The 105606-nt window shown below is 35.9% G+C and overlaps 1 protein-coding gene across 1 annotated transcript; it reads left to right on the top strand.

Annotated features, from left to right (window-relative positions):
* Nucleotides 1-1688: 1688 nt before the first annotated feature.
* On the top strand, nucleotides 1689-102726 carry LOC138695215 (uncharacterized). The gene is made up of 25 exons (XM_069819675.1): nucleotides 1689-2256; nucleotides 9183-9346; nucleotides 13134-13240; nucleotides 17929-18019; nucleotides 30685-30870; nucleotides 35083-35152; nucleotides 38154-38356; nucleotides 42708-42817; nucleotides 44045-44113; nucleotides 51399-51567; nucleotides 55819-55998; nucleotides 60787-60969; nucleotides 67762-67953; nucleotides 71267-71372; nucleotides 78364-78527; nucleotides 80097-80203; nucleotides 81218-81308; nucleotides 82174-82359; nucleotides 87532-87601; nucleotides 89168-89367; nucleotides 89609-89718; nucleotides 94976-95044; nucleotides 96434-96602; nucleotides 96702-96881; nucleotides 102079-102726. The coding sequence occupies exons 2-25, from the start codon at nucleotides 9184-9186 to the stop codon at nucleotides 102264-102266; spliced, it is 3363 nt and encodes a 1120-aa protein (XP_069675776.1). The 5' UTR covers nucleotides 1689-2256; nucleotide 9183; the 3' UTR covers nucleotides 102267-102726.
* Nucleotides 102727-105606: the final 2880 nt, after the last annotated feature.

Here is a 105606-nt window from a genome sequence, read left to right on the forward strand (position 1 = left end):
AGTGATGGAGAAATAATAAAGAGGTTTATTATTAAAGCTGCCGAATTAATTTGCCAAATTGAATAAAAGTTTTCGAGTCTCTCATGTTAACCAAGCGCTTTCCTAATAATTCGCCACTGACGGCCTTAGCGATTACGATAAGGTGACGCAGGTCACAGCAGTTTATATTTCCCGTCCTACTCTGCAGTCTCCTCTCCTAGTAAACAAACTATTTCAAATCGAGTGCCTCACGTAACCGAAAATTGTGCCCATGTATGCAATAAAGTGAAAAAGTGATAAGTGAATCGAACAAGAAATAGCATGGAGGTATCACAAACATTAGAACATTGCAATAATAATTGAGACAAATAATATAATAAGATAAATTAGATGTGATAGTAGAAATACTAGTCAATACTAGTCACAGATAAAAAGGTTTTAACGATAAACATAAAAGTAGGGATAACAGTAATCAAAGATGACAATGATAGTAGTAGAGATGGAGGAGTAGATGTAGACGCGAATGTTTCTATATAAGAGTAAAGGTACGGTTTGTTTACGGTGATCATCGTCGGACGCACATCGCCGGCGATTATAAACGCTGGCGATGATCGCCGAGAAGTGGTTTCTTTATTGACGCACATCGCTGTAGATTCTCATTTGTTTATTCCTTCATCTACTACATATTATGGTCAAGTAAATTAATGTAGGCCATGGACATAACCAAAAAATTATATGAATAAATCCAAGATAATAAAGTTGCTATTTATTCTAGAAGAGGGAGATGACGATATCACTATCGAGCATGGGTATTATAAAAGGAAAAAGCTACAGACTAATTAAATATTCAGGAATAGGTTTACAGAAGGCTGTTTTAACACAATGATAATGAGACATCTTTATAAAAACGCTACAAAATTTAACGAATATTTCAGACTCTCACCTGATCAGTTTATGTTTTGAGTTTAATTGAAAAGACAATGTTAAATTACGTACACATTTTGTCAAGATCCCCGTAACTCCAGCTAAAAGATTGGCAGTAACTCAGGTTATGAACTGTTTATTATTATTATTATTATTATTATTATTATTATTATGATACTGTATTACATTACGTGGTGTATTCCAAACAATAATTAAAAAAATTGGCTAAACTAGCGCTTATACACTTTACATGTACGAACATGTGATAGGTTAGGTTTGGTTCGTTTCGGCTTTTATTATGCCTGGTATAATATACGATCAACTACATCTCTGTAAAATTTGAGGTTATGACAGCCGAAATCTAGTGCAAGGGAGCTGGTGGAAAACTTACAGAAGAGAGAATTTCCCCCTTACTGAACACTGAACGAAAATCTCTGGGGCTCGGGCGTGATAAAAATGTAATCTGTAATGTAAGGGTTTATTCTTTAATTTGTTTATTAATTCACATGCTCATATTAAAAAGAGCATTATGTTGTGACACATATTCAATAATAATTTCGTCTTCAGACCGCGAAAAATTACAAAACGTCTTGATTTGTTTTGCAGCCAAAACGTACAGACGTGGTTAACGCGTACAGATTAGATATTCGATATTACAACATGACCTTGTCTAAATATCGATTATTGAACATGAATGCGGCGATGTGCGTCCTGAATTTGCTTCAGAAGCAACCTCCAGCGATCTGCGTCGCGTCCAACGAACAGCGCTGGCGATCTTCGCTGTAAAGAAACCGTACGCATTCATTTCAACTGCTAGCAACTCAGGCGACAATCGCTGGCGATGTGCGCCCGGCGATGATCGCCGTAAACAAACCGTACCTTAAGGTGGACGGTATTGCATAGCATTCGGGAACTATATTGAGGGAAGACAAAGAAGGTTAAGAGTTGTAAATACTGTACATCAGAAAGGATGGAGAAAGAAATAGACAGAAGCAGGGTTAAACTTCAGATAATTGGAAGATTTGGGGAGACACAGATAAGAGAAATTTAAAGGATATATGATGGAATGTAAGCAAGGTAGTGGTGGACAGTATACCGAAATGTGAGGAAAACCACTACCTGAAAGCCGTATGATGACAATAAATATGAATATATGAATATGCATATATGTAATGTATGATCCTCCAATGAAAAGTACGATAATTTGGAACCAATTATGCGAATCCATCCAGCCGCAGGGTTGGCAATGCTTTATATCAGTGCAGTGGCATGACCTTGAACTGTATGTCTCGACTATTCCACAGTTTTGTACGACAAGTCTCAAATCCAGAACGCTGAAACAGACGTTTTCACGTGAGTTTTTAATTCCTATATTATTGCAACAATTTTAACAATTTAAATAAAGTTTCGTTTTATTACGGGAATTTAATCGCAGTATTGAAACCTAGGCAGGAATGAAGTGCAGTCGAGTTCCGACTTACAGTTGTTTGTTATCTCTGTGGTGTTTTTTTCCTTTATTAAATCATATTTGTTATTTTTCTACGAAAGTGTGGAAAGACAGTATTTTCGACAAGAACACTGGCTCAAAGTATGTTTTTCTACAATGAGTTTACCGCACTCACTTTGTATTCGCTTCCTAATAAACGCAGCTACAGAAACAGATTTATTCTATAACTCGCCATAGCGCTTCACTGCACTTGTTAGAAATAAATGTAAAGTAATTACATAATTAAAATAGGACATTTGGTCCAGGGAAAATCCGTGTTTGATATAAGGATATATCGCTTAATGTGTTACTTAATTGAAATTGGATTTAAATAATTAAAATACGATCATTTTGGACCAGACAGCATTCATTTCCTGCAAGGATAATTCCTTTAACATGTTTCTTAATCCTTATTACATGCAAATAATTAAAATAGGATCATTTGGTCCAGAGAACATCCATTTTTGGTGCAAGGATAAATTAACATTTTTTTAAAATTAGTCTTGACTGCATCCTTTAATAAATCACTCCAAATTAATGTTAATATAGAGTGAATTGTGTACGAAGATAATTTTTTTATGTTAACCTCATTGTGTATCTTTTTTTCTTTGTTAAGAACTATTTTGGGCAACTAGTAAATGTACATGGGCCAAATAGAAATGATTGGGACGAAATTCAAATACAAACTGCTGAGCCATTTATACCCGAACCCACACTTTCTGAAGTCGAAATTGCGATAGAAAATCTGAAAAAGTACGAGTCTCCAGATATCGATAAAATTCCAACAGAATTAATACAAAAGGGTGGAAGCGCATTATCTATCGAAAATTATAAGCTTGTACTTGCTATTTGGGAAAAGGCTTCTACCCCCCCCCTCATTGTACCATTATGGTGCTCTGTCAAAATTTCAAGATCTTAACGTAAATGCAGTTTTAAAAAGGAATGCGAAAGTGATTTTTTGTCATAGAATGAAGAGATTGTGATGATTTTATGTAGTAAAATATGCTTTACTGGGTACATAATTAATTAATAATAATTAATATTTTTATCTATTTTTCGTCTATTTATTTATTTTAGGAAATCCCTCATTATTATTATTATTATTATTATTATTATTATTACTATTATTATTATTATTTTATTTTTTTTTATTTTTTTAACTGCCTCCCATTGGAGGTAGCCCAGAAAGTATCAGTATACTCTCCTACATAAATTTTACAATATTAAATGTTTACATAAATTTTGTTGACAGAAAATTAAAATAAACATATATGCATTATAAAGTGAAGAAAAATAAATTAAACAGAGTGAATTTGATGACTCAGAATTTGGCAAGAGCGTTTCAAAACTGAAGTTATGATGTCAGTAGTAAGCGTCTGTGGTAGTAGAAAATGAGGATTCCATAAGCGACCTCGGATTCCTTACTGAAATATGTGAGCATCTTAATCTTCTCAATTGCAAACTCCAATAGAAATATAAAAATATTCCAATATTGTTCACTCTTATAATAAGATAATATTATATTTTTTAGCGATTATCTGTCAAAATAGTGAAGCTCTTTCAGCAGAAGCTGAGATTTGCATAAATCTAAAGAGTCGTCTAGGAATGTCTTTATGTATCAATTTGTTCTAATTAATGACACTATTATTCATGACAAAGATGAATACTTCTCTGTATAAGATATTTAAGGTGGGGTTTCGACTAAATTTTCGAATTTTCCTTTGTGAAGGGGAAATATATCAATTTGTTCTAATTAATGATACCACTATTCCTGACAAAGATGAAGACTTCTCTGTATAAGACAGCGGTCGTTGGCACAGTGCACCCTCGGGCTAGCGTATCTTACCCGCGGATAAGACATTGCCCTAGCGTGCATCCATGGCTGCTGGCGGGTATGCTTCCTCCCTCTTCCTTCTGCACGACGGTACATATTGCGATACACTTCTTACCCGTTACCCATTTCAGCGAGTGCTGACGACCACTGGTACAAGACGGGGGCTTCGAATTGATCCGGGAATGTTCTCTTGTGAGGGGGGATGGATAAACTGAGGACCGTTTTAACAAAACTCATTTTTTTTTTCGAATTGCGGATCTTGACGGATTCTGGTCAATTGTAATGAGAGGAAAAAAATGCAGTGCTCATAATAGCACAAAACTAAACATTTTCCGTTGAAAAGAGAGCCTCAATGTAGAGAGTTTTCACAAAACTTAACTTCTGCAGTCCTTAAATTTTCGCAAAACTCAACATATCCTCTAACTCAACATTTCACACTTTTATCCTGTTTCACAAGCTACAATATTTTACAACAATGTAATATATTTGCATTTTGACAACAGTGACGCATTTTGGAGCTCAATTATTATATAATATTTTGTTGTTTCCTGCGCTAATTCATTATAAACCTGGTCGTTGTTGTAAGTGCATGTATTGTGAGTAGTGATGAAAATTGAATAAGCACTCTCAGAATTCAAAATCCGTTCAAGCTATTGAAAAGGAGCAGGAAGAGTTGTTGATGTTTATTGACTTTACTGGCTTTGAGCCAGAGGTCGTTTTAGGGTCTTATACTCGCAGGATGCCCTCTCCAGTCATTGTACATAAATAACAATAAATATATATTTACATACTATATATGACACTATTTCTGGTATAAGTGCCAGTAGGTGTGTGAGTGCGGTGATTGGCTTTTTATTTATTTTATTTTATTTTATTTTTTACTTTATTTTTTTTTTTGTTTTAATTATTTTGGTGTAGGCCTAATTTGTTAATTTGGAACGCTTAAGGAATGGTGAACGGGACAAGAGTTCGGGGTAAAAGATATCAGTTGATAGACAGCATTAAGGTATTATATGGGGAGATTAAGAGGAAAGCAAGAAAGGGAAATGCTGGGTTTGCAGTTAAAGACCTGCTCTTGGGCAGAACACTGTGCATACATACATACATTTTTGAGTTTCCCCTTCCGGTGGCAGAAGCGTCTGAATCGTTCTGGAGACTTTCATGGTGTGGTGTTATTTTATTCATCTGCCTCTCTGTTGCTGTCGTGTGTCCTCTCAGACAGTATTCAAATTTCCAACACGTGCTTGTGGTTTTGTTTGTGTGTTTTAGTTTGGTGGTGGGGGCTGGTGGTAGTTGTAGAGGAGTTTCTCCAGTGTTGTTCTGTTGTTTGTGTTCGGGGGATTTGCGAAAATGTGTTGTGTGTATACGCGATTTACTGCCGAATGTGTGTATTTCCTGTTTGTGTTGCTTAGGTGTGTGAAGAGTGGCTTTGTTTTTGTGGTAGTGTAAACTGTGTTATTTCTGGTGCGTCTGTGCAGGTGGAAGATTTGGCGGAGAAATTCTTCTTTCGCGTGCTTCAAATTTCAATTGGGTCGTTGGAGGGGCTTGTGCGAGGAAAATGGAGGGATATATGCATAGGGATCTAACCAATGCTTTGTATAGGTGGAGGAGTAGAAGCAAAGTACGTTAATACAAAAGCAAGAAATATACAGTTGCGCCTAAAAATAACGACATTCATCCAAACTAGACTATAATCATTGAGAACAGGGGTAAAAAAAAGTGCTGCAGGTTCTTTCTGCTTAAATGATCCAATTAATTTTCGAGACAATTTATACAGAAATAGCACAAGAGTTGAACAGGATCATTTTTTGCTAAGACAAATGAAAGTTGATCTACCTCAATGGCGGGCATTCCTGCGGCATTGCCGCAGTGATGTTAGACCTGAGCCAAGCATCAAACTTACTCCCTACCTTCCCCTTCCCCCACTCCATGAAAATACTGCGCGTGTATGTGGCGGATTATACTGGATTGCTGTACTTCGAAGCTTCATTAGTGATACAATGTCTTTCGTAGAATCATATGAATCGAGAGAATATCACACTTACAAGAAAAGCGGTTCTTTCATTTCTTATGTTTAGGATCAGTTACAAATATTCAAGACGCGAACTTAAATATGTACATTCTTAAAATAGATCACCTGTTATACGAGTTCAAAGAACACAGATTCCGTGATTTTCAAAGGATGGAGAAAGATTTCAATATTTTTTCCACTCCCTTTCATGTTTAAATTGAAAATGTTATCCCAGAATTGCAGTTAGCCTAGAGGTACTGGATTTGCAGAATGATGGCTTCTTAAAAGCAGAATGTGAAGGTCTACTGGGGGCTATATTTTTTAAAGATGTCCAGTGCTACATATCCACTGCTTAGACAGTTTGCTTCAAAAATAATGAGTACCGTCATTTCCCATAACTATGGTCCTGGAACATAACTATTGTCCAAGATACAACTATTCCAATTTTGTACTCCACAACGTACATAGAATCTCGTTTATCTATATTTTTGCTGTACTGTAGTTTGAATTCAAGTCACTGCAGCTATCTATGTTACTTCTACAATTATCTTTCAATGGTTGTATCGTGGACCATAGTTGTGTTCCAGAACTATAGTTATGGGAATTGACGGTATGTATTCATCAATCTACCAGTGCGAACAGCTGTTTTCTAAAATGAAATTTATAAAGTCCAGCCTCAGATCCTGCTTAAGCGATGCTCATCTCCTTGCGCAACTGAAAATAGCATGCACAGATATAAATCCCAATTTCAAAGAAATTGCTTTGAAAAATGATTAATTAAATATCTTGTGAATGGACTATTCTAATTACATATTGTAGGTAGGAGTGTAGCTGCGAAATACGTCACTGCACTGTAGAGTGCAACCCCTCCCACAGTATGTGGTTGCCATTTAAATCCTGTCTTGCGGGTTGCGTTCATTTTGCCCACCACTGATCTACCTAAACGGTGTAGAAGGACTTCAAAAAGCTAGAAAGATTTGTCTATTTCATATTTCGTAAGAGGTGGAAATGGAGAAGATTTTCCAGTAGGCCTATGTGCTGCTATGTTTAGAAAAGTGACAGGTATGTTAATACGCCACTGAAGGATTACATAGGTAATTTAGAAAAAATGTCTACTCACAGAAAAATCCTGAAATTTAACTCTTCGATTGTTTTCAGATTCTTGTGGGTCTCAGAAAAAAAATTGCATAATGATTGCTATGCTTGTTGGTTATCTGGAAAGCTCTGAATTTTTAAAGAAATTAAACATTTATTTTCTATCCTTGGAAAGGTACATGCCTCCGGACCATGTGTTTCGATTGACAGAGGAAGAGCTGAGAAGACATGAATACACCACATTGCCATCAGAGTATTAAGAAATTATGACAATGTTTGGGGACGTAAAGTTTTGGGCAAAGACTAGCATACTTATGATTCAAAATCGATGGCAAAAAATATTGTAAAACCCAAATTACCATTTAAAATGTCAGAGATGAGGGTACTTACGTAGGTACCAAAAAATTTGCAAGAATAAAGTAAAGTGTTATGTACAAAACGTATTTTTCTGTACCAATAGAAGTTCAGAATAAGGTTCTTAGGAAAATATTTGGGGCTAAGAGGGATGAGGTTACAGGAGAATGGAGAAAGTTACACAATGCTGCACGTATTGTATTCTTCACCTGATATAATTAGCAACATTAAATCCAGACGTTTGAGATGGGCTGGGCATGTAGCAAGTATCGGCGAATCCAGAAATGCATATAGAGTGTTAGTTGGGAGGTCGGAGGGAAAAAGACCTTTGGGGAGGCCGAGACGTAGATGGGAAAATAATATTAAAATGGATTTGAGGGAGGTGGGATATGATGGTAGAGACTGGATTAATCTTGCTCAGGATAGGGACCAATGGCGGGCTTATGTGAGGGCGGCAATGAACCCGTGGGTTCCTTAAAAGCCAGTAAGTAATAGAAGTTCAAGTGTTTAAACCAAGGAAGACTAGTGCTTCTGTAATGTCTAAAGCACCTGACCTTCCACTGGTCAACCATGTCAGCAAAAACAAAGCTAATGATGTCAGAATGTTAATGAGTTACTTCCATAATGATAATTCGTAAGAGAGCAAGGTTTTAAAAAGATTTGCCAAATATTCTGACAATATAATGGATTATGATGAACCATTGGACTGAGATTATTCTGCACGATTTTGATTTTCAGTGATTCGTGTAATGTATTGCACAAATAAAAATATTTAATTCATGCAAATAAAGAGTTCCTGTATGTCAGTAACAAATTTTGGAAAAAAAAAAAAAGGCTTGAAATTAGGTTTCAGTGTGTTCAATTAACTGTTTTTTTAACTCAGCAGTACTTTAGCATTATTTTAAAATACGAATTAATGACTTTGATGAGAATTTTACCAGCTGCGAATGAAGAATAATTAAACATGTTAAGGTATGTGCATTTAAACAAGTGGATATGTTGAGTTTTGTTAAATTCTTAACTTTTGTCACATTTTTTTTCCAAATAAATAAGATAACAATAATACTTGCACTTTATATCAATTAATGCATCTCTTAAAGAAAAACAATGTCTATTTTTTTTTTCAGAATTACGGTATCAAACGTCCGAGAATAAACTAAAAAAAAAGTTTCCTGTAAAATGTTTAAAGTGGCGTTTGTTGAGTTTTGTGAAAACGGTCCTCAATTTCTCCTAATTCATGATACCACTGTTCATGACAATGATAAAGACTATTTATTTATATATGATCTTTTATATCCTGTGTTCCGACAAGATTTCGGAAAGCTCCCTTGTGAGGAATAGACCAATTTGTTATAATACTTACAATTCTTTATACTACGGTACGACGACGATCATGATAATGATGCTGCTGATGATGAAGTTTTTGCAATATTGATTTGCTTATGTTGTCACTATATTTACTGTAAATGAACTACAAATGGTGATTTATAATTCCACAGGATGTTGATCATAGCGCTCAGCTTCCTTCTGGCGGCTTTACTTGCATTATATTTGCATTACCGATTCAGCACGAAGGAAGTATTAGAAATTACAGCGTCGATTCCTGGACCAAAACCTATTCCCATACTGGGCAATTTGTTGCAAATGGGCAGTAATTCAGAAGGTAAGATATGAATGTATCTTATTACTCTGGTGACTACAGGCCTACACATTGACAAAACATTAGCACTTTTTTTTTTTTTAGAAAGATGTATTCTTTCATTCTCTTAAGTGCCGTGGATAAGAGAAACACTGTGACGGCTAATTCTAGAACTTTACTTTTCTACAATAAAGGATCCTCAATTTTTCGTTATCCGCCCTACTTTACGCTCGTCGCTCATAGATGTCGCTAGTGCCGGGAAGAGAAGACCACTTAGTACACAAGGGACTATCCAGAATGCAGCACAGGCAGTAGGTCTACATTCGTAATGACTTATGATTATGGAGAATTGTTGGCATGTCACAGGGAACCGGAGTATCCTGTGTTTCCTGGATCACGGGATTGTCCAACACAACATTCAGGGCGCATCAACCGGGATTTGAACCTGGGCGCCCTGGCTTATAAAGCCCAGCACGCTATCATCGAGTTCCGTGCCGTTTATTTCCGGATACCCTCAGTGTTGTCTCATTTCTAAGAAAGATAGGAATCATGTGTGTTATCTTTGTCTCTTGAAAGTTTTAATTATATTGTGCAGACTAATAATCATAGGCCTGCGATGAAAAAAAAAACTAAAAAAAAAAGTTAGTTGTCCTTTATGTATTTTTGTGTACTGGATACATAAATGACATAATATGGCACATCACGCAATATTTTTACACAAAATTATATTTTATGCTTTATAGTATTAATATACTGGTGATTTTGATGCATCCATAACCTACTGCTCTAATGTAAAATTTTGTATGAAGCTGTTGATGAGCATAAGAAAAATAATCTAGAAGGCTGTGTGATGTAGAAAATGAAAGTCCTTAAGAGTTTATCAGTTTGAATTCAATGATTTAGTAAGAGATTTAGGATTACGCAAGGAAAAAGGTGAGTTATTATGCTATATAATAAAAATAATTAATTTTCTAACACCAGAAACATTTCTTCATTGGTGCAGGAGAAGAGAAGAGGAACTTACTTCCTACTTTTCACAAGAGGGTGCCTTAATACACTGCAGTGATATTCCTGGTTTGATACAAAAGTTTAACGTTCAGTACGAAGTCTATGAATGGAGACTTTTATTGCTCCCTCCAAAAGAAGTCTGAAGGCAGTGATCAGTGCTTTTGCTCAATGGCCACAAGTATGCTTCGTTATCTGTTGGGTCATTCTATACACCTTAAAGAAATTTATGAGAATCTTGAACTGGTTCTTACAAAGATAAAATATAAAAATCATAACTGGATGATCTGTGGAGATCTGAGAGAGTTGTGCACGCTCCTTGGTCAGCAGGCTGGGTATACTAAGTTTCCATATTTCCTCTGTGAATGGACCAGCAGAGCAAGAAGTCATTGGGAACAAAAACACGGCCACAAAGAATATCTCTTGAACCTCACAAAAAAGGGAAAGAAATAAACGCAACTTCACCATGAACAAAAAAAGTCGTTATGAAGCATTTCACTAAATGTGAGTTGTTAATTATAACAATCTAATAGATTTTGTAATAGTAATATGCGTTGCAAGAGCGTTGACGTTTTCATGTTCGAGGATAAGTTTGAAAAAGCGAAACGTAGTTTTTTTAATTCCCGAGAATTGAAAGAAAACATACCGCTCGTGTATCGTACATTATTTTGTGCGAAGATCGTTTATTACATACCTGAAAGAGGAATTTCTAATTAGTTGCAATGAAATCTCCATCTTGGTTTCTGTTCAATGACGGCAAATTTGCAAAACAAAAATATCTATCTTCAACATTGTTGCTTCAAAATGTTTTCTGTGTTTACTATACTCCAGCAGGCCGTGATATACGTCTGTCTTTTTTTTCCCCCCCAGTCTATGATGAGTCTGGAATCTTGTTGATTTTTTCACGGCTTCCTTAATGTTACTTGCATCACGAATGCAGTAACTTTAGTGGAGTTGTAGAGTTTACTTAATTTTTGCAAATATTTAAAAACAATATTTAACAGTGCAATTTAGGTGAAATTGCAGTGGTAAGTTTCCAATTTATAATTATTACTATATTGAACGTCTCTAAAAATAATATGTTAATAGCCTAAAGCAGTAAAATCAAGACGTCACTTAAGCGGTAAGAAGAGGGAAATTGTTATGTGTGTTAGGTTAGGAATACTGAATGTGGAATTTTAGACTTTCCGCGGATTGGTATTGTGCGGAAACCAAGCAAATACGCACGATCTCGCACAAAATATATATTTAACATTTGCCACAGGACATGTTTTACTTCCTCACTTTTCCATATTAAATTCAATAACGCTACATTCACATTGCTCATAGTGCCAATGCATGTTGTGGAAAAATGGTACGTCCTAGAGTAAATCTGATCTCAGCTTAAGATTCAGCACCCCAAGAAACTACAAATGTAGCATAAATTTTTAGAAAAGCTTTAATGACCCTTAACTTTGCATACACATGGACTTGCCCAAGGGACGAAAGCAGATACCAGATAGATTAGATACTGGTACAGGAAAGATTCCGAAATTGCTTAAAAATGCGAATACTTTACCAGGAGCAGATATTAACTCAGATCATGTCCTCCTGATAGGCGAAGTAGTTATTCGTCTGAAGAAGATAAGAGGAAGACAAGTGAGAAGAAATTGAACATGAAAAAACTGAAGACTGAAGAGGAAAGAAGAAACTTTGAACCCAATTTTCAAGAGAAAACCGCTACATTAGAATCCACACCTGAGAATAGTATATAGACAACAGCAAAAGAAACAATAGGATAAACAGAAGATGTGAGAATTAAGAAACCTTGGGTCACATGGAAAATGTTGGAGAAGATGGAGGAAAGGAGAAAATGGAAAAACATCAACACACAAGAAGGTAAAAGAAACTACAGGAAATTTAACAACGGACTAAGAAGAGAAACTGATAAGGCGAAAGAAGACTGGATGAAAGAGAAATGTAAAGAAATAGAGGATCTAGAGAAAGAAGGAAGATATGATTTAATGTATCACGAAGTAAAATGTTTGGACTTCACAAATAAGAACAGCAAAGCCATGTGGTTGATAGAGGACGAAATCGGAAATGACATAACAGACAGATCGGAATGCTGAACAGATGGATGAAATATGTAGTAGAGTTGCTGTATATGAGACAGGGAATCGTCCAGATGACTTGGCTATAGAAGACGAAGCACCAGAAGACGTGAAAGGATTTCCTATTGTAAGGGAAGAAGTTGAACTACGCTTAGGGAAATGAAGAATGGGAAAGCAACAGGAATTGATGGAATCCCTACTGAACTAGTGAAATGCTTGGATGAAGACAAGAAGGAAATTCTATCATTATGCAACGAAATATATGAGAAAGGCGACTGGCCTGAAGATTTTACGGAGACAGTGTTGCTTCCAATATCGAAGAAAAATAATGCCAAAAAATGTAAGGAGATCAGAGCTGTCAGCCTGATATCACACTCGGCGAAGAGTCTTCTCCACAAAAGTAAAATTATCTAAAATTTTAATCCACTTTCAATTCCGTCTATTTAGCTATGAAGACGATGTCACTTTGAAATTATAAGCAACTTACAGATTTCGCATAAGCAAGTGGCATATAGCCTATGCAATTTTCAAGTTCCACGGCTGTTTATATTAAGCAAGTAAACTTCTCTTGCGCAACTCACAATTACAAGCAATACAAGATGCGTCATGAACTAGTACAATAAATTCCATGGAATGTAAACAATTTATCTGGAAATTAGTTGTTATTCTAGTCATATTTAAATGCTTTTATCACCTCTTGTTTCACTTTTCAGAGTACTGGTATGCTGTAGAACGCCTAGCATCGACGTATGGAGATATATTCAGAATACAATTGGGAACGAAACTTTATGTTTGTATATGGAATCCAAAATATATAGAGGTAATTTGACACTCAATAATCATGCTCCTACAAGGATAAATTACAAACTAAAATGACAATTAAAGGGATGCGATTCCGAGTTTTGATCAATTTTGATCATTTTCATTTTTGAAATACGGTGCCAAAATATTTACGCTTAGGGGAGAGTGGGTAGTATCGGACATCGGGTAATATCGGAGAGTGCGTTTCTTTCACCTACCACCAGATCGTAGTACCTGAATGACATGGTTACGTTTCTGTATGCGACATCACAGAAACGTAACCATGTCATTCAGGTACTATCATCTGGTGGTATATGAAAGAAACTCACTGTCAGATATTACCCGATGTCCGATACTACCCAACTCTCCCCTACTTGAAAACTACTGTAGTGAAGATTTCAACACGATATGTTTTATTCTAACAAGGAAACCTCACCAAGTGATAATGTATTTTCATAACGATTTTTCTCCCATACATTCTATTTCAAATAAGAAACCTTCCTATAAATTTCTACATCCGGAAAGGGCCTACTTTTAGAGATTATTATTATTTTTCAATCCAGAGGAGCCACCGGCGTAGCTCGGTCGGTTAAGGCGCTTGCCTGCCGATCCGGAGTTGCGCTCGGACGCGGGTTCGTTTCCCGTTTGGGCTGATTACCTGGTTGGGTTTTTTCCGAGGTTTTCCCCAACCGTAAGGCAAATGTCAGGTAATCTATGGCGAATCCTCGGCATCATCTCGCTATCATCAATTCCATCGACGCTAAATATCCTCGTAGTTGATACAGCGTCGTTAAATAACCAAGTAAAACAAAAAAATAATTCAGAGCTGTAACAGCTACAGTAATTCAAACAGTGCTATATGCTAGACATATCAGGCAATAAATTTCATCTAGCTGCGTACCGAACTGTCAAAATCTCCTCAAATAATAAAAGTTATGAAAATGACATCGAATACATAATATTCATGAAATTGAATATAGAACAGTCAATGAAGAAATTATAAGAAAATGTAAGCATATCTGAAATTACTCACTGTACTGATCACAGTAGTGGAAATCGTTGTAAATATGCTCAAAACACAGTGGAACTTTACACCACAAACATTTCAGAAAAATAAGTTTCTCCTGGCTTAGTTGCCTAAAAAGTGATGCCCTATTGGTATCACTGTTGAGGTTCAGACAACAACAACAACAGTCAGCTTTAGAGCAGTTCTATTCATCGAGAAAAGAAAAATTTACAGGAGAGACGAATTTATCAAGTTTGTTGTCCAGGTACCCTGCTTTATGTCAACCATATTTATACATATTTACAAATCTTACTTACTTACAAATGGTTTTAAGGAACCCGGAGCTTCATTGCCGTCCTCACAGAAGCCCGCCATCCGTCCCTATCATGAGCAAGATTAATCCAATCCTTACAATCATATCCCACCTCCCTCAAATCTATTTTAATATTATCTTCCCATCTACGTCTCGGTCTCTCCAAAGGTAATTTTAATACAACTTATTTCTGAAATATTCCTGAGTTATAAATGATAGATAAATATTATCGAGAATAATTCACATATCACAATTTTTCTTTAAATATCTTTTCAGTTATAATGTAATGTTAAGCAGTAACGGAAGAATATGTGTAATTTAAGATTTTATGCTCGACCATACCGAAATGAAGTAATTATACACCTGGTAGCAGCCCTTTAATGCACCTCATTAAAGTACACCTATTCATTAAAGTTCAGTTGTTCAGCCAATCAGAAATCACCATTGTAGCATTATAAAAGCGCAAGTATCGATTATTCTCGGATATGCAATCGAAAGACAAGTAGCGAAACGTCACGGAGGCTAGAAATCCAATACTGTCGCAGAAGGTTATGTTCTGTTACTATAATAATTAGCGTTAATTGTAAATAATATTCAAATAAATTCAATTTGTCATCTCGTTTTTCAATGTCTAAATCAATTTCCAGGTTATATCAAGATTAATGTTCATGTTACTCTGTAGATTATATCAAGGTCAATGACGTTTGTTCCTCGGAAAAAATCAAGACTTTCGCGTCTGCGCACATCTCACAATTCAGAAGGTCAGTTCCGCTCCTCACTTAGATAACCTTAACATGAATACTTATCCAAAGCAATTTTGGAAGACCATAAACGAAGCTACTGACACCCAATGTAATAAAAATAGTATATTAAAGACAATTATAAGTCGAAATGGAATAACAATTGAAAATAAGGAAACTATCGCAAATGAATTTAACAATCATTTTACTAATGTAAGTCATGACATCGTATCTAATATAAAAAAGAAAGTATTTAGTACTCATCACTATAAGCTTTATAATAAAAGTATATCATCTATGTTTATGTTTCCTGTAAACGAATGTGAAATCATTAATATTGTAAACAGTTTAAAAAATAATGTGGCTCCTGGTATTGATGGTATTACAACAAATACCCTGAAACTTATTATCGAAGCTATTTCTAAACCACTTGCCTTTATATTTAATTTGTGCATATCTCAAGGTGTATTTCCCTCAGCCCTAAAACATGCTGTGGTGATACCAATTCACAAGTCTGGTGACAAAAGTAATCTTAATAATTACAGACCCATTTCACTATTACCCAGTCTCTCTAAGGTATTTGAAAAATGTATAAAAACACGGTTAATAACATTTTTAGAAAAAAATAAACTACTAAATGATAATCAATTTGGTTTCAGAAAAAATTTGTGCACTGATGATGCTATTATGGCAGTTACCTCAAAAATAATTCAAGAATTAGATGTAGGAAATAAATGTCTAGGAATTTTTCTAGACTTACAAAAAGCTTTCGATACGGTCAATCACAGTATACTTTTGAATAAAATGGATAGATTAGGAATTAATGGAATTGCTTTAAAATTATTTAAATCTTACTTAAGTAACAGAACTCAAGCAACTAAAATAAATGATCACCTTAGTAAATCACGTAACATTGATATAGGTGTACCTCAGGGGACGATTTTAGGTCCTGTTTTGTTTTTAATATATATATCAACGATTTACTTAAAATTGACATTGAGAAATATTCTGGTACTCTGTATTCTTATGCTGATGATACTGTGGTTATTTTTAGCGGTTCGAGTTGGAATGAAACTTATCAAAATTCTAACAGTGGTATTAATATTATTAAAGAATGGCTGGATGCTCACTTACTTTCTTTGAACGTTTCTAAAACAAAATTAATACCATTTTCATTAACATCACATGGCCTTGAGCAACTAGAAATAAATAATAATATAAGTATAACTATACATGATTGTAACCTACCTACTTGCTCATGTAACGCTTTGAGTATATCCTCACAAGTTAAATATTTAGGCATTATTATTGACCAACATTTAAAATGGGACAAGCATATCTCCTTTCTGTCTAACAGATTGCGTAAAACAATCCACAAATTTTCCATTCTACGCTCTTATTTACCTGTTTATGTTCTGCGTACTGTGTACTTAGCTCTGTTTCAATCAATAATTCAGTATGGTATTTTAGGTTGGGGAGGAATGGCAAAATCGACTCTCCGTCCTTTAAATCTGCTCCAAAAAAGAATTATCAAAATTTGTCTATATAAACCTTTTGATTACCCAACAAAATTAATTTTTCAGGAATTTGGCGTATCAAATCTAGAACAAATTTATAAACAAAAATTGCTGATTTACTTCCATAAAAACCACAATAAATTTAAATATGATCCTCATGAATACCAGACGAGACAAAACTACAGTTTCTTTCTAAATACTCCCAAATGCCACACAACTGCTGGATTAAAACACAGCAGAAATTTTGGACCCAAAATATATAATACATTAATTAGAGCTTACCCTGAGCTAAGTACACTTAACACACATAGATTTAAGAAACAAATCAGATTAATTATTTAATTGTTTAAGCCAATTGAGTTAAAATTGTTACTCTAATATTCATGTATTTCTGTATTTTCTATTTGTATATAGACCCTGTTATTACATGCTGTATGTATTTTACCATTTATTAATGTGATTGTGCTCAATGAACTCTCGTAATTTTGTGATATATTTTGTATAACTGATCTGAACTGCGCCCGAGCACGAGCTTCTGCTCTTTCGGGCTGCAATGCCTAATGTAGCTCAAGTGTATAGTATTAATAAATATTATTATTATTATTATTATTATTATTATTATTATTATTATTATGAATAATTTCAAGTTAGAAATATGGTCGAGCATAAAAAGTCGTATGAAACTTTCCTATAATGGTAATTAAACATACTCGCGTCTTAATTCAGGAGTTGGGTGCAAGAAAGGCACTTCTTTCAAGTTTTGAGAAAATTGATGTTGAAAATTCAAACCGTAATAATGTTACTTATGCATGCCTTTACATTTTGGATACTCCTGACCGCTATGATCACAGTATTGAACTACAACTTGGTGATCATATGCATAACAGATCAGAGAACACAAAGCATTTTACTCAAAAAGGGCACATCCTCTAAAATGCACTTCTTGCACCCAGCCCCTCAATTACTACCATTATAGGCTCGTTGCATATTGTACTAATAATTTTTATTCTGTATGACAATAATTAAGAGGCGCTAGAAATACTTCCAAATATAGGCCTATTAAGAGATGCAGATATTAGATAACTGTCATATGAAAAATAACATTTTCTTCTCCACTGATGACATTTCCAGGTTCTGCTCAGCAGCACTAAAAACATCGAAAAGGGATTTGGGTACAATTTCCTCACGCCGTGGCTGGGTTATGGACTGCTCACAAGTAAAGGTGGTATCTAGCATTAAAACTAAAGACGCTGTTTAACAATTACAGCACACTCAGTTTCCCTTTTGCATGCAATTCTCACCGCTTATATGTCACATAATATATAGCATTTCGCTGATTGAGTTGTGAAGGTCTATGGTTTGTAGAGGGACACACTAATATGCATGCTTAAAAACGGCACAATGGCGTAGAGAGCTTGGGAATGGGGACTTATTCTTAAAAATGGCAGTGTGATGAAAATAATAAGAGAGAGCATTTGGTGTACGTAAACCGTTGAGTTAACTGCTAGGCCTACATGCACTATATCGTAATGCAGTGATGTCAAAGCATGCGCATATTTCTGACATTGACGTCGTGCGCGTGCATTAAGCGCTAGTTATGGAAGGAAGAAGGATTACGCGTATGAATTGTGGTGCACAAACTATTTTCTACATAGTCTGTAAATTGTTCAAGAATTAGAACAGAAAATCAATATCCCGAATTTAAAAGAAAACTTACAAATTAAACCAAACGCTTTAACTCTATTAAATATAGAATATAATCTAAATTTAACAGAAGAAATACTGAAATCAGAAGTAAACACTGAAATACTGAAACAATTGTCTTTAGAGACAATTAATATTAGGTATCATCCACAAAACTGGCTTCATTTATACACAGATGGATCCTTGATCTCCAGAGAACAAAGTGCCGGTGCAGGTGTTACGTGCTGTCTCTTCTCACTTTATAGAGCTCTTGGATATGGAACAACAAGTTTTGATGGTGAAATCATTGCAATAAGTGAAAGTCTCAGGAATCTTCTATGCCACATCAATAAATTTAGGAATGCAGTTATATTGTCAGACTCCAAAGCAGCTATTCTATCAATAGTCTCTAAACACACACCTTCATCTCAAACAGCAGGAATAACTAAAATGCTCTCTCAATTAATATCACTCAATAAAAGAATTGTATTCCAATGGATACCATCCCATTGTGGAATCCTGGGAAACGAGAATGCGGATGCTTTAGCAAAGAAGGGCAGCACTGCTACTTACAGACCTGTTACTAAATCTACGTATTACTCTGTGAAAAGATTTATTAAATCTACATACTTAGACTTCAACAAACAAAATTTGATAACACAATTCCAAGGGAAAAAATGGAACTCTCTGCATCAAAATCCACAGTTAATTCCCGATTTACCACGAAAATCGTCTGTAGCTGCATTTAGATTGGCAACAGGCCATGATTGTTTGGCCAAACACCTACGTAGAATTGGAATATATCAGTCTCCTAACTGCCCTAACTAACTCAAACCAAGAAATGGATTCGGAACACCTCAAAATCTGAGCTTCATTGGCTGGTCATGATAATATCTTTGAAAAATATTGCAGTGCAAGAGGTCAAATGACTTTATTGTCAAACGCCTGGCATTAGAAAACAACAACATTGTCTGTAAAACAAAAGTAGCCTACTACCACCAATTTTTTAATGTAATGTTTTGAACGTTAATAACATAATAAAGAGTTAAGAAGGAATATTCACATAAATTCCATAGTAGTACAACTATACTGTATTAAGTGAATGAAGCACTTCATTCATAAAGAAAGTGATATCCCAAAGAAAGAGACTGAGTGTGACATGGTAAGTTGGAATTGATATTGATGGTGTCTTTTTCCTTGTATAAATAATCAATAAATTAATCAAAACGATATTATGGTACAAAGCAAAGTAACTTAGGTATATGTTTTAAGTGCAACTAATATTATATAACAAAAGTCTTATCGCATTATATTTTGAAAGTGATATTGTTGAGCAATTTCCTATCATCAGAATATTAAATTATTTTCTCGAAATATGTTGAAGCTTAGAGCTGATTTTTTTTACAACACATGGGCATGCAGTATATCTTTTGTTTATGTTGTAACAGTAGTTGCTTTGTTAATTCATTTCCTTACAAACATTTTCTATGCAAATATTTTCAAAATTTTAATACACTACCTTCAGTATGATCACTGTAAGAATTTTAACCGTAATATTTCTCAATATACTATCTTCAGTAATATGTATTTACGATATATTACTTTTGCGAAAACATTGTTTCAGTACCTGTAAGGCTACAAAATAAATATATCTGAAAATTTCACTTTTCTGTAAAAAAGTTGAGAAAATATTCCTTTTCAATAAAAGCAGGCTTGTAAAAATTAACATTAACATTAAAACTTACATTGTTATAATGCACTTATACTTCTCAGACAAATCTAAAAATTAACATGGATACAGTTTTAATAAGTTCTCTTCCCTTTATTCATTGAATCAGTGCAGGCCATCCCTGTATATAGCTCGACCAAGCGGCATATACTGCCTCTTTCGTCTGTCTCTTTCCTTTCCGCTGTAAAGAGCAGAGGCTCTCCTGAGCTCTAAAGCGCGCGCTTGCGCCTAAGGGCATCAATTGACATGACTGTCGTAATGTATTAGGGAGCAAGGAAGGGAGGGGAGGGAATGCCATCGTATCGCTACAATAACAATGACTGGAGTACAGTTCCTACAGCAAATTATCTTTACCGGTCAGTAATTTTACTTTATAATATTAAATAACCTATTGTTTATATTGTACATTTAATTATAACATGTTACATAATATTAATGCACATATGAACAATATATTGTGCATATAAATCATGGATGGGCATCGTGCCTCACTGACCTTCACAGAGCTTATCGCTCTGAGTGACATCATCTTCACAGTCCCCGTTTTTCCCTGACGCATCTCCAAGGCGTGGGCAGTTTCTATATCAGTTTCATAAGCAATATCAGTGGTGGCATAATGGCATTATCAAAGCAGTGTGTACGCGTTAGAAAACGATTATTTCATGAGAAATGGGAGGAAGAGTTTTTTTGCTGTTTAGAAGGGGAGAACATACGATGTATGTTATGCTCTAAAATCCTATTAGGCATTAATACATTTAATATATAACGACATTACTCCTTATGTCGTAAAGAGCATGCTGAATTAGAAGGTAAGACAAATTAAATGTTATTTTTCGTACTATTCCGAAGAAAATTTACGATCTTAACTTTTGCATACTATACTAAATACGACATTATACCTTAAAGACGCTGCAGTAAAAGGTACGAGGAATTAAATGTTGTTTGTGCGTATTATTTCCAAAAGAAATTTATAAAAATAATATCAAATGTGCGTAGAAAACGAAATATGATTTTCTGAAATTATTTTAGGTCGAGAACGTGCAAATCCATTAAGTAATCTTGATAAACGCCAGAATATTCAAGAAAATAAACGTAGACAACGTGATGGAATATTATTGGCTAGTTACGCAATTTCTCGCCTGTGATTTAAATCAATTCAATGATGGAGAAATAGTAAAGAGGTTTATGATTAAAGCTGCCGAATTAATTTGCCAAATTGAATAAAAGTTTTCGAGTCTCTCACGTTAACCAAGCGCTTTCCTAATAGTTCGCCACTGACCGCCTTAACGATTACGATAAGGTGACGCAGGTCACAGCAGTTTATATTTCCCATCCTACTCTGCAGTCTCCTCTCCTAGTAAACAAACGATTTCAAAAAGAGTGCCTCACGTGACCGAAAATTGTGCCCATGTATGATATAAATACAACATAGAAAACATAGTATTTTAATTTGTACTATTTCGCTCTTCTTCATGACTGCATTTGTTATAGTGCACGACAATATACTTCATTAAGCTTTCAGAGGTGACCTTGGTACGATATTCCGTGAAGCAACGATTATAGACCTACTGAGAAAAACGTCTTTCCACATCGCATGATGTGATCGGGTCGAACTTGAAATATCTTTTTGTTCCTGCAATAACTCGTATGTGCAAAATATAAACATTTTCAGCAGGAAGAAAAAAGACATTTATTCATTCTATGGCAGTGGTATATAGGAGATTGTGAATTCTTACATTTTCGAAAGAAAGAAATATAAACACATATAGGAGATTTTATTATTTGCTGTATCACTATTTAAGTTATTTAATAGAACAAAAATCTGAAAATCGATAAATATGTCACATAGGAGTTATTGCAGGCGATATGCTATGTTACTGTTTCCATCTGTTTCGTTCCTTGTTAGTTTGTCTCTCATATCACACATTTATTGTTGATATTGTAGTTGGAATCTCCTGGTAGAGGGGCAGAGAAGGCCTGACGGCCTTATCTCTACCAGGTTAAATAAATAAATACTAATACTAAAAATTACGGCAGTGGTTCCCAACTTTTTTGACCGATGATACACTTTACTGAACGCCCACGATATCACGACACACTTATTTGTTTTTATTATTATTATTATTATTATTATTACTACTATTATTATTAATAATAATAATAATAATAATAATAATAATAATAATAATAATAATAATAACCAGTCCTTATCTTCTGGTGAAAAAGATGGTGTCACTCTGTGTACAATATGTTATAGCAGACGGGAAGATGATTACTGTTCACTGCACGGAAATTTCGTATCCTCCTTTTCGTCCAACTAAGACTTTCAAGATTTAACAATGGAACCTTCTATTATGGTGAATTGAAAAGGCGGTAATGCCGTATATCTTTGGAAAGAGGAGGCACAAGTAAGTCAGCTGGTGAAATTTTTCCGTCTGAGCTCCATAGGAAGAGAAGTTATGGGACTGTAAATTTAAAACGACATTCTGTGGGAAGTGACTCAATGTGTACACTTAAAGGTTAATAATAATATGAGTTACAAGAGCGGTATGTTGAAGTTTTCATGTTCGAGGAAAAGTTTGAAAAAGCGAAACGTAGTTGAGCTTTTTTAATTTCCGAGAATTGAAAGAAAACATACCGCTCGTGTATCGTACATTATTTTGTGCGAAGATCGTTTATTACATACCTGAAAGAGGAATTTCTAATTAGTTGCAATGAAATCTCCATCTTGGTTTCTGTTCAATGACGGCAAATTTGCAAAACAAAAATATCTATCTTCAACATTGTTGCTTTAAAATGTTTTCTGTGTTTACTATACTCCAGCAGGCCGTGATATACGTCTATCTTTTTTTCTCCCAGTCTATAAATGCGAACTTAAAACAAACGGTAAGGTTATGTAATGATTTATTTTTCATTTTAATATTCTAACAATATTATTTATATAACATATTGCAGTAATAACATCGGCAAGTTTGTTGATTTTTTTCACGGCTTCCTTAATGTTACTTTCATCACGAATGCAGTAACTTTAGTGGAGTTGTAGAGTTTACTTAATTTTTGCAAATATTTAAAAACAATAATTAACAGTGCAATTTAGGTGAAATTGCAGTGGTAAGTTTCCAATTTATAATTATTACTACATTGAACGTCTCTAAAAATAATATGTTAAAAAATATGTCACTTAAGCGGTAAGAAGAGGGAAATTGTTATGTGTGTTAGGTTGGGAATACTGAATGTGGAATTTTAGACTTTCCGCGGATTGGTTTTGTGCGGAAACCAAGCAAATACGCACGATCTCGCACAAAATTAAGTTGTTTTCGAAGTCACTGCATTGTAAAGGAGATATTAGGCTATAGCTGTTGTAAATGGTACTGCGTATTATCTCTAGGAGGCGGCCACCTACTTTCATCTTACGGAAAGATAAGTCTTGCTCGAGCTAATTCTGTTGTTATAGTTACTCTTATGTTTGATTTGTGTTCAGACTGTGTGACTGATCACTGATCAGACACTCCTCGCCTCTCATCGTACGAATTCGTAAGCCAGCATTTCTTCTCTTACAGAAGAGTATGCATATTGACTCTACTACATGTTAAAGCTCCAATCTAAAGTTTTGTTTCTCATTCGTGTTCTGTTGGGGCGCGTGACAAGTAATTGTTGCCGTTTGTATCATATACAGTAATGCCCACGTGCATCAACGTCGGTTAGTGTAACCATCGGTTAAAATTGTCACCTAATCCCTGATTAAGCGTTTTTACGGTGGATCGACCTCGGTTACGACTTAAATAGAAGGTTAACCACAGTAATCTCTAACCGGCTAAATATGAGCGGTTAAAGGAGATAACCAGCGATTAGTAGAGCAAGTAAAGCAAAATGGCGGCCAGAACCACAGGTGATTATTTCTAAGACGATTATTATTGTGTAGTACTTGAATTACTTCGATAGAGCGTGAGCGTGAAGGTTCTTTAGTGGAAAGAGAGAATTCTTAGGAGGAATTAGGTGACAGAAAATTTCAGGAGGGATTTCGTTTATCAAAATCTAAAAATGGATCATTTGAAATAACACAGTAACAGTCATATTTCTCCTACGGATCGGCTGCTTATATTACGATTCTATGTAACTGTTATTTTCTGTATTTTAAGAGAGAATACTCGAATACCGGTATCTCTTTCTCTATGTCACTGGCTGAACAAAGAGAGGTTATGGATGGATCTTAGGATAATGCACAATTCCCTGGTGTAAATGGAGTCCAAGATCGTACACACATTCCTACCAATCTTCTGCATCCTTTTCCTTTATGGATATTCCATCTTTTTTATATAATATATTTAAATCTAGTAATTAAGTCTATCGATACTTCAACCTAACATTGGGATATAATCATTTTTGGATTCAATTTTCCATTTTGTACGATTTTAACCTAACAATACTGAAAAACAAAGAAATGGAACTCACAAATATAACAGCGCCCAAAGGCAAACAAATGCAACGCGAAAATGTAGGATACGTTCATTTCGATGTAGAACATAGTGAGCGCAGTCGCTTTTAGACGTTGACTATTATCTTTGCAGCGGTATGGATGCTTTCCTTTAGTCATTTTGTAGAAACAATGTACCGTCATAGACTTTACTCTGGTTAAATGAGGTGTCAGTTAGCCATGTTTTAGTAATCGGTGATTATGAATGGTGCACATAAATTACATTTTAACCACGGCTACTGTTTAACCGTCGTTTCGTAATCTATGATTACTGCGTTTTTAATCAGTGTTGATGCACTTCGCCATAAGGATCCGAAAGCTGTGGTTAAGCTGCTGGTGCGCGAGTTTGGGACCAGTGACGTTAAACCGTCAATCGCAGACATCCGGATGTTAAATCAATTGAGAGATGAGTTAAAGGACGAACAGGAGGTCGTGGTAGCGTACACGTCGCTCCTTATTGACGAGAAACCAAATTTGGACGTGGAAGATGGGCAGCAAGTTTATGGTGACATCGAAGATGAACAAATGACGGGACGCCAATAAGACGACCAGAAAGAGGAGGACGCTGAAGAGACGGAAACATCTTTGCAACCCAGCACGTCTTCTTACGATCCCTTTCCTAAAAGAACCAGACGACGATTACAAGCAGAAAGCGATCGACTATATGAACGATAGTCAGCGGAAAGAGACGATCCTTCACTTCTGTAAAAAAATCTATTCCCTCTCATCACACAGGAGATGCTTTACGATTACGATGCAAAAGTGAAGAAGGAGAAGAAGAAGAAGAAGAAGAAAAAGAAGAAGAAGAAGAAGAAACCTGGAATGACCGACATTAATGACATGGTTCTGCAGCATTTCAAGCAAATGTCAAGTACGAATCTGCCGACTCGAGTGGCGCAAGCAGTAGAGGCACGCAATGACTCTACGGCTTGGTCCGAAGGGTTGTGGGTTCGAGTCCCGCCTCGGTCATGGGTGTTGTGTTTGTGTTAGTTTAGTAAACAGACATCAGAAAAACTGAAACCTGAAAGAACAGAAATCTTTCGGAAAATGACCTCTGGCCGGATATAGAAAAAAAACGCTATCATTCATAATAGAGCTATCAGCCTTTAAGGCCTACAGGTGAAGGATCAAATTGATAGTGATAACCGTCTTAACTTCAGAGCTTGACTCGTGGGTACGGACGTTCAAGCACCGCAATCATATCGTTTCTCATTCTGTAACGCATAAAGTGAGCAGGAACTTCCCATCAAATGCGGCAGAGGTGAAGCAGAATTCGGACAATTTTGTGACGAAGGTGAAGCAGTTGTTCATCGATCATGGCTTCACTCCTCGCCAGATCCTCAACACTGATCAAAGTCGATTTGAAATAGAACTTCACTCCGGGTGAACTCTACGTTTCAAATGAAGAAAGAAGATTAATGCCACAGTGGGATCAGAGGCTGCTACGACACACTCCTACATGATTATGCCAGTCATTTCCATGGACGGACAGATCTTCTCCCTAATGTATCTTGTGTCAGCCGAATGACAGAAAAAGTTCCCTAAATATAAACCTGCTGTCCCATATAACATCAAATCATATGCTTCTGGTTCATCGAATATGCCGAAGGCAGATATGATGGATGTGCTTTCGCAAGTATTTTCGCCCAGCATTTCTTCATTGCATGAAGATCGATGTCCATGATGTTTCAATTCAAATGTGCAACAGCTTTAATATCTCGTTTGCAATGCAGTAACTTCGAAAACAACTTCATTTTAACCTTTAAGTTTGTACATTGAGTCCCTTCCCACAGACTGTCATTTTAAATTTACAGACCCATAACTTTTGTTCCTACGGACCTCAGGCAGAAAAAATTCACATGATATCTTACTTTTGCCTCCTCTTTCCAAAAATATACGGCATTACCGCCTTTTCAATTCACCAAGATAGAAGGTTCCCTTGTAAGTAATTTTTATGTAGTGTCGGACATCCAGTGCTGTAGATAGGTCGATGTTAACACGCAATCGGAAAAAAAGCAACTTTATTGGCATTAAAAAAATATATGTGTAAAAAAATCCCAACCTCTTTATGCTGGATGTCCGATAAAAGATTTTTATTACAGTTTTTCAAAACTCACCTATCTGAATTAATGTGAAGTCTGCGCCTTGTGAATTGCACAGAGTTTCTCTATATGTGGCCTTATGGTTGACAGGCCAACACGTAAATCATCTTCAAGATGCAGCAGTTGTTCCTTTGTTTACATTTCACTATTTTTATGGTAGAAAATGCTGATTCACACAAGTGTGATGTGTTCTAAATATATATTTAGCTTATTCGGCACCATCAACTGATTTGACAAAACATTTTCGCATATGAGACACTCGGGATTATGTTTATATTCATTTCCTCGCCACGTAAAACTATATTGTATGTATGTATGTATGTATGTATGTATGTATGTATTTATTCACACTGCAATGGGTATATACCCGGTGGCAGTGGTAACTAATTACACTCAATAATGACAATAATAAACTTATTAATTAAAAATACAATTAATAATAATACTAATAATTAATATTAATAATAATAACAACAATAATAATAATAATAATAATAATAATAATAACAACAACAGAGAATATACTAAATTAAATGAAACGATCACTTAAAATAACATTTGAAATATTCTAATTTGTATCTTAAAACTAAGATCGAACTAAAACCCACGAGTATATGTTCATGTCTGCACAAGTACCTTTCAACATTACACTCATTTCGCTGTCAACTCACTCACTGCACTGGAACTACGACACATTTCACTGATTCTATCCTGATTTCACTAACACTTCAAAAACATTTCACTGTTCAAATTCTTTGCACTGCCACTATAAACTATAAAGCTTCACTGACAGGAACACGTTTCACTTACACAGCACACTTCACTGACACGACATACTTCTTCACTGATACAACACACTTCACTGACACAACATAATTCTTCACTGATACAACACTTCAATAACAACATATCATTTACACCCTTTAACTACTGTGTATAATTACCGTCTATTAGTAAGGTCCTTAAACCTATTTTTAAATACATTTTTGGTTGTTGGTAAAGCCTTTAGTAAGTCTGCAGGTAAAGCATTCCAGTCCCTGATAGTACGATTGAGAAAAGAAAACTTTCCAGTGTCCGTCCTCTGCCTTCTTTCCTTCAATTTAAATGAGTGGTCGTTCCTTGAAGAGTAATTTGGCGGCTGCAACCTATTTTTTATTCATCACTATATTTAAGAAACGCGGTGTGTTTTTGTGAACCCTGAAGGGAATTTTCGCTCACATTATTTGAATTAGAACTGCTGTCACCTAACCCAGAACTTGATTCAGATTGTCTTTTTCGAATTAAAAATTTGTCCATGATAAATTCTAAATAAAGCACTGTTGATAAAATAGTCTTAGTCGCGCTCACACGTATACTGAAACTGACCAATATGTTCTGACGATTCTAAACTCTACTAAGTGGGAAGAGTAAACGAATTACTAACATTGTGTCAGGTGTTGAATTATCGCCAGGCAGAAAAAATAAACTGAGCATTGTTTCATTGGTAAAGCCTGTCTCAAAATAAAATCGGTATGGCATAGTTGCGCCCCGCGGTCAATTGGGAGGCCTAGGCATGGCATAATTGCGTCCCGAAGAAGTCAGGTAGCAGATGGGACATGGCATAGTTGCGCCCCGAAGAAATCAGGTAGCAGATGGGACATGGCATAGTTGCGCCCCGAAGAAATCAGGTAGCAGAATGGACATGGCATAGTTGCGCCCCGAAGAAATCAGGTAGCAGATGGGACATGGCATAGTTGCGCCCCGAAGAAATCAAGTAGCAGAATGGACATGGCATAGTTGCGCCCCGAAGAAATAAGGTAGCAGATGAAACATGGCATAGTTGCGCCCCGAAGAAATCAGGTAGCAGAATGGACATGGCATAGTTGCGCCCCGAAGAAATCAGGTAGCAGATGGGACATGGCATAGTTGCGCCCCGAAGAAATCAGGTAGCAGATGGGACATGGCATAGTTGCGCCCCGAAGAAATCAGGTAGCAGAATGGACATGGCATAGTTGCGCCCCGAAGAAATCAGGTAGCAGAATGGACATGGCATAGTTGCGCCCCGAAGAAATCAGGTAGCAGATGGGACATGGCATAGTTGCACCCCGAAGAAATCAGGTAGCAGGATGGACATGGCATAGTTGCGCCCCGATGACCATAGTACACGCGAAAGTGATTGTCATAAAATAAATAAATTACTTTAAAATATTAGAGTGATAGCTGCATTGAAATTAGGTAGGCCTAGCGTATGATCAATTTTGCTATTTAAAATAACACTTTTTTTATTGATTACACACAATAAATGAACTGGATTTTTTGTTTCTACATCGATATCTTAACCCTACGGTACAGGGTTGCGAAAATTGAAACTTATAACCATTATCAATTATTAACTCTTCACCCTTTTCACTAAAATTAACATTCATTTTAAATTAACCTCACTATACGCCACAGGCGGTGTGAAAATCACTAATAAAATGTCAAGACTGCTAAGGCCCCATATTCCAACGCCTCACTCATTTGAATATGTCAGGTAATAAAGTACTGCCAAATTCCTGGTGTTCATTTTTACGGTAGGCTATTGATAATCACTGCATAAACAGTAGAAAAACAGTTAATAAAGTACTGCCAACTTCATGGTGTTCATTTTAACGGTATCGATAATGAATATAAATCGAATAAGAAATCAATAAGGTTGGTTGATTACGAGGCTCGAGTTTCCGTAGTGTCTTTTTCTCTACCTATTTCATCGGGGCGCAACTATGCCATGACCTTTTCTCTACCTGAAGGGAACGGGGCGCAACTATGCCATGCCTTTTTCTCTACCTGATGGGAACGGGGCGCAACTATGCCCACAAAACAGGGACACTTTTTTATATGCTGCATTTTATCTGACCGTGTGGCGCAACTATGCCCTGCCCAATAAAATTATCATATCAAAGATCGTTGTAACTAAAACATGTGTTGTAAAGAGACTTTCTGGATGGCATAAAATGTATTTTTCAATTCCAAAATTTCGCGACACACTCATGGGCTGCGCGACACAACGGTTGGGAACCACTGATATCATATCATAGCATTCACTGAGTCCTATTGTCACACTGAAAAGAAAGGCAAAATTCAAAGTCTACGAAGTCACCTGGTAGGTGACCAGGTTCATTCAGTGGGCAATCATTGATCCCAGCAAGGGACGTCGTCTTCCAGGATGATAATGATCCCATTCATACACCTGGAATTGTCCACATTGGTTTGATGAGCACGAGAACGAAATTACACATCTTTCTAGCCTGCACAATCACTTCATTTGAATATTATCGAGTCATTGTGGTCTCTATTAGATCTCAGAGTACGGGCCCGTTAACTTCCAAGAAATCTCAAGGAATTGGTTTGACGAATGGTATAGAATCCCACTGACTGCCATCCAGGATTTGTATGCATTTCTTCCCAGGAGGATTGAGGCTATTATCAACGCCAAAGGCGGTCCTACACAATATTAGCTGGGTGTTCATATTATTTTATTTAACCTCTGTAATACGATGGCTAGTTCACGAAATTGGTGGCTATATGATTGAGGGTCTGGCTGATAGTATATTTATAAGGCAGTTATGTCAGAGGAAGAACAATTGTTTGTATGCATCTGAAGTCTGATTAGTGGAATATGTAGCTAATCGGCGATGTATGCATTGGAGGGGAAGAGGATCTGGCCAACCAACCCCATTATCTCCTGATCTAGTTGCCTCATGAGTGATGCCTTATTGGTGTTACTTACGAGGTTGAAACCTGTCTTCGGACAGTTGACTAAACAACAACATATGCATAAATCACATTCTTTCACAAACATTTAATTAACATAGCCGCTTTTGCCTTCGTATTCTTCATGAATAATAACAATTTCATTACAATTCTTATGCTTTCTTCAGGGCAACACTGGCACTCACACAGGAAGTTTCTCACTCCAGCATTTCACTTCAAGATCCTCGAGCAATTTGTCGGAGTGTTCAACAACAATGGAAAAATTTTACTGGAGAATCTGTCCAAGCATGTCAACGGTCCTGAATTCGAGATTACTCAATATATTGAACTGTGCACGCTGGATAATATTGCCGGTAGGTATATGACATAGTTTAAATTCAGTTTTAGGATGAATGCAAAAGTAGCGCACATTGACGTAGTTACATGTAACTAATAGTTTATAATCTTCTGAATTGTTTTTAAATAGAGCCTTCGACAAAAGTTAAGGGGGGAGATGGGTGAAATTTTGATTATTTTCATTCAAAAATAGCATTTCGGTTTCTTGTGAAAAATGAATCACCATTCTCTTATTTACATGTTGAGAAACTTCAAGTGCTCTGGGGCGCTCGAAAGCACAAAAATTACGCAATATGTAAATGGCTGCACTCCTAAACTTCAATTCCAATCAACGTTACAAGCTGTTTTCTGACTTTCTTTTCAGCACATTTCGTCAGGTTCTAAGTGTAAAGCCTCTTATAATTTTGATACTAAGAACATAAAATCCTCACTGCGTGTTCTGTGTACTGTGGTTAACAAAACAGCGCAAGAGATTTGTGATTGAATGACTACTTTTTAAAATAAAAATGAAACATTTATAGTGGGAATGAAAAAATTTTTAGTTTTACATAGGTATTGCCTATACAAATTTGTTCATCTTTTTGCAGTAAAGATACAAGAAAACTAATATCGGATGTTTTTCTAAATATGCCACCGGTCTTTTAAAAAAATTCAGACATTTTACTGAAAAAATGAGCGACACATTTCATTTTTAAATATTCAAATTAAAACATATATTTGTTAATAACTCAGAAACTGATTGACTCACAGAAATGAAATTTCACTACACCATTATCTATCACACTGTATTGTATTGTATTGTATTGTATTTATTAACATTTCATGGTATTCATACATCGCTTTACAGCGAGACTATGGAACAAGTCAAAAAACTTAATATTATTATAAAGTCTTAATTTTTAATCACAGTCTAGATGAAATCTATACAGACGAGATTTACAATATAGTCTACTAGTACAACACATAGTTTTAGTATAAATTTCATGAAGCGTTATTGAATGTCATGAATTCACCTACAGAATAGAAGGCGTGAGAAATTAGGTACTTCTTTAATTTGGCCCTAAATAATCTTATGTTTTGAGTTTCATTTTTTATATCCATAGGGAGGCTATTAAAAATGTTTACTGCCACGTAACGCACTCCTTTTTGATAGCATGATAGACTTGCCGATGGAGTATGAAAGTCATTTTTTGACGGTGTATTTATGCTATGAACTGATGAATTTGTTACAAAGTCTTCACGATTACATACGAGGAAGATTATTAAAGAAAAAATATACTGACAAGCTATGGGCATTATTTGTAGTTTTTTTAAAATAGTCCTACACGATTCCATAGATTTGGAACCTACTATTATTCTAATTACCCTTTTTTGTAATAGGAATATACTGTTACTATCTGTGGAATTTCCCCAGAATATTATTCCAAAACTCATTACCGACTGGAAGTAGCCACAAATATTTTCCTAAAAACCTTATTCTCAAATATCCTTCACCTCTGTTTCTCTTTCAAAGTGAGGGTCCAAGTTTCACAATCATACAGAACAATCGGTAATAACTGGTTTATAAATTCTAACTTGCAGCTTTTTCCAGAGCAAACTGGATGACAAAAGCTTCTCAACCGAATAATAACACGCATTTCCCATATTTATTTTGCGTTTAATCTCCTCCCGAGTGGTATTTATATTTGTTACTGTTGCTCCAAGATATTTGAATTTTTCCACCCCTTTAAGGGTATATGTACGTGAACGACCACAAATATTATTAGAAAATACAGCCCCTAAATTTCTAAAATTTTATAAGAAAATGAACTCACAATTGCATAAAAATTACAAGGTACCAGAACAAGACTTATTAGAACTTAAATATCTGATAAAAGTATAAACAAAGGTCACTAATAATGTATTTTTCAAACCAGTTTTATCAAAGTATGAAAAAAAAAAAAACAACAACAAAAATTCTGCAGTTACATCATTTGGTAACCACAACATTGTTATGGTCTCTCTGACATCTTTAATATTTTTCCTGCATGTAATAAATACTTACTTCTGAAAAGTAGACTACTCTCAGACATTTAGAGTTGTTTATTTTAATAAAATTAATTTTTTATTATATATATGTATATATATATATATATATTAAAATTTACATAATATTTTGTCACCTAATTTTTCTATTTTCAAAGAAATGGGCATTATTGTAGTCTACCTTTTGCATAAATGCATGTTAAATCAGTGTACAAAATTTCGTAATTCTACGATCTCTAATGGTTGTGAAGTTATGAAATAATATGTGTGAAAATGTTCAAATTTTGGAAAATTTAACTTAAAGTAAAAAGTGAATTCTAAAAAATATAATTTTAACCTTTTTACACTTTTATCAGTTACTTAAGTTCTAATAAGTCTTGTTGTGGTACCTTGTAATTTTTGTCCAATTGCGAGTTCATTTGCTTATAGAATTTTAGAAATTTAAAGCCTGCATTTTCTGATAATATTTGTGGTCGTTCACGTACATATACCCTTAAAGGATAAGTTTCCGAAATTATATTTCTATTTCATAAAATGTTCTGGTCACGAGATATAATCATATACCTAATGGCATATTCTAGAATCTAGAGCAAAGTTAAAAAGTAAAGGTGATAGTGCATCTCCTTTCTTTAGCCTACAGTGAATTTGAACTGTGGGTTCGGGTACAAATGGCTCAGCAGTTTGTATTTGAATTTCGTCCCGATCATTTCTATTTGGCCTATGTATATTTATTAGTTGCCCAAAATAGTTTTTCTATCTGTTCAGTCTTTCATTGAAATAACAATTTAATAAAAATAAAAATAATGATATGTACTAGGAATTGCCACTGTATAGACATCCAGTATTTGTTGTAGAAGATTTAACTGCTGAACACACACGCGCAAGCGCACGCACATGCACAGACGCACACACACACACACACACACACACACACACACACAGGGACATCATTTTATTTTTACTAACATTTCTAATATTAACCTGGCTTTACCTTCGGATTAACGGTTGAGAACCGGAAACACCGTTTGCTATCCCCTTCCACGACTGGACTTCGATGACACTGGCGTAAAATGCAAACAAATCACTTTACTAGGTATAGAAGGGAAGGAAAGTAGTTCATCCATTTACGTAAATTAGGAAATATCGCGATTTTGAGTTTGATAATTTTCATTAGGTTTTTGTTTAATCAAAATACTGTACTGTATTAACAATAAATGCTTTTACTCAAGAACTGAGCTATCCATTTGGATGTATTCATTATGCAGGTTATATTATACTGTCTACAGCACATTAGAGTACAATACAGAGAATTAAGTTAAATTGAAAAATAAATCATAATATGGATATTTAAACACATTTCTGAAAATGGTGGCCGTTCATTTTGATACACGCTTCAGTTCTTTTGTGCATATTATCGCACTATACACTATTGTATCTAATTCCAATTACCAGTTTCGTCCTTCGTACGAGTAACTCACGTTGAAATAATTCTATACCTACTGTATAAAAGAGTACCTTACATACCGTAAATTGAGTCTTCACTTCTGCACGATCGGAAAAGATAAAATTACTCAGACATGCTATCTACTGTCCGTCCAAGTGGCTTTGTCGCAGGGTCGTAGAAAGGGAGGAAATCACGTGACAGTTAATTACTTCAAGAGGCTATTTTATTTAAGTTACTTTAAACAGTTGTATTATATTACGTAGACGTCCAATTCTTAACAGAAATTAATGTTTTCCGAAAATAACTAAGCCCAGTTACTAGCCTTTACAGAGGGAGGAGCAGAAGCGGGTGGGGGAAACCGGCAAACGGACGACAGTACCTGTGCCAAAATATGATTCAATATTGAAAGCTCTTTCGTCATTGGAAAACGCGAACATATCTCTGGAAGGTACTATACTCACTAACTCAGTACTGTTTACTCTGACTGCATACGCGGCTTTGGTTCTGTGTGGAGGACGATTGGAAGTTTTCTAGTAGAAGGGGTGGGAATGAAGTATATTAAAAAGCTGAGGTACAGTAAAAATTGAAGTAAAAATAAAATAATGTCCCTGTATATATATATATATATATATATATATATATATATATATATACTCGTATTGAAAACACATCCAACAGCATTAAACTATGACTCTTCTGTGAGACTAAGGAACACAGAAAGTTGTCTGTAAATATTTAACAGATTTTTGTCATATTTCAGAAACAGCTATGGGTGTAACACTGAATTGTCAGCAAGGAGGAAGTATGGAGTATGTTCACGCCATCCGCAGGTGAGATACCAAGGGCCTATAGCAGCATTCATATAAAAGCTGAGATTCTCTATCTTTATCTCGGTACTATTTCTGAGCAAGTGTTCACATTGCCATATAAAGTAACCTCATGTAGACGAAATTCGACCTGACGTTTTTATTTCCTAAACCACTAGGTTTGCATTAAATTTTCGTACCTACGTAATTCATATTGATATTTTATAAACCCTAAAACTTAATAGAAGGAGAACTCTGCAGAAGATATATTCCGATCAAAATATTTTCTGTTCTAGGTTCGTATTTTTGTACTTTATCAAGTTGGTATACAGGCGACGCAAACTTACTGTACTTATATTTCTTTTATGCAGTGACCAAAATAATTTTCTGTAAAGTTCATTCGCTATGTTCACATTAGAATACCTATATTTATTATCATAACGTAGTCTCGAAAGTAAGCGAGAGGTTATTCCGTTTCGTTTTCAACTAGCCCAAAACCTCTTAAGAAATATTTCTGATCTTCTACTTGTTTATTGATAATCGCATATTGTTTAGAATTCTTGTTTTATCAATCCGGTAAGCAAACTTATTTTGACAAGGACTTGCATCTCGCAAAGATGAAGACTTTGCACCTATGAGATAATAATTTGAGCTGGATAGACTCCTAGCTACGTGACAGCCTATAGTGTGTTTCACTTGATATAATCAGTTTACCTCATGGTGACGTATGGAGCCGGAAGTACCACAGAGCTTTCTGTTAGGATCACTACTTTTCTATATCTGCATTAATTACATATCAAAGAACTTACAGTATTGCCGATATCACTTCTATGCCGACGACTTTGCACATATTTCAGACCTAGTACACTCAATGAATCAACTGATAAGTTGAATTTTCACTTAGGCACAGTTTTCATTCGGGCGGCCAAATTCGGACATATGTACATTCAATCGAAATGGAACTCAAGCTATTTATTAGGTATAAACGCCTGGTTAACTTTCTTAAAAACAGCAATCCGCCAGCTGTTGTAAAAATACCAAAACTGAGCGTCTGCAGGAAAAAAGTAACGGGGTACGTATTACAGAAAATCCCTATGACTGCGCGTGTAATGTCTGTATAGGAATTATTGTAATGGAATTGGGATAAATAAATGTAATTTACTCTAAGATTTAAGTGTATGTAATGAACGGAATGAAATAAGCCATGAATAACAGTCAGTAATTGTAATGCATTAAAACAGATAGGAGAGTAAAGAGCTATTTCTGAGCCATAGACAATAACAATTAGCTGCTATAATATATATAAGCACATGAAAATATCACATAAATTATATTTTATCCATCCGTATGTGAGTAATACGAAGCTAGTATTAACTTTCTATAGTGACGCATATACGCGTCTGTATCGCGTCCATGTCAAAGTACAACTGAATAACCATATTTTTTTTAATATATTGCAAACCCCATGAAGTATATTACAATAAACACTTCCAAGGATGTTAAGTGTATATGCGGATCCCCTTCTGTATAGGAAATAGGAATGGACTCGTCATAGTGTCATTTTATCGGATATGACGTAACTACTGCAATGGAAACCGAAGTCCAATTTACGTTCCACAAAATTACTTCATTTTTTCTCTTCGTGTAGGTGGAATATAGACATTACACGTCAGAATAGACATTGTGAACACTAAAAAGCCTCTTTATTTAGAACTGAATTTCAATGTATGTATGTATGTATGTATGTATGCATGCATGCATGTATTTTTTATTTTATTGGGTTATTTTACGACGCTGTATCAACATCTAGGTTATTTAGCGTCTGAATGATATGAAGGTGATAATGCCGGTGAAATGAGTCCGGGGTCCAACACCTAAAGTTACTCAGCATTTGCTCGTATTGGGTTGAGGGAAAACCCCGGAAAAAACCTCAACCAGGTAACTTGCCCCGACCGGGATTCGAACCCGGGGCACCTGGTTTCGCAGCCAGACGCGCTGACCGTTACTCCACAGGTGTGGACTGTATGCATATATGTATGTATGTATGTATGTAGTAAGTTATTTCACGACGCTTTATCAACATCTTAGGTTATTTAGCGTCTGAATGAGATGAAGGTGATAATGCCGGTGAAATGAGTCCGGGGTCCAGCACTGAAAGTTACCCAGCATTTGCTTATATTGGGTTGAGGGAAAACCCTGGGAAAAACCTCAACCAGGTAACTTTCCCCGACCGGGAATCGAACCCGGGCCATCTGGTTTCGCGACCAGACGCGCTAACAGTTACTCCACAGGTGTGGACTGTATGTATGTATGTATGTATGTATGTATGTATGTATGTATGTATGTATGTATGTATGTATGTATGTATGTATGTATCTATCTAATGCCTACCCACTTCACTTTACATGATTCGGATTCCGCATATTGCGGATAGATGACAGGACTGTGGCCCATTTCCTAGTTGTACACCACTTCGGCGGGCCACACTGTAGATGTGTATCTATGGAGAGTTATGTTGTGTACTAGGGTGAATGTATGTGTAAGTGTAGTGTATGGAATGAGTTATGATGATGATAATAATGATGATGATGATGATGATGATGATGAAGATGAGGAAGAGAGAAGGGGAAACCCGATGCCGGCACGTAGCTTACTCCTGACGAATAACACCAAGGGAGCCACCAGGCTTAACGTCCCCGTCCAACGGACGATTCACAATCAAAGTAAGATATGTCTTCTGTTCATATGCACTGCAGAGAGATGTGAGATTTAACCCAGGCATATTGGAGCACAATCTAATAATCAGAAATTGTGCATTGCCATCTCTCCTAGTCCCGGAGTAGAAATTTTACATGTAGAATGTATAAAAGTTTAAATATGTAGGATATGCAAAGGAAAAAATAAGACTTGGTCTAACATTCTCTTTCAATTATTACACAGAGTATTGTTGTTTTTCTTCGGTATACGTCATGAAATGTTAAGATTCTTTATGTTTGTAGTATCAACATTGTTGTTTTGTCTTCAGTATGGCTTATCTGGTATATGATCGACTAGCAAAGCCGTGGCTTTATCCTGACTTTATATTCTCGCTGTCACCTCAGCGGAGACAACAGGAAAGAAATCTCTCTGTACTACATGGCCTTACCAAATCTATCATCAAAATTAAGAAGGAAGAAATACAGAATTCCAAGTTGAAAAATTACGAAGGCAATGCTGACAGCCAGTTTGGTAAGTACGCGTAGTTAACCGATTGCCATATAGTATTTCCAATTATTATTAGTATAAATCAGGTCTGCAGAACCCGTAAGTAGGGAAAATATGACGTCAGCCTCACTCCACTTCTATTAGGAATGATTGACTTCCGCAGAGAGTTGTTTACATTCTCTGCCCGTGCAAAGGTCCATCAGTGGCGGCATGTAATTTTCAAAAAGGATTGCAATAAATTCATTGTATTTATAATGCGTTATCTTGTTTCAAGGTTTACAATTATGCTAGGTTTCCTGTCGGTAGTTTCTTTGAGATTTCTTTCCACTTAACCTGCTTTAGTTTTTCGAAAACTTTCCTCCTATCATCACCAACGGAAACATAAATTTAAAGCATTTAAGTAATGGACCTCGAAATCACTATTAATTTCAATTCAAAATGAACACAACGAGTGACGTCCTTAATTTTACAGTATATAAATAAATAATCAATATATGTACAGTTCGTAATAATGAACTTACCCGAAAGTTTGTGCATTCCATAATTCTTAATATGGGCTTTGTTGAAATGTGGTTTAATATTGAAATAACGAGTAGAAATAAATTGGATGGGAAACAGTAAACAAGCAATTCTTTCGTCTTGAACAAAAAAATAATCATATTCCCATTTCCTTTGGAAGTAGTATTTCTTCACGGGTTTAGAGTTTGCCATGTTCCAGTTCCCTTTAAACTTCAGTACGCGTATTGTGTATTGATTGATTGATTGATTGATAGATTTATTTATTCATTTTTATTTATAGATTTATTTATTTGGCTGGAGTGCGTTACAATGTTGAATGACAGCACTGACATCCCGTCATATAGCTATCATTCACTTATCAACGTACAATTTATTTATCGTCCTATTACTAGTAAAACCAATTAAGACCAGTAATGTAAGTTATGTAAAAACAGGAATTTAAACTTTATTAATGCACGAAAAATTATAATAAATTCTTCAAATAAAGTAATTGGTTTGTTGCCTGCATGCAACATTTCGGACTTATTTAATTTTAGTAGAATACAGAGCAAGGAAAAACAAGTCGGGGATTACACTTAACTTATTTTACACAAAAAGTGGACTTAATCGACTTTACTAGTAATAGGATGGTATATACATTCTTACATTATATATGCACACATACATTTTAAAATTTATTTTACATGTCTTTTAACTTATTTCCCTCATTCATTTTTCTCTTACTTTCTGAAGGTATGTTCCTAAGGATTTTATTATCTGTTCATTTGTAATTCTTCATAGCGTATTGTATACCTGCCGCCGCGAGAATAATTGTTGATGCTGCCGAGCGTAACTATAACGTCATAACCGCACTGGTAGAAAAGGTGGGTGGGGTAAGAAGGAGTAATAAGGCAGTGGCTTTGAGGAGCTACAGTTCTGCAGGTCTGGTATAAATACTGAAGAAAACAACATATAATCTATTGATTTCATTGGAATACAACAAAAGTTGTGACAAGCAGCCAAACTAAGAACAACATAATTCATCCCACTGCCTAGTTGCATTCCCACATGAATCTCAATAAGCATCAAGAATAAATGTTCACAGACATAAACTGTTACAAAAACAAAACACGTTAATTGAATCCAGAAACAATTTATTTTAAAATTTTACATTACATCAGCTCTCCCAAATTTGTTAAATGGCTCTGAAACATAAAGCCGTCTGCAAAAAATAGTAGCTTGTAAAATAACATAATTTTTGCTCGACCATACTGTAATACGCTCATTTCATATTGTGACAGCCGCGTGAGATACGATCTCACGACCAGCAGAAGGAAGAGCTAAGTCGGCCGTGTTTTGGGCGGGTTGCGCGCGCATCTGCTTCCTGGGGGCATGTGCTACGCACGGTGAAGGAAGGGAGCAGCAGCGTGCGAGATTTTTCGAGAATGCCATCCTGACATCCGTTATCTTCTAGGCATCTGTCGACCGACCGCGAACTCTCCAGAAACTATAGTTCGGTTATAAAAGAGAAGACGCAAGTGAACGTCAGTGAGTCAGTCAGTAAGGCAGTGTTGTTAAGGTCAGTGGAGAACAAGCCAGAGAACCTTGTGTAGCAGTGAAGCCAGCTTCAAGACCAGAGCGCGACTTGAGTTGTGTCCGTAACTGTGGAGCCTGAAGCCCGGAGTTCGAGTGCAGAGGACCGCAGTTGGGGGACATGAGTTCGAAGTGCAGCGGGTCGTCTCTGAAGGTCTGGGTTTCGAGATTCTGTGAACGCGAGTGACTGAGCTAGAAGAACGAGCCAAGACAAACGAGCTGTGAACTGAGAACTGACAGTTCTGTGTTGTGAATAGTGCTTTGTGAATATTAGTTAAGATTAACAGTTCATTGTTGTTCGTAACAGTCCAAGTAAATTGTCATTGTCGTTTGTGGAGTGCAATAACAAACGCTGTGTTGCTGTGCGGAGAGCAAATCCCATTGTTGACGGGAGTGAAATTAAACTGTAGAAAGTGAAGAGTTATTGTTGAGATAATAAAATTGCATTGTTCTTCAGTATAAAATTTACAGCATGATGTAACTGCGCCTTAATTACACGCATTAAAGTTCTGCTATTCATTATGGTATTCCAACTATCGATTTCCAACTAACCATATGCGATATTTATTAATATCCTATTCACAACAACGTACAAGCCTTGAAAGGTGCAATCAAAAATGGCAGGCACAAACTACACAATCAACAACATGTAGTCTATTTAAAATAAGATAAATTCTGTTCATGCTAATTTTAATATTCTAATAAATTTAGTTCATTTCCTATGCTTAAATGTGTGTTGCTTTGAGGTTAAAATCGTCAAACTAAAGCCCTACAAAAAAAATCACTAATGCGGTGTACACGCAAAACAGCTCCGTACCTGTCATCTGTTGCACTACTCGAAAATACGCTGAAAAGACACTCATGTTTCGTGATTGCCATCTGTAGCAATAGTCGAAGTCACGCTGAAAATACACTCATGGTCACCATTTCATTATCAGCAGAGTAACAAGGTATGATATTTCTAAAAACTCAAAACTTGGACATTTAATTATGGTCCAACAAAAACCATCGTATGCATCTTGCCTTAATGGTAATGAAGACGCTCGCTTACGCTCGTTTCATAAATACACTCGCGTCTTAATTACTAACATTACAGGTTTGTTGCATAATAATACCGGTTATAAGATGCAAATTACCGTACTACGATGAGAATGCTCCTTGACAGAAAGTTAACGTAGGTACAAATATTATTAGCAGAGGTGGGACTTACATGCAAAAAGCATATTGCATTTAACTAATTTATGACATGAAAATATGGTTTTCTTCGATTAACATGACAATAGTAATTATTTAACACTTATTTATTAGTGCATATCAATGCGTATTTTAAGATTTATTTACAATGAATGCATACTTCCTATTTCAGTGTAAAAACAGAACATTCTGATGTATATTTCCTTTAGTAATACAAAAAATGGCATATATTCAGCTATTCTTCGAATCAAAATAAATCATTAAATTACTGCTAAATTTTTCAGCAACTCCTTGGAAATTTTGTGGCCAAATGGTATGCACTATACAGTATGATCGGGCTCTCTTTTCGTCAATGACGTGCTCCCTATATTGTAAAAGCGAGAACTGGAAACCTTTATTCAGAACTTATTCTTCTACAAATATCATCATAATGAAACCTAACACAACTTAAAAGTTTTGGTACGAACTTCTTACCTCTGGTATAAAAATAAATTACGGGTTATTTAACGACGCTCGCACCTGCAGAGATTATATCAGCGTCGCCGGTGTGCCGGAATTTTGTCGCGCAGGACTTCTTTTACATGCCGGTAAATCTACTGACACGAACCTGTCGCATTTAAACACACTTAAATACCATCGACCTAGGCCGGGATCGAACCCGCAACCTCGAGTATAGAAGGCCAGCTCTATACCGACTACGCTACCGAGGCCGACACTTAGGTACCTCTGGTTATGACTTATTAAACTAAAGTAATGATTTATTTCAACGCGGGCAACCTTCTTGTTCACCGGGCTCCACACCAACAAGAAACACACAAAGAAGGAAAAGAAGTAGAGCCTCTATGACACAGCAAGGACCCGGAAACACCAGCCTTTACATATTATACACCTCATAAACAACTAGAGGTAGAATATGGCAAATGCAACCTGTGAAATTATTGATTATGGATTAATTAAGCGTAGATCTTTCAAGATGCAGCGCTAGGGCTGTTAGGTTCAAAACTCTTACGGTATAATATCAGTGGCTAGGCGACCCATGCCGGTGATAAGCCTATTATCTGTTAATAAATATCCTTCTAATTTATTCAAGGCATTAAGAAGCGTCAGGCATTCCTTGACCTGATGCTTCGTCCCTCTGAAGAAGGCGTCAGACTGACGGATGAAGAAATAAGGGAAGAGGTGGACACATTCATGTTCGAGGTGAGAATCTCGACAGTACACATATGATTATTTTTGTTCCGTGTTGTCTACAGTACATCAGTTACTCATAGATTTCAAAAAAGCACATGAATCTGTTAAGAGAGAAATTTTATATAATATACCTATTGAATTTGGTATTCCCAAGAAACTAGTTCGATTAATTAAAATCTGTCTTAGTGAAACTTATAGCAGAGTCCGTATAGGCCAGTTTCTATCTGATGCTTTTCCAATTCACTGCGGGCTAAAGCAAGGAGATGCACTTTCACCTTTAATTTTTAACTTCGCTCTAGAATATGCCATTAGGAAAGTTCAGGATAACAGACAGGGTTTGGAATTCAACGGGTTACATCAACTTCTTATCTATGCAGTTGACGTGAATATGTTAGGAGAAAATCCACAAACGGTTAGGCAAAACACGGAAATTTTTCTTGAAGCAAGTAAAGCGATAGGTTTTGGAAGTAAATCCCGAAAAGACAAAATATATGATTATGTCTCGTGACCAGAATATTGTATGAAATGAAAACATAAAAATTGGAGGTTTATCTTTCGAACAGGTGAAAAAATTCAAATATCTTGGAGCAACAGTAACAAATATAAATGCCGCTCGGGAGGAAATTAAACGCAGAATAAATATGGGAAATGCGTGTTGTTATTCGGTTGAGAAGCTTTTATCATCTAGTCTGCTGTCAAAAAATCTGAAAGTTAGAATTTATAAAACAGTTATATTACCGGTTGTTCTGTATGGTTGTGAAACTTGAACACTCTCTTTGAGAGAGGAACAGAGATGAAGGGTATTTGAGTATAAGGTTCTTAGGAAAATATTTGGGGCTAAGAGGGATGAAGTTACAGGAGAATGGAGAAAGTTAAACAACGCAGAACTGCACGCATTGTATTATTCACCTGACATAATTAAGAACATTAAATCCAGACGTTTGAGATGGGCAGGTCATGTAGCTCGTATGGGCGAATCCAGAAATGCATATAGAGTGTTAGTCGGGAGACCGGAGGGAAAAAGACCTTTGGGGAGGCCGAGACGTAAATGGGAGGATAATATTAAAATGGATTTGAGGGAGGTGGGATATGATGATAGAGACTGGATTAATCTTGCACAGGATAGGGACCGATGGCGCGCTTATGTGAGGGCGGCAATGAACCTACGGGTTCCTTAAAAGCCATTTGTAAGTAAGTATGTTGTCTATATTAAACTGATTAATTTTTCTTCTTCAGGGCCATGACACAACCTCAGCAGCTATCTCCTTCACACTCTGGTGTCTGTCAAAGCACCCAGATATACAGGTGAGAGAAAGCAACTAAATAGTCGAGAAATTGTTTTTTGAAACACTGATCAGATAACTCTGAATTTCAGCTGTAAAATTGATTATCTACATTATCAACGTGTAGGCCTACAGTAAAAATACGAATTTTTCGAATATCGGTACTTTTTTTTTAAGTTGCTAAAGCTTTGTTAAAAATAAGGTTTATGTAAACACCTTATTTACCCGTATATTATATCCTCTTTTTCCTCTTTTTAATGCAAAGATATGTGGGGTCTTATATGCGCATATGTAAAAACACAGTAAGGAAATGAAGTGTTTTTAAAGTTAGGTAATAGTAGGCCTAAATATAGACATTAGTTTAAAATGCCAATACATTTTCCCTGGGAAGTCAATCATAGTCAATTTCAATGACACAGAATAACTCATTCGCTTGTTGCTCAGTTTCATATTCACCTGACACATTTCTTTCTCTGAATGACCAACTTCGGAAGAACGGTATGTGCGAAAACCGACACCATTAGGAAAAGAAGAAAGGGAATTTGTCTCTGTCTGTGCTGTGAAAGAACTAACGGGATACAGAATAAGGTAGTTAATTTGAGGATAACAGACAAAGGGAAATCCTCTTTGTCAGCACAAGACAATTGGAGAAGAACCGGGACAACGGGACACAGGATGGTTCCAGAAGTGGCTTTAGCCTTGCAATGTTTCCATGAACATTTATGATTGATAATATACACTACTGTGGAAAAGTTTTAGGCAGGAATCCAGAACTCAGAGCTTTATGTGGTATATATGCCGGTGGGGTCTAATATACTGATACAATATATTTCTTTACACTTTGCTCTTAAAGAAGATGAGGTGTCTTGTATGCGAGGGAGTCTAATAAGCGAGTAAATACGGTCTTAAAATGTGTCATTCACAAGAATCTGGGTTCATATATGTAAAAATGACACATATACAGGATGTTTAAAAAGTGTCGTATATTTTTACAGGAGGTAGTAGCAGCGGCTGGTGGTCAAAATAATGATTGTGCTACAATCTCTATATCGGCCTACAGTACACACTCATATGTATTTTCCTTAATTTGAGACTCGCCTAGTGACGAAATGTGAAGTGCATACGACGTTACTTCCTACTACAGAACTTGGCAATTACACTGGTGTTAAACCCCTTCATCTTGGACATCACAGTCTTTTCTATTGACAGTATTGCAAGAGCAGTGAGGTGATCTTGGGACATAGTGTTCCTTAAAAACATTTCTATGCGTTTCAAGCAAGAAAAACATCTTTATGGCTCAGCAGTGGTCATTGATGTTGTAACCAAAACATTTAACAACTTCGTTACTTGACAGAATGGATCCTGTGAATTGTTGGAGGCTATGTATTGTAACAATTGAACAGCTCCATCTATATTCCAGAAGTCGGATCTTCCGTATAGAACTCAAAGTTGTGTCTTTAACACTTTTTGTTCAGTACAGTATAGCTGTTGACAGGAACATCAAGTTCGCACTCAGGAAACGATAAGTAGTTATATGAATTATACGGTCACATACCTCCTTGGCTTCAATTTTCTGGGATTGCATTTTCCATCGCTTTCTGACCGATTCAGAAGGAACCTCAAAAAACAGGTAGATGGCACCAGCAGTCGGACACTTGAATTACCAAATACATTGTACATAGTTTCGACACAGTCTAGTATATACAATCGCGAAGCTCAATACGTAGTAAATATGCAAACATTAGATAGTTGCTCAACACTAGGATCGCTAATATCGCCCCAATTACAGGCAATGCAATATAGAACCGTCACAGTCTATTGTTTCTAGCAGCCTCAAAACTCAAGCTTCGTGACTGTATATAGTAGACTGTGGTTTCGAGTTCTTCCACAAACAAGCATTCTTTCGTTACACTTTACTTTTGCAATCTCCAAGCTGTGCCGTGTTGAAGCTGACTACAGCACTTCCCCGCGTAAAAATAGCCAATCAGAGCAGTGATTTCAGCTTCGCACATGCGCATTAATTGTCTACATTCTCATGTAGAGTTTTGAGTAGCACAACTTAACCCCTGAGGCACCAAAGAGCGAAGAGCGAAGACTTAACACTCTATAACACGTCATGAACATAACCATGGGAAATTGTCAAAGACAGATCAAATACTATGGTATTGCAAATACATTATTTGAGCAAAAATTACCATTGTGCTGTAGCACTGTAGGACATAAGGACGGGCCGCCCCTGGGTAGTAGCATTGGTCTAAACTAGAAAAAAGTTCTTACAAACATGTGTCCGGAAACAAATATATGTTGAGATATGGGCCATAGTGCATTGTGATCTACGTTACCCAACTTTTTGTTATGTAGACACTACAGAGGATGCTCTATGTGGTTACCACGCATTGTTACACATGCTTAAGCCCTTCTCAGTGAATCAAGAACTCTTGTGACCACATCTGACTGTTGTCGGATTTACTCACATACATTGGATACATGTCCAGTTACGTTTGTATGTTGTCGATGGGTCTTTGTCCCATAGTCAGAAATCCAAAAGGACTTAGGTCAGGTGATCGGAGAGGCAATGCTACTGGACCTCCTCGACTAATACATCGCCCATTAAACCGGGTGAGGTATTGTCGCATGAGGCATAGAAAATAGGGTGGTACCCGTCGTGCATAAACAGAAAGATAACCTACACCACTGAATACTGCACGTACTCACTAATACAAGTAAAATGATAGACTCCGTAGTATTCTGGACTTTCTTTAACTACTACATTCTCTGTTTACTTCTGTTGAGGGATGTTATCCACTCTCAAAACATGCACCATTGTTTTGTGATTTTAAGCGAATGACGATCATAGGCCACAATACAGAATGGCCCATATCTCAACAGATATTTGCTTCCGGACACATGATTATAGGAACTTTTTTTAGTTTCGGCCTATGCTACCCTCCTGTAAAAATATGCGACACTTTTTCAAACACCCTGTATAGTCGTAATTTTGTTTGAAATCATTAAAAGAGACTGTGTATTACATTCATGAGAAATTTCTATTAAAATGTCCGCATTACTTCAATAAGATCATATAGATTCTATGGCATTAAAGAGGAAATACTTTCTTTTCGATAACTCTACACACCAATAGCGTTGTCACCTTCTTCTCGAGACTTCGCAATATTATTAAGTTGTCTCGAAATTTTTCTCCAACTGTATCTTTCATGTTCCGAATGTTCACAAACTATTGCATTTCGTACGAAACCATCTAAGGATTTTTTTAATTTGAATTGAATTTAACAGAGGGGGGGAGGGACTATGACCCAGCACAGCGACCTGTTAAGATCTATTGCGCTGACCCTCTGGTGACGCATTCCCAAACCCACACCGGCTGACCACACTAAGGTTCTCTGTGTGCCCAGATTTCGAGCAGACAACCCCACTCGTCCCTAGGCCAGCACCCTCCATGCGTCGCCAGCCGGCGTTCGGGGAATGCTACGAAATGATAACGAAATGGAGAAATGGTAACGGAATGCTGTAAATGCCTACTTTGGGGAAAAACGGGAGAACTCCGGGAGGAATGTTGAAACTGTCTTAAAAATATATAATAGCTTAATACGAAGTAAATTAGAGTACGCATCTACTGGGTGTTCAGTTCAAATTGTATCATGGCTCGCTGAATGCCGTCATGTGGCTAGCCGATGAGCCTAGAGAATCCAATCTTCCTACACTTCCGCAGAGGCGTATGAGCGAGAGATGTTGCCTAGCAAGTACGGCGTTCATTCTGAAGAGTACGTACCGATACGTACGGTAACGCCAGTAGTGGCAGGAATGTGTACTGTTTGGAAACACGTACTATCGGGATATGGGGAGAGGATTAAGACGATTACTTACGTAATTTCGACGGTCAACATGGACACGGAGCATTTGATTGGAATGTTGCCGTACGCAACAGATGATAACAAATATCCTCCATATGACTTGCATGCGCAAAACACAGTTCGAAAGAGGTTATGAGGTTATGGTAGCACACAGACCGTACAGACCGCCATCTGTTGCTGCGACGTTCAAGTTATACCGTACACGTTCTCAAGTTCAGATTGAACGCCTTGAATAATAGGCAACTTCTCTGACATATAAGGTGAAACTCGCTTCAAATCGGTGACTCAACAACAGTGACGTCATGACACACTTTGAAATGAACACCCAGTATAGTTTGGAACCTCACTATCACTCGCACTCGGTCATTCTAGAGAGAGTACAGAATAAAATCCTAAAACTGCTATATATATTCCAATCTTATGAATCCATGCTGTTTGAATTTAATGTACCATCTCTCAGTAGTCGCAGGATAAGAGCACAACAAATGAATTTGTTCAAAACCATAAATGGCTTAATACACAACCTTGATCTTCTACAGCTAATTAGTTTCAATATTGGTAAATCAAATTTGAGAAAGCGATCTCTCTTTTATTTACAGACAACAAAAACACTATCTCATAAAATGTCTGTACTTTTATTAATGCTTCGAAATTACAATCATCTATCAAATAAACAGGATTTAGATTTTTCGTTATCGTACAATATGTACAAGAAAAAGTTATGTAAAGCATTACTTGAAACACATGTTCTGTGTTGGTGAGTTTTTTGAATAAATTAATTGAGCCTATTGGGCCTGCTGTGTAGTGCTGTATACTGAATTTATTAACATGGTGTTGTATTTGCTCTGCAATTTGTCAATTATAGCTACGCCTACATTTTGCATTTTTGGCTGTGATGTCTGTACTTGGCTCTTTTTGATTTGTTTTTATTTGGTGTTTTTCATTTATATCTGTATCTGTATTTTTTATTTAGGTGATATCTATTTTTTTAAAATTTGTAATTACACTTGTATCTGTTTTACCTCTTTTTTCGTGTTGTATGCAATATGTTTTTTTTATCTGTACCGTCTATTGTAATTGGGGCTTTTCACTGTTATGGACATAAATACATAAATAAATAAATAAATAAATAAATAAATAAATAAATAAATAAATAAATAAATAAATAAAAACCCTAACTGCGGCCTTGTCCACCACAAGTGTCACTATGGATTTTTTTCAATGAAAAAATCCCAGATCTAACCGGGAATCGAACCCGAGCCATCTGCGTGAAAGTCTGAAGGTCTGACCATTCAGCCCCCGCAGAGGGTTATCTAAGAATTTACACCGTGTTCTAGGCATTTTGGTTTAACAGAAATTAATTATTGGCCTCTTCAAATTCTGTAAAAAAAATCCTGAATTAATTCAAAGTACACTTAACCTCCTGAGTTCGGAGACATTTGTTGTTTTATTTTTTGAAGTTCAATATAATTCTACACTTCAAGAAAAAGGTCACTGTCATGAGGAAAAATGCTGAAAAAATTCTGCAGGTTACAGTTAGGGCACAAATGTAGGTATATTATACTATACTTCGGGTCTCTGCACATACATCTTATATCATAATCTTGTATGAAGTACGGTATAGTATACTATACTCTGAGGACTCAGGAGATTAAATAATTTACAGTTGTCAATAAAACTTCCTTGGAACGTGAACAAGTTCTCTATTGTGTTAACAACTAGGGACCGCAGTTCTAGGTTTTAACCTATTCTTTCCTCGCTCACAAATATAAATTTTCAACAGACTTCTCCTTTTCATGTCCGCTGGATTCGAATGTATAACTTATATTAAATAAAAAATGGACTAAACGAGAATTTCTCAAATTCCAATCTTTTGTGACTAAAATAATTGAATAGATCGGAGCTAAAAGGAACTAAGTCAAAAAATGCAGTTTTGGGTTATGCAACAATTTGAACAACGGATGTCATGCGCATCGAACGATGAAAGAAGGAACTAAGACTTTTAAATATTCTTTTGTCTTCTGTAACATAAAAATATAATATTTGTGTTGTTAGTGGAATGTTTTTTCCTTCTCCTGAAAGGTTGTGAAAAGTGACTTAGTTCCTTTTAGCTCCGACTGAGTCAATTGTGTTTTTATTTTTATGTAAACCTTGCCCTAAAAGAGTTCCACCGAGTATTGGGTAACTATACACTATCTAGTATCAGAAATACAGAGTGAAAAAATACTGTCAAAATAAATGTAACAATCCCTATTATAAAATAAGAAAGTACTTTAAAACAAGGTAGTATGTACAGGGACATCATTTTATTTTTACTAACATTTTTAATATTAACCTGGCTATACCTTTAGAGAACCGGAATCACCGTTCGCTACCTTCTTCCACGACTGGAGTTCGATGATACCGGCGTAAAACACAAACAAATCACTTTACTAGGTATAGGAGGGAAGAAAAGTATTTCATCCATTTACGTAAACTAGAAAATATCGCGATTTTGAGTTCAATAATTTTCATTAGGTTTTTGTTTAATCAAAATGCAGTACTGTATTAAGAATAAGTGTTTTTACTCACGAACTGAGTATTCATTATGCAGTGTATAGTATACTGTCTACAGCCCATTAGCGTACAATAGAGAGAATGAAGTTCAATTGAAAAATAATCGTAATATGGATATTTAAACACATTTTTTAAAATGGTGGTCGTTCATTTCGATACACGCTTCAGTTCTTTTGTGCATATTATCGCACTATAGACTATTGCATCTAATTCCAATTGCCAGTTTCGTCCTTCGTACTAGTAACTCATGTTGAAATAATTCTGTACCTACTCTATAAAAGAGTACCTTACGTACTGTAAATTCAATCTTCACTTCTGCCCGACCAGCACAGATAAAATTACTCAGACATGCTATCTACTGTCCGTCCAAGTGGTTATGCCGCAGGATCGTAGAAAGGGGAGAAATCAGGTGACAGTGAAAATTACTTAACGAGGCCCTTTCATTTAAGTTATTTTAAACAGTTGTATAATATTACGTAAACGTCCAATTTCTAACAGAAATTAATGTTTTCAGAAAAGAGCTAAGACAGCCCTGCTTTTACAGAGGGGCATGCAGAAGCAGGTGGGGGAAATCGGGATGCGACGTAGGCAAACGGACAGTACCTGTGCGAAAATATGATTCAATATTGAAAGTTCTTTCGTCACTGGAAAACGCGAACATATTTCTGGAACGTACTATATTCAATAACTCAGTGCTGTTTACTATATGCGACCTTGGTTCTGTGTGGAGGACAGTTGGAACTTCATTAGTAGAAGGGGTGGGAGTGAAGTACATTCAAAAACTCAGGTACGGTACAATAAAAATTGAAGTAAAAATAAAATGATGTCCCTGTATGATTGTTCTAATTTTAATAATTACGGATATCTACTCTATTGCAGGAAAAAGTTCTTGCAGAAATGGAGAGGATTTTTGGAGATTCTGTTCGAAGCGCTACATTTCATGATCTCCAAGACATGAAATACCTGGAGATGGTGATTAAAGAAACATTGCGCCTGTATCCCAGTGTTCCATTATACAGTCGGCAACTCGCAGAGACTATGACTTTCGGTTAGTATCTGCGATATCTGTTTTGGAACCGCTGCACAGTGTGTAATTTACAAAGTCTAGCCGGCCAAACATCATTTCTCGAAAATTATTCCATTCAATTTTCATAAAATTTGGTATGTACCTTCAATTACTGAAGTGGATAAGTGGCTCGTTCCGTCTTCAAGAAAACTGATCCGACCATCTCATCCGTGACCTGCCGACATTTCTTCTGCCTACAGGTTTATACTTATTTATTATTTGTGGTATACGATCTTCATCCATTCTTTGTATATGATCTTGCCATCTTGTCTGTATTCAATGATCGTTTCATTTAGACACTGAATTTCCAATTCTTTTCTAATATCTTCATTTCTCTTTTTGTCTATGAGTCTGTAACCTGCCACCTGTCTCAAAAATTTCATCTCAGCAGCCTCTAGTTTCTTCTGTTGTGAGATAGTCAAGACCCAACTTTCACACCCATAAAGCAAGGTTGGGATCGCCATTACTTTGTAAAGTTTTAACAGTGTTGCTCTATTAAAATTTTTAAAAGTTCTTTTTATTGTACCACATAGTGTTTGGAATTTGTTTAATTTATTTTGCACATCTCTATTGCCGGTATATGACACAATGTAACCAAGATAATTAAAATCACTTTGTTGTTGGATGGGTTTATTATTTATGCAAATTTTTGCTCTTAACAGATCTCTTCCTTTAAGAGCCATTATTTTCGTTTTTTCATATGAGATTTGAAGATTATATTCACTTGTAATATTATTTAATTCACGTATGGCTCTTTGTAAATTATCTTCCGAATCTGCAATTAAGATCTGGTCGTCAGCAAACAACAGTGTATCAATGTTTCTCCCTTTTATTTTAAAATGTGTTTTAAGCATAGTCTGCCATCGTACAACTGCGTCATTTATATATATATATTAAATAGGGTAGGCGATAATGGACACCCCTGTCGTACTCCTAAGTTATTAATAGTGGAAATTAAAATAGTAACTAATTTTACTGACAAATTAGTAATACTATTAAAAAATTTTCGATTGAGAGAAAAAATAAATTAATGTTCATAATGTGGAATGCACTTAAAATTGCAAGAGTAAGATGAAGGAATATTGCCGAGTAATGGAGACTTGGAGAGTAACTGCAGCACTACATTAAAATCGACCGCGATTTTCTCTCCTTAATTTCTTTAAGCTGATGATGCAAGAGTCCAAAGAAATAAGTATCCTGAGTAAAAGATCGGTATTTGTGTCTTTCTTGATGTTTTTCTTGTGAAGACTTCTCTGAAAAGTCTAATAGCCTATATTTCCTCGTATCCTGGACTTCCTGATATAGTTTACCAGTAGGTGTAATAGTGTCCTGTGACCTTCTGTCCATAAGCCAAGAGTTTGTGAAGAGTTATAGGCATATAATACTATTTGTGCAAGAATAAATATAATTCCCTTGCATACATGCGGAATGCCCGTTTATCAATATTACAAAACCGCAAGGAAACGCTTCTAATATTATATGGTAGACGACTTATTAGATTTCCACCTATTCCCGTAATATATGCGGAAATGGAAACCTCCTTGAAAAATCTTCTTGCGGTATTTGCATCGTTGTTATTGTGACTGCTTTGTATTATAAAGTCAACAAGTAGTCCTCTTTCCTGCCTGAACTTATCCTACCTTTAATGTTTCGCACTAAATAATACGGTGGATCTAAATTAGCTGTTACAAGATTTTGCATTTTCCTTAATAATTATTTATATCGATGAGAGTTCAATTGTAAATCAGTAGTCAAAGCGAAATCCTTATTAGGTGACATTGTTGGTCGTTCCTGCAAAACCAATTTTCACGTTTTTTTGTCGCACATTGAAGTGATGCAAGTGAAAACTCTCCTACAATATTAGCAGCATCTCTTTTCCTAGACAGAAGCTCTGAAATTCATCTGGTCAGCAGAAAGATTTTCTTCTGGCCACCTTTCTTAAAAAAGTGGACTATTTTTTCTTAGTTTTGATCTTTCGTTCAGTTCTCCGAAAAGTTTACGTGTCGTCCTCGAATGCTTGTACTAGCAGACTCAAATTGGAATTGTTTTGTAGTACATGGCAAAGCATTATATATTTGATTCTCAGATTTTTTATCTTGGTTCATACACAGCGCATTCTATTTTAAGAATTTTTTTTCTCATTTCTACTGTATTTTTCCCCACCGTCGTCGAATTTTCGAGCATATGAATCTAATTCATTTCTTTATTGACTGTAAAATGTCTTCAGAGCAATCTTTGAGACCAAAATGTTCAATTACGAGGGGGGACCCAAAAATAACAGGAATGTTTTTTTTTTTATTTCATTTTTATTGAACTCTACATTCACAGTACTTCAGTCCCCTTCAAAATATTGCCGATGTGCATTAATGCACTTGTCCCAACGCTTTTGCCACTGCTGAAAACAGTGCTGGAACTCTTGAGGCAGGATACTGTTCAAAGCCGTTAGTGTGATTTCTTTGACGTCATCCACATCACTGAATCGCTTTCCTTTCAGACATTTCTTCATCCGTGGAAACAAAAAAAAAGTCCGTCCAGCCAGATCGGGTGAGTAGGGTGGTTGAGGCACAAGCACTATGTTGTTGTTTGTCAAAAACTGTCGGGCTGCAGCATTGTCGTGGTGAAGCAACCAGTTCCCATTTCTCCACATTTTGGGCCTTTTCGTCGCACACTCTCTCGTAATCTTCGTAACACATCCAAATAGAAATGTTGGTTCAATGTTTGTCCTGGCGGAACGAACTCTTTGTGGACAATGCCATTCACATCAAAACAACAAATCAACATTGTTTTCACTTGACGTGCTTTCTTGGGTCGTGGTGAATTTGGAGTTTTCCATGGCTCGATGCTTGCTTTGATTCTGGATCGTACCCATAGCATCAAGACTGATCCCCAGTCACAATTATTTTAAGAAAATTTGGATCGTTCTGCACTTCATTCTTCAAGTCGCGGCAAACCCTCACGCGGTTTTTTCTTGGTCATCTGTGAGCAAGCGAGGAACAAATTTTGCAGACATCCGTCTCATGTGTAAATCGTCGGTTAAAATTCCCTGGACCGTGCTCCATGACAGGTTCGTTTGCTCAGAAACTTCGTCAATGGTCTTTCGACGATCTTCATCAATTGCACGTTTGATTTTGGCAATGTTTTCGTCATTTCTTCCTGTCGAAGTTCGCCCGGGGCGTGGCATGTCTTCAGTTGACATGTTGCCAGATTTGAAACGGGAAAACCACTCGTAGACCTGTGATTTCCCCAAAGCATCATCATCAAAGGCTTGCCGAAGCATCCCAACGGTCTCGGCTGCAGTTTTCCCTAACAGAAAACAAAATTTCACACACTCTCTTTGTTCCTTGTGGTCGGTCATCTCACTAATCGCCAAACGGTTGAAACAGGAACGCAAACAATACAGCACCACAAACAAACCACTTAACTCAGATTGACGCCAGCTCACTAACGGTCGCGGGAGACCCCAAACTAACACCACCTAGCAGCATAACTCGCAACTACAAAGCATGCGCGCGCAACAGTTCGATTCTGGTTACTTTTGGGTCCACCCTCGTATATAATTATTTGAAAATTTCACTTTTCCCTCGCTCTTGCTCCACACCTCGAAAACAGTTCTCCGGGCTACGGAGCGCATGGTGTCTGAAAATAATTAATAGTTATTCTGTATGCGTCTGGTTGCAGAAAGAAATCACGATATCTTGCTCAGAAAAGCATAATGAATATCTCCACAAAATTTCATCGAGGTGATACACCTTTTAAAATTCAACTCAAAATAATGTAATGAGGTAGAACTTTGACTCTTTGCACATGTTTATTCAGACATATTTATTCCAGACAATAAGATAATAATTTTTAGCAAAAGAATTAGTTTATTTGTAAGTATATACCTTCTTATAATATATCCATACTGTGTATTAGAAAAATATATTATATCAACTTCCCCACTTTGCGTGATCCAAACACATACTTCGCGCCTGCCTCTGCAGCATAAATGATCTTATCGCAGACATGCAATTTTCGCTCTGTTGTGAGGGTCCCCTAACAGATGTAAACATGTGTGTTCACTTGAATATTGTATTTTGGAGTGTTATACACACGTCCTTATAAGAATTTAGCATTAAAGATAAGGGTGCGGAAAATGATTTTTGGCCGGCTAGCTGCTTGAAATTACACACTGTGCGCTGAAATTTTCACTTTGGTATGTATTAAAATTGTATGTACATGTTGCTATTGTAGGTGACCACACCGTTCCTGCAGGAACTACCACAGCGGTAGTACCATATTTACTGATGAGAAGGGCCGATATTTATCCTGACCCTGAGAAATTTGATCCAGATCGCTTTCTGCCGGAAAACTGTATTTCAAGAGATCCGTTCAGCTATGTGCCTTTTTCTGCTGGTCCCAGAAACTGCATAGGTACGTATGAGAGAGAGAGAGAGAGAGAGAGAGAGAGAGAGAGAGAGAGATCTGATAACGTATATCTCAAACAGAGTTATCATTTCTTCAGTTTTTAATGATATAAGCCATAATTACCAATAAAAACCAAAGATTAGAAACAAAAAAAAAAGCCTTTTGTTCTCCAAGATATGTTAAAAACGTACTTCGCTTTGCATTTAATTGTTTGAAAATTACTTTAATGATCCATCAGGTTTTAAGCGGCTGCGTAATGAAAAATATAACACTTAGGATAATGTAATGTATGATAGGCCCTATTTAGACCTACTTGCTTTCTTACTTACTACTTTACTTGAGGTTTTTAAGGAACCCGGAGGTTCAGTGCCGCCCTCACATAAGCCCGCCATCGGTCCCTATCCTGTGCAAGATTAATCCAGTCTCTATCATCATATCCCGTCTCCCTCAAATCCATTTTAATATTATCCTCCCATCTATGTCTCGGCCTCCGCAAAGGTCTTTTTCCCTCCGACCTCCCAACTAACACTATATATGCATTTCTGGATTCGCCCATACGAGCTACATGTCCTGCCCAACTCAAACGTCTGGATTTTATGTTCCTAATTATGTCAGGTGAAGAAAACAATGCGTGTAGTTCTGCGTTGTGTAACTTTCTCCATTTTCCCTCTCAGCCCCAAATATTTTCCTAAGGACCTTATTCTCAAACACCCTTAATCTTTGTTCCTCTCTCAAAGTGAGAGTCCAAATTTCACAACCATACAGAACAACCGGCAATATAACCGTTTTATAAATTCTAACTTTCAGATTTTTTGACAGCAGACTAGATGACGAAAGCTTCTCAACCGAAAAATAACACGCATTTCCCATAATTATTCTGCGTTTAATTTCCTCCCGAGTGTCATTTATATTTGTTACTGTTGCTCCAAGATATTTGAATTTTTCAACCTCTTCGAAGGATAAATCTCCAATTTTTATGTTTTCAATGCATACAATATTCTGGTCACGAGACATAATCATATACTTTGTCTTTTCGGGATTTACTTTCAAACCGATCGCTTTACTTGCTTCAAGTAAAATTTTCGTGTTTTCCCTAATGGTTTGTGGATTTTCTTCTAACATATTCACGTCGCCTGCATAGACAAGAAGCTGATGTAACCCATTCAATTCCAAATCCTGTCTGTTATCCAGATCTTTCCTAATGGCATATTCTAGAGCGAAGTTAAAAAGTAAAGGTGATAGTGCATCTCCTTGCTTTAACCCACAGTGAATTGAAAAAGCATCAGATAGAAATTGGCCTATACGGACTCTGCTGTAAGTTTCACTAAGACACATTTTAATTAATCCAACTAGTTTCTTGGGAATACCAAATTCAATAGGAATGTTATGTAAAACTTCTCTCTTAACCGAGTCATATGCCTTTTTTAAATCTATTAATAACTGATGTACTGTACCCTTAGGCCTATACTCCCATTTTTTCCTCCAATATCTGTCGAATACAAAAAATCTGATCAACAGTTGATCTATTACGCCTAAACCCACACTGATGATCCCCAATAATTTCATCTACGTTTGGAGTTAATCTTCTCAAAAGGATATTCGACAAAATTTTGTACGACGTCAACAGAAGTGATATTCCTCGAAAGTTACAACAGTTAGTCTTGTCCCTCTTCTTAGACGTATACAAACAATAATGTTCTTCCTCTGACACATATCGCCAAGTGAGATGTATTGCCTGTTAATAGATGCACAAATCAGCCAGAATCTCAATCGAAGGTGAACTAGCAATTATTCAGCACAAAAAATTTGCACTTTTTCTGTGTACCGAGTATTATTAGCCGTCAAGACTGTCTAGTGACCGGAGCGCTGAACCTATAGTTATAACCCTGTGGATCTGGATTCGATCCCAGTGTACTCCCGGTTTTTTACTTGTGTTGGACTAAACCGTGGTTCAGGTAACACAGGAGTTTTCTCCGAAAGCTTATGTCTTGTGCATCGACTCTGTCGGTAAATTGGTCTACACAACTGGCTTTATATGGATGAATGACGAACCGTCAGGTACCTGCAATTAGTAAAATATACAGAGTGTAATAAAAATAGTGGGCCAAAGTTCAGGTATGGATTCCTCATATGTAGAGAAGAAAAAAAGGTTATAATGAACATAGGTCCGGAAATGCCTGGTTGCCGCGCTATAAGAATTACAAGAAGGATTATTGTGCACTACCAAACTTAGGTATTAGTTGATGTTTCAGGCTGTGTACATTTTTTTGTTTACAGAAACTGTTCAAAATGTCCACCTCGTGCCTGAATACAGGCCGCAGCTCGTCGCACTGACGTCCGGACCTGCTCCCAAATTCCTGGCGTACCACGTATTGTCCGACAGTGTTGCTCAATTCGCAGATGGAGAGTTTCCACATCGTTCACAGGAGTCGAATAGGCAACTACTTCAAGTGCCCCAACAAGTGGAAGTCCAGTGGCTTGAGATCTGGTGAGCGTGAAGGCCAAGCAGTTGGTCTACTTCGCCCTATCCATCGGCCAGGGAATGTTGTATTAAGATGTCTACGTACATCCAAACTGAAATGAGTGCGAATTGAGCAACGTTGTCGGACAATACGTGCTACGCCAGGAATTTGGGAGCAGGTCCGGACGTCAGTGCGACGAATTGTGGTCTGTATTCAGGCAGGGTGGACATTTTGTTTCTGTAAACAAATGTGCACAGACTGAATTAATCAACTAATCCCTAACTTCTGTAGTGCACAATGATCCTCCTTGTAAGCCCTATAGCGCAGCAACCAGGCATTTCCGGACCTATGGTCATGTAACCTTTTTTTTTCTTCTCTACCTGAAGTTTGGCCTACTATATTAGTTACTTCCTGTATATACAAAGTGGAAGCGATATAACCCTCTGTATTGAAAGGAGGGATAGATTACATGAAAATAAACAAAACATCTATTATAAATTTTGAAATTAAGTGTATGTTTAATTAAATAATTGCATCGAAAGTTTAAGCACGCTGGCAACATCGCAATGCCCAAGATTCCACACGGAGGCATTGAACTCAGCCAACGTGAGATGTAAACGAAAGGCTACGTACTGTAAAATCAAGTGACTGCTTCGGCCCCTGTTTTTCTCGACCAAATTTAAAATCTCCTCTTCCCTGTCAACAATTTTGTCAGTCGTCATCGACCCCGTTTGCGAAATGTTGGAATTACGCTGCCCGTGTCACGGATCAGCTGGCTGATTACCTCTAATTATTTAAAATTAGCATAGGATCAAAATAAATGTGGAATAAATTTATGTTTAAAACTTTTATATCATTATTTTGACCCATAATACATAATATAGCGTTATTTTTCACGTAAAAATTCCTTTCCAATTTATACGAAATTATTGCGACTATTTCCTTTATATGGCGTCATTCCATTTTCGACCAATGAAGTGTAATGAAATTTTGAATTCCAACCAATCACAGTCAAACATCGCGATAATTTCTGCAGCTAGATTTATCGCTATCAATTTATCGCATGGTCGTTCTTTTGTTTAGTCGTTGTCGCCAACTGTTTCCCCGTAAATTGATGATCATGAATACATTAAGATGCAACTACACGGTTAAACTTTTCTCTCAACTTTACGCATTCAAGCAATGAATGCAAGATTGATATTTAATATTAATTAATATATTTACGCAGTGAAGACGACGTTCAAAACGGCGCACTAAGTAGACACAAAATCTTCATGCATCTTAATTGAACGTACCTTTTAAACTTGATTCTTTCAATATTCTTCCGAGATTGCACGCATACGCGATTGGGATATTGAACTGTGTAGATGCAGCTTTAGTTCCGTTACACACTACAGAGACAATGCGTTTGTTGAGCTATAAAAAATGCTTTCGTGTAGCACTCATTGTAAGTAACGGTTGAAACAAGGCACAGCTGACATTGGTCCTGCTTCCACAGGTAACGTAACCTATAAAATTGTAGCCTATAACATTTGTATTGAAATTAAACAATTAATAGAAAGTCAGATGTTCAAATTTATGTAACATCATCGCATATCAAACTCAAAGACCTTGCATAGTAATAATAAGGTCTTTGATGAAACTGCCTTTCGTATGGCCTAATAAAATTCGTGTTTTAATTAGGCCTATCTATACAGAGATGGCTTCACTGTGTAGCAACATGTCTCGCTGTAAATACATAAGTATTGGTATATAGCTGTCCCCACTGTTACTGTTAAATTAAATTATGATTTCAGCAGATAAGGAAAATGTACTTGTTATAATAATAAGAGAAAAGTGCAGTACATGTAATTAACATTGTTAAACCTGTATTTCGCTTCTCGCAATTGGCATTACTGAATAATGACGTCGAATTTCTTTATTCCAGTAATCGATATTCATCTACGAGTATTTCAACTTCACAATGTCTGAATAGGTTAAGTATTCGTTAATAAACAATTATTAACATTTTGTGATCGAATTTTAGGGATATATTATTTACATTTTTATTTTATTCACGAAATAGTCCTAATAAATGCCACTCGAGATCTATTAGCGATAAAACGCGAAATATAATATTTTTATCGCGATTTATTTTCGAAATTAATGCTAAATTATGTGATCTCTACAGATAACACACATACACACATTATAAGGCACCACAACATCTTATACTGACAGCTTACATTAGTCACCGCTAGGGGAGCTGAATACTAACAATGTCGAATTACTTATGTATATAATATTTCAATCGTACAAAATGATAGAGGACACTTAATTTTGTTTTTAACAGGTCAGAAGTTCGCTATGCTGGAAATCAAAAGTACTGTGTCTGAAGTGATGAGGAAATTCAAGATCCTTGAAAGCGACTCCAAAGAGGAACTTCGGTTCATAATTGACTTTGTACTAAAACCTGTGACTCCACTGAAACTGAAGCTGATAGACAGAAAAGACAGTACTCTATCCTCTACAAACTGAGAGCTCAAGCAAAGAGAGAATTGAAATGCTATGCGAAACAAAGTGAAGACAAATGAAACTGCTCAATATTCGCCCAAAAGTGTATTCAAGAAATAACATTCAATTTACAAAAAAAAAGTGACCTAATTTAATACTTAATGCGACTAATCAAATTATTCAAAGTTGCTCATTTTTGTGAGTTATTTTATTTTTTTTTATTCAGACAACTATTCCCCTAAGTAATTGTTTTATCTTTTAGACGTGAACTGAATTTATTCATTGTTATTATGAACGTAATAGAGGCCCTTCTATCTTGAGAAAATGTTTAACATTATGCAGATTTTTCTTTCAAATTACATTCAGAGCCTGAATGGAAAGCTATTAATGATTGAAGATTACAGTGGCAGTAATAATTTAATTTTGCACTATTAAAAGCATTTTTTTACAATATATTTTACCTTTTGAATTATTGTATACCGAGCAGGCTAGCGGCGTGGTAGAGGGCTGGAATTGCATTCGGGAGGTCCGGGGTTCGATCCCAGGGGCTGGCAATCCTAACTGAGGTTTTTCATGGTTTCCTCAGTTATTTCCATGCAAATGCCGGGATTGTACCTCTTGAAAGTCCGGCCATGGACGGTGATCCTTCCCTTAATCCTTTCATATGTGTGAGTGAATGATGTGTAATGTCTTAAATGTTTGTGTTTGAGGTGGCCCTGGCATTGAGCTGATCCCTCATCCGGAGAGGCCCTCCATGTCATTGTGTGGTCAAAAAAGTATGTATGTGATCCATAGATTAATTCCTCTCCCGACAGGTCGCAGCCCTGTAAGGCCCGGGTGGCGTGGGTCGTGTAAATGAACCTAAAAGGGAAAGGTTAAACTAAGGGAAAAAAGAAGAAGAAGGATTGTATACTGCATAAAAATATTATTAGTTGTTAGATAGTGAAGAGTATTTATCCTCTGTTTAGAACTTATAGAACACAACAGATTTTGCGATGAAAGAGTAATGGAACGGAGAAAAATTCTCTCCGGCGCTGGGATTTGAATCCGAGTTTTCAGTTCTACGTGCTGATGCTTTATCCAATAAGCCACACCGGATACCCACCCCGGCGTCGGACAGAATCGTTTCAGATTAAGTTCCAACTCTTGGGTTCCCTCTAATGGCCGCCCTCTGCACTACGTCATAGATATCTATGAACTTAGGACTGAAGTCCACACATGTGCTGAGGTGCACTCGTTATGAGTGACTAGTTGGCCGGGATCTAGACATCTATGACGTAGTGCAGAGGGCGGCCACTAGAGGGAACCCAAGAGTTGGAACTTAATCTGAGACGATTCTGTCCGACGCCGGGGTGGGTATCCGGTGTGGCTTAGTGGATAAAGCATCAGTACGTAGAGCTGAAAACCCGGGTTCAAATCCCGGCGCCGGAGAGAATTTTTCTCCGTTCTATTACTCTTTAATCGTATGATGACGCAGAATATCTGCATGGAAATATCATATGTACTTTAGTACATTAAAATAATATATACAACAGATTTTGTATAAAGCTACGTATTTACTTGTATTTTGATAGGGTGAGGCAAGTGAGGTTTTCAAAAGGTTTCAATATTGTTCACTCTCGCGATAAGAAGTATTACCGGTATTTAGCGATTTTAACAATCAAAATAGTGAAGCTCTTTTTAGAGAAGATGAGATTTCCATAAATCTAAAGAGTCTATGAATGTTTTTAGAGCTAAAAGCATAAGTTATGTTTTTATACTGTATTTACCTTGAAGTCTGCAATCGAGATGATTATGATGATCACAGACTTCAGTAAGGAATCCGAAGTCGCATTTTATAGTTACAGAATACGGGTGTCCTAAAATAATTGAATGGATAGGCAGACAAAAAATAAATAAAGTGATATTATTAAATAATGATTAATTAATTATACAGCTCGTAATAATAGCCTATATTTTACTACTTAATGAATATCTCACATTATCTCCCCATTCTATAACAAAAAAATCACTTTCGCATTCATTTTTAAAACTACATTTATGTGAAGAGCTTGAAGTTTTGGACACAGCAGCGCCACAGTAATTACAATTATACTAATTACATTAGTCAACAGCCAAAATGTATCGGAGATGAAATTAGTCATTTCTTACTAATTCTGGGGTGCTAAAAACGAAAATGACTTTCATTTTGGTGGGTAAGTTCTCATTCCGATTTTGCATACCGTTTTAGCTCCGATTTCACAATTTTTCTCGAGATGATATTTATTTACATTTTATATATTATTTATATTTATAGCCTATGTATGTCGATAAACACATAGTGTAATGACATAGTAAGAAATACATAAATATACAGCGAACATATTTATAAATCAGTTACCACACAATTACAAGATTTACTAATATGCCTTATTTAGCAGTCAACGAGAGATATTACTTACAAAATTAAACCTTCCTAAATAATGACTCAATATGAACTAAATGATCTCGTTAAGGACTTAGAACTACCTACGAATAAGGCTGAGTTACTAGCGTCACGACTTAAGCAGTTTAATTAATTATCTTGAAAAAAAAAGTTAAAATTATCGAATTTCGAGTTCGTCAGCATCCCCTGGAAAGATGTTTTTCTATGCAGGACAATATTGTATTTTGTAATGATGTTGATGGACTAATGGATGCCATGGGGACTCAACACATCGCAGACGGGTGGCGCCATTTTATAGATTCATCCAAAGCCAATTATTACCGCATAATTGCAATAAATTATCATGTATTCTAGCCTGACATTCAGTATCCATGAAAGAGACATACAGTATGATAACATTAAGGCATTAATTAACTGTTTGAATTATAATAAGTACACGTGGTGCATATGTCCAGATTTGAAAGTTGTTGCATTAATATTAGGTCTACAGCAGGGTTACACAAAATACTGTTGCTTTTTGTGTGAGTGGGATAGTCGTGCGAGAGATAAAAACTATGGGCCATATTCATAGACATTCTCAGCGCGGGCTTCCGGTGGATGATCAGCGAACTAACGTTTTTCGTATTCATAAACCAGTGTTAGCGATATGATATGAATCCTGTACAAGTAATCAGCCGATAGCCGGGGCTAGTTTAGCACGCTCCTAGCACGGGCTAACGAAATGTCTATGAATAGCACCCTATGTAACTAAGATGTGGCCCCTTAGGCACAAGTTAGAACCAGGCATTAAAGATGTTATTCGTATGCCACTGACAGAGGAGACCAAAATATCACCAGGTTGCATATTAAACTGGGATTTATGAAAAACTATGTAAAGGGTATGAAGAGAGATGGAGATGCTTTTAGGTACCTTTTTCATAAATTTCCAAGGGGGAAAAGTAAAAGTGATAAACATGGCGAACGTTTTCACCAAGATATCGCTACTCTAGAAAGAAGATATCACTACGATGATTGCTGATTATTGTTGGTCAGTAATAAGGGATGCCCCGGAAGTAAAATACAGAAGAAAGGCTAAAAAAACCACGTTCTTAAGGTATGTAATAATGAAATAATATTTAAACTTTCTAGAATTTGTATTTTTATTGAATATATTTTCTTGAATATCTTTTGAACTAGACCAGATAGAAAAAATCGAATGACATTTTCGGAATCGGCATATCAATTTCCTTAAGAATTAGCTACCTTGACTTCGGAGGTATAAAAAAAAACATTTACTTGCTATTTGGTGGCGAATGAGAAAATAATTTATAATATACTAGACTATAATTTATTGGTTTTACATGCAACTTGTTAAAATTTCTTGACCAGTATTATACTCGTAGCATGTTCCGACAGTAAGGCTGTGTTGCTGACATTCGAGCACACCATCAGATATCTACCAGTAGGCGCTGCGTGAAGGTAGGTTCACGTCATAATCTCAAGGTCGCGAATCCAACTTGGACATCACTTGTCTATGATAGCATTGTCTATCCACGAGTCCGACATCTTACGGCATCTGAAAAAGTTCCTGGTTATTTCGGTTATTTGACACTATATCAACTACTAGGTTATTTACCGTCGACGGAAATAGTGATAGTGAGATGGTATTTGCGAGATGAGGCCGAGGATAGTTATGAATTACCAGACATTCGCCTTACAGTTGGGGAAAACCTCGGAAAAAACCAAACAGAGTATCAGTCCAAGCGAGAATTGAACCGACGCCGAAGCGCAGCTCCGGATGAGCAAACAAAAGCGCTACTGTATGAGCTATGCCGATGGCTTTCAGGTCCTTTTTCCATTTAATATCGTGTTGTAGATTGTACAGTTGTACATCAATTGCCTGTAGCGAAAGGGAACGATTTTATAGACCACACACACACACTAAACATCAACATGTGGGCCTCCCATAGCCTGGAGTCAGCAGAGCGTAGAGGGATGTTGGTTGGTTCATTTTACGACGCCTTATCAACTGCGATGGTTATCTAGCGTCTGAGTGAAATGAAGGTGATAATGCCAGCGAAATGAGTCCAGGGTCCAGCGCCGAAAGTTATCTATCCAACATTTGCTCTTAATGAGCTTAGGGAAAATCTCGGAAAAAACTTCAACCAGGTAGCTTGTCCCTACCTGGATTTGAACCTGGACCAGCTCGTTTCATGGTCAGACATATTAACCGTTACTCCACAATGGTGGACGAGCGTACAGATCTCCACACACACGCACAAGGCAGAACATCAACCAAGGACATTCATCCACGCCCGAGTCGGGATTCGAAGCCATGAACCTTCGGACCGCGCAGCTGAAGAGAAGAGAAGAGAAGAGAAGAGAAGAGAAGAGAAGAGAAGAGAAGAGAAGAGAAGAGAAGAGAAGAGAAGAGATTACATTCTAAGGTTCGTCATCATCTTGCGTTTTGGTGGATAAAAATGTGGTATGTGACAAACATGTGACGTCTGAAGCATGATAAGAAATGTGCAAAAATGAAATGACTCGTTATTACTCTGTCAACCATAAGCGCTGACAGAGATGTTTACGTCAAACGAAGTTTAATAAAAGTTCGTATGAAGCAGTGACGGAGTTAGTTTTTCTTCTGTTTTAAACATCATTGTTTACTTAGCTTTCATAGACCGTGATACGAATTCCTTTTGTGTTACACGGTTAAACATTTTCTCTGTAATCACAGATGCATACTAATTTGTATAAAAAGCCTCTCAATTTCAACACATTAACTAAGCGTTTCAAAGAGCTTTGATCAAGGTTGTTTGTAAATGGCTTCTATATTCAAACCCGGATATCCTACTTGAAGAATTAAAATAACTATCGACAGAAAGAGAAGACGGGGAAAAAATTGTTACACAATGCATTACTGTAAGTCAATTTTTACACGATCTGGGAGTAAATATCGGCTCTAGGTTACGAAAATCGGGAGAGAAATATAACATTTCCTCCATAGGGAGAGAAATACTACTTTACCTTCCTCTCTCTTCTCTCCTTAAGGGAAAGAAATATTAACAATGAAACATAACTCATCAATCGTTGTTGCTATAAAATTCCCTTTGCATCTGCGTGTATGCGCTCAATAAAATAGCTCCAGTGAGCTAAATATTTCAGAAATAACATGTGACATGTATTCCCCTCGTTTCGTTTCTCGCATTATCACACGTAGTTCTATATAAAGATAAAGAGCATAGTAGAACTCTGCACATGTAAACGGGTGATCGCACCCACATGTAATTCTATGTGATAATATGCAGCAAAATAAAGCTATACACCTGTCGGCAGGTGATCTCTTCCACATTTAGTTCCAAGGAAATACATGTAGCATAGTAAAGTTATGCACCTGTCGACAGGTGATCTTACCCACACGTAAAGATATGGAGCAAAGTAAAGCTATGTACCTGCCTACAGGTGATCGCATCCATACGTAGTTCTACGTAAATAGAGATAGGAAACACTGTCCAAACCAGACAACGGTTATTTCTTATTTCTAGCAGAATTAAACGTCTGCGCGGCATTTTGTCCGTTTATTCCACTCCAACAATGTGTCGATGTACAAAATACCTACTGTTCTCCAAACAGGAGATCAACCGTGAAAGGAATGTGCTTACTATTGCGTCATCTATTGGAGCGAAGTAGATAGATAATATTATCGTTATAACGTCAGCTTAAAAACCATGCGCTCTCCTGCATATGTTATTTCCTATATGAAAGGATTAAAAGACCAGGAGATTAACAGTAACCTAATTTTGTAACTAGGGTAGTATAAATATGTGTGTAACAATGTTATTGTTTGTGCTGTGAGAGCGAGCCAATAGAGATACGAGTACCCACGTGTGTGACCTTATGATATCAACATTCATTCACAGCATTACCCCGCTCCGTTTCATTCCGCAAATACTTTCTCGTAATTGGAGCACAGTACTCACCAGGTATGCGCACTACATATGAACGGGTGGCGTTTTCTAGTGGGCACATTTGTGACTAGATTGGCTGCACTGCACCAGGTAATATATTTATTGGCAAGGATAGACACCGTGTCCCAAAAGGTACTTTACAACTTTGATGTATTGTAATTCGGTCTGCAATTGACATAGAGGAACAAACCATGGTTTATACGATTCACCAACTTTTGAAGTTTTTTTTTCTGTTTTTGTTTTGTTAATCCACTTCAACATGCGCACCTGTGGTGGCGCGTACAACGTCAAGGCGAAATTCCAACTCTGTGCATACTCTCCTTAGCATATCGATGTCAACTGAGGCAATGGCAGCTCTTATTCTAGCCTCCAAATCATCAAGGTCAATCACACGAGTTCTATAGACTTTGTCTTTGATAAACCCCCACAAAAACAATTCCAGGGGTGTCAAGTCTGGGGATCTGGGAGGCCACGCAATTGGACCTCCCCTTCCGATCCAACGTGCGGGGAATGTGTTGTCCAGGGTCCGTCTCACTTCTAAAGCCCAATGTGGTGGTGCACCATCTTGTTGAAAGAAGACTGTTGGTTGAAGCTCAAACAGTTGTGGTATCGCATACAGCTCCAACATGTCTTTGTAAGTTGTTGCATTAACCGTTTGTTCAGCAAAAAAGAATGGGCCTATAATGCGGTCAACCATCACACAACACCAGACATTGACTTTGGGACTGTCACGAATCACCTCCCTTACCATATGTGGATTGGTTGAGCCCCAGATTCTTACATTATGTGTGTAGACCTTACCGCACACATGGAAATTTGATTCATCCGAAAATGCCACTTTGTTCAGAAAATTGTTATCATCATCAATTCTTGTTATCATCTTGAATTGCGTGGCCTCCCAGATCCCCAGACCTGACACCCCTGGACTTCTTTTTGTGTGGGGTTTATCAAAGACAAAGTCTATAGAACTCGTGTGATTGACCTTGATGATTTAAAGGCTAGAAAAGAGCTGTCATTGCCTCAGTTGACATCGATATGCTAAGGAGAGTATGGACAGAGTTGGAATTTCGCCTTGACGTTGTACGCGCCACCAGAGCTGCACATGTTGAAGTGGATTAACAAAACAAAAACAGAAAAAAAAACTTCAAGAGTTGGTGAATCAAATAAACCATGGTTTGTTCCTCTATGTCAATTACAGACTAAATTACAACACATCAAAATTGTAAAGTACCTTTTGGGACACGGTGTACAACATATCCGAGAATCATCCCTGTCGGTAAAGTTTTCGGGTGATCAGTTACTTATGAATGATCCTGTACAGTCGTTCCTCAAAATGTTCCATCATAATGAAAATTTCAGCTGCAAAATTACAAGCAAAATAATATAAATTTAAAAATCCAACTCCGAAATGAATGCGATCTAACAATTATATGGCAAAATGATTATGAATTCACAGAAAGCATCTACCATTGTTTTGTCTAACAGAAATTCCGTAAGTTCTCCAAAAGTGATTCTTGCTAAACGCCATATTTTGAAGCTAAAGTCGTTACTTCGAATCTCTGTAAGATATTAAATATGACCTACACGAAACATTTAACTATACGATACAGTATAATGCAATTCACCTTCTCCTTTAACAACTCAATACGCCGTATAATTGACATTTTATGCTGCAGAAACGCTTTGACCTTGTCATTTTGAGAAAGTATTACAGTAGTGTAAGAAACGCTACTGTATTACGATAGAGCTGTGAACAAACATGATTTCTAGGCGCCTGTAAGCAATTGAGAACGAACAAGACGGTAGTAAAAAGTATATTTTCCTTCCTATGGGACGCTTATTTGCGAAAGTTGTAGGTACCCTTAAAATGAAATAAATTTTAAGAAATTTATTTAAAAAAACCAGGAGTTCTGTCTTATTTATACTGATCTTGTAGAGTTCTTGTACTTAAAATCTATCGAGTTACTTGTATGAAGCTGACAAATTCAACTACCATTATTGAACTCAACATTGTTTAACACTTGTAAAATTGTGTTCGCTGTTGAGCTATAAATTAACGAGCTACTGATTTTGCGCAACAACTGGCGTAAAGTCAACTAAGCGTGAAATTTATTTATTTATTTATTTATTTATTTATTTATTTATTTATTTATTTATTTATTTATTTATTTATTTATTTATTATTTTGTTAATAATTTTAACATAAAATATAATATACTATATACAGAAAAACTTTAACTCGCCCCCGAAGTAGAACTCGTGCTCAGGGGCGGATTCCTGAACTGAAATTAATAATTATACAATACAATTTGTCTTATGTCTACTATGCAATTATAGTATATAAATTTAAATTTACAATTTTTCAATTTTTATAAAATCCATACATAACTTTTTTAATTTAATACTAGAACTATTAGAATTGACAAGATTAGGATATTTAAATATAAATTTGTTATATATTCTTGGACCTAAATTACTACTATGATTAAATACTGTAACAGTGTTGCATTTTGGTTCAAACAATCTTAAAGAATTCATACCTTTTGTTTCATAACTATGAGAATACAACTCAAAATTATTTCGATTTTCATGTATGAATTTTATTAATACAATATAATAAATTTGTCTTACGTTAAGTACATTAAAGTCTAAAAACAAATTTTGAGATGGAAAATCAATAGGTTTATGAAGACATATTTTAATTATTTTCTTCTGTAATAAATAAAGTGGATTAAAATTGGATTTAAATGAGCTACCCCATCCTATAATCCCATACATAATTACGGATTGAAATAAAGTTAAATATATTGTGCGTAATGGATCAATGATTTCATTTTCATAAGTTGGTAGTGCATATTTTCCGTCCCTTTTTCAATTGTGGACAACGTATTGATTTTGCTTGTTATTGTTAAGAATTTAACAAATTGCATATTATCCGTTCCTCTTTGTGACAAACATAAAATATAATACAGTAATAGATACCGAAATATATGTTCCCCTTTTAACTATAGCCAGGCAACATTCAAAACACAGTGCTCCCGTTCCCAACTCGCACATGACGTCATTGTTCTACATGACCCCCTCTCCAGTATGACCGGCAAGATCACTCGGTTTCTGCGCACTTTGAAATGTATGTTGCCGGGCTATACTACTCTACCGTCTATTTTTAAATTAATTTATTTTACGACGCTTTATCAACTGCGATGGTTATCTAGCGTCGGAGTGAAATGAAGGTAATAATACCAGGGTCCAGCATCGAAAGTTACCCAGCATTTGCTCTTAATGGATTGAGGGAAAACCCTGGTAGAAACCTCAACCAGGTTTTGAATCGTGACCCGCTCGTTTCACGATCAGAAATGCTAACCGTTACTCCACAGCGGTGGAAGTTCATTACTCAAAATGAAATTCCATAGTTACCGGTACGAGCAAGAAATACATATTCATTCATGGGTTCATTTTCCCTTTTCTGCCATAACTTTGCTAACTTTCGGTGGCTATCATTGCCACGAACACCACCACAACTATCACCATCACCTCCACCCCGTCCCCTTTATCGTCGTCGTCGTCGTCGTCGTCGTCGTCGTCGTCGTCGTCATCATCATCATCATCATCATCATCATCATCATCTCAGTGGTAACATTATATGCTTATTTTTTTCATCAGAACAACATATTTCCCAAAGCAAGGAATACCAGCTATTCAGATGATTGCACATACAGTAGATGAAGACAATCACCCCACTGTTCATATTGCAAAAGATAACACTTTACCAGTAGCTTACAATTTAACGTGTTATAAAAAGTCCAGCTGTAGCCAAACGATGTGTGAATGTAATCTTGCCTGACATTTAAATTTATTAGTTTCAAGGGAAACCGTTAACAAAGTGTGCAGATATACTTCAGTAATGGTCGTTACCTCTCCACAGAAGAGTTGCATACGCCTGTGACGCGAGTCCTCGGGTAGTAAACAAAGTTTGCGCACTTACTTCAGTTTTAGTTACCTCTCGACAGAAGAGAGCTGCACTCCGCATTCATCTGTGAGGAGAGTTCTCAGGTAGCAGCCTTACGCAGTCTAAGTTTTACTTTTATTTTTAGTTATTAATCTACAAGACTATTTTTCAATTAAGAACCACTTACTCAAATTTAATCGAATTGAATACTGTATCTCGACAGTAAAAGACCTCGAGTTCATTTCAAATCTAATCTCAATTGGGATACACATATTAAATATAATCTAAGAAGATAATGTCATTACCTACTCCCCATGCACTAAAAGGATTGTATCATTATCCATCTAAATTAAATAGAAGCTTGTACAGACACTCATTCTATCTCACTTCGAAAATTTATATGGGTGACTTATTCCGAAATTCTGAGAAATCTGCTATGTTTATCGTTGTTTATTTGTTTATATAGGCCTGTATTCCGCTAGAAATTCCACCTCACACATAATCTCTGTATTCATCATATTTCACTATTGCTACTTTTCGTCACTAGAACTCTCTGCCGCATGAAGTCAAGGGCTGCCGAACCTTGAAATCTTTTAAATCCAAGTTAGAAAATTATCTTATGACGAGTTGTCAAACTAACTTACTGTTATGATATGATATGTGTCGTATTGCACGTTTCCACGTATTCACTACATTTGTTATATTCCAGTAATATTTAGTTTATTTTATATTTCGTTTCATCATATGATATGTCTACCATGTGAGAACTTGAGCTTCTTATTATTATAACAAAATTTTCCTTCGGTGTGTGTACCTAAAAAAATTGTGTTCATTGTATGCTTCGTACTTTACTATATTATTATTATTATTATTATTATTATTATTATTATTATTATTATTATTATTATTATTATTATTATTGTCTCATGTTTTTACACCTCGTATGTTTCATTTATTTTGACTTACTATTCACATTTTGTTATGCCTTTTTCATTTCCATATGTCATATATTATTATGTCTCATTTCTACAGACTTGTTGTTTAAATTGTATTATGATTGGGTTTATTTGTATACTGTATCTTGTAAATTTGTAGGCCTAGTGTTTTTTTGTATCGCAGGTTTATTCCTTGTTGAGCGTTAGAGAAGGCAGTATGGCCTTAGCTCTACCAGATAAAATAAATCAGTATTATTATCATCATCATCATCTTTTAAAATATATATATACAGGTATTTAATAAACGTTAACAAATCTTCACGTAGAAAACATTAGGAAATTATACATACTTTTTCTACCGCTTTTCGCAGCAATTCAATTACTTCACCATGCTATAGTGATATGATCGCTTATAGTTTATTTTCTTTACCGATTATTAAAACAATTCTGTTAATTTATTCTTTATCCAAATTATAAGATAAACTTTTCAATCCTGGATTGCACACGAAAGGTATTAATTATCCTTTGTCCTCCAAATAAGACTCTGCCATTACTGTGACTCGAACCCGGGTCCACTCCGTAGCCATCTTAAGCCAGAGTTCCGCCAACTGTGCTACCAAGATAAAAAAAAAACCACATATATTATATGCATCAAAAATGTGGAAAACATACATTTCTGTAAATATTTTGAAATCTAATTTTTAACACCAAATTAATTACTTTTTTATACTTCGCGCAAGAAAAAATAAAATAAAAATACCTCAGCTCAAGGAAATGTTTGAGCTTTACTATATTTTATTTAAATGAAGCACAGTTCGTTCATTTTTACAATAGAGATACCATTTAAGTTATATGTTTACTGGCAGTGAGCGGCACTGCTTTAAAATACCTGACTTAATTTGTTTCTAAAGTTCACTTCCTCTCTCAACAAATTTGTAATCAGAATTTTGAATTCAGTAACAAATTCGAGTACAAATGTTTAGAAGAGAAAGCAAACACTCAATATGTTATATTATGTTATTAATATTCACTTTCTTACGCAGTAACAGAGTTTTTCATTAACCATTCTCATGATTTGAGCAAAATTGTGATATTCTAATCTGTTTCTATATTATAACGGTTTTACTAATAAACCGTGTATAATTTTTATACGAGAGTTATGCAGAGTTGGGACAGAAAACGTTACTAATAAACCATGCATAAGCTATGGATGTACAGGGACATCATTTTATTTTTACTAACATTTTTAATATCAACCTGTCTATACCTTTAGAGAACCGGAAACACCGCTTGCTCCCCCCTCCAAGACTAGAGTTCGATGATACTGGCGTAAAACACAAATCACTCTACTAGGTATAGGAAGGAAGAAAAGTAGTTCATCCATTTACGTAAACTAGGAAATATCGCGATTTTGAGTTTGATAATTTTCATTAGGTTTTTCTTTAATCAAAGGACAGTACTGTATTAAGAATAAGTGTTTTTACTCACGAAGTGAGTTATGCATGCGAACGTATTCATTATGAAGTGTATACTGTCTACAGCACATTAGCGTACAATATAGAGAATGAAGTTCAATTGAAAAATAATCATAATATGAATATTTAAACACAATTTTGAAAATGGTGGCCGTTCATTTCGATACAGGCTTCAGTTCTTTTGTGCATATTATCGCACTATAGACTATTCCATCTAATTCCAATTGCCAGTTTCGTCCTTCGTACTAGTAACTCATGTTGAAATAATTCTGTACCCACTCTACGTACTGTAAATTCAATCTTCACTTCTGCCCGACCCGAAAATATAAAATTACTCTCAGACATGCTATCTACTGTCCGTCCAAGTGTTATGCCGCAGGATTGTAGAAAGGGAGGAAATCACGTGACAGTTAATTACTTAACGAGGCCCTTTTATTTAAGTTAAATTAAACAGCTGTATAATATTACGTAAACTTCCAATTCCTAAGAGAAATTAATGTTTTCAGAAAAGAGCTAAGACAGCCCAGCTATTACAGAGGGGCGAGCAGAAGCAGGTGGGGGAAATCAGGATGCGATGTAGGCAAACGGACAGTACCTGTGCGAAAATATGATTCAATATTGAAAGCTCTTTCGTCACTGGAAAACGCGAACATATTTCTGGAACGTACTATACTCAGTAACTCAGTACTGCTTACTATCTGCAGTCTTGGTTCTGTGTGGAGTTGGAACTTCCTTAGTAGAAGGGGTGGGAGTGAAGTACATTCAAAAACTCAGGTACAATAAAAATTGAAGTAAAAATAAAATGATGTCCCTGTATAAACAGGCTGTAACTATACATGGGAATTGCTTTGCAGTAGCTAGACACACGAAACCATCTGTTTAAGCTTTGTATATAGAGAAAAATGGCCGCCTTTTACAGCTGTTCGTATCGATTGTCATTTTATGCTGATAGTTGCCTTCATGTTGATAGTTGCCTTTATGTTGATAGTTGCCTTTTATGTTGATAGTTGATAGCAAAACAAAGAGTACGAATAATTAGAAAAATATTACTGTTGTTGAACTCTTTGATCAAAATGTAATCCCCTGGTAAAGGGGAAGAGAAAGCCTGATGGCCTTATCTCTACCAGGTTAAATAAATAAATAAATAAAATATAGCGTGGTAATCGATCAGATCCTGTTGTACTATCGATACTTAGCGCGGCACACTAGCGCACACTATCAGATGCAGCAGAGAATCTCAGTTATTCTGTTTTCTTTCGTAATGAAATGACGAAACTATGACGTAGCTATGTAACAGTTTTATTGTTATACACGACTTATTAGTCAGGAATTTACACACGACTTATAAACGAGCTACTCGCTGTGTTAAGTACAAGACAGTTAAACGTCTGTGTAAGAGTTTTTATTAGCAAGATCCTCTTAATTCTTGGCATTCGGTATTTATGTAAAATTGAACTTACTGTACTCAGTTGCGGACTTTAAGCATGAAAATAAATTAAGTTACAGTAACATTAAGTGAAACCATGAAGGACATCTTATCGAAATTTGCAACAGAACTCACGCTAGTCGTATATTAAAGAGAAAATCCCATGCCATCGGACAAATGTAGTTTATGCAAATAAACATGCGCTTTACCCCAAAACAGCATCTAATACTATCTACAGGTGACAGTAACTGAAATCAAGTCATCTTCAGATTTAACGACTCAATTATAACTTTGACAATAGGACAAATGATGAATGGTGTACAGATTATTTTCGTAATAACATGCGAAACGATTCATGCTACTGTGCACTTCAAAATAAAGTTCGAAAAACACTAAAAATAAGATTCTATAAAGCAATGGCTTTAGAAACGTTGAGTTATAAATCGAAAGATGAATTTAAGTCAGGGTGCGAATTAAGATTTCTGATGAGGGGGGGGGATAGAATCCTAGATAGAGAATATCATACATAAAATAATAATAATAATAATAATAATAATAATAATAATAATAATAACAATAATAATAGAACTTATGTTATTATTATTATTATTATTATTATTATTATTATTATTATTATTATTATTATTATTATTATTATTGACTCAACGCTTGGTCGCACTGAGTTGCTTGTCTTGCATCTTGATCTTAATAGTAATGATATTCATGATCTGGCTTAAAATAAGACGCGTAATTCCTGAGTTATTGATTTTTGTCAGTTTGCCGGTGATGATAATACATCTATTTTATTTTCTTTCCTTACTTTATACTTTATAAATTATAAACTAAACTCGTATTAAAACAATTAGGGCCATATTCATAGACATTCTTAGCGAGGGCTTCCGGTGGATGATCAGCGAACTAACGTTTTTCGTATTCATAAACCAGTGTTAGCGATATGATATGATATGAATCCTGTACAAGTAATCACTCGATAGCCGGGACTAGTTTAGCACGCTCGTAGCGCGGGCTAGCGAAATGTCTATGCATAGCACCCTTATACATTATTTGTGAGGGGGATATAAGTTACCCTGGCAGGGATGTTAATATGAATTTATGAGAGGGTAATAACTTTCCAACAGAGGAGGAAATCCCACCCATGCCCTCCGTTAATTCGCACCCTGATTTAAGTAAAACAAATAATAATAAACATAAAAGTTTTCTGGTATCTTACAAGTATATTTTAATGTAAAAAGTATAGGCTATGTTCAGGATGAACAGTATCTCATGATTTTAAAAATTCATATTAATGTCAGTCTTTGGGAAACGAAAATAAAAGTCGTACGATGCACCAAACCGACCCCTCTCACAGTAGAACCCAGTTCCCTCGTTTCATTATACCTCTCTACAAATTAAGCAAATATAACAAAACAGAAAAATCACAAATTCCGCCCATATCTGTCATATAATTGCAAGAGACTCACCATCAGCTCATTAATGCTGTCATCGTTCTGTTAGGTGCGTACTGGTTTATTCTCCGTGGTCCTCCTCAGGTGAGTTTCACAATCTGCAAAAAAATCACACGTGAGAGAATCGTCTTCTTCTGGGAAAATAGTTACAAATAGCACAAAACATTATTATACTAATTTATTCCGTGGCCTCTGCTGTGTTACCCGTGAAAGTTTGGACGTGTATATTATTTACACCCTGTATAAGATTCTGAAATCAAATGTTTACGTAAAGCAAAAGGCTTGCCTCTCTGGTAGCTCAATGCTTAACTTTATACGAACTCTGTTTCGATCCCCGTGTCTCGACTCAAGTGAGCGAGATGGAATGATCAGGATCTTTCCTTGGATTCCCTGGATTCCCCAGTTTTCCTACAATCATTCCCTAATTTATGTTCCCTTCATCTTCATTGAATTATACGATTAAATTGTGTACGAGCTTCGGTGATGCCGGATGCAGATTGCCAGCCAGATTACTACTTTCTCGTGTAAAACTTATGAGTTATGACAGTGCACTGGCATAATCGATGGCACTCAGTTGGTGAGATATGCTGTGATTATTGACGTCTATCACAGAAAATCCAATAGTGTAATATGAATGGTCACGATATCAATAATTTTATTGAAGAACTCTCAATTGGTGAGATAATACAGTAATAAAATATTATCTGATAACCATTATGAACCTATCTGTACAATCTCTGTGGTATTTCCGATACTTAGGTAGGATCTTCACTCTTCTCACCAATCGTTTCTAGAACTATACAGTCCACGGAGTAAATGAAAGACCTCGTTTCGAATCTCTTTCATAGCTGGTTATATAATAACTACTAAGTTATTTAGTGTCGAGATTGGTAATATCGAGATGATATTTGGCGAGATAAGGCCAACGATTTATCACGGGATTACCTGATATTTGTCTTACAGTTGGGGAAAATCTAGGTAAAAACAAACGAGATAATAGTCCAAGCTGGAAGCGAATCCGCTCGGAGCGTAGCCCGTATCAGCAGGCAAACTTTCTTCCGCCTGACCTACGCCGGTGGCTTCCGAATAGGACTGAAGAGAATTAAAATGTAGACTACAGGAAATGGACAGATGATTTATTGAAATTCAAAAAAGTAGTTTAACTTACACAAAAAAAATTTCGTATTATGCAGAGTGGAAGTGAAATAGCCTTGCAGATTTTCTGAGCGAATACTCATATTGTATGTAACAAAAAACTATAATATCATATTGATGGAAAATTCATAGTTTTCTTTCTTTTTTTTTTTTTCAGAAAAAATGTTCCCCCCCCCCCAAATGTTCAACAACCTCTTATTCGTCGTAACTATTGCGAGTATGTTTCATTTACGTCGTAGTCCATACAAATTATTTTTGAACTCATCCAGATTTGAAGGCCGACATTCTAGCTGTTTCCACAGCGATGTTCCGGTCAACTTCGTCGCGAACGCAAGTCAAACAAAACAGGACGTCAAGACGAGTAACATTACGCCACCACACTTAATTATATGTATAAGAAATTACATCGTAACATGTTATTTCATCGGTTGTTCAGTTTATAGGTTCAAACGCAAGATATGGACTTTAATGTACTTCTTCACTATCTTTTTTTCACACTTTCTCTGAAGATAAACGAGAGTTGCGTTAAAAATATCTACTGCACACTAGATAAAAGAATTAAAACTCTGAATTCGTTTTGCAGATGACTCTTCCTATATCACGTCAGTGTTAAACTGGTTGTAAATGTACTTTTACAGGATGCTGGTCACTATTCTAAGTTTCCTCCTGGTGAGTCTAATGGCGTTACTGGCATATTACCGTGTCCAGACTCAGGCAATGATGGAGCTTGCGGAGAAGATTCCTGGGCCCAAAACGTTTCCCATCGTGGGTAATCTTTTGGACGCCCCACTTGATTCCAAGAGTAAGAGCCTTAAATCATTCTTTTGTAAATTATATTAACTATTTCGTTTATACGACATCATTCCATTTTAGATCAATGAAGTGTAATGAAATTTTGAATTCCAACCAATCACAGTCATACATCGCGATAATTTCTGCAGCTCGATTTATCACTATCAATTTATCGCATGGTAGTTCTTTTGTTTAGTTAGTGCCGACAACTGTTTCCCCGTAAATCAATGAGCATGAATCCACTGTACTAAATAAGTGCGAAATCCCACATCCACATCTACATCCTCATCTTCTAATTGTATCAAAAGAAAATGACACTCCTTCATGACAATTGTTCATTTGATTAATGTATGAATCATGTTATTTGTAATTATATTATAAAATTTTTAAATTAAATTGATTTCAGCAGATAGTGAAAATGTATTTCTCTTATAACAACAAGAATGATATGAACTGGCTTTTCTTTGATCTTCAACCTCTTTACTTATTCTTTTGTTTTTATTTACATTGTCATCTATTTTGTTTATTGTAGACTTCTACAACTTATGTTGCATGTGTTAAATAAAGCCTTTAGGAAGGTAAATTACAATTCGCTTATACTACTACTACTACTACTACTACTACTACTACTACTACTACTACTACTACTACTACTACTACTACTACTACCACCATCACCACCACCACTACCACTACTACTATTATTACTATTACTACTACAACTACCACTATTATTATTATTATTATTATTATTATTATTATTATTATCATTATTTTTTTTTCACTGTTATTTATACTCGCTTTAACATCTTTGGTCATATCACGAGTTAATCTTTGGTTGAAATCCGAAGGCCTGTGTACTATTATTGAGACTGGTTCTATTGTTGTGAACTAGATGGCGACTGTATATGTATTACTGATTTGTTATGAATATGATTTCGGTGATGAATGAGGCCGGTGATATTCAGGGATGTTGTGGCCCGAATTTCCTGACATTTGTCTTACGGTTGAGGAAAAACCCTGAAAAACCTCAACCAGGAAATTCAACCCGACCGGAATAGAACCCGGGCCCTCTGTGTAGAGACCAGCATGCTGACCCCTATACCACAGAGGTGGTCTATTATTATTATTACAGAGTGTAACAAAAGTTTCTATAACAGTACGTTAAAATTATTCTCTTGTTAATTTCCATTTTCTCAGGAACCATTACCAAATTTTATGGTGTAGAAGTTGGTACTATTTGATTGTGGTGTGATGGAATCCTTTATTATTAATTTGGCTTAAAATGTGATATTTACCATCAAATATTTGAAAAAAAAAACTAAAATTTTCACTGTACCGGAAACTTTTGTTACACTCTGTATTATTATTATTATTATTATTATTATTATTATTATTATTATTATTATCGAAAATTAAGTTCATCCCTACCACTAATAGACAGTCACATGATCATTTACGAGATTTGCCTCATTTGACCAATGAACTCTTCTAAGTGTGGAAACTTCTATAAACAAAGAAGTCAACTAAGAAATCTAAGTTATTTCATTTCAATTTGTCATGTCTTTACTTTCTTCAGAGTACTGGAACGAAGTAAAGAAGAAAGTGCAACAATATGGACCAATAATGAGATTTTGGATCGGGACGCGTCTGCTTGTTGCTGTATCCGAGCCTAAATATGTCGAGGTAATTTAGTATTGCCTAAATATGTTGAAGTAATATAGTACACAGTCTGTGAAAATAACATGTATTTCCATACGCTGACATAAAATAAATAAAACAATTTCATAATCTTCAATAAAGTGTTAACAATTCTTCAAATTATGGACTTATAATTTCCGCTCCCATACTTAAGCTTTTGAAAATTATTATCAAAATGATAAAACTTACATTTTTGGATGAAGTTATTCAAAAACTAAGACAATGATAAACAATGGCTTAATCTAACGTAATTTAGTTTATCCTCCAAGAAGTAACAGATCAATGACAGAGTTCTTTCGTATCCGATGCAACAAACAGCTAGTAAGGTATTACACTGCATGTTAAAATTAACAATATACCTACGTAATAAATTTGTAAAAAGTGAAACATTAACGAGTTTTCTTGATTAGTTCTTCACAGAGTTTAAATTAAAAAAATATATATAATTGCACAAAGAACTACGTGAACCACAAAATGCTCCTTTTCCTAATTTGCTCTCCGTAAGTTACTTGGTCGACTACATCTTTCATTTTTGGAATAATAGTTTGTTTTATTTTACAGAGCTAGAAATCGTCCCGAAATTATTTTACTAGTAACAAATAACTATTTTCAAAACTGTAAAATCCACATTCGTACTTCAGACAATTTCAAAACAAGATAAAATAAAATTAGCAACATAAAGTATAAAATTATGAAGTGACAAAATGTTTTAAAGTGAAATAAACTTAGCAAGTATCAAACTATTTCAAAATATAGGTACAATTAATACATATCAAAGTGTATCAAATTACTTTTTTTTCATTTTTGATAAGTTTTCAATGTTGAAACCAATTTCTGCTATTGAATTGGCCAACACGAATATATCAATTTTAAATAATAATTTAAAAGATTATTTATTAGACAATGACAGCTGCATACTTACAAGAATGTTCATTGTGACTGACTTTACAATGGGTTCTGAAGTGTTTAAGTTCAAACCATTCGTTATTTTACTTCCAGATTCTGCTCAGCAGTAACAAGGAAATCGAAAAGGCGCATATGTACAGCTTAATTAGACCTTGGCTGGGCGACGGACTGCTGACAAGTAGAGGTAACACAATACGACTTAAGATCTGGACGATAGCTGGGGTGAAGTCGAAAGATTAGTTCATTGAGATGATGCGTTTCCGTGTCCGGAAACTACACCAAAAAGACACGATTTACTGATTTTCTCTTAAACTGGGTAGTCTGAGAGGATGTTATTAATGTTGTTGTTATTATTATTATTATTATTATTATTATTATTATTATTATTATTATTATTATTTACTTATTTATGATTTTTAAGGAACCCGGAAGTTCATTGCGGCCCTCACATGAGCCAGCCATCGGTCCCTATCCTGAGCAAGATTAATTCAGTCTCTACCATCATATCCCACCTCCCTCAAATCCAATATTATCCTCCCATCTATGTCTCGGCCTCCTCAAAGGTCTTTTTTCCTCTGGTCTCCCAACTAACACTCTATATGCATTTATGGATTCGCCATTACGTGCTACATGCTCTGCCCATCATCATCATCATCATTATTATTTTTTATTATTATTATTATTATTATTATTATTATTATTATTATTTACTTCTGGAGCTGTAGAACTAAAGTGATCAATAATAAATCCAGACTATTAATTAAAAGTACTTTTTGCTAAATTATATATAGGTCTTTGAAGATAGCCTATTAATGGTAGAAGAAGAATGACGGTCATATAATTGAATTTTATACTAATCGCTTTTACCCAAATACATTGCATCCTATTGTGAATAAAATAGTATTTCTTCTTCATGTAAACTTATTGTGAAGACGTATCAGCAATTTCAAAACTTTCCTGAATATACAAAATAAAAATACGTCGATATACTCGTATTTGTTTCACATGTATAGTTCATAAAATTATAAACATTTTTCTGTCATCTACAGGGGTACGCTGGCATTCGTTCAGGAAACTTCTCACTCCGGCCTTCCATTTCAGAATCCTAGAGAAATTTGTACATGTGTTCAACAACAATGGCCACATTCTAGTGGAGAATCTTTCCAAGTATGTCAACGGTCCTGAGTTCGAAGTCTGCCCTTACATCACACTGTGCGCGTTGGATAATATCACCGGTAAGCACCTGCAGGACTTTATTTTATTTTAGTAGATTATTTTACGACGCTTTATCAACATCTCAGGTTATTTAGCGTCTGAATGAGATGAAGGTGATAATTCCGGTGAAATGAGCCCGGGGTCCAGCACCGATAGTTACCCAGCATTTGCTCATATTGGGTTGAGAGAAAACCCTGGAAAAAACCTCAACAAGGTAAATTGCCCCAACCGAGAATCGAATTCGGGCCCCTGGTTTCGCGGCTAGACGCGCTAACCGTTACTTCACAGGTGTGTAACCTGCAGGACTGAATTCAAACATTTTTAAACGAATGGGAACAGTTACAAAAGTAATGCATTATTAAAATGTCCTTTCAACCATTTTACCTTCCAGTTATAGAATATTGTAGCCACTGGCGAAGCTCAGGCGGTAACCTCAATACAACAATCTACTTGCTGAATTTAATTTAACGTCTCTTGCAAATCGTAGATTACTTGCTGAGCAACTTTGATTACATAAAATATTCAGCTGTCTACAGAATAATAACGAAATATTATCACAAATCCAGCTTAACGCTAGAACATCACATTTAAGAAATCGTCATTGTTATATTATTAAAAAAACCAAACACTTCAGCACATAAAAATTCACCAGTGTTAAAAATGTGTTCAAACTTCAATTAAATATGTAAAACATGGGATATAGATTTCAGCATTTCTTACATAAAATATAAACATTTTCTTGTTAATATACTGAAGGTAGTTGATTTTAAATAATATTGCTACCTCTTTGTTATTCTGTAATTTGCCATTTACAGCTACATTTTACATCTTTTGGTTATGATATTTACATTTATCTATTTTTCATTTATTTTCATTTTGTATTTTCCATTTATATCTATATCTGTGTTTTTTATTTAGGTAGTATCTATTTGCCTGTATTTTTTTTTTTTCATTTTTCATTTGTATTTACACTTATACCTTGCATTTGTATCTGTTTTATCTCCTTTTTTATGTTATCTCCAATTTTATGTTCTAAGCAAATATTTGTACTGTCTTTGTAACTGGGACTTTGCCCTGTTATAGACATAGGGGAGAGTCGGGTAGTATCGGACATCGGGTAGTATCGGACAGTGCGTTTCTTTCATCTACCCACCATATGGTAGTACCTGAATGACATGGTTACGTTTCTCTATGCGAGATCACAGAAACGTAACCATGTCAATCAGGTACTATCATCGTGTGGTAGATGAAAGAAACTCACTGTCCGATATTACCCGATGTCCGATACTACCCGACTCTCCCCTAAATAAATAACTAAATAACTTAATTAAATAAATAAATAAACAAATATGACTTTCAAAAATCCAGTTGCAATGTTTAAAATCAAGAAAGAGAGAGAGAGAAGCACGCCACTGCAATGTTTTGAGTTACTCATGAAAAGGTAATGGAGGGGATTGGAAGGAAAAAACATTTTCTACTAGACTGCTAGAGGACATAAAGTTAATGGTTGTTCCGCATTATTATGAATGCACTTACTGCACAAAGTGTAGATATATTATGACATGTCTATGACCGAGCGTCCTTGCCTGCATGCATGTCTTAGTTTTTATAGCCGCTTATCGGCCTTATCGTCTCACAGAGGAACAGTTTATCTGCTCGGAATGTCATTCGTGTTTATTTTGCGTGCAATACTGCATAAACATCAAAAACAGAACACATTTTGATAATATTCTATGACACCAAGCCTAATAGGACTGTAAATTTTATCTTCTTACGTACGGGCTATTCCATATGAAATCGATCAGTAAAAAACTTCGCATTTTTTATACTCTAATTTTTTCCCTACTTATACAAGGTGCTGAGGGGAGCGCATTTTAAAAAATGTACTATCGAAAGTCAAACGGTTTTCGTATTATTGAGCGACAAATTTAGCGTGTTTTATAAAAACAAGCCTCTTTCAGCGCTCAGAACTCCGGAACCATTTACTGCAGAAGATTGAACGAGAGCTTATTGTGAAGCTGACATTTGGTAGGTTATGTTAAGAAGTAATCCTTATTTTTATTGTACACAGAGAGACAGATAATCTGATTTTACTTGCTTTTAGGCTATTTGTAAAAAATATAAAAAATATTGAGAAAAAACCTTGCATTATTAAGAGTGATTCGGCATTATTTGCTTAGTGGCTCGGCAACAAGTTTCGAGGGTATTAAATAAATTATTTTCACACGCCTAGACTTGAACGGCGCAGTACCGCTCGCACTGGCCGAGAGCTGAAGATAAGCGAGCGTTGGGCGTCATTTTACTCCTGTGTTTATGAAAACCTGTGATAAAGCTAGCACAGCCATAACTGCTAGACGACACTTCACGTGTTTATGTCTACTGGTCTTGCTTCCCTCGGCTATCTCCAGCCTCACAGTCAGCTGGTTACTTCACGCGCGTACTATTTATTTTCTTTATTTGATATTTTCAATACTTTCTTATCAACGTGCCACCAGTAAAAAATATGTTTATTTGTACTTTCAATGCGGAATCTAACCATATATTTTAAACATATTTTTTCGTGGCCAAAGGCGTCTTAATGAAGAAAAATCTAAATTTCTCCATTTCCATAAAAAAAGTAAGAAAAAATGTTTACATGTCAATATAAACTTTAACTTCTCAGCATCAAAATAAACCATGATTTTGATCATTGGATGAAAGGGTTTCGGAGCCACAACAGTTTAAAATTGCTAATTTTATGAAAATACGATAAATTTAAATATTATTAATTTAAACACTATTACGTTCTGATGCCTCAAACTTTGCACAAAGCATTATATCACAGTTGTCTACGGACAGAAAAAGTTTCATTGTATTTAAAAATTGTAAGATCAATTTCCTCTATATTTCGATCGATTTGAGATGGAATAGCCCGTACGTTCTTTTACGATTACTAACAAATCCGCTTCGTAAGGTTTAATATACAGAGTGGGCGAGAAGCCCCGCTATACCTGTTTATTTTTCCTGGAAAACAAACCTGTGCATGACAAATGGATCGGTGATACTCGTATGACACCTGGCTGATACAGGGTGAGTCAGGAGGAAAGGTACATGGTGTGAGAGATGATAATATTGGTGATTCTGAACAAAAAAAAGTTTCTATGAACATAATGCCCTGTTCTTAACAGAATCTGATATACAGCTGTTTCAAAATCACGGGCATCAGTCTCATGTCCTTCATCACCACTCATACGCGGACATAACTAAAACGATGTTAGGTTGTAGGATCAATGAAACGTATCCTGGGCGTAGGATCGGTCGCGGTGGAGCCATTTCTTGGCCACCGAGTTCACCCGACATTACTAGATTGGATTACTATTCATGGAGTTGGCTTAAGAGCGAAGTCTAGAAGCACAAAATGGAAACTTCTCGCTCGCATTTTACATGCTTTTCTCAAGTAAAGGAATGTCCGAATCAGCTCAGATCAGCAACACGACAGCAGTCTACAAGAACTGCAAAGTGCATTGAAGTTGACGGTGGACTTTTTGAACATGTTCTGTAAAGAAAAGTAAACAATTAAACAGAACATAAGGTAACAATGTTTTAATTTAATATCACCTGCGTTTTTCATGTTCCTCATGGTTTTCTTCGAAACCGTTAAGAAGAGGACATATGTTCATATAAACTTTTTTGTTAAGAATCACCAATATTATCACCCCTCAAACCACGTACCTTTCCTCTTCACTCATCCTGTATATTCTGAGGTGTGAATATGGCGGGAGATATCTGACGAACTTGAGGAAAGCCATAACACACAGAAATTCCCAACCATTCCGAGAGTGTAACATGGCGAGGTGAATGCGAGAGTTTTCAGTGTGGAGAAGAGACTTGTGGCTTCCCTGTGGGTCCACGAGCGACCACATACCGGAAAAACCATGAGTAACAATATGCAGTCATATGTAGTGCTTAAGTCCAAATCCCTGTGTTTAAATTCATGACAGTCACAGGGCGAAAATATTTCATTTCCAAGTCTTTCTTCATGTGGTCGCGCATTATTGATCGCGGTACTATAGGCTAGTCCCGTCGCTCTAATTTCCGGCAGCCAATCGCGTTGCAGGTCGGCTACATTTAAACGTGTGCGTCTTGTGATTCGCTTATGAAGACGTTATTCATTTCTTAAGTTTCGATAAACACTTAATATAATCGCCCGCCATTTTGGCTCTTTCGTTGGCGTTCGCAGAAAGCACACGAAGACGTTATTTGCCGCTCAATTATTTGCTGAATTACAGTGCGTTTGATTTATTATCATAGAAGCTACGACATGATAATGTTTAACGGTGTGGCAAATGGATTCCTCGTATGGTAGCTCGGCAACGAAAGAACAAAAATGGCGAACGATACTACCTACCTAGACTTTATAGAGCCTTCACTTCCTAAGACATAAGCAAAGAGGAGGAGTCACGCGGGGAATAACACCGTCGCGACTGTAGCAACTCAGCGGCACGTTTTCTAGCCTGGGCGCAAACTTCTGTGCTTATGTTACGGTTATGTTTAATTTTCATTGTGAATGGGCCTTTACTTTTTAACGCAGGAGATAGTGTATGAATATACGATAAGCTTTCCTACTCCAGGTGTGACAGATGTATGTCCCAAAAAATTCTGTTTGGTTACTATACATGTACACCTTGAAAACGAATTCTTGATTGTACTTTATTTTCTTCTGTCCTTTCACTTTTTATGGTTCCAAGCCTGATCCTTTTTTATTAATTATATCTTTAATACATTTTACAAATCTCATTTCGGATATTCTTATAAATGTTTCGGTACTCCTCTTGTTTCTTAAAAAGTCCAGCATTCCGAGCTGCATGAAACATAATTCTGATGACAAACATGCAAAATTGTCTATTTTCTGCTAGAGTCCGCCAAAAGCAATGAAAATATCATTTGAACCTTTGTGTTCAATGCCCCCTTGTTAAAGTCTAACATGCCCACGAGAAAGATAGCGCCATATTTGTGCACGGAGGTACCTAATTTATCAATCACATTCTAGATAAAGACTACAGTATCAAAGAAACAATGGGATGAATTAAATTATCGTAGCCAGATTAGGAATATACAAATATAATTTCTTACAAATATTCTCACACGAAGCAATACGACTTGAAATTCTCTGTATGAATTGTAAACAACTCAGAAGTTCTTATCTGTTTCAGAAACTGCAATGGGTGTCGCCTTAAACGCTCAAAGAGGTGAAAACAGGGAGTACGTTGAAGCCGTGCGTAGGTAAGACAAATTTCACACAGAGGCGAAATGCAGAATGGAAAGCTTCGATAAAAACTAAAAAAAAAGTCAATATCGCATCTTTATCCTTGGCTAGTGTGTCTTAAGTTTTTCTTTTTAATAGCTTTTCAGAAACTAAAAATTATATAAAAAAAATGACAAGCTCCATTTACCATGCACCGAAGAATTATGAAAATAAAAACATAAATAAAAAGTTTACTTGATACGATAATCTTTAGACCTCCTACGGCTCGATGTAAAATGTAAAGAGTCCTATTTTTTTATTGTAGAGACTACAAGACAACTTTTGTACACCCTTAAGTTTTGAATTCCGGATTTTTTTTTCGATGAGCGCTAATGTATAATGTTATAAACAGTGTAAGAAAGGGACTGTTTGTCCGAATACAGGAATGTGAAGGATCAGCATCAAAACAAATTATATAAATTTTTAAAACAACAAATTTTATGGCATATAATAGCGAATATTCCAGAGAGCAAATAATAGTATTAATTCCTTTGCTTGTCTTCTGTATTCGAATAATCTGCAGTAAAATTTATGACATACGTTTCAGATTCAAACGAGAAATCTTGAATTTAAGAGGAAGGTGTGACTTCATTGATGGACCAATAGAGACGAAAGTCTAAGAAAAATCTAGAACAGGACTGTCACTGTCAACGTTACGAATAAGTAGTGATAGTATTGTAGCACGGGAAAAATAGGGAGAAAAAAGTGGCTGTGTGCTCAAACAAATCACTCACTGTCGAAATCAAGGTTGTATACGAATGTGGTTAATTGAGTTTGAAGAAAAAATTGTTTTTCCAAGAAATAATGTATAAAATCATAAATAAACTGAAGCATTTTCTTGGATTTGAATGTAATAAAAATGAAAAGTATTTATATTCTATGTAAAAAACTGTTCATAATCTATTTAAAAAAAAATTAGCTATTTAAAAAATATTTCACAACATTTTCAGAACATACGAACTTCAAATAATTAGCTTACTCTTTTATATCTTTGGTTTAATACCGTACTGTACAAATTACAATTATTCTCAAGACTTCATCTCAGATAAAAATAGTTTTATTTAACTAAATCACTGCTTCCTTTTTATTTCTGAAACGGAAACAGAAACGAAAAATTACTGTTTTCCAAACAGTATCTTCCTCGGCTTCGAGTATAGAAGAGCTAAAAGTTGAAACAGCAGAGCTAATTGAAGGGTTCAGAACCATAGTGGGCCAAGCGCCATTTACTAAAACCGTAGAAAACAAGGGTTAAAAACAAGTTATTACCATAATTCAATGGAAACATATAGCAATTAATACAAATGATACACATTAAAACTAAATGATATGTCAATCTTCATTAAACTACGGTATTCACTTAACTTTAACCCTTGCTTTCTCCGTTTTTAATAAATGGCGCTTGGCCCACTATGGCTCTGAACCCTTCAATTCATTGATAACAGACGCATTCTAATTACACTATAAATAGCTTTTTATCAATTTAACACGAAAAAAAATCATGTGCTGTATTACTTAATATTTAATACGGTTTATGCCATTCGCAGCCTTGGTCGTATAATCTACGCACGCGCAGGCAGGCCGTGGCTGTATCCGGACTTCATATTTCGCCTCACTGCTAATGGAAAGCAACAAGAGAAAGACATCTCCATCCTGCACGGAACGACGAAGTTCGTAATCAGGACGAGAAGAGAAGAGCTGCAGAAATCCAAGTCTCTGAACAATGCAAACAATGCCGAAGACTCTGGTGAGCATATTTTGCCTGTTCAATAACATCTAGAATTGTTCACAATGAAGGATAAAGTTCTTTACCATGATAATAACGCATTTATTAAGCCACCAGTGTAGCTCAGATGAGAGAGAGCTTGGCTCCAGATCTGATGCTTGTTTCTCAAGCTCATTTTCCATATTGTAACTTACGAAATTAAAAAAAAAAAAAATATATATATATATATATATGTACTAACTCTACTCTACGTTTGTTTAAGACGTTAAAAGGCGCGTGGCATTCTTGGATTTGATGCTTCAAGCTTCAGAAGATGGTTTCAGAATCACGGATGAAGAAATAAGGGAAGAGGTAGACACATTCATGTTCGAGGTAAGATTATTTCTTTCTTATTATTAGAGTCCTGCGTTTGGTTATTTTGAATACAAGTTATGTGTACGTCGAGCATACTATAAATAGCTCCGCTTGGTACGGAGAGCAAGTTGCGAGTCAACAGTTCACGCTGCGGTCTCTCCCCACACGCTCCGGTACTGTGTGTTTACTTCTATTCGTGTACCTGTGTCTATAACTCTGTGAACAACAGGAATAGTATCCATGTACAAAATACCACTTGGAAGTACTAAAATATTTATTTAAAGACAACTTATATGTAATAAAAGATCATTTTTTACAACCGTTAAACAAAAGAAAAATTTTTCAGGCGCCACCTTATTTTTCCCCACGCATGCAATTAGAAAACCTTTCGAGCTAAGATAAAGATACATATTTACGTATTAAACAATATTAAACATCTATACAATGCAAACATACGCTCTCAGAGACGTTTTGTCCTCTCCACTGAAGCTATGTACTGACAAAATGTTGAGCTGTGCAACAAATGTAATAACAATATTAACCTAAAAAGCACATTCAAATTTCTTCCTACAATCGCTTCTGATCACATTATGTGCCAGTCGTATTGATCCATTGTTAACACTTCATAATACCTAAAATCGTCTTCATTTTAAACTACATTAAACAATTTTGTTTGTTACTCTTCTTAAAACGGAATTTATTTTATTTTCTATTTGGACGAGAGCTATCTGAACGAAGATCCTGCAATAATTTTATAGCAGGAGTGATTCTAATAAACAAGTGTGTAAACAAACGTTGCTTCCAGATGGCTTTCGGCTTTGTGTTTCGCTTAATTTGGAGAGAACATTTTCCTGCAGCAAGGTGTTTAAACCAAATAAACATTGTTAGAATTTAATTCAGTTCAGGATCTTAGTAGAGGAATACGTATGTCCTATCATTCTGAGGAATAAACTTCTTCAATTCGGCTTTCTGATGTTTCCCGTAACTAATTCGCGATTAATCTGTACCGTTATCCTTCTTTTTTTTTTCTCAAATCGTCCGATATTTAACGCCAATGAAAATTCTTGCCATGCATCATATTTCTTGTTTCTATTTGTATAGTCCTACATTTGACATCCTTTATAAAACTGGCCGATCTCTGTAAACGCCTACTGAAATAAGTGTACTTTCTCGATTCCATTTCATATTGAAACATAAGTAGTAATTAAGATATGAAAGACAAGAAATTTTAATATGAAATTGGATTTAATTGTTCAGCAACCTTGAGTCTTAAACAAAATTAAATGTTCATATCTACAGAATGCTAACAACAATGTTGCGCAGCTGCAAATGTGTCTTAAGAATATTGTCAACATATGTTTCCAACTTTTCTTTGATATTTACCGCTTACTGACAGAAAAAAACTTTTTTGTTACCATCATGCTACCAACATTCACAACTCCTTTCTCAAGTTTTTCTTGACAACACTTATTGTCAAAAATGTTACGATGGTGTAAACGAGCCTTGCTCTTTATAACAAAAAAATATTAATCGCTGTTGGTCACTTCTTTAATGCATACTGGACTAATAGTAAACTACTGTAATAATCTGTTAAATTTGAAAAATATATGAATTCAAATAATCATTCTTAATTAGAGAAAGGATTACAAATCAGACTTTAAAAAATTATGTGCAAATATTATTATTAAGAAAAACAGGATATTGTTTAAAGTCAGTCAGTTTAAGTAAAGGTGGTTTAAACCAGCCAACCTTGAAGAAAGCATTTTATTTGCCTGCACAAATTAGCTTATATCTACTTAAATATGTCTATAATACAAATCAGGTCCAGACAAAAATGTAGTCTTAAAGCTAATTATACAAAATATCCTTAGTAAAATAATTATAATAACCATAGGAAATAAACTATTAACATAAAAGTTATTCACTGCTAAAGAAGTGCATAATGTACTAGAATAATTAATTATAAACAAAAATATATCAACTAATAACGGAAGAGGAGCTAACAAAGTATAAAACAATAAATACCACCTGAAAACGCTCAGGTTATATCCACATTACACAATTCGTAGATGTGGAAATTTATAAATAGATATTGCATTTAATGCCTTAAAATATTGCTATAAATTTTAAACATTATAGCATACAGCAAAATAATATTAGGAGCGATTACTATACAGCCCACACGAATGCATGTCAATTTGTATAAAATACAGTACATGTACACTATCTATGTAGGGTGAAGGTTGGTGAACCGTGACATGAGCAATATCGTGACAGTTTAAGAGCGTATCACATTATTACAATATTATGTAGAAAATATGAAATAATATGTTTTGCATTTCACAATAAATCCAATCTAATATTACGGAAGTAATGTTAACAGAACTAATAAAGTTACACAAATAATTTATCAATATTTTAGAAATAATGCAGAATTGTCCTTCATATAAAACGCAAAACAGAAAGTAGGCCTATTGAATTGAATTTTACAGGAGGGGGGGGGGGCACTATGGCCCAGCACTGCGACCTGTTACGGTCTATTGCGCTAACCCTCAAGCTAGGCGCATTCTCAACCCCACATCGGCCGACTACACTAAAGTCCGCTGCGTACCCAGGTGTCGAGCAGGCAACCCCCCTCGTCCCTAGGCCAGCCCCCTCCGTGCGTCGCCAGCCGGCGATCGGGGAATGCTATGAAATGATGACGATTTGGAGAAATGGTGACGGAATGATGTAAATGCCCAACATGGGATAAAACGGGAGAACCCCGAGAAAAACTCCAACTGCGACCTTGTCCGCCACAAGTGTCATTATGGATGTTTCAATGAATGCCATCCAGGCAACATTTCGGACTTAAACAATCAACGCATGTATAGGGTGCGCAAAAGGCCAAACTGTGATTAAGTAAAAAGCCAAGGCCAGGTCTCTGGGGTCACAGAAGGTTTACGATTGTACTCTTGATGAATGAATGAATGAACGAACGAACGAATTCCATAATATGAAGCCGATAAGAACCAAGCGAGTTTCAGTTGCGAAATTCTTAAAATGAATGTGTGGTGGAGGTTGATGTGTGTTGGGACATTCACACCCATGGATTTCTTCATGTGGGGATATGTGATAGAACACTGTTTTCTTCGAGAAAATCCAAATAACCTACATCCTGTGAAAGAGGGAATTGTATTGTATTGTATTTATTAACATTCCATGGTATTCATACATGCTTACAGCTAGAATATGGAACAAGTCAAAAAACTTAATACTATTATAAAATCTTAATTTATAGTCACAGTCTAGATGAAATATATACAGACGAGATTTACAATATAGTCTACTAGTACAACACATAGTTTTAGTATCAATTTCATGAAGTGTTATTGAATGTCATGAATTCACCAGTGGCGGCTCATGCATATTTCTTAGGAGGAGGAAAGAAGTTAACAGCGCAAAATGACACCTGGAGAAAAACATGCTACAAATTAGCCTACATGCATTCATGTAAGACCAGGTAGTGTTGGGGTTGGCCTTCCCTTTTGTATAGCAATAATCTGTTTTTGTAAACTGAGTTCCTAAATTGTCCAAAATATAATATGTTTTCACTTCCATTCATTGTTGAATAATTGCACAAATTAACAATTACAAGGAAATTCAACCTCGCAGCATTTTTCACGCACACTACAGCATCACACGTGTTGGAAGAGACCAGCTACTAATACGTAACCGAAACCGTTTTACGGAAATGAGAATGAGAAATAATCTGTTAGGAAAGCGAGAAAACTGCACTCACCCACGTGGTCTGTGTTGCCACATGTGCATTTTACAAGTCCAGTATCACATGCTTTTTAAGAATGTCAGTTCTTGTAAAGTCATACTACCGTTATTGTTCAAAGCTACTGGTGGCCGATTAATTTGTTTATGTTAAAAATAATGTAGTCTGGAGTACTTTCAATTTCAAATATATTTGTACAAAACTGACAACTTGGATGTTGTCCTGTCTAGTAGACAATGAATGGAAGTGAATTTCAGGGGTCAAAAAGCTCTGCGATACTAACTTAGAACTACTTCCTCTTTGTTTTATATAAATCCAACTTCAATTTTCAGATATCCTCGAAAGTTTCAAACCATGAATAGTAGCTTATATAAAGTGCAATGAATAATATATTTTGATTTATAATTTAAAAAAGATTTATATGATGTCTTTCATAGCTTTGCGTTAAAACTGTTTTTATTGTGCCTCCTCCTAGATGTGTTATAATCTGGTTGAATGCAGCATCGCTAGATGGCAGCGGTAGCGAGCTTGCTGCACGACCAGTCTGTTTCTATTTCCCGCCCATGCGCTGATTCAGAGGAGGATCTCCTCCCTCTCCGTTCATTTACTTGCTTTAAAACTCTGCTTCTTTCTCTGGCCGCTAGCGCGCTGTTGTCTATGTATGTTAACTGCAGTAAAGGAGGACTGGATTGACTTTCCTCCACACAAACAATCTCGCATCCTTCTCACAGTTTTCTAGCAGCACATGAGTGCGCGTCGTTTAAAACTCGATCAACCGAAGTTTTCTTATAGCTGTGAACTTAAAAGTTATCGAATCTTCCTCGAATTTCAAGGCATATATTTAATTTGATATTTACTTTCAAAAGAAGAAAAATGTGAGGAGGACGTTCCTCCCTTCCCTCCCCCCAGGAACTGCCACTGGAATTCACCTACAGAATAGAAGGCGTGAGAAATTAGGTACTTCTTTAATTTGGCCCTAAATAATTTTCACGTCACATAACACCTGTTGAATCAGCGCACTTGAAAATATTATGTCTCTTGATGTATGCAGAGCTGCGAATGGCGTTCTGTTAAACTTGAAAACAAAACTTTGAAAGTTTCCATATATTAAAAAAGAAATCACTTATTTTGCTAGTGTGTATGAAATCCCGAACATCTTATACGATAATCAATTTCATAACCAGAAAAGTGCATCCACAGCAGAGACAAATTGTTAGCATTTCTCTTGAGTTTTGCATTTGAATAGAGTCAGGGAGAGGAAATTTAAATTTACAAACATCGTACGTTTTTGGTGACAACTCTATAGTTTGGTAGGCGTTTGAACTTAAAGATATCGATAATGTCTTGTTTTCTCAGTGTACACACATTATGTAGTTAGTGTTATTTCATTATAATATTAAAAATTACGCCAGTATAAAGGCAATATAGTCTCACAATTACTTTAGCCTTTTAAACTAATAAATATTTTACACACGTGAGCAAATATTACACATTTATATGCTTATTTCTTAGGGTCATGATACGACAACATCAGCCATGACCTTCACTCTCTGGAGTCTGGCGAAAAACCAAGAAGTTCAGGTAAGTCTTTTCAAATAATCACAGATCTTATTTCTTAATATTAAAGATATTTACTGATGAACTAGTAAATTATTTAGATTAAATAAATGATAACTTCGCTGTGTTAATATTTAAATTATAGTTATTAACACAGTGAGGTTATTTATTTATTCTAACAGTTATATTACTGGTTGTTCTGTATGATTATGAAACTTGGACTCTCACTTCGAGAGAGGAACAGAGGTTAAGGGTATTGGATAATAAGATTGTTAGGAAAATATTTGGAGCTAATAGGGGTGAAGTCACAGGAAAATGGAGAAAGTTACACAACGCAGAACTGCATGCATAGTATTCATCGCCTGACATAATTAGAAACATTAAATCCAAACGTTTGAGATGGGCAGGGAATGTAGCATGTATGGGTGAATACAAGTTTAAATCACAAATATATCCAGATTAATATGTTAATACTTAAGGATATCTATCCGACTGACTTTCCAAAATTAATATATCTTAGCCGTTGCAAAATAAACTAAAAGAGAGGTTTCTCTTATCTCTAAAAATATTTACCGAATTATGTCTCCAATTGAAAACTTGTCATAATAGTACATTATGCAACGAGCCTATAATGATAATAATTAAGGAGCGAGTATGGATGTTTATGAAACGAGCGCAAGCGAGTTTCATAATTTTCATACCAGCTTTTTAATTACCATTATAGGCGAGTTTCATACGACTTTTTATGCTCGACCATATTTCTAACTTGAAATTATTCATTTTATTTGTATCTAACTGACCTTGAGCAATACCTCGTAAATTGTGAGATGTGCGCAGACGCGAAAGTATTGATTTTTTCCGAGGAACATGTCCACATTGACCTTGATAGCCTATAAGAACCTACAGAGTAAACTAAATATTAACTTTGATATAACATTGAAATTAAATTAGACATTGAAAAACGAGATGACAAATTGAATTTATTTGAATATTATTTACAATTAACGCTAATTATTATAGTAACAGAACATAACCTTCTGCGACAGTATTGGATTTCCAGCCTCCGCGACTTTTCTCTTTCGATTGCATATCCGAGAATAATCGATACTTGTGGTTTTAAAGCGGTACAAAGCTGACTTGTCATTGGCTGAGGTTTTATAACGGTACAAAGCTGACTTGTCATTGGCTGAACACCTGTACTTTAATGAGTAGGTGTACTTTAATGACATGCATTAAATGACTGCTACCAGGTGTATAATTACTACATTTCGGCATGGTCGAGCATAAAATATATTACATTTTAAGATATGTAAAAGGTATTGAAAGAGTATCTAAGTATATTGCTTGGGCAGGCTTCGCTGTTTCACATGTACTGTATATGTAGAAAATCATGATAACTTAATTTATTTTCAGGAGAAAGCTTTTCAAGAATTATATGATATTTTTGGAGATTCTGATCGTGATGCGACATTTCACGATCTTCAGAATATGAGGTACCTGGAGATGGTGATTAAGGAAACATTGCGCCTGTACCCAAGTGTCCCTGCCTTTGGAAGAAGACTCAGCGAAAATCTGGCTTTTGGTTAGTACCATCGACAAGTGAAAATATCTGCAAACTCTAGACTTCTAGAGTAAAGAATAAGATCACTTCATTCTATATCTACATTTCTTGTTCTTTCAGGCGACTACATTGTTCCTGCTGGAGCCGATATTGGCGTATTACCGTATACACTGCATCGAAATCCAAATTACTTTCCTAATCCAGACAGATTCGATCCAGATCGTTTTCTTCCGGAAAATTGTGCAGGCAGACACCCATTTGCTTATGTACCTTTTTCTGCAGGTCCCAGGAATTGTATAGGTGAGTATTATCCGCATTTATTCTTTTACATGTTTTCGTCTCTTATTCCCCCACTTTCATTTTACAATCACAAGAATGAGACATTCTCGATGCTAGCTTCAATCTATCTCACTTCCCATCTAGCTAACTTTTGTAAGAATTTGTAACTCCATGTTGAATCTTTCGTACAATACTTTTAACACTTGAATATAAGTAATTGATTAAATGGCGATCTTACACACCTTCAAAATATACAGAAAACCAACCACCACCACCACGCACATACACAACACATCTAATCACCCCACACAACACAAACATGCTGCATTCAGGACAATGGTACACAGATTACTCAACATACCCATGAGCCAACAACATTACAATGAAGAAGTGAACACAATCAAATACATAGCACAAGAAAATGGTTACAGCCCAAACATAATGGACAACATCATAAGGAAGACAAAACAAAAACTCAACAAACACAAAAACACACAAACACAAGAACACAAGAAATACATCACACTAACATACGAAAACAAAAATACACACACAAGATCGCATCCTCATTCAGGAAACAGAAATACAACATAGCATACAGAACAGAAAACACACTACAAAGATATCTCAACACACAAATAACATAAACAAATAAATACAACCACACATGCGTATACAAGCTCATATGCAATAGTTGCGACAGTTTCTACATTGGACAGACAGGCAGATCATTCCAAACCCGATACAAAGAACACATTAAAGCAATAACCAGAAGACACAATACATCTACATATGCCGAACACATATCTAATACCAACCACACTACAATAACATAAATACAGACATGGAAATCCTACACATACAACCCAAGAACCATAAACTAAACACACTAGAACAATATGAAATATACAGACACACTAAAACACACCCTAATCAAATACTCAACACACAGATCAATTTCAGAACACACACACTATTTGATACAACTCTTCATCACACGAACGCATCCACACAACAGGCAGCGAAGTTGAGATGACGCCGAGACACAGAAGGCTCTCAGGATGGTGTCAAGTAGCACCGAAACAGGTGTAAGCCGCACATGCTTACATAATTAACACGAGTAAGATCGCCATTTAATCAATTATTTAATTTGTAACTGTCATTAAATTAAAATACTAACCATGGAAAGGTGCCAAAACTGGTCTGTCATAAAACCTGTTCAAAATATAAAAAAGTCATGTTTCTGGAAATTTTATGGTATGCCATATAATGTCTCCCCGTGTTGTACATCTTTAAAACTGATAGTATTTAAAGACATACTAAGCACTGAAGTTTGTGGTCTTTATTCAACGTAAAAAAGTCACGCTCCCACCCAGTTCTGAACGCTCTGTTTCCATTATTAGCTTTTCTCAACTTATTGTTAGACATGTTGCATCACTCAATACAATTTGAATCACAGTTAATTGTAACAGTTCCACACACACTGTGTTCACTTTTTACGGGATGCGCGTAATACCTTTGTGCTAGAATTGCCAACCTAATTTTTCACAAAAGCCAAATGTTAAAAAACAGTCTACATCCCCATGACCCGTGAGCCAGCATTCAGGGAGCAGTCACTATTATTTTAAGGGTGTCATAAATACTTCCTTCTTAATTACTTCAATCTTTTATTTTATGTTTTCGCTTGAAACCGACACAATATGAAAAAAGTTGTCAAAATATTAAAATTATTTTCGCAAAATATGGAAATATTAAATAAATATTTCAATACTAAAATATCTTCGTTCCTAAACCTTATGGGCTATTCCATATGAAATCGTTCTTTACAAAACATCGTATTTTTTATACTCTAATTTTTTCCCTACTTATACAAGGTGCTGAGGGGAGTGCATTTTCAAAAATATACTATCGAAAGTCAAACGGTTTTCATATTATTGAGCGACAAATTTAGCGTATTTTATAAAAACAAGCCTCTTTCAGCGCTCAGAACTCTGGAACCATTTACTGCAGAACGTTGAACGGGAGCTTATTTTGAAGCTGACATTTGGTAGGTTATGTTAAGAAGTAATCCTTATTTTTATTGTACACAGAGCGACAGATAATCTGATTTTACTTACTTTCAGGCTTTTTGCCCATTTGTAAAAATGTAAAAAAAAAATTTAGAAAAAACCTTGCATTATTAAGAGAACTTCGGCATTGTTTGCTTAGTGGTACGGCAATAAGTTTCGAGGTTATTAAATAAATTATTTTCACACGCCTAGACTTGAACGGCGCAGTACCGCATGCACTGGCCGAGAGATGATGATAAGCGAGCGTTGGGCGTCATTTTACTCCAGTGTTTATGAAAACCTGTGATAAAGCTAGCACAGCCATGCGCTGCTAGACGACACATGACGTGTTTATGTCTCCTGGCCTTGCTTGCCTAGGCTAGCTCCCGCCTCATAGTCAGCTGGTTAGTTCACACGCGTACTATCTATTTTCTTTATTTGATATTTTCAATACTTTCTTATCAACGTGCCATCAGTAAAAAATATGTGTTTATTTGTACTTTCAATGCGGAATCTAACTATATATTTTTAAAATATTTTTTTCCTTGGCAAAGGCGTCTTAATGAGGAAAAATCTAAATTTCTCAATTTCCTTAAAAAGTAAGAAAATCTGTTTATATGTCAATATAAACTTTAATTTCTCAGTATCAAAATAAACCATGATTTTGATCATTGGGTGAAAGGGTTTCGGAGCTACAACAGTTTAAAGTTGCTAATTTTATGAAAATACGATAAATTTAAATATTTTTAATTTAAACTCTACGGACAAAAAAAGTTGCATTGTATTTAGAAATTGTAAGGTCAATTTTCTCTATATTTCGGTCGATTTGAGATGGAATAGCTCATATGGTTTACAATAGTATTCGCAAAATATATCTTTAGAGATTAATAGTTTTGTCTATATTTAATAAGCTAACAAATAGGTTATGATACAATAAATTTGCATAGCTAATTGGTTTGTCAGCATTATCGAATCTTTAACCGGATGCAAGAACTACTAGGTGGTTTATTTTTACACTGAAAAGAACAAAAAAAAAAAAATCTTATATTGCTAGACTCAACGCTGGTTACAGTACAACACAAGCAACTTATCTATGATCTGTCCCAGGAATCTGTAGAGTAGAAAGACGAAACAAGACCTCTGCGCAAGTGGTATGTGGGAGGACTGGGACCAATGACCGCTCTGAGGGGAGTTATTGGTTGAACGAAGCTATACTAAAAGCCAGGTTATGAACCGACTAAACCGGAAACAACGTTCTGTTGCTCTCTTTCTGAGCTCTATTGCCACATAGTGGCGCGAGATTCAAGGCATGTTCAGCGTTTGTCACCGATATGTTTAAAATAACTGCTGTCTATAGTTCTCGATAACACTATCAAAAATATTAGTAATTAAAATTGCTGTTTTAAGAAAGCACGAGCTAATGACGCTGGTACGAAATGCAACTCGTAATGCACGTGGTACTGCAAATGAACTGGGAAGTTTGGCTACACTGTCTCCGTGATTCCGTTGCCAGATTTTCGTTAGCAGACGACATTTTTACGTGAGGTCCAATGAAAAGCTCCGTTCTCCTTTTCCCTTCCAACCCCTCATGCTCAACGTGTCATCGCTGCAGAGGCTACCCCTCTAACCCGCACTTTCCTCTCGCCCTGCCAACTACTTCCTGTTTAGTCGGTTCATAACCTGGCTTTTAATATAGCAATCGTTTGAAGGATTGGATAATTTCTATCTGAACCCTACTCTACCTTCTACCACGAGCCATCTTACCCCTTAGCGGCCTCGAGCTGATACTGCCCGCAATACACCCCGGCACAGATAGACTCCGTCCCCCATATGCGTGAAGTTCCTCCATAGATTCCTTGGACGAACCATGTATATTTCTGGCAAAGTATTACACCTTCGATCAATTACCATAATACTGTTTTGTATGATGAAAACCCCATGACGTTGCAAAAAGAGGAGAAAATAAGTAGATAGTAAAATTAATTTTCGAAATCCATTTAAAATATGAATTTACATTATAAAAGTAGACATGGCGACACTGAAAAGATTTTCATTGGATTCGAAAGAATGGGAAAAGGTGGAATAGAAACCATTTATTTTATTTCGATTTCTCGAATAATTGATACTACGAGCTCAATAACTCTACTGTAAAAGAAAATTTGGAGATTTCACTTGTCCTTGGGTATTCGGGAACATGGTGGAATGGGAGACTTGGATTTTCGAAATGTTTCCTGCTAAACATCTCTACTGTCCCTTTGTAATGTTTGTAAAGCCAAGTTCAGTGGCAGTTACAGAAATATTAACGGAGGAAAAAAAATCGTGCAAATATAAAAAAATGTGAATCTTTTTTTTTACGAAATATGAAGATTCTTTCAAAATATTAAGAAATATTAACTTTTTTCTTTAATTGCATTCAACACATCGCAAAATCCTTGTTCTCTTACCTAGCAGCAATGTTTAGAATATGGAATTTAATAGTTTGCCTGTCCCTAGATATCACTCTTATGGCCGGCTTCTCCAAGTAGCTATTGTTACAACATTTAAACGAATGTTCAATTCTAAATAGTTTGTTAAATATTGATTTTTCATGTCTTCAACACTGGTTTCTCTTAACCGACAATCTGTTAAATTTAAATGTAGGATTTTAGGCAGTTAACTCATTTGAGAGATAGTTAAATATGGCAGATGACACCACAGCTGTCTAAACAGAAGTTTTGAAAACAATACGAGTATTTTATGTCTCTCTTTAAGTAATGTTTCGTGTATGACTAATAACAGTAATAACACAGTCTAGTATATACAGTCACGAAGCTCAATACGTAGTAAATATGCAAACATTAGATAGTTGCTCACCACTAGGATCGCTAATATCGCCTCATTACAGGCAATGCAAAATAGTACTGGCACAGTCTATTGTTTCTAGGACCCTCAAAACTCAAGCTTCGTGACTGTATATAGTAGACTGTGGTAATAACATAACATTTAAAATACTCTTTGGAATGTTAATATAGGGAAGATAATCTTTAAAAGTCAACTGATATCATATTGGCTGTTATTTTTATGCTGAGCTATTATATACTGAATATTTGGAAAATGTGGGATCTCAACGTGGCAAGGTAACTAGGAATGATGATTTATATACTATGAGCACTGCGTTGTCTTTGTTCCAGGTCAGAAATTCGCTATGCTGGAAATCAAGAGTACAATGTCTTTACTGCTGAGAAGATTCAAGATACTCGGAGGAGACTCCGAACAGAAAATTAAGTTTATGGTGGATTTTGTTATAAAAACTCTGACTCCACTGAAAATTAAGCTAGTGGACAGGATAAACAATTCTTATTCCACAACAAAAAGATAATTCTAAGAAAGAGACAGTTACTGTAGACTATAGTCACAGTCTAGTACATACAGTCACGAAGCTCAATACGTAGAGAATATGCATCCAATGACAGTTGAACTTTAGTTGCTAGCCACTAGGATCGCTACTATCGAACAGTCTATTTTTTCTAGTACCCTCAGATGCTAACCGCTTGGAGCATTGTATCGCGAGAAATGCAAAAAATCACCTCACGCTTCGTGACTGTATGTACTAGACTGTGCTGTAGTGTTGTTCAAAAATCGGGACATATGAAATCTAAAAATATGTTATGAGTAATAGAAAGACATTCAGTCTCTGTAAATAAGTCTTAACGTCATGGTATGTCTTTTCAATTGTTTCATATCATATGTTGAGCTTGCTTATTATTTATTTATTTTTTTATTTTACAAATCATAGTTGTCAAAGTTACGTCTGGGATGGATATTGTATTCTCTTTTTCAGAAATATATTCCTCGAAGAAATTATTAGTTTTATCTATGTAGGTACGAACTGAAATTACTGTTTTTTTTATTATGATGAAACAAAGAATATGCTAACTCCAGCTGACGCCAGCGTTTTTGGCGTGTGTCCTAGAGTATAGTGCCCAGTTTGTGAGCATGTTGCTAGTGCAGCTGAGAATGGTACCACTTTCTATACACGACACATCAGCCGTTTGTCAAACAGAGTTGTCAGACTGGCTGCGGCAAAGGTAAAACACTCGCACTTAACGTTCCCATTACTTATTTCACACGCCAAAAACGGTGACGCGGACTATAACTGAAACAATTTGATACAATGCAGAGGATTTTCTTTCAAAAGATGAAGGCCTATAGGTGGTCTGGAAGATTACTGATGGTAACCATATCGAGGGCATCCTACCAGAAGTGCGTATTGACAAATTTTGCGTTATTGAAATATTTTAATGGAAGCAATTTATGTTTATGAATATGTACAAAATCTAACCAATAGTTTAGGAGGAATCTCATTTTCGATATCAGTAGGCCTAATGCTAGTATGGACTACCTCTCTGCTCTGGTGGTCAACATGTTGGCTTGTAGATCTGGAGGTTCTAGGTCCGATTTCCGGACTCCGTTTTCGGGAAATTTTCCTTTCAGAAGAAAAATTCTTTGGATGTCTAGAGTATGAAAATTTGTATGAATGCGAGTGTGCTGGGTTAAAAGTAAATAACCACGTCTTCAAATAAAATACAATATACGAGGACTGTCGCATATAACAGATTGATCAGCCTAATGGGCTTTCAAGGCAACCACTTTTATCAATTTCACTATGCTGCCATCTAGCGATTGCAAAAGAAGTCACGTTACAATCCTTATGGAATTACATAGAGCAACTGTGGTTACGGTACCAAAAAATGCCTTTTCGACGGTGGAGGCCCTGGTGGTTCTCATTTTATGTTGCCTTTCCATAACAGGGAAATTGTCAATCTGATATATATGTGATCAGGGATAGAAACCTCAACACTGATGTTTCAATGTCACATTGTGAACAAGTAACGACATCTATGAGCTCAACCGGAAAGCACTAAAAGATTCTAGAGAGATAAGAATGAATTTTTAAAAAGGCTAATAACATATATTTCTGTGAAAATCTTGATCTGGAATTTGTATTTCGTACAGAATTCTAAATGCTAATTGTCACAAAACGAAACGCTCTGTTTTTGTGGAGACAGTAGTGTTCTGATTGAGATTCTGGCGGATATGTAGGGTAAAGTTTGGTAATATTGTGATACGAGTAATATTGTGACAGTTCTTTTTGAGAATTTATTACAATTTTACTGAGCGAGAGAAAGACCGGTTTTGTGCAGAAACTTGTTCATGAACATTCCCTTAATAATACGTTGACGCAAAAAATAGATCTTCCTTTCGCTCAGTAAAATTGTACTGTTCTCCAACCAGGAGATAAACCGTGAAAGGAATGTGCTTACTATTGCGTCATCTATTGGAGCGAAGTAGATAGATAATATTAGAGTTATAACGCCAGTTTAAAAACCATGCGCTCTCTCCTCCATATGTTATTTCCTGTATGGAGGGATTAAAATACCAAGAGATTAACAGTGATCTAATTTTGTAACTAGGGTAGTATAAAAATGTGTTATGGTTTGTGCTTTGAAAGATAGCCAATAAAGATACGAGTACCCACGCGTGTGACCTTATGACATCTTATGACATCAACATTCATTCACAGCATCACCCCGCTTCCCTTCATTCCCTGGAGACTTTCTCGTGATTGGAGTACAGTAATAAATTTTCAAAAAGAACTATCACAATATTACTAACCTTTACTCTACATCTATTATCAGGCAGTACTGTTCTCCAACCACGAGAAAGTCTGAGGGGATTGAGACGGAGCGGGGTGATGCTGTGAATGAATGTTGATGTCATAAGATGTCATAAGGTCATACACGTGGGTAGACGCATCTCCATGGCTATCTCTCAAAGCACAAACGATAAAATTGATACATATATTTATACTACCCTAGTTACAAAATTAGATCACGGTTAATTTCCTAGTCTTTTAATCCCTCCATAGAGGAAATAACATATGCAGGAGAGCGCGTGTTTTTTTAAACTGACGTTATAACGGTAATATTATCTATTTACTTCGCTCCACTAGATGACGCAATAGTAAGCACATTCCTTTCACGGTTGGTCTCCTGGTTGGAGAACAGTACATCTCACTTGACGATATGTGTCAGAGGAAGAACAATTGTTTGCATATATCTGAAGCCTGATTAATGTAATATGTTACTAGTCAGCGATATAAGTTATGCAATGGAGGAGGAAAGGAACTGGCCATCCTACCCCATTATGATTGATGGTTTATGAATTCTCGAGGTTCAGACCTGTCTTCGGACAGTTAATTGAACAACAAGAGTGGTGTTGATGACGGCAAAGGAATTAATGACCATTTTGATGACGCCGAGTATCACTATACTATTGAATTGAATTTACGAGTAATTGAATTTCGGGAGGAGAGTAGTACAACCTAGCAATGCGACCAAGTAGATCTATTGCGCTAACCTTCCTCCTCGACACATTCCTAATCCACACCGGCTGACTACACTAAGGTTCGCTACGTATCGAAGTTTCGAGCAGACAACCACCTTAGCCTTAAACTAACCCCCTCCGGCTTCGGAGAATGCTATAGAATGACGACGGAATGCGAGAAAAATCCCACTGCGACTCGTTCACCACAGAGATGACTACGGATTTTTCACACGAAAAATTACAGTCCTGACCGGGACTCGAACCTGGACCTTTATATGTTTACAATATATTATACAGAATGAACTGTAACTAATATTAATTTCAAGGGGTTA

The sequence above is a fragment of the Periplaneta americana genome, chromosome 2 (genome assembly GCF_040183065.1).
Source record: "Periplaneta americana isolate PAMFEO1 chromosome 2, P.americana_PAMFEO1_priV1, whole genome shotgun sequence".
Taxonomy (NCBI): Eukaryota; Metazoa; Arthropoda; class Insecta; order Blattodea; family Blattidae; genus Periplaneta; species Periplaneta americana.

Bases quoted from the DNA above. Each gene is read 5' to 3' on its own strand.
- LOC138695215 (XM_069819675.1), top strand. From the start codon at position 9,184: ATGTTGATCATAGCGCTCAGCTTCCTTCTGGCGGCTTTACTTGCATTA. The intron at 30,871-35,082 runs GTAGGTATATGA...GTCATATTTCAG, and splicing joins CACGCTGGATAATATTGCCG to AAACAGCTATGGGTGTAACA. The intron at 89,719-94,975 runs GTAAGATTATTT...CTTATTTCTTAG, and splicing joins TAGACACATTCATGTTCGAG to GGTCATGATACGACAACATC.